Source organism: Pongo pygmaeus, chromosome 4 (genome assembly GCF_028885625.2).
Source record: "Pongo pygmaeus isolate AG05252 chromosome 4, NHGRI_mPonPyg2-v2.0_pri, whole genome shotgun sequence".
Taxonomy (NCBI): Eukaryota; Metazoa; Chordata; class Mammalia; order Primates; family Hominidae; genus Pongo; species Pongo pygmaeus.
This window is the reverse complement of record NC_072377.2, coordinates 73,532,935-73,677,113: the sequence shown is the minus strand read 5'-3', so window position 1 is coordinate 73,677,113 and position 144,179 is coordinate 73,532,935. Positions and strand designations below refer to the sequence as shown.

Below are 144,179 nucleotides of genomic sequence, written 5' to 3'. Positions count from 1 at the left end.
GAAATGGTGCAAACTCTTTGTGACAGACCCACAGGCTATCTGTTTGTTCTATATAAATTAGTAAATGTACAAATGAATAGTAATAAATAAATTCTATTATAAATTAATAGCCTCTTAGTATTTTTTTTCTACAAAATGTAAGACAGAGAACACAGAGTTTGGATTAGCCATACCTGGTATCCCATCCTGCTTCTGCCAATTCCCTGAGCAGTATACTTAACCTCTGGGCCTCAGTTTCTTAAGATTTAATTGTGGGTAATATCTGCTTGAAAGAGTGAGATGTGAAGATTAGAAATAATGCGTGCAGGGAAGGCTCTCAATAAATGGTAGCTAACATTATGATAACCACTCTAGAATTCATTTCCAAAGGTAATAGAATGTCTAAAGATGAACCATATGAAAAGTATAACTTTTGGTCTGTATGATTTCAAAAATAATGATACAGTATTTTTGATGCCTATATTCCTGCTCCGGTGAGCTAAAAATACTACAAGTAAATAGCAATTCTATATCTGCCATTCCATTTGATCCTTATAATAGTCCTATAGTATGTAATAGGGTATTATTTTCCTCATTTAAAAAATTATCATGTTAAGGATTAGCAAAGTTAAATGGTTTGCCCTTAAAATTTATAAAGAGCTGAGACACATACCAGTGTTCTGAAACTATATTCACAGCTCATTCTACCTGACCACACTAGAATCTATATATCAGTTCTCTTTGAAGTGCCCGATGAAAATTCATACTCTTGCCTTCTCTCATATCAATTTTTAGAAAAATTGCATCCCAGAGATGGAAAGAAAATTTATTCAGATCATACAAAAAATCAGCAAGAGGGATGGGAATTTGTAAAATGAGACTTTAGTACATAACCAATTAGGACGCCCAAGGGGATCCTGAAAAGGCGTGAGCTCTCCTACTTGCTAGCTGTGCAACTTGGGCAAGTTAACCACATTAGGCTGGAGCTTCTCAAGTTCCCAAGTTCTGAATTAAGAATAACAGTGTCAACTTCATAGTGTTGCTGTGGTGATTGAATTTGATAATAGATGTACACCTGGCAAATCGATGCTCAATAGATGTGGGTTTCCTTTACCTCATGCCTTAGCTTGACAAGTGAGCACTTGGCAAATCTAGTAACCAAAGTCCTGGAGTCATGAAGCCTTCTCATGCCCACAAACTATGGACAGTGGATACTTGGCAGGGTGGCCAAGCATCTCGGCAGTTCTCAGCCTCAGCTGTCCGAAAGCAGAGCTGTTCCTAGAAGGGGCACTGAGAATACTTTGGCCTCTGAAGGGAGATTGATTCCTTCTGTAAGTGGTTTGCCAGTAAGGGTGTTAATTCAATCCAAATGTTGGAGTGGTTTGTCTGCTCTGAGTGACTTGGATGCTGATAACTAATAGATGTGGGAGCACTAAAGTTCAAGCTTAATGTGAACATATGGTCACCTAAGAACAAGACTGGGACCATTAGCTCACAGTATGAGGGCTACAAGTCTCTATGAAAGGATCACAGCATTCACTTGCTATGCTTCTGAGAGCAATGGCAAGTTGTGGGTCCCATTACCAATGATTGAAGCCTCATTCTTCTGACCCTATTGGTATGCTACCTGCACATGTGTAGCATTACACCAAAGATGGGAGTGGGGAATCCATTTGATTCTAAGGAGGCAAGCCTTTCCTGCTAGTGTGCCCTTCTTCTTGGCAGACAAGGTAATTGAAGACATTAGAAAGTTTTGGCTTTCTCTGTCCGTGTGTATATGGGTATTTATGCAAGCTCATAAGTTATCCTTAAAGGAGTACTGTTCTCATAATTGTCTCCTTCTATATGACCATGATATGGAGCATACCGTGAGTCAACACCTGTGAAGATTGTTAGAAAAACCTCTGTTCTCAAGTCCAGGCTGTGTGCATGCCTCTCAACTTGGGCTCATTTACTAGGTCTGTGGGTTTGGCCCTGACTTCTCGACCTGTAAAGTTTGAGTTCTTGCAATGCCCCACACAACTTGTCCTGGTGAAAAAATATCCAGTTATTTGTCTGTGTTTTGCTTTGGTGTTAGTATGTTCTAATTCAACATCTATGTTTCAGGCGAGAATGGCAATCAAATGATACACAAACTCTGGGCTGCCTTGACTCCAGGAAGGACACAAGGGATCAAGAAGGCCTTTTTCTCTGGCACCTTCTTCATGTTTTGTCTACTCCCCTGTCACAGGAACCATGACATCTGCCTGCCTTGTGTGGCCAGTGTCCCCTTTCATCTCTGGGAGGTCTCTCCAGCCCAGTCCTCATCCTGAAGGGCTCAGTCATATCTAAACACCTCGGTGCCTGTGCTTCCTGGGGCAAGGGTGCTAGAAGCCTGAGCCACAGTGTGTTAATTTCCTATTGCTGTAGTGAAAATTAAAATAACTTTAGTGGCTTTATTAGCTTTAGTGGCTAATAAAACATAGATTTATTATCTTATATTTCTGGAGATCAGAAGCCTCACAAAAGATTCAGCTAAAATCAAGGCTTCGGCAGAGTTGCATTCCTTCTGGAGGCTCTAAGGAAGAATCTAGTTTCTTGTCTTTTCTAGCTTCTAAAGACCACCTACATTCCATAGCTCATGGCCCCCTTCCTCCGTTTCAAAGCTAGCAAGGTGAGGCTGAGGCCCTATGCTGCCATCTCTCTTATTCTCTCTCTTCCATTTGTAAAGAACCTTGTGATTACGTTGATTTCACCTGGTTAGTCCAGGATACTCTTTCCATCTCAAGATCAGCAGATTAGCAGCCCTAATTCCATCTGCAACCTTAATTCATCTTGCCATGTAACCTAACATATTCATAGGTCCTGGAGATTAGATGGTAGACACATTTGGGGGCCATTATTTTGTATACCATACACATTTATCCTTTTTCCATGAGGCAGAGGTTGTATAGGACCATTGCTGAAAGTAGTCCTGGTCACATGCTGGACTTAGGGCAGCCCCACCCTTGAACTGTCTCCCCCTGGTCATTGATAAATGATGGTGATCAGCCTCCCTTGGCAGCCTTCCCAGGCATGTAGTCTAAATCAGCTTCCAGGGATCCTAATGTCCTTTCCCTTTCAGCTGACACATGCTCTGTGTCCTCAGTAATCACTCTGTGACCAGTTCACCAAACTCTACCTTAGATGGAAATTTCACTTGGGGGAAACATGGCTGAACAACTTTTTCTGAGGCTTTAAACATCTGATTGCTTAGTTTGCTCCAAAAATATTATCAGCCTTAGGTCTAGTCCTGGGGCTATTGGTAAGTCTAAAGTGGTTAAGCTGTGCTTCCCCCACCAGTCCTAGGGATAGCAAATGACTTAGGACCTACAATCAAAGCATTCAATCCTCTGGCCACAGTCCTCACCTAAAGATGAACGTATGACCCAAGTCAGCTGTGGCAGAGACAGTAGTCCTCGTCTAACATTCTAAATCCTCCCTCCCATTCCTAGTCATCTTGCCGTATCGCCAGCTGTGGCCAATAAAATGTAAGAGGAAGTGCTATGGATCACTTCTGGACTGAAGCAGTGAAAATCCATGCCTAATTCTACAGTCTTTTTCTTCCTCTACTACAGCAATAAATAAAATATTAAGTTCCAGATGGTGGAACTATAAATGGTGGAGTGTTCATCATCCCGGGTCCCTAATGACCAAGGACACATTGGGCATGTCACATGAGTGAGAAATAGGCTGGAGTGGTAAGCCTTGGATTTGGGATTCATTGTACCCACAACATAACCAGTGACTCTGACTAACATACCAGCCCAATAAGAGGGCTTCCTGAGACTTTCCAGAGCTCTCAGGAAAGACTCCACCTCTTTTGTTCTCTGACACTGCAAGCAGTAAAGATATTTTGAGCGTGGAACTTCCAGTGGCCATCTTGCCTCCATGAGGAGAGGGCCTATCTGAAAATGAAGCCATTCAGAAGCAAGCAGAACCAAGGGATAAAGAAAACAGAATCCCATTGACCTCATTTGAATCCTTGGATATATTTGAACACAAACGCTGCATGACCCTTTGAACCTCTCACTGATGTCATAAAGCTATTCCCATTTATTTTTTTGAGCTAATTTGAAGTATGTTTTGTCCTTTGCAATATTAAGGGTCCTCATAATCATAGCCTTTTGTGCAGACTCATGTGACAATCTAGAATTATCTTTTTTCTTCTCAGGGACTCCTTCCCATGGAAAGCAAGACTCCTGCATATCAGAGTGGGGTCTTCAACACATTTGGTTGCCCCAGAGGCTGTAATTCTTCTATATTCTATGAGTGTTCCTCTATTGAAGTATAATTACATTCCCCTTTTCCATTTCCTGAGACAGAAGAGTGTGTTAACAGTCAGCAGCAGGGACTTGAAGCTGCTCCTGTTTTATTTTAATCACCAAATCACTCAAGGGAAAATTCACCAGTAATCAAAAATAAAACAAAGGGAAAATGAATATTGATCATCTTGACCTGCAAGTAAAAACAATAAAGAGGCTGGATGTGGTGGCTCACACCTGCAATCTGAACACTTTGGGAGGCCAAGGCAGGAGGATTCCTTGAGCTCAGGAGTTGGAGGCCAGCCTGGGCAACATAGTGAGACTTCATCTCTGCCAAAAAACAAAACCAAAAAAATTTTAAAAAGTAGTGGGCGTGGTGGCATGTGCCTGCGGTCCCAGCTACTCAGGAGGCTGAGGTCAGGGGATTGCTTGAGCCTGGGAGAGGGAGGCTGCAGTGAGTCATGATGACACCACTGCCCTCCAGAGTGGGTGATAGGGCAAGACCCCATCTCTAAAAAAAGAAAAGAAAAACAATACAGAGAAACTGGTGCTGCCCTTATTCCACTATAAAACTCTCTCTAGGCATTGATTTGCCTTTAGGCATTTTCCAACCATTAGTTTGGGCCTTTGGGAAAAAGATCAAAGGTTTTGAGGTTTCCCCCAGAAGGGATGATGAATGTTCATTGACTCATCCACAGTGTCTCTCTTGTTCCCTGTCTGAACCCAAAAGGAGGCATATAGGAGACCACTTCTTGGAAAGAGGTTAGAGTCTGTGGTGGGAGAATTACAAGATAAAAGGTCCATGGAGGAGTCAAACCACCAAAGTTGACCTCAGCTCCTTGTTTTAACCAACTGTGCCAAATTCTGACCAGCTCCCTGGTCAGTGGGGGGCTGACCTCCACTCCCCACACATCTTAACACATGTTTCCTCAGAGTGCCCTGAATTGACCAAACAGAACCTCCAAACTTAGAAATGGCCAGTAGCCTGTAGGCGGCAGACTCACACCCTTCTTCAACTTTGACCACAACTGTGAGTCAGTGGATAAAACTGAGTCTTTGCCAAGTATCCCTCAAATATTAACTCAGGGATTCAGCAAGATCTCTAAAATGGATGGCACAGAATATTAGGTTCAGGTTTCCAAAAAACCCATTATTACCTGATTGCTTTTGTTTAGCAAGGGAACATATATACATATTCCTGTGTGAATATGTATTGTTGACCTGGAAATTGTAATTAGAAGATTTCCAATCTCACTTTCTTAGTCATGCTAACCTCTGGTGAAGAGTCTTCAGCTTTGCCCATGCAACTGATCAAAGCTGGAATACCTTAACACTCATTTCAAAAGAATTCAGTTCTTCCTTTTAAGTACTGCTAACTTGTGCTCATGTCTAACTTGGATGAAAAGAGTAGGATGCTATTGACAGTATTTCCTTAAATTATATTTTTCATTATTCCTGATAATTATGATATTAACAATATATTTATTAGTTGACAAGCTGCGATGGTCCCTATGCACTTTTACTTAGAGAGTTATAGAATTTTACGTGAAGAAATTCTCTAGCCTACATGCTCCAATTTTCTTGGCAACATTCTCCACTACTGTCTTTCACCCTTGAATTCTGCTCTTCCAGAGGCCATCTGTAGCAGATATTGCTAGTGCCCCAGCACATAACCTCAGTGAACCTTGGATTTCAATCACAGCTGAGACCAGACTCACTTTGAGCTGATAATGTCTCACATCAGCTACTGGGTGCCTCAACTGTGTCTACATCTGCCTAAGACCTTCTCTCAAACTGCTTACTATGCAAGTGTAGCCCGGAACTAAACCGTCCATCTGTGGGCTTCGAGACAGTGTGGCAGTCTACCTCCCCTCAGGGGATTGATTCTGGGAGGCTTCCTGCAAGATTCTCAGAGGTCTCTGGATAATGCATGCTTACAGTGGCTTCTCTTTTTTTCCTGTCTTATTCCCCCTGTCCCCTCTTTTTCATTACTTGGGGTCACCTACCAAATAAGTGGCTTGCATTCAAGTCCTTACCTCTAACTTTGAGGGAACCCAAACTAAAATACAGTCTATTCCATTGTGGTCAGTAAGCATGTGGACTGTGGACATACACTTCCTGACACTAGCTCTGTGGCCCTGGGCAAGTTTCTTAAACCTCTCTGTGCCTTGGTTTTTTTCATATCTAAAATGGGGATAATAATAGTATCTACATTAATATAGCAGCCATTGTTTCAGAACTTTTCCTTATGGTGAGGTGAAATCTGTCATCCTGTAAATTTCATCCTTTGGACAGAAATGGCCAACAGCTTCAGGTCACAGCAGCTCAGCTGGTTGAGATGAGGAAATGAGTTACCATTTACTGGGGTTTCCTGAATCACTTGATAAGTCATTTCCTCTGGGCCTGGCTTTGGCTTAGTACTAAGACCATCGGAAACAAGAAATTCTTCTCTTAGAGCTTTAGTGCAAAGAACAGTGATGGGGCAAATAGATTATTTTAATAACACCTCTACATGAATGGCAGTTAACTGTTATAAAAATACTAATAAATATGCTATTTAATGCAGTAATTTTCACCTTTTCAATTCTTTTCTTTTTAGATGCAGCATTATAAATATCATCAGAATATAATATCTAACCTCCTGACAACCTGAGTTTATTACGGTAAATGTTCTATTGATAACACCTGCTTCCCTTTGATACAGAGCCTAACACTATGTTTAGATTTAATTTGCAAGTATAGAAAGTAAGTTTCAAGGAAGTGATGAAAATCAGAGACTGAGAGGCCACAGTGGGTATTTGTTCGGGTCACTGAGTGGCAGATGATGTGCGTGAGAAGGAATACAGGGAAAATATAGGAAATTGAAATTTTAGGCTCCTATGAGCCCTTCCCATACTTACCCAACCCTCACTTTGTCAAGCCTCTTTACTGCAAGTATGGTCCATGGGCCAGCAGTGTCAACAACACCATGGAGCTCAATTACCATTCTATAATTTATACTTTTAATATTTATCCATAGCAAGAAATACGGCTCTAGCACATTTTTTTCTCATTTTTATTATGGTGTAAGATACATAACGTTTATCATTTTAATCATTTTAAGTGTACATTTCAGTGGCATTATAGGCATTCACATTATGTAACCATCACCACTATCTACTTTGAGAACTTTCACTTCCCCTAAACAGAAATTCTGTATCCACTGAAAAGTAACTCCCTATTATTCCATTTCTCTAGCCCCTGGTAACCTCTATTTTACTTTCCGTCTTAGCTTATTCGTTCTTAATTGCTATACTGCATGTCTTCAATAAATACTACACATATTATCTATTCCTCTATTGGGCTCAGATACTATATTTGTTTTCTATTACTGCCAGAACAAATTATCACAACCTTAGTGGCTTAAACAGCACAAATTTATTATGTTGTGGCTCTGTAGTTCCAAAGTCCAATACAGGTCTCACTAGGCTAAAATCAAGGTATTGGCAGGGCTACATTTCTTTCTCGAGGTGCTAGGAAAAAATCCTTTTTATTTTGTCTTTTCCAACTTCTAGAGATTGTTCTCATTCCTCGGCCTATGCTCCCCTTCCTCCATCTTCAAAGGCAACATCATGACAGCTCCCTGACCCTACTTCCATCATCAGATCTTTTTCTCTGACCCTTCCCTTTTGCTTTCCTTGTTCACTTTTAAGTTGGACAACTGTGGTTACATTGGGCTGACTCAGATAATCTTCCTCTTTTAAGGTCAGCTGATTTGGTAAGCTTCATTCCCCCAGCAGCTGTATCTCCTCTTTGTCATGTAACATAACACATTCACAGGTTCTGGGGATAAGAATATGAACTTCTTTGGGGAAGCCATTATTTTGCCTATCACAGTTACTAAAACAATATTGCAGTTGTTATCCATATATATACATCTTTCTATTGGTGCTCTCATGTGAGAGCTCTCTGGGCAATACATCTACAGTAGAATTTTATTTTCCTCCTTTACTCTTTGAGGTCTTTTTTGGAGTCAGATTTGTCTTTATTTTGGATACAACCCTTGCTGAGACTGACCCTAAGGGAGCCCAGCTTTGTTCAGGTTGCATATGAATGGAGGAGTTGGCTTCTGCCTGCAACGCCTGGCCCTTGTATGTACTCCCTCACAAGTTCATAGTTTGAAAGCTTTAAGACCTATAGTGATAACTTAGAGAAAGGCGAGAAAGCACTGCAAAAGTCCAGGGAGGAGTTAGAAGCAGCGATGTCTAGGCTATGTGCTAAAAGAAGAGCTGTCTCTGGGATAAGGGAAATTAGAACCATCACTACAGGGAGGAGAGTTGGCTGGAGGGCAAGGAGGTGGCCCTGACAGCTGGCTCAAAATAAGCCTGGAGGTGTTCAAGCCCAGGATGTGTGTCATATGTGTATGTGTGTGTGTGTGTGTGTGTGTGTGTGTGTGTAAGTCATGTACAATAGACCAGGTGCAGCCAGAATGCTTTCCCTTTGGAGTTGATGTATAACAAAGATGCTGCTTTTGATGAAAATATTTCTGGAATTATATTAAAACCAAAAGCACATTCTTTTGACTATCATCAGAGCAGGGAAATCACCTTTTGAGAAAAGGTTTATTTTGAAGATAACCAAAGGTAATTACAAGTCAAGTCTCATAAAAGAAGCTACCAACTGAATCACAACAGTTCTGGTCAAAAAAGGAAGAAAACTGATTTTCTTACATGACTGTAGAGCAAAGTGTCCACCCATCCTTGCCACCCAGTCTGGGTTTTTTATGATTATCCCAATGTAATGTATTAGTAACACCCACTGTTTTTCTCAAAATTCCCCAATGTGCGTGATACATTATTATACACTATCCTGATGGCAATTTTGAAAAAGAGGTAACAAATATATAAGCAATGACAGGATTTTGGGATAGTGCTAAAGTTGCTAATGTGACTGCTTTTAAGAACACATTGATATAAATGTACAAGTTCAGATATGTTTGCTTTCAAAAATACTCAAATAAACCACCCTCTATACTTTCCTTGGCTTTATTATAAATTCATGAACACACAGCAGGCAATAGAGATGTGATATGACCATGACTGGCAGCAAACCACTCTCCTTCCCTTTTACACACTGTCAGAATGAGTTTTTATGACTTTCCTCCTGCAGATTGTCCTTGATATTATTTACTGTAACTAGGATTTATCTTAATAATAATGCGAGGAGAAAATGAAGGAGCTTGTGTAGTATAACATATTCTGGGTCCTATAGTCCCACAGGAATGGCCTTGACTAGGGGCATGGTTTTCTTTTGGGGGCCAGTATAAAATCAGAAGTTGTGGGTTGAACCATGACACTGTAATGAGAAAGTTGTGAGGAGAAAGCGTGAGAACTATTGCTCTAATGTGGGCAGATTATTCTTGCACAATGCCAAGCACTTAATTTCATACACACTCTATCTTCCTTCTCATATTGAGGAACGATATACAGGCATCATTTATAAATATGATCTTAGTCATTATCATAATACACTTTCCCAAAAGCCAGAGAGGGCAAAAATACTTCGTGGGGACTTGTGAATATTGATATAACATCATAAAATTGTATTAGAAACAGGAAGACATAATAATGACACTTCAGACTATTTTAAGCTAAAGAATGTAAATAGACAATGTTTCAAATAGAAACCCTTCTGATATAAAAAATAATAACTTTGCAATAGGCTGTATATCTGAGGGTTCTGTCAACAAAGAATATCAGAATAGAATCACAAACCATAGTGATAAAACACAGAATCAAAATTAAACAGTTTCAACTGTTTTTATTGAACTCTTTCCTCCCAAGGAGGTCAACATAATAAAGATGTTTGATTATCTTCCCAAGCTGGGCTCTCTTTGAGAAGGTAGTATAGGCAAGACTGGGTCAAAAGAGGGGTGGGGAAGTCAACAATTGATAAACAAATATTTCCTTTTTTAATTTAGCTTTTATTTTTAGTTCAGGGGTACATGTGCAGGTTTGTTATATAGGTAAACTCATGCCATGGGGGTTTGTTGTACAGATTATTTCATCACCCAGGTGTTAAGCCTAGTACCCATTAGTTATTTTTCCCAATCCCCTCCCTCCTCCTACCCTCCACCCTCTGAAAGGTCCCAATGTGTGTTGTTCCCCTCTATGTACCCATGTGTTCTCATCATTTAGCTCCCACTCATAAGTGAGAACATGTGGTATTTGGTTTTCTGTTCTCGCATTAGTTTGCTAAGAATAATGGCCTCCAGCTCCACCCATATTCCTACAAAAGACATGATCTCATTCATTTTTGATGGCTGCAGAGTATTCCATGGTGCATATGTACCACATTTTCTTTATCAAATCTGTCATTGATGGACATTTAGGTTGATTCCATGTGTTTGCCATTGTGGATAGTGCTGCAATGAACATACATGTGCATGTGTCTTTATGATAAAATTATTTATATTCCTTTGGGTATATACCTAATAATGGGATTACTGGGTCAAATGGTAATTCTGTTTTTAGGTCTTTGAGGAATCATCATGTTGTTTTCCGCAAAGGTTGAACGAATTTACATTCCCACCAACAGTGTGGAAGCGGTTGAACAAATATTTCTTGCAGGGCTACCATGTGCAGGGCACAGCAAAGTGGTTGAACATATGGGCATTATATCTACCAGCTCCACCACTTACTACACTCAAACGACCAACTTACCTAGCTCCCCAACTTAATGTGGGATGGGACTAATGTCCCCAACTGTCCTAGCTCCCCAACTTAATGTGGGACTAATGACAAGACCTTCTTCATCGGTTTGTTGTGAGAATTAATCCATATAAAGCATTTACAAAGCGAGTGGCAAAGCACCCAAATACTATAGTTAGGAGGAAACAATAGATCTGCAGATAAAAACACAACTGCCCAAGTCAGGTAGCATATCATAAATATGAATGGTAACTGGCAAATTACAGAAGGAAAGATCACTGTGAATTAAAGGCAGTGGGGTTTGTCCAGAGTCTTAACATAGAGGGAGAAGGAGAGGTGCTTGTTAAGAGCATTTCAGGAAGGCCAGGATGCAAGTGTCTCATGTTCATATGAGAAAGAGATGCAATAAACAAGCCCTTCTGGCGGAAGCATTGGGTTCATGCAGGAGAGAAGTGGGAGAGAGGTGGGAGAGGTGGTTTGGGGTTAGTTTGTGATAAGCTTAGATTTTAGCCACTTCTGGTTTTTAGGATAAGCTCGTGGATTGGTGTAAGTTGTGCCATTGGAAGCAGATGGGGCAGGGACCCGCCAGCCTAGAGGAAAGATGACCTAGACCATGAGGATCAACTGTACTGAGCCTTTTGCACTGCAACAGAGGTCAAGTGTGGGGGTCTGGACTAGCGGGAGGCAGCCAGAAGAGAAAGTCTCCTGTGGATTCAGCCTGATATGAGAGGACGCTGCTCAACTTGTGCTAGCTGATCCCAAGGGACCTTCTGGTGCGCAGGGAAGGACAGAGACTGAGGTCCAGCTTGGGTTACTAGAAAGGAGAGGTCTTAATAAAATGACTGGTGCTTGCACTTACTTTTTTCTATTGTACAAGAATATTCTCAGAGTGACACTACTTATTCATCACAAAACAATATTTGATACCTACTTGTGCTGGAGACATTCAGAAGAAATTAAAAAAAAATTATCGAAGGTCCCTAAGGATCTCAAAATCAAGATGAGGGGAAGGGAGAGGCAGTGTTTGGGAAGAGGCATTTGTTCAGAAGGCCAAGTATGTGGCCTCCCGTTGTTAAGTAAGTTTCCAGTGAATAATGTGGATAAAGTATGCTACTGGAAGGCCAAAAGAGATTCCTACAGGCTGCAATGGTTATAGGAACCTGATTTGGTTATTTGTTTTATTATAAATTAAGATGTTTTTATTTTTAGAGAGAAAAAAAATCCTGTAGTTGGTTAAAGTGGAGACCAAATTACAAAAATAAAATTCAAAAATGTTATTTATATTTTTGGCTGTTATGCACATTAGACTTGAACGTGCAAAGAGATTTAAGAATAATTAACATTCCTTGAACACTTATTTAGTGTCCGGTACTATGGAACACTATTTACATATCAGCTTATTTAATCCTTACAAGCTGTTAATTAGGTACACTATATTATCTTCATTTTACAAATGGGGAAAGAGAGGCTTGGAAAGAGGCTGTTTTATTTCTCAAAAGATTGGCTTTGCTGGAAGCATTATTACTGTCCCATGACTAGACTCTGACCTGTCATTTCTTTTGTTTTTGTTGCCATTTCCACCGCCCTTTTGAGACTGATAGTCTTATGTTTAGGTAGCTTCAACTGCTAGGATCCTTACACTCCCACTGAAAGGGAGCTCAGAGGCACTCAGTGCAGATTCAGTAATGGGTGTCTCACACCATTATAATTGTCCCAGATTTGATCTACGTGTATTGTTTCAGCATTTCTATCAGCCACTGTTGCTAGCACTTCCTGCATTGCCCCCAGTCCTGGCCACCTGTTTTGCCAGGGAACACCTGTGTGGTGGTCAGGAAGCTGACTGCCTGCAGAAGTTGATGAGGCATTTCTGCTTGGATCTGGTGCCTTCCTCCACTCCTTGATCATTGTCAAAAGGTCCTGCAGCTCTTTATAACTCAGTCACTTCCAGCTCTTCATCTTACTAGCTGTGTGATCTGGCTAAGTTGTTTAACCCTCTAACCATCAATTTCCTTACCTATAAAATCAGAATAATAATAGTACCTACCTTGCAGGGCTGTGAAATTAAGTGAGTCATGTTAAAGCACTTAGAATAATGCCTGGCATATAGTAAGTGCTCAATCAATGTTTATTTATTACTGTTCCCAGAACTTCTCAAGTGTTCATTGGAAATATTGGGCAATAGAGTCAAGCCACAGATTAAAAATAATAATTGTATATAAGAACAAATTGTAACATGGTTATAGAACAAGACTGACAAGTGATTTTTTTTTTTTTTTTTTTTGAGACAGAGTCTTGCTCTCTCTCCCAGGCTGGAGTGCAGTGGTACGGTCTCAGCTCCCTGCAGCCTCTGCCTCCGAAGTTCAAGTGATTCTCGTACCTCAGCCTCCCAATTAGCTGGGATTACAGGCGTGTACACCACACCAAGCTAATTTTTGTATTTTTAGTAGAGATGGGGTTTCACCATGTTAGCCAGGCTGGTCTCAAACTCCTGACCTCAAGTCATCCTCCTGCCTCAGCCTCCCAAAGTGCTGGGATTACAGGCATAAGCTACCACACCTGGCAAGTGACTATTTTACAAGTAAACCACCATGTTATCATTAAGCAATAACTTTAGTTTTTTTTTTTTTTTTAATCACATAGGAAGTAAAGCAAAAGGGAGGACTGACAGGGTTGCAGAGAGAAAGCACAGCACCCCATTATTTGCATGTGAGTAAAATTGTCAGAAGTGTTGATCAAAGTGAAGTCTGAGGACCACTTGCTTGGGCACTTTAAAAAATGTAAATACCTGAATCCTACTGATTCAGAAGCCCTGGGAATTGATTTCTTCTTTTTCTTCTTCTTTCTTCTTTCTCCTCCTTCTTCTTCTTCTTCTTTCTTCTTTCTCCTTCTTCTTCTTCTTCCTCCTCTTCCTCCTCTTGCTCCTCCTCTTCCTCTTCCTCCTCTTCCTCTTCCTCCTCTTCCTCTTCCTCCTCTTCCTCTTTCTCCTCTTCTTCCTCCTCCTCTTCCTCCTCCTCCTCTTCTTCTTCCTCTTCTGTCATCCATTTCTGCTTCTTCTGCTGCTGCTGCTTCCACTTCCTCTTCCTCTTTCTCTCCTTCTCCTTCTTCTTCCTCTTCCTCTTCCATCCTTCCTTCCTTCCTTGGTTTCTTCTTGAATAGAAATGCTAAGTGATTGTTAGGCACTTGAAAGTTTGATTTGCATCCATCCAAAGATTGAAAAAGAGCATCCCACTAGGGTCAAAGTGGACTTGCAGCTAGACAAAAGGAGGCCTGCATGTTGAGATTTGATAAGACAATCCCAATTCCTAGGCCCTCAGGACGTCAACTGACCGGAGAGATAATAATGGGCTGGCTTTGTATGACATTTAAATTGAGTAAAGAACATTTGTCATTTTAGGATCAACCTTGCCTGATATCAACTCTGTAGAATACCCGGTGATCAAAGGGCATAGGGTTTACCAGCAGCAGAGTAACAAAGGCAAAGCCCCCTTTCATCTCAAAACTCACTCCCTTAATAACAAGAATTACAAAAATCAGCATCACTTTCTTTCTCATGACACTAGAAGCCAAATAAAACCCTGAAACACGAGATATAGAGACAAAAAGCAAACGGAAGATTGCTGAATGACTTAGCTAAACAGTACAAGAAAAAAACTAGGAATCTATAGAGGAAGAACTGAATTAAATAAACTCATCTGTGGGATGCTAGAAAGGCATCAAAATTGGTAACATCACGTATTGTAAAATATAGGAGGAGACTCGGGGCAGGGAATACTGGAAAAAAAATGGGATAGGATGTGGTTAAAAGCTACATAAAAACTACTTAAACACCTGAGTTCCACCCCCATCCTGCAGTTAGAAAAATATACTTCTGGAGGAAACAAATTACCTTCCCATTTCTTTTGTTAGGAAACTCTTGGATGATGTACTGACCAAAACAGGGAATAACCTAACAGAGAAGAAGACAGGGATTTTAGGAAACCGGAGATCACACAGGAAGGAGGTAAAGGGAAAGCCCAGGATGATGGCAAAGGGAAGTCCCCAAACAACAGCTGTGCAATAAGAATAAAGAACAATCAGAGGACCTCTTGAGCCCAGAGGTCAAGGCTGCAGTGAGCCAAGGTCGTGCCACTACACTGAAGCCTGGGCAACAGAGTGAGACCCTGTCTCAAAACAGAAAAGGACCTATCAGCCCCAAGTGGAGCAGAACAGAGGGTTCTGGGAGGAATGTCCTCAGAAAAAGATATTAAAACACAGTTATCTGATGAGTTTGAAGATGTAAAAAGTTCTACTGAAAGCCATTGTACATAGCGATAGGAAGACATGCTATAGATTAAAAAAATAATAACCTAAGCAAATCAAAATTAGGTAACAAAAGTCCAGGAAAAACAAAATCTTATAGATGGGAAATGTAGACAGTATACATCAATTAACTTAGAAATGAGCCATCATCGAAAATAATAAAAATACTGATTATGAATTTAACAAAAAGTTGTGGTGATAATCATAGTGAAGGATATGAGAGCTAAGATGCTCATTTACCATAGTAAGAATTAAATAGATTATGCCAAAATTATAAACCAAGATATATTAGTATATGAATATTGTTTAGAACTAGAGTGGTACATACCAAAGATACACCTCAGAAAATTGAAAGTAGCTGCCTCTGAAGAGTGGGACAGTGAAGGGTGTGTGTGTGTGTGTGTGTATGTATGTGTGCACTTCAAATCCATAGTTTTATTATAAACTTTCTTGAAGGAGGATATCATAATACCATGTTTTTGTTTTTTTTTTTGGTAGAGACTTGTTTACACTTTTTTGTCCAGGCTAGAGTGCAGTGGCTATTCGCAGATGTGATCTTAGTGTACTACAACCTAGAACTCCTGGGCTCAGATGATCCTTCCACCTCAGCCTCTCGAGTAGCTAGAACCACTGGTGTGTGCTGCCACACCCAAGAAAAACTGCTAGAGTTGAAATTCTAATGCCACTACTTACTAACTTAGTAACTTCGTGACCTTAAGAAAGTTACTGATGCTCTCTGTGTGCCTCAGTCAGTTTTAACATCAATATAGTGGGGATGACGCAGATAGCACTCAACTCATGGGGTGTGCTGAGAATTAACTGAGACTATCCTTGTAAAACATTTAGTTTGGTGTCTGGCACATAGGAAGCATTTGACGCATCTTATCCATTATCATTTCACTTTTTAAATTATGTTCATGTATTACTTTGATAAGAAAAAAATGTAATTTAAAAGAAAGCAGGGCTGGGAGCAGTGGCTCATGCCTGTAATCCCAGCACTTTAGGAGGCCAAGGCAGGAGGATCACTTGAACCTAGGAGTTTGAGACCAGCCTAGGCAACATAGGAAGACCCCATCTCTACAAAAAAGTAAAAAATTAGTGAAGCACGGTGGTACATGCCTGCAATCCCAGCTACTTAGGAGGCTGAGGCAGGAGGATCACTTGAGCCAGGAGGTCAATCAAGACTTCAGTAAGCCATGATCACACCACTGCACTCCAGCCTGGGCAACAGAGCAAAACCCTGTCTCAAAAAAAGAAAGAAAGGGAAGGAAGGGAAGGTAGGGGAGGAAAGAAAAGAGGGAAAGAGACAGGGAGGAAGGAAGGAAGGAAAGAAGGAAGGAAGGAAGGGAGGGAGGAAGGGAGAGCAAGCAAGCAGGTAGGGCAAAGAGAGATCTCTGACAAGGGAGCTTTCGGGAGACACTAAATGAGTTGTGGTTCCTGTGAAGTAAGAGGGAGGGAACAAGGGTGTGTGTGTGTGTGTGTGTGTGTGTGTGTGTGTGTGAGAGAGAGAGAGAGAGAGAGAGAGAGAGAATGAAGCTTCCAGATTAATGTTGCTATTAAAAAAAGGTTTGTTTCAATAATATTTTCATTAGCTTTCCTGTGTTCAAATATGCAGAAATAGTCCCCCTTCTAGCCCTGTTTCTTTGAAGGTGGGCAAGAGGACAGCCTGTGGATTTCTTCTGATGAATTGTTCAGGTCTTGGCATGGTCCTCTTAGCGTCTTTGTGGTGAGAGTGTGTGGATTTACAGGCCTGAGGTTAATGAGGCTTCCTGTAGCCCTATCATCTCTCTACTTACCTAGATGAGGAAAACGACAAGTTGGGATTGGAGATACACGGAGTTCACTCAGGTTGTTTTCCTGAGTGTTGTCAAATCAAAATAGCTAATTGGTACCTTTTCCAGCTCACTCTAGATGCAATTGGTTGAAAAACAGCCATAATAGCTGATACAGCTGGAACTTGATTGTGTTTCTCCTGGAGAGGGCTGTCTGTAGGGCTCCTATTAGCAGCACATAGCATCTGCTGACTTGTTCTGCTCTGAAGCTTTTCAGGCCAGCACCTCTCTACTCTAGGCTGTCCTCCTGGGGACCCACTGAATTCGAGGTGTCTGGAGTAGAGCTTCTCTTACTTACTGCCCCCTCAGAAGGTGTTCATTGATGTCCCTGAAATGCCACTCCCTCCACAAAACTGTACCCAGCACTGACCACTGGAGATTAGTTCCTTACTTCTTCTTATCTGGACTTGGGACTTTGAGGTCCTCCTCCCTCCTTCTCCACCCCAGCTATTCACTTAGCCTGGCTACTTGCCCTTTGTGCACTTATCCATGACCTAAATGGGTAAATTCTTTCCTGTCTATTCACCATTGAATGTTTATTTTAGACTCAGTGACCTATCTTGTCCATGTTTTAAATTGTGAACGCCCAAGGGTTAAGGGTTGCATTTCTTTGCAATTCTCTTGTTGCAGTGTTTGATACAGCAATACTATGTTTTGAATGTTTATGTATTTCCAAAATTCACGTTGAAACTTAATCCCCACTGTGGTAGTATTAAGAGGTGCAGCTTTTAGGAGGTGATTAGGTCATAGGGTCCACACTTGTGAATGGGATTAGTGACCTTATAAAAGAGGCTTGAGGAAGCCTGTTTTCCCCTTCTGTCAAGTGAGGACGTGTAGAAAGAGGAATAGATCACCGGACACTGACTCTGCTGGTGCCTCTTTCTTGGACTTGCCGGTTCCCAGAATTGTGAGTAATAAATGTATCCTGTTTATAAGTTACCTGATCTAGGTGTTTTGTTAAACATGTAGGCGTTTCTGCAGCTGCTTTCATAAGTGAGGAAGAAGTGAAGGATTCTAAAGCCCCAGTAGTGTTTGGAAAAGTAAGAGAAATATCTGGATTTGGACATGAGAATGAGAAGGTCAAGTTCAGGGACCAAGCAGCATTTTGCAGCGCATTCCTTCAAAGATTGAAGTCTGTGTGGAGAGTCACTCATTAAATAAGGAGTCCAAGGCTGCTGAACTCCTTGGGAGGATGAGCGAGGTTCACTTGCTGACCTTTGGTGAGTCACTTCTACTGTGGTCTTTTGATTTCCTTATTTAAAATGACAAGAATAATAGTTTTACAGAGGTGGGAGAAGACTGAGGAATGCTTCAGAGAGCCTCCAAGAATTGAGAGTTTAAACCTCAGTACTATAGTGTCACTTTGGTAAGCGTGACTGAGAGGGGAAAGAAGAGGTGATTAACTTTAAGGTCATCAGAGGTGGGCTGGCATTTATTGGTTCAGTCTGGAACCTGGAACACCAAGCCAGAGGGAAAGTCAGAGAGCAGATAAATCAAAGCTTCTGTCAGCCATTGAAAGCCTGAGGCAGGAGCACAGCTTGAGGCATCGTTCCATGTAAAAGACAATAGCAAACATGCCCATGCAAACTCACCACCTTCAGGGGGCATGGAAAGCAGCTTTCTGATTACTCTTATAGTTTTCTATTTCTGCTGCAACCAATTAGAACCATACAAGTTTATCACCTTAACGTCTGAAGGGCAGAAGTCCAAGATGGTTCTTATGAGCTAAACACAAGGTGTTAGTAGAGCAGCATTCCTCTGGGAGGCTCTCAGGGAGAATGTGTCCTTGTTTTTTCAAGCTCCTCAAGGCCTCCTGTACCCCTTGGCTTGTGGCCTCACTGCTCATCACTCTACCCTCTGCTTTTGTCCTCATATCTCCTGACTATTGTCCTCCTATTTCTTACATGGTCTCTTGTGATTACATTCCCCCTACCACCAAATATCCAGGATATTCTTTCTATTTAAAGATCCTTAATTTAATCACATCCAAAAAGCTCTTACCAAAAAAAGTACCATATTCAGAGGTTCTAGGGATTATGACTGTGGACATCTTTTTGGGGGGGTCATTATGCAGCCTGCTACAACTACCCAATGAACTTCATGCTCTTTGTTAAGGGCTTTGTTTTAGTACTAAAGCCACGATCTCCATATAAATATAAAATAAACATATCACAGATTTAGTTTAACTCATTAAGGAACAGTTAAAATGATACAGCTGTTTCAAAGGAAAATTGAAAATTCCCACACATCTAAAGACTTTCAGGAATGCTGGCAGAATTTGCAGACGGATGTACATTAGTCAATATGGGACACTAACTGAGTACATCACACATTTCACATTTTTATGAACAAAATAGTTTGCATTAGTATCATCAGTACTCTACATTTACAGAGCTGTGGTTTCCTTGAAAAACAGATAACCCAGCCTGCGATCCCAGACTCCAGTCATTGTTTTTGCCCCTTTCAGTCTTTTGAAATGTTTCCTGATATCTTCTACAACAAAAAAAATCCCTTTGATCCTCAGAGCCCCTCCTTTGTAGCCTTCCACCTCAGAATAGTTTCCACCCTTCTTAACCACCTGCGTTCTCTCCACCCCTACATCACTAGGTAGCTACTTCATTGATATTCATTTACAATGATCAGGTAACAACTTAAAATGCATATACTCCTGGGTGGCTGTAAAAGCAGGAATCAAAGCTTTGTAAACTGAATGCGATAAAGCTGAACTTGTAGGCGGCAGTTTTTACTCCCCTTAGAATCACCTGGGAACTTTTTGGAACCTGCCAATGCCGGAATGTAATTCTAGATCGCTTCTGAAGGTCTCCCCAGATAAGTCTCATGTGAATTCTTATGGGAATCACTGCTGTGGACCTTGCTCCTGAGAGCGAGGTCAAGAGACTGGAGCATGCACAACACCTGGAGCTTGATAGAGCTATCAGGTCCCAGGACCCACCTAGACTTTCTGAATTGAATCTTGAAGATTAACAAGATCTGAGGGGCTTTGTGTACATGTGAAAGTTTGAGGAGCACTGGGCCTTTCAGGTGGTCTTTCAGGAAGGCACTAGGCTTTCAGGTGGAACAGTGCTTCTCAAACTTTGGCTAAGCATCAGAATCACCTGGAAGGCTTGTTAGAATTTCAGATTCGGTAGGTCTCAGTACACTCCAAGAATTTGACTTTCTTACAAGTTCCCAGGAAACCACACTTTGAGAACCACTGGTGTAGAACATTAGAGAGTGAGAGAATTTTGAGAAAGAGTCAGTTCTTTCGGGGCCAACTACACCATACTGCTGGCTTATCTATTCCACTGAGCTGGTTGGTCCTCTAAGAAAACAAATGGACTGACACACCCAAAACTCTTCAGCACCATCCTAAAAATAGTTGCTTTTAGCCAGACAGGGAGATTGTCTTGAGAGCAAGAATGTGCAGATGCATCTTGGGCAGAATCAAGTTGGCTGTCCCTCTAAAATCCCTCAGGATCCCTCACTCTTTGGAAGGCTTTCCTGGGAGCAAAAAGGTTTGGGCCAGACCCCTATTAACTTCATTAGGGATGGCACCAGGTGCAAGAGGCTGAAGAAGAGAGTTGGACCCAGTGAGTAAGACATAGGGTTTATGGAGGGGAACTTATAGAGCAATCCAGTGGTGGTGGGCTGGATAGGAGAACCACCGCCACCTGCAGAAAGCATGCAGTTGAGGCTGGGCACAGTGGCTTATGCCTGTAACCCCAGCATTTTAGGAGGTCAAGGCAGGAAGATTGATCGAGGCCAGGAGTATGAGACCACCCTGGGGAACATAGAAAAACCTCATATCTAAGAAATAAAAATCAAAAATTAGCCAGGTGTGATGGCACACACCTGTAGTTTCAGCTACTCAAAGGCTGAGGCAAGAGGATTGCTTGAGCCCAGGAGTTTGAGGCTACAGTTCACTATGATCATGGCACTACACTCCAGCCTGGGTGACATAGCAAGACTATCTCTAAGATAAATAATTTTTAAAAAGAAAGCATTCAGTTTATATGCCATTTTCACTTAGCACCCTCCCCTAACAACTTTCACCTGACAATCTTCATTTAACCCAAAACACAGGGCCTCGATCCTCTGTGAGGCCCACGTTCCATGGGACAAGACAGCTCAGATGTTCTTCAAAGATAAGGAATGACTTTTTGAGTTGGCCACTCCTGTATTCCTTAGCTTGGAACTCCAAACACACATTCAGATGCATCTGCTGTGCAGGTTCATTCTCAGGGTATGCTTAAGTGACTCCTGTCAGGTGTGTCTGCCATACAGCAAGCCAAAGCCTTATTTTTGAGGCTGGAGAGAGTGGGAATGATGTCCACTTATAGGTGGAGTTACTTAGCTTTTTAAAAAATTATTTTATTTCTTTCTCCTCCTTCTCTCTTTTTTTCCCTTCCCCTCTCCCTCTCTCTCACTTCTCTTGGAGAGTGCAAGATGAAATCACTCATGGCTGGCATTTAACTCACACCGGTTATCCTGAGCCAATTTCTTTGAAGAGTTCACTGATCCATACTCCCTCCCTGGGATAACAGCAGGGGAGGGTTTTATTCACATCACTTTATGGATGTGGCATCTGAGGCTAGCCTACCTGCCAAAGTTACTTAGCCAGTTGGTGCTAAGACGTGGTCACTACCCACAAACACCCCCAGGGCTTTTCAACAAAAAGCCATGGGTTCAGGCTAGCTTGCTTCAGCTGTCCTCCTGGGAGAAAATGCTACTGAGGTAAGTCGAGGTGGGCAAGCCTGGGGTGGGGCTTGCAGTTGGGGATGGGGGAATAATGGAGGTTCCCGCATCCTTTCTTCCAGGCAGGTGCCACACCCGGAGGCAGTACAGCAGGCCTGTGGAAGAGGGTGTGGCTAAGGCTGAAAACAGTGATGGGGAAATCCCAAGGCCTAAGGGCCTGCCCCAGCCCTGTGCCTGCTTCGAAGGGAGTGCTGGTGATAGGCAGGTAGCCCGAAGAGCTCACTGACCCTGTGATCTCTGTTTCCTTCATGTTTGCCTTGTTGTCAAGGAGCTGACCTAGGTAGGACTACTTTCTCTGGGGGCTTGGGAAGGTAAAGGCTTTCTTCCAGCTGTGCAGGAGAATTCAATGTAACACGTTGGTCTAGTTCTCCTTTTCCTTTTTTCATCTTGCTCATTCTGTCCACCCACCTTCTCCCACTTGTTGGCTGCTTCCTCCTATCCTCCCCTAAAAATGACTTGACTCTTCTCCCCTTGGCCTGATCCAGCCATCTGGTAATATCACACGGCCAGCTCAACTTTTGATGAGGGCTTCATTTTTGAGTGACAGAAGCCCTTGTAAGGCAGTATGGTATGGTTTGCTCTGAAAGAACTGATACGTCTTCAAAACTCTCTCATGGGCTGGGCGTAGTGGCTCACACCTGTAACCCCAGCACTTTGGGAGGCCAAGGCAGGCAGATCACTTGAAGTCAGGGGTTCAAGACCAGCCTGGCCAACACAGTGAAACCCTGTCTCTACTAAAAATACAAAAATTAGCTGGGTGTGGTGGTAGGTGCCTGTAATCCCAGCTACTCGGGAGGCTGAGGCAGGAGAATCGCTTGAACCCAGGAGGTGGAGGTTACAGTGAACTGAGATCGCGCCATTGTATTTGAGCCTGGGCAAAAGGAGTGAAATTTTGTCTCAAAACAAAACAAAACAAAAACACCTCTCCCCTGTGTCCTAATGTTCTACACCAGAGGTTCTCAGCATGTAGTTTCCTGGGAACTTATTAGAAAGTCAGATTCTTGGACTCTGAGATCTACCAAACCTTAAACTCTGAGGGTGAGACTCATTGCTTGGCCAAAGTTTGAGAACTGCTGTTCCCCCTGAAAGACTAATGCCCTCCTAAAAGACCACCTGCCCTCATGGTAAATATTTGCTACTCTCTAGGAAGTTTTCTTTGTGACTGTTCTTATGGATGGCTAACATTTACTGGGAGTTTTCTGGCATCAGGCTCTTCACATATTTTTTTCTCATTTAATCCTTCTAACACCTCAACACAGTATTGTACCCATTTTATAGATGAAGAAACTGAGTCACAGAGGGGTTATGTAAAAATGTGTAGTATGTGTTACTCCAGAATACTGTAGCTATTCTTCGTGCCAGATCCCTATTGACTTCAATAGGGATGGCATCATGTTCAAGAGACTGAAGAAGAGACCTGGAGCCAGTGAACAAGATATAAGGTTGAGGGGACTTATGTACAGGGTGGTGCAGTGGCAGTGGGCTGGACAGGAGAACCACTACCTTTTGTAAAAAGCATGTAGTTTATATAGCATTTTCACTTAGCACCCTCACCCTAGCAAACTCCACCTGATAACCTTCACTGGACCTAAAACAAAGAGCCTCAATTCCCTGTATGGCCTGCATTCCATGGGATGGGCCAGAGGTTCAGATGTTCTTCCTAGACAAGGAATGAATCTCTGGGTTGGCCACTCCTAGATTCCTTAGGCTTAGAACTCCAAACACAAATTCTTCTTGACTATAGGGTCATTCTTGAGGTAGGCTTACATTAAGTTATTGGTCAGATGCATCTGCCATACACTGATTTCCATTAAGGAGAGACCAAGGGCAGGTTACTCCAAACCCCTGATGCAGTCAGTCTTCAAACTGAGCTTTAGGTAGAGGGATAGCAGAAGGGGAAGTGTTCTGAGTTGTGTGTTAGCAAGGTGAGTAGGTTACAGGTGAGGCCATGTAATGTGTGGAAGCTATAGTCCTGCTTTGTCATCAACCGTAGGTGCTTCTTTTTACCTTTTAGTCCTGGGTTTCTTAACCTGTAAAATGCAGTGGTTGAGCTATACCACTAAGAACTTTTCCAACTGTGACAGCTTGTAATTATCCAAAGGCAATGTGCATTAGATAAGTTGAAGCCCCATTTGACCCTAGGTATTTGCTCCACTCCTGTGTGTGAATATGAAATGAAACCTGCCGATTGGAAAAGTGGACCAGTGGGGGATTTGACTTGGTATTGGCCAACAGGCTTTGGCCGGACATTCCCTACCACAATAGCAGATCTCAACTGCAGAAAGGTGGCCAGAATAGCTTGCTATCACCGATATGCCCAGCTTAATTCCTGTTTTATTTTCCTGAAGAAAGGGGTTGCTTAAAGCTCTTATGTCTATGGTCCTTTCTTTGATGTGGTCTGTGCTGAGTAAGCATGGTCAACATTTAAAGCCTGGAGAGCTGCCCTGTAAGCAGAGAATTTGAAGTGTGAACATAATTTAGTGGCTACATAATATTTCTTATCTCCTGAAACCAGAGATCTTCTGGAAGTGGAGGGTAGTATTCAGAAAAAGCTATGATGGGGAAAGGATAGGAGAAGAAGTTATGGAAAGTGTGGGAGTTTCTTTCCTATCCAAAACTTTACTCCAAATACCTGGGAAGGTCTTGAACCACGTGAGAGTGACACACCACAAATGAAACTATGGGCTGAGACCAAGCATCTAGAGTAGTCATCTTCCCCTAGTTACTTCAAAACCTTCTTTGGACAGAAACAAAGATGATCAGAAGAAGACTATCTCTTTGATCCCAGTGAGGGGCTAGAGATCCAAGCTGGTGTCAACTTGAATAAAACTCAGTCTATTAAGCTAGTGATCCATTACTCTGGGGCAGGGAATTAAATGAAGACTCTGTCATTTTCCTTATGCCCCACTAGTATAGCAGAGGGCCACAGTAGAAAGCATTCCAAACTAGAAATCAGGTAACCAGGGCACTTGGCCAGACCCCAACATGTATTAGCAATACGATCTTGACCATGTTGTTTCGTCTCTCTGAGCCAGTGTGCTCTCATCAGTGGAGTGTAGATAGTTACACTGATTCTTTCTACTTCATATTAGGCAGTGATGAGGATCAAATGACATAATGAATACTGAGCATATTAGTGGCTTAAAATAACAAATATGTGTCATCTCACACAGGTTCATTGGTTCAGAAATTTGAGGGCAGTTTAGCTGAGTGCTTTAGTTTGAGAACTCTCATGAGGTTGCAGTCAAGATGATTTCCAGGGCTGTCATCTGAAGGGGCTGGAAGATCCACTTATAAGATGGTGCACTCATGTGGCAGGTAGATGCTAGCTTTTGGCAAAAGGTCTCAGTCCTTTACCATGTGGACCTCTCCATAGAGCTGCTTTGGTGTTCTCATGACTTATAGTAGGCTTCCCTCAGCAGGCCTTCCCTTGGCCATGTAAGTCAGTCCCTTACAGTACATAGGAACATGAATACCAGAAATCAGAATATTAGGAGCCATCTTAGAGGCCATTTGATAAGCTGCTACTGCAGGTGTCGTTAGATTTATTGTTCTGAGAATGTTGCTGTAAGTTGGAACTACTGTCTTAGCAAAAGACTTTGGCTAACATTCAGGCTGTTTCTCAGCCCAGTATCTCTGTTCTCTGAATATAGGACTCCAAAATGCATTTTTCCAAAGGCCATTTGGAAGAGCAGGATGAGCGCAGGTAATAGGTGTGAGGAGGCAAAGAAATGCTGTGAATACTTAGTGAGTTAAGATTTAGCAAAGAAGCTCAGAAAAGCTTCAGGTGCACTAAGGCAGCAGCTTCATGGCCAGCCCTCACTGTGCTTGTTATAAGACAAAAGTAGTTACGGTCAATAGTTTAAAATTTCCATCTCAGCAGACCTGTAATCAGTCTTGCCAATGAAAAGCAAATGTAAGCCTGATTTCTTGTGCCTTTTCCTGCTCAGCCTCTATAAGGGGGTCAGCCATCACAGAAATTAATATAAAAGGTGGCCAAAGCAAAACGTGTTGGGCCCAGCAACCTCCTTTCTACACCATTCATTGTATTTTTTTCTGCAGTGGGGAAATACAATGAAGTCACGATGCAATCTCTCACAGGTTTTCTCAATATATTTTCACAACTCAAAGGTTATGTCTCAGTCAAAACTTTATCAAATAAAGTGTCAAAAGAATGTTCCTTATATTTCTAGGATATGTATTTTGTACTTAATTAAATTTTGCAGATATTTATACAATACCAACAATGTGCCCCAGAACTCTGAGGTAATGGTGAGAATCAGAGCGGCACAATGAAGAGCCTATTAGGGGTGATAAAGCATTAAAGAAAAAGAGCTGAAAAGTACAACAATGGCAGATACTATTGAGAGTCTGGCCCAGAGGCATTCAGTACCTTCCTCGGGCCCACTTCCTAGTATAGATGCAGAAGAAGTGAGCTATTTGCTTTCCTGGCCTCACCGGAAGCTAGAAGTGACTACATAACCCAGTCCTGGTCAGTGAGATGTAGAGTCAGCTGGAGGCAGTTCAGAAAGTTTCCTTTCCCTTATAAAAGAGAAAGGCGTGAAAGGAGAGCTCACTGGCACTGCTCCTTTTCCCTCCTGCCTGAATACAAATGTGATGGCTGGAGTGGGGCAGTCACCTTGTGTTCATGAAACAATAAACATTTGGCTGAAAATCCCATGCACAGAGCAAAACCTAAAAGGAACCACAGTCTTGGATGGCATTGTTGTACTACCAAACCAATTCCAGCGACTGTCTACCTCTAGACTTTTAGTAGTAGTCATTTAAGCCACTTTTAGGTGGCTTTTCTTATATTTGCTGATTATTCCTGTTGAAGACTAAGGCCAAATGAGAGCATTAGAGAGTAAATGCACTGAAAGATCAGTGAGGTCAATTCAGCAAGAGCTGGAAAGTTGTGGAAGGGCTTGGTTGGTGGAATTGAGGTCAATGGGGAGTGCTTGAATAGACGGAAATGTAGCAGATGGGATGAAGAATAGCCTTCCAGAGTGGACGCAGCAAGAATTTATCACTGAATCCATAACTCTAATGACAAGATTGTCGCATGTCCCTGATCCCTAAGATGTGACACTTGGCTGGGCCATTTTGTATAATTTGGGGCAGCACAACATGATGTGTCACAGCAAGGGCTCTTGCACTAGGTAGACCTATGTTTGAGGCCCAGCTCTGCCACAAACCAGTTGCATAACTTTGAGCCTGCTGCATAACCTACTTAAGCTTCAGCTTCCTCATCTTTAAGTTGAGGGCAATAAAAATTTAACAAGGTGACATATGCAAAGTGCTTAGTATATAGTAAGCATTTACTGGCCTGAGAGGTAATTATTACTATCATTATTGTGATCAGATATTATTATATCCATCTTTACATGCCACCATAGGGATGCCTGCTTAACTCTAGAATCCAATTGTTACATCTATCAGAAGGGAATGTCATCTCTCAAAGCTGTATTACCTCCTAAGGAGGAACCTTGAGAAAGTTTCTTTGAAACCAGTTTGCCTGGAGTGTGTAAATAACTTCCAGCATTTTGTTATTTTTAAGCCCTTTAAGTAGATTTTTGAGCTAAAAATCACTATGATCTCCCCCATCCCCCCACCCCCAGCAGAAGATACAAGAATTATGTAAGGCAAGAAGATAAAAACTTTAAACAATGACCTTTAGACTCAGTGAAGGGTTCAGGATTGCCATTGTCTGGAGTAAACTGGCTTGGACTTTGGCAAGTTCTAAAGAAGTTTGGACTTCAAGGACACTGTGGAAAACTCAAGGGGAGGAAACTGTCTTTTTTGGTAAGACCATTTTGTGTTGTGCTGTCTCTATCATCAGCAAATGATGGGGGCTAGAAGGGAAGTTTGAGGTAGGACAAAGATGGAGTGTCAAGAAGAAACCTGGAAGGTACCATCTGAATGTGCTCTTGAACTCTTAAATTTCCCCACAGTAACCCAGTTACTGGTTCTTCAGGTAAGTGATTGGATCTCTGAGGCTGCACATGTGCATGCGCAAACACACACACACACACACACACACACACACCCCTCCACACATTTCTTCCTGCTGCAGTCTGGTTGCCTTTCAAAATCTTTTCCCTCACTTATTTACGGTATCTCATCAAAGACTTTCTGACACTCCCAATTAAAGTTGTCCTGTGCTTTCTTAGACATTTGCTTTTAACTTTTCAAATTCTGTGAGTGTTCCATGCTCGCTGAGGAGAAACATACGTTAAAAAAAATCAACCATGTAAGTTTATTAACTAAACCCAATAGACTTCCAGAATTGTCATAAACATACTCTATAAGATATAGATGTATACACACATTGAATAAAATGGGATAATTTTTCATTGTTTAAAAATATATTTTGAATATATACATATAGATTTATTTACATGCCCATTAATAGGATATGAATGTATAACTTTTTAATTGCTGATGGTTTCCTTCTGACTTACACTATAGCATTATTTATTCAATAAGTGATTTAGATTAATTTCAGTATTAAATGTACCAATAAGCATCATTGCTTCTAAATATTTATACACTTGCCTGATTATTCATTCTGTCTCCCAGCTCTCAGGATTATTGGAACAATTTGAACTTTTACATCCATCCTAGTTTTTTAAATCTTAATTTATCTTTACATATATTCTCATTCAATAATTTGTCTTTCATTATTTTTCTTAAATATGTTAACTACTATTTGGATATTGATTCTGTTACTGCTATTATTGTTCTCTACTATTTTTAAAAGACAACTTCCTTTTACTTGTGTTCTTTTTATTTGCTTTTCATTTGGCTGGAGGACTTTTAGTTGTTTTTTTCTCTGAAAAGGTAAAAGTGGTCACTCTTTGGCATTATGTCTTAAATTTTTGTTGCCTCCAAACACAAACAATTATTTGGCTTATATAGCTGTTGTCACAGTCTTTTTTCTGTCATTAGGTGCTATGAAGGATAGTCATTATTAACCTTTTTTTTAGGTTTTAAATTTAAGAGATGGGGTCTTGCTCTGTTGCCCAGGCTAGACTTGAAATCCTGGGCTCAAGTGATCCACCCACCTCAGCCTCCCAAGTAGCTGGGACTATAGGCATGTGCCACAACTGCACTTGGCTTAAAACAATTTTTTTTGTAGTAGTAGCCTGTTTTTGTTTGGTTACTTATAAATTTTTCTTCTTGAACCCTAAGAAAAGTTACCAAGCAATTTGAGTCTTGTTGTTTTAGGCTACTCAGTGGGTCCTTGATATGTGTAGGCTCAATCCTTATTTAACTCAAGAAAATTTTCTTCTATCAGTTCTTTGATTAGTACTTCTCAACCTGCTCTGTTGTCTCCTGAATTCCTATTGTGCATGTATTAGATCTTTTCAATCTATTCTCTAAGTCGTCTCTTTACTTATCATGGTCATCTTTTTTTTCTTGCTGTCTATATTCTGAGAGGATATCTTGAATTGTAAATTCTATTTTACTAATTTGTCTCTGTAGCATCCAATTTGTTTTTTACTGATAACTCTCCATTTTTAAATTTGCTAATAGTGTTTCATGTGGTAGCAATTAGACCTGAGCTCAAAACTTTTTTCCTATTAATAAATACAAGTTTCTCAAGTTTCAGAGACATTGATTTGATTTTTCCCCTCTTTTTCCTAGAGTCAATTTGTTTTGTATGGGAGACATTTGCTCCAACCCTTCATCTTAATTACTAAAACATTTCATATGCCCTGTGATTGTCTGTAAAGCTTCTGCAGCAGGAAGGAGGTTACTGTGTGACTGAGTAATGAGAATCCATAGGAATTTTGCCTGAGATTATACAGGTCTCTGTTCAAATCCTTTAATCCCAGATATTGGAAAGGGGTGAGGAGTTACATGTATGTTTTTAATAAAAGTTTTTAATTTTAAAATATTTAAACTCCAAAAGGTTTGATTTTTCTAGACTAGATAGGAAACAATTTTCCTGTGAAGGGGATAAGGGAGAACTTGCACTAAATTTTTTTTTTGTGTTTACTGTGATATACCTAAATTCCAGGACATAGTCTGCTCCTCCTAACTGATTTTGTTAGGAACCTGGTATGGGGCTACTTCTGATTTTCTTAGCAACCATCTTTCCAAGCAGAAGCTGGATGTGAGGTCACAGCCAATTGGTGTACACTGGCATCCAATGCATCTCCCAAAGCATCCTTAAACTTAAGATTTTGCCCCTTCTAACTGCCAGGGTGTGCTGGAGCCAACTCAAACCAAACCCTGAGAGCTGATGGCTACACTTTTCGGGCATTTTGTGAGCTGGCTGTTATACACAGCTGTTATTAAACATTAAATGATACAAGCTTAATATCACATAAATTATAATTACAGGCATCATTAAAAAATCATAAACTTATAATCAAATACTAAAAACTCATCACTTCCTAATTGTTTTACTTTACTATCAGTACTCTTGAGATTACTTTTCATTGATTGCATCTGGATGATGGCAATACTATATACTGGTGTGCTACTGTGCAACTCCTCCCAACTCTGTGTTCAGTGACATGCGGAAGAGCTAATGATTGAAGGTTTTCCGGTGCACTCTTGCTGGCTCACTCTTAGTTCTAGCCTCAATTTATCTAAACTAGGGAGATGTGGGAGAATACAATGTGCAGTTCTGCTAAGGATTTACAGCCACTCGCCAGAGACACTTTCCCTTATATATTATAGGCTGGTTAAAACTTCCTTAATTCTACTGTGATTACAGAATTTTGCAGAAATTCCTCAAAAGTTCCATATATTGATGACAACCCTTCTCCTTGGGGAAAAAGCCAGAAAACTTGAACTTCCAGTTTTATGGGGTGTTATTAAAATGTATCATTGGAATGTATCTTTGAGAGAGAAAATTTTAAAAGTAATAAAATGAACTAGAACTAGGATCTTCTATAGGGAAAATGATGAATGAAACATAGTGCTGCATGAAGTTGAGCTCTAGACCAGACGAAGCTGATGTCTGGATAAAGGAGTGGAGTGTCCAGTCCCCCACAGCTTTGAGACTTGGCACTGCCTGAGATGTCACAAAGACTTCCTGAAGAGAGATTCACCACTGAGCTGCTGGCCTGGAACAGTCTAGCAAATAAGCAGCGGCCCTGATTTTGTTGGCTTTTCCTTCTGTAGAACTTGCAGGGCAGCTTTCTCAAGCATGCTGAAGTGGGTGCAGCCCAAACAGTGCTAGGAAACAGGCAAGATGCACCTCGAGCAGAGATCTGGAGACAACGTCACAGAACCTCCTTTCTAGAACAATATTCTGCTTCTGCCACAGACTGAATAAGAAAGCACCATATGGAGAATATATCTGAAGAACCATTTCTAATCGAACATTGTGTAAGAGGCACTACCACTTACAGAGATCCCTTTGACAGATTCCTCTCAAGTGTCAGGGCAAGAGGACCGTTTAGTTCACACTGAACTGACAAGTTCCTTCTCCCAGAGCACTGGAACTATGAAAGCATTGTGCACCCCCTTGTTTTTTTTTTTTGCCTGGTTAATAGGAAGATTTGTTTTCCTTCAATTATTGAAACTTTCCTTAGAGACAATTTGTTTTTATTTTCAATAACATCTCCCTTCCTTTCTTCCTTCACTACTTGTTTTGTGTCTATTTCATGGCTTTTTTGTCATACTTGTATTTAACGTTATACAACGCATATTAATGTATACAATGTATTTAATGTTATAAATACATTGAATGTATGTAATGTTATAAATACATTGAATGTATTTAATGTTATACAATATTTCAGAATAATAGAACAGCCAGCCACACATAAATCGGTGATTTTTAGTCCATTGGATGATAAGTAAATCAATGCTGTGTGCCTAAGAGCCAATAAAAGAAAAATACTTCCTGGAAGTAGGTACAGATATGAATAAATATAAATATCTTATATAAAATATCTTAAAAGTTACAGATTTTGGGTGATTTACCATGTGTCCAGCCAGCCCTATCCTAAAAACGACAGGAAATCGAAAGCGATAGTTTTGGGGAATCTAATCTTGATAGGCAAGACTGACTAACAACCATATTTATTGCCTTCCATTTATTAAGTGCCAGCCATGTTGCAGGTGCATTCTGTACATCTTATTTAATGCTCACCCCTAGAGACTCCAATAAGTCAGGTTTTCTATTAAATGGATACCCAGGTGATGCTAATGTTCAGCTAGGGTTGAGAATTTCTCATCTAAAATAAAAGGAAAAGGTACAGTTGCATGCAGATCACGTCTAATGTGCCAAGGCAAAGAGCCATGTGAGGCCCTGGCATCAGTCCCTGGACAGGGAGAAAAGTGGCTTGCCTGAAGCTGAGGTGTGTGATGTCAGCTGTCTGAACCACCTGCAGCATGGGAACTGCAGATTGGGACATTGAACTCTAGAGAACTTATAATGGAGATAATGCCTTTGACAGTATTGAAAAACCAAACATGTCACCTGAAAAGTGATTATATTAAAGAAGTACAATGGTCTAGCCTCAATAGAACCAGCTTCCGTGAAGGCTGGTGGAAGGAGCAACCACCAGGAGTACATAGGCCTATTTTACTAGAGTAGGAAACATTTGAAATGTCAACTCCTCTCTGAAGCTTGGCCTAGCTGCTCACGCAGGCCTGCTTGAGACTTAGTGTTCATTCCTGTCTGTATCTCATGATAGAGGGCAGTTGTTTGAGTTTGCTTTCACCAGCAGACTGTAATCTTTGATTTCACCTGTCTTATCACTGGACCTTCAGAGGGAAATAGTGTCCAGCAAATAGTAGGTGCTCAATAAAGCTTTGAATGAATCAGTACATTAGACATCTCGTCGGATGTCTTATCCTCGCAGGTCCAAAGAAACACATCATCACCACTGTCAACAAAACTGTTTTAAATAGTTTTAAACATGGCACTGGGCCTCTGTTAGAGGACAGTAAATATGACATAAAGTAACTAGCACATCATCTCCATTGTGATGAAGTTATCTATATTTTTTGATTTGTGAGGGCTTGGACTATAAATCACTGAGTTCTGAAATGAGAGCTCCATAAATAAATTGGTTCCAGTGAGTTAGTCTTACAACGTATGGTATATTTCACAGTCAAAACTATAATTCTAATGAGCAGTCTTGGTGATGAATAGACCTCCCTCCTAACTTTCTTCCTAATGTGATTAGTGGTGGTAGTTAGAGGTTGACTGTCCTGTTCTCATATTATAGGCCAAACCTTTACACCTGTCAAGACAGGTATAGATTTAGAATATTTTATTTAACAAGCCTGAGGTTATGCTTCAGACTGTTATGATTGAGTGCTGCAGAGAGAAGGGAATTTCTCGTTTCCTTCTGGAAAGCAAAATGCAGATTAGCATGTTGGTGATTACTCATTTATCCTCCACACCCTCCCTCCCCCAGAGCATCTCAGTGGTTTTCTGTTGAGTTGATTTATGACAGCAATACCAAACTGGAGGTTACAAAGTGCTATCTTTTGAGAAGATAATCTGAAGTTTGGATAGTGAATAATCAATTCTGTCTATTTAAGATATTGCAACTGATTTTTATTTTTAAATAGACCTTTTAAGGGATAAATTCGGGGGGAAAAAAAAAAGGTTTTTGAAGTTGACTGACATTGTATCAGGTCTTAACAGACTCTACTTCCCCGCCTCCCACCATGCCCCAGAGGGTTTGGTAGGCCGCATTCTCTCAGCACTTCATGCTTTAGCTAGATGGGCAGAGTGTCATTTCCAAATACACTCTCTCCACACTGTCCAGAACTTGGCTGCCAATTTAGATTCACCTCAAGTGTCACGTTTAAGATGCCAGCAAGAAAAGTATACCCCAATTCTAGGCATGCTTTCACTTGGCCGTAGTCACTGGCAACATAAAGGACCACTCGTTGTGGGTTAAAATTGGGGGTCAAGTTGTAAATGGAGAATTGGGGGACTGGGGATCTTCATTCAGCTCACTTAATCACAGCATATGCTCTAGAAGGAGTCCCAGAGGCCCATACCTTTATCTCACAGATAAGGAGTTGGAGGCCTGGAAGGTGCCTTGAATTGGCCCACTTCCCACAGCTGGTTAAAGACAGATAAAAAGACCAGGCTGGGTCTCCTAAACTGCAAATCAATCTATTTTCTTTTTTCTATGGCCTATACTATGAACATAAATTATAAAGTAACATATCACTCATTAATGGTAATGGTTTTTAGTTAAAATGCTAGAAGTACTATTTCAGTAAGCAGGTGATCTAAAGTCGTGATCTTCAAACTTTAGTGTACATTAAAATCACTCAGAGAGCTTGTTGAAACAGATTGCTGGGCTCCAGTGTCAGAGTTAGTAGGTCAGGGGTAGGGCCTGTGAATTTGTACTTCTAACAGGTTTCCAAGTGATGCTGATGTGAATGCTGTTAGTCTGGGAACCACACTTTGGGAACCACTGGTTTAAAGCAAGCCCAGGCTATTTCCTGTGATTCATCATTGACCACCTGTGCACTGTCTACTAATTGAAAGCCACATGGTTACCTCCCCAGCAAAAAGTTACCAGTGAGCTTTTTTTTTTTTTTTTTTTTTTTTTTTGCATTTTCTTGTGCATTTTCCATTGAAAGGCTATTACATTACAGCATAGGGGCAAAGAGCTCTGGCTTGAGAAGCCTATGCATTCAACTCTGTTCTCAGATGCTGCATGATCTTGAGCAAGTCATTTCACATCTATGCTTGTTTTCTCATCTAAGGAATGGGAATATAATCATCTTACCCAGATAATTGTGGAAAGAGTAAAACAAAGAGTTTAACAGATAATAATCACTTGATATGTCAGAGACCAGTGTGTGTATGTGGGGGGGAATTACCCTAGCTCTTACTGGAATAATTGAATGATAATTACTTGGATGAGGGAAGTGTTTGGAAACCAAATGGAGGTGGTGAGGGAAACCAGACGTTTAGCAACAGCATAAAGCTGCAACCACTTCTTGGGCTAGAGTAAAAATGGGAGTAGGTAATGTTTCCAGAGCCTTCTCCTGAGAGCTAGAGCAGAGGGAGTTTGCTCAGACCTGAAAATGAGGGTCTATCTGGCAGGAGCTAGAGCCGGGGAAGAGACACCTAGAAGCTCCAGGACAAGAGATCCAGTGAATATAGTTCTCTGTGATACCAAACAGAGCAGGGGGAAAGCAGAGCATCTGTCTTGGAGCTACTGCCATACTCAAAAAATATTAGTCATTGTTGCCCTGAGAGTAATTATTTGTACGTCCCTCTCCCCTCTACTACTAGAATATGTCTTCAGGTCTAGACCCTCACTGTGCCTACATGTAAACACCATACACATGCAAAGTGGTATTGCCTTAAGTCCACTTAGCAATAAAAACAAATGGGAAAGTTATCTACAGTAAGACTTGTGTATCTTGACTAGGTGATACAATGTAAAATCTGCATTTGAGGTGTAACTTAGCTCCCTGTCTACAGTCCCATGTCATCCCTGCACTGTGAGTGTTCAAAATATGCAGACTGCACAACAGAGACAAAACTGGACACTTGGTTCTTAGAGGATGATTCTCAGGGTTTGGGGATGAATGCGGAGGAGGGGAGAATTGAAGGATGATGGGCATTCTAGTTTTCCTATAGCGAGAACAGGCCTTGAAAGGACATCACCAAGAGGTATTTCCTCATTTAAGATGGTTGGCCGGGCACGGTGGCTCACGCCTGTAATCCCAGCACTTTGAGACGCCGAGGTGAGTGGATCACAGGTCAGGAGATCGAGACCATCCTGGCTAACGTGGTGAAACCCCGTCTCTACTAAAAATACAAACAATTAGCCGGACATGGTGGCGGGCAGCTGTAGACCCAGCTACTCGGGAGGCTGAGGCAGGAAAATGGCGTGAACCCAGGAGGCGGAGCTTGCAGTGAGGCGAGATAGCGCCACTGCACTCCAGCCTGGGCGACAGAGAGAGACTCCGACTCCGTCTCAAAAAAACAGTGAAATTATGAACGACAGCTCATATGTATTACTTACATGTGACCACTCAGTGTCCTTCTCAACTTTACAAAAATGAGATACTGTGATAACAATCAAAAGGGGGTGGGTGGGAGACAATAGAAACAGCAGCAACATTTATAAGCCAAAAGGCAGCTGTTTTAGAAAGATTTCTTAGGTGATAAGTGAGATTTCAACCCAAAACTGAAGTTTCAAAACAACCTTTATTCTGTTTGAAGATCTAATACAATGCATTAAAGCAACTTAAAACAAGACATAGCTCCATTGAATCTATAACTTGAACGAAATGTCAAGGAGGCACACTACCCCCACCCCCCACCCCAGTTGCCTTGTGAAGGCAAAATTACAACTGACAGTGACATCCTCCCTCTCGTCAAAAGACCAACTTTATTTTAACAATGTCATATAAACAGATTTGTAAAAACATTGAACAGATTGTAGCTTTAAAAAATACACAGGTATAAATGAGTTTGTTTTGATTTTTTCAAATATATATATATATATATACACATATATATATATATATATATATAGCAGCATCCTGGGCAGCTAATGCTATCTCCTGGTGACAAGTTTCATGTTAAGTTGGATAGTCTTTCCAATGGACTCAATTCTGTTTCCTCCTCACCCATAATACAAGTATTTTATAGAACTAGCTTTTTAAAAAATAAGAATTTGGCATTTTGGAACTTTGTCCCATGTGAGACATTGTGCTTTAAACTGCCCCTTCTAAAAATGACCCTAAACTCAAACAGATCTCAGGGTCTGCGTTTCAACTAACTTGGATACCATGCACAGCAAAAGCACAGTTGTTAAAACCAGCAGAATTTTTCTTCCAAAGGAACATCAGTAGGACTTCCCAAACATGTTACTAGTTCATAACCAGCTATATGACAAAGCAATTGATTCCCCACAGTGACAGCTCACATAAACACATTTTGACTCGACACACTGAAAACAAGGATTTCCAAGCTAAGCAAGTCATCAGACCAGCTCCCTAAAAGGAGTAACTTTTAAAAACACAAAAAAGCCAAAGAAATATGAACTTCTCACTTCACTTGCAAACAATTTTCACCTTTGTAAGACAAAACAAAGCAACCTCAAAGGGAAAAATCCCATACACATAAATAAGAATTGTACCAGACGTTCGCTTGTTATGTACTTGAACTCAACTACTGTGGATCTGTTTTGGCTGAAAGGTGTACTGGAAACACAGTCCATGCACATATACATATATACATATATTAAAGGCCGTGAAGTTATCAGATGTTGCAAACACATGCTTTTTGCCTTTTCACGTGGTTATGATCTCTCGTGTGTGTAATGTAAGGTCCCAGTGCTCCCGCTTCTATGCCCAATCACAGCCTCACTGCAGCTTAGCTTCTGGCTTTGTCTTTAGGATGCTACACTGGGTGAGAAAAACTGATGCATGGATAAAAATCACGTATCAGGGGTGCCTCTGCTGTATCTATTCATATTCAGCCATTCAGACAATATTGTTAGAACTGTCTGATGAAATCCAAAGTGGCCGGCTAGCAAAGTATCTAAAAAGACAAATGCGGTGGGCAAGCTACACTGCAATCAAAAAGGCATTGGGCAGAATAGGTCTGGTGTAACTCAGTCATATGGTATGATGAATCCTACTTTGCTGTTCAATGAAAAGATCTATTGCACTTATGTTTGTGAGATGCAAAAATAAGGCAAATGCCTAACTACCGTATCATCTTGCAAAGAATGTTGAAGCACAAAAATTCACAAAACTGTAGCTTTTAATGAAAATATTCAATCTCAGATCTTATATTTTAGAAATAAAAATTTATATGTAATAGCATACATGTGCTACCAAAAAAATACCCACAAACCTAATTTAAAAACTATTAACTGTTTGTTAGACTTGTGTGTGATCTAGAAGGATATCACAATAACTTTAAAGCAGAGACAGACTAAAACCAGGGAAATCGTCAGTTGTCTGGCGATGAGAGGGAGATGGTCAGATCAGTAAAGTCAAGTTTGAGGACTACCAGTCTTGCTATAAGACTGACTTTTGCTTAAGTATGAGTAGCTTCATGTAAAGAGGACAAATAATACATTCTACAGATGATTCACTCAGCTGTAAGACTGATTCTTTCAAAAGGAACATTAAAAAACAAAGTAACGGAAAACCCTCACCCTAGTACTTAAACAGAAATATAGCTGTGGGTAAATCTAATATGGAGAAAGAGCAATTTGAAATTGCAAGAAGATTTCATTTAGTCTATTAGGGTAGTGACCATATTATGGTTGCTAATTAGTCTTTATTCCTCCCAACACATGTACAGTTCCTACTGAACATACCAGCTTTTGCATATCTAAATCAGGAAGAGAGACCTCTCACTCCTGCCCTAAATGGGAAACATGATGCTAACGCTTCCTTTTCCCCCGCCCTGTAGTGAAGCACATGCAATGATTACAATGAATGAGGACTGCCACTGGGATTCCTGCAATGGCCGTGACTTTAGCGAGCTCCACACAGTCCAGAGCAGTGACAGTATGACTGTGTCTATTTGCTTTATGTTCTAAACCGAATGGAAAGCTAGGAGAGTAACCAACATCCCACCAAAAGGATTTTTCAGATCATGCTTTTTTTTCCTAAAATGAGTATTTGCTGGTCGTGATGGATAGTCTAATGTGACAGAGATTATCCCTTTAAACCAGTGTTCTAAACAAAGGTGAGCACTGTTCCAGGAACCCAAAAACAAACTTGGCACTTCCTTCCTAAGAACTGAAATACCTGACCAGTCACACTGTATTAGAGTTACAGTAGGTTTGTAATTGTCATTAATTGATAACAACTAGCAAATCAAAGTGAGAGAAGACTGAAGTAGAAGCAACTTCACTTTGCAGTTATTCACTTCTCTGTAAATCATGAGAAAGTGCATATAACCTTGCCTTCCCTTCCCACCACCCCACCTGATACATCCCTTCACTACATTCCCCCCCCCAGATTCAAGAAGTTCACAATTCTTTATGAAATAAACATTGCCAGGTACCGTATTTTAAGAGTCTTAAAACAACATTGTTGGACTCAGCAATACTTTGTCATATTCATATATCTTTTTCATTTCTTTTTTTTATTGAATAAAGCAGCTTTGAAGCTTATCAGGCACTGCCCAACAAAACAGTCCAAAAAAAATCTGTTATGAACTTTTTAACCTTGGGCTAACAGCCAAGTACTCTGTACAAGAAGAACTGTAAAATATTTCATAGTTTTAATTCTGAAGCCATTTTTTTTTTTTTACTGGCATCCTGTACACTTACTTTTAAAAAAGGATAACAAAAATGAATATTAACAAAAATCCGGGACAACAATATTTTCAAGCAACAAAAACGGGTGGGGAAGCTTATTCTGAAGGTACATTTAAAACTGAAATAACAACTTAATGAAAATTAAGAATTGCATAGCGCTGTGAATTTAGCCTTCAGCAAAACAAAACAGAAGCTATTTGGTATTGATACAAATCCATCTATTTGATAGTTAGTCATTCAATATTATGTACATATTTTATATACTGAATGTCATTTTAAGTCCTGTTTTCCAAACTCCATTTCTGTTGCTGGGTTTTTGTTTTTTGACAAGTTAAACACTTTCTGGCACTTTCTATGACAGAATTTCTTCTGAACATACATGAACTGACATTCTCCCAAAGCGTCCCTTGTGAGTGGACGTGCCTTTCTGCTACATATCGTTCATTTGTTACAAAATGAAATAATCCACAGTGCGATGTGTCTGGGTCCACCGTGCACAGCAACATCCAGGCTAAACCAGGCTGGACCGAACCTTCTCAGGCCAGGGTTCTTCTGCCTCTCTCTCCTCCGCTCTACAGAGTCCCAACTTTCAGCTGGTAAAGCTTCAGAAAGCATTAACAAGCACCATGGTTAAAGGCCTCTTTGTCCCTGCACGCAGAGATTTTTGCATTTCTTTTTCTCTTTGTGTTGTATGTGGTTGTGGCTTTAAATTAAACCAAAGAAAAAAAGAAAAAGAAAGAAGGGATAAGCACTCCAGCTTAGAAACGTGTGGTCATCATACAGCCCTAGGCTGCATGTCTTCCCCTACTTCTTTTTTGTGAAAGAAAGCTCTAGTCCCATCCAAAGACAGATGGCTTCGTTTCTGCAGCTCAATTCACAGATCAGACTGGAGAGGAGCCCTTTGCTTTCCAGAGGCCTCAGGGTGGCTGAACTTCAGGAGAAGGATCAGAGAGTAAGAGCTTCATCGCCTCTGCTGTGCATATACTGGGTAGGCTAGTGTGACATTGAGGGAGTCGTTGTGCTGCACGAGGGAGGTGTGTTGGTAATGTAGCACCAGTTCTTTCAGAGAGCTGTACAAGTTATAGGGCTCGGCAAAGCCATAGCCAGTTGCTGTTTTGTTTATGACACAATGCTTTACTTCGCCGTCCACCCTAGAGAAGAGAGAAGAAAAACTGTTTTTTGAGCTTGTCCAAGACAATTCACAATTCTACAGGGCATCTTTAATAAAAAGCATTATTGTACAGTCTCAGCTTGGGGAAAGGGTCCTAGGTTACAACAGACACTTGGCCGAGTGCCCTGGGTAGGTAACCCAGCTTCACTGACTGACTTTATTTTCATCTTTAAAATGGTTTAAAGGGAAGACAATAGTAAAATGTATGTAATACAGTTACTTTGAGAAATGAAATGAGATCATGCATGCAATATGCTAGATAGAATGCCTGACATGCAGTAAGCATGCAACAAATGGTAGCTTCCAATCATGATGAGGACAACTATCTGCAGTGCTCCATGACTAGCAGTGTTACTATTACTCCCATTATGATTATTCATAGGATTCCCTCTTTCTGGCTGTCCTTGAGGTGTCTGCACAACTCTCCATCTCTGCATGTGCCCTTATGCAGAGTAAGGACAAAAGTACCCTTCTTTGCTGTAGGAATATTTATCTCATCAAATGAAAGGTGATCATGGAGTGTAACATACTTTTAGAACCATTCCCTACTAGAGGACATTAATTTCTTGGAAATGGTGATGTCAGTGATCCAGTGTGGGTGTACCTATCTCAAGGATAATGATCAGAATCCTTTCTCTTTTTTCACCTGTTCCTGATGAGTATTTTTCCTATGGGTGATGTTCTCACACAAATTACCTCAGATTCTAACTATAGTAGCCTTGAGAGGCAAAAAAAAAAAAAAGGCAGGCATTGCCACTTTAAAGATGAGAAAAAAAGACTTAGCGACTTCTCATGATTAATTAGTACTGAATGGGAATCCAAACCTAGTCTTCCAACTAAACAGTAGGTATCTATTAGACTATTAACATACACTTCTGGCTAGACTTTAAAATGGTATTACATCTGCTTTGGTTTCTCTTCTGCATTGTACTGTAAGCTTATTCAAGACTAAAACTATTTCAAATCTTTGCCCCCAAAACTCAATGAATGAATGAATGAAACATCTCTTCATGAGATGTTGTAAAGAAAAATTTTCTGGAGATACATACACTACAGAGCAGGCGTAGCAGCCCTGTTTACTGCTCTCCCGGACAAGAAAAGTGCCATCTCGCTTCCCTCGCAACAGGTTTTCAGCTTTGTTTCGGTTGCTGCTTCCAACGTTCCACGTCTTCTCATCATGATGGGGCAAATCTTCATCATCTTCCACCAGTGAATATTGGCTAGGCAGGCAGGACAGAAAGTTTCTAAATGAAGAGTGCAGGAGCCATCAGCCTGCCTTGCTGTCTTCCCTAGGCATACCCCCCTCACTTCTCTCCTGGCCCCTACCAAGCCAGTCAGACTGGCTATCACATGCCTGCCTCTGTCTGACCTGAGTTTTCCTCTCCTGGTATTCAGCCTCCAGTGCAACCTCCCAGGACAAAGAATTACCAATCAACTGTACTATTTCTGTTTTCAAGCAACCACACTCAGGTACCTGGGCAGAGTGGAAGGTATTAAAACAATCTTGTTTACCCAGTTTAGATCAGGAAATTGACTAGGCAGATTGCCAGTTTTTGAATAATTCAAACAAAGTATATACTTAAGCTTTAAAATATATTAAGCATAATTATTTTTTCTCTGACTGTTCCAAAAATATTTTGGGATTTTTCAGATGTTCAGGGACATCATTATGGACACAGAGAGTTGTTTCACAGCATTATGAGTGAAAATAAATCCTAGTCCTCCTTGGCTAAGCTTTCTTTTTTTAAAATTCTGGATAATGGCACTGAGTTTATACATTTTCTCCTACAAGATGTTCCAAACTCAGTAAAATTCCTCACTTGTTCTAAAAACAAAGCAAGTTATGCATTTTCCTAAAATGAGAAAAATCTTCTGCTATCACCATCTTTAGTAACTACTTACTCTTCAGTGTTTTCATTGCCCAACCACTCGTTCAACTTCTTTTGCCGAACACCTTTTTGAGTCAACCACCTGAAAAACAGTTTTGAAAAGAGAACGCATTTACTCATCCTGAATTGTAGCAATCACCAATTATTCATGTATAGGATTCCATTTCAAATACTTACATCAAGTATTGGTCTCTTGTCTTTCTCAGCTGGATAAGGTCTGGTTTAATGCTGTTCATACGTTTGTCAATTTCTCGATACTCAGCTGCCTGCTTCTTCAAGTCTTCTTCCAATCTTCTTCTACTGTCAATAATTTCACTGATTCGAGACTTCAACTTATCATAATTATGCATAATCCTGCAGGCAAAAGAAATGCATTTGTTATTATCTGGGTACATCTGGAACGGTCCCCAAAGTTTATGAAAAGTTTCACTATGGTATCCCAGCAGTTTTCCTTAGGTAAAGTGTGGCTTCTCTTCCTGTCATTTTTAAATCATTCAAAGCACAGAAAGCGAGATCATCTTTAAACGGTTTTAGAGGATTTTGGTTATCTCTAGCACAAGAACAAGGGAAACACCAACCTTTGTATTTCTTTCTCATTGCCTTCACGTTTAAACTTTTCTATGTATTCTTTGCTGTACCGCTCTTGGGTCTGGCACTGTTCTTCAAATATTTTTATGGTTTCATTAAATGCTTCAATAGCTGTCCTTTTCATCTGGATTTCCTGCAACATAATTTTAAAAAGATAATGTCATACCTTTCATAGAACAATTTCTTACTGCAAGACACTACCAGGACATTTGATCTGTATTATTAGCAGAGTGGGACTCAAATTCATAAAACCCATTAAAACAGTATCCCAGAAACAAGTATTTCCTCTGGAGAATTTTCTCAGTCTATGGAAAATGATTGCTTGGCAATTTCCTATAGTTTTTATCTTCCTAAAAGCTATTGTAGTTTATAGCATCCCTGTTGTTTTCTATTCCCTCTGGCATTCCCAGATACATGAGTGACCAGTGAAGAATAAGGGTCTAGAAAAACACAGCAGTATATAGCCCTTCCTTTTCATGGCAGGATATATATTAATGCCTAAATCTGCATTTCAGGGATTAGACAAGTCTGTGAAACTTCCAGTTATTACTAACTTACAATCTAAACAGGATCCTTCTATCACGAATTAAATCAACTTGGAACTCAGTGACTGCTTCAGTTATCACGTGAACTTAATTTATTATTCTGATACTTAAAATTTTTGGTTTAAGGTTAAGAGATATTATGCTAGAATAATCAACAATGATTCACAAATAAATGATCTCACCCCCACTTCATTTGTAAAACCTCAACCTTTCAAATTCCTTTTTCCATGTTAGTCTTTAAAAGTTTAGAACTCTTAGTTTTTAATCTGATTTTCATAGAAAACTCACCTGGGATGTACGGGTATATTCTTCATATAATCTATCATATTCTCGACTTTTTTCTTGAAACTGAGTGTTATATTCATGCAATTTTTTCCCTACAGCTTCAATATTATCTTCTTTGACAACTTGATCCTAGAAAGATTAAAATAAATTCAATGGATAAGGTATTTAATCAAATAACAATTGTTTAACAAAATAGCTGACATGGAAACATCTTTAAAATTGCAATTATGTAATTACAAGTGTCAAGTTTTTTAGACTTGATTACATGTAATTCATCTGCTTCAAATGTTTTCTAAGTATTAAAAGGATCTTGTCTAAACATCGTAACTGGATAATTCATTCAGTTTTTATTACCTGTTGGTATTTGGATACTGGGTAAAGTAATTTCACATCCAATTTGGGATTATACTGAGCTAGAGATTCATTCCGGTAGTGGTTTATTAATTCAACCACAGAATTGAAGGTTAATGGGTCAGAGAAGCCATATTTCCCATCTCGATGAAATATTTTGATTAATTTGTTATTACCCCCTTTCCTGTAAAAACAATATAAAAATAAAGGTATTAACATTTTGGAATAAGGAAATATGTTTTAATATCAGCCCAAAACCCTAATTTCAGCTATATTCCCCGGCTTACCTTAGTGTAAGAGTATAATCACCATGCATTTTAGTAGACGCATCTCGTACCAAAAAGGTCCCGTCTGCTGTATCTCGAAGTTTTTCATTCACTTCTTCCCTGAAATGAAAACACAAAACAACGCTCACCTTAAGGTTTAGTGACCACAGATTTATATTTTTTAAAATAGGCTATTTTTTAGAGCAGTTTTAGGTTCATAGCAAAATCAAGTGGAAAGTACAGTGAGTGCCATATTCCTCCTGCCCACATAGATTTAAATTAATGAATTGCATTTTCAGAGCTTACTAATAAGAGCTAATAATTTGTTTAAATAGAAATGTTAGCAATTGTAGTCTCATCACAAACAGGTGCATATCACTTTCACTACTGGTGTATCTGTGGTACTAAGTTTTTATTTTTTCAACCAAACATTACAATCTCTCTGACAAATGAGCACAGAAACTCATGATCTCAAAAAGGTTTCTCCAACCTTACTCCCCCTTCCCAAAGCTAATATAAAATGGCATTGTTTTCTTATTGTGTTTAAGGCAAGAATTCTTAGAGTTGTGCTTAACAGATAGAGTGCCTTCACATTCTGTTCTTAGGCACTGCCACTTCACTCTGGCGCTTCACTGACATCTCTGTCAATAATGAAACTTCCCGGGTATTTAATTTCCTGTGGCATCCAGCACCCACAGTTCTCCAGCGCTCAGTGACTTTTTCTGGTCGTCTTTGGAAGAGAACCAACTATGCTTCATGCTTATGTTGGATGATATCCTAAAAATGGAACTTAGCAAGCTGGTGCTTTTCTTTCTTTTAATCTAAAACTCTCTGTATCTAGTGAAAATGAAGTTTCTGTAGCCTTACCTCGAGATATCTCCCCAGTACCATTCAGCATCTTGTAAGGACATATTGTTATTCATACCGTTGTTGGCTACAGTAGTGGGTTTTGGTGGTTTAGGAGGCAGTGCTGCAGATGAAAAAGAAAAAGTTGTTCACAATCCCAACTACATTAGAACTAAATTTCTTTGGATGAATACTTTTACTTTAAAAAAATAAAAAATTAGAATAACTGAAATATATAGCATTAGTTCACAATTCCATGCAATATGGAAGATAATTTTCTTAAAAGAAAAATCTTTCAGAGCATGGCTCAAAAAGAAATGAAACTGAAAAGGAGAAAAGAGAGAGAGCCTTAGAAACTAACAAATAAATTGGGCTGGCCATGTGAATAAATTTCAAAGTAAATCCAGAGTCATGACATTCTGTACTTCTAGATTCTAGTTATATTAAAGTTTCATGCCTGGTCAAATCCATCTAAAGTAAGAAACTATGAACATATGAGTAGCAGGAATAACATGAGTTGGCTTTAATTTCCTCTTATTTAATTATGAAAGACAAATTTGGTCTCTGTCCTCCACAAACACTGTTGCAGTAATAAAAAGGCTCATCTACAGCAGTATGTTTTAAGAGCAGCAATTGGGTTTCTCTAATCTTAGTATTTCAGGCACTGTTCTGCCAAAAGCCACTTTTTAAGAAACTCTCATCTGTGCCCTAAATCTCTTTAATATTTATGTTAATAGTCTGTTGGATAAATTGTGCTCTATATACCAGGTCTGGTTAAAAACGATATCCCCCTTCCTCAATGTCAAATCAGTATTCATATATGCCAACCGGTGACAAATAAAAGACTGCAATATTCCTGAATACCTTAAATGGGGGCAGGGGGAGAGCTAACATTGGAATAGAACAACTTAGGAAACCAAATAAATCTAGGATTTTAGGTAAATTCTGTCATAAGTTTTAAAGCACTGTTACTACTTTAACTTATACAAAAAATGATTTCAGGTATCTACCAAGAATATTTTACAAAGACTAACAATAACGGAAAGTCAACTTCTTTTTTCATTATAATATCTTAATATAAGAGAACGCAAGCAAAGTCTCAACATCTAGAGAACTGAGTTGTAATCACTGCTACATTTTACATGCTTTCTAAAGTACCAAGTGTTATCACTGCAAAGTGCCACACTGTTCTCATCCACTGGCAACAGAAAAGCAGCACAAAGGATGCATCATTTTAATTACAGGGACAATATCCCACAACATAACTCACCCAGGGAAGGATCTCGATTAACAAAAGACACCAGTGAAAAACTGGAGTTCAATTCATATCCATTCAAGTAAGAATAAGCATTTACCACACACAGCCTGAGCTGCTTGCTTCCACAGACAGTCAAACAATCTGTTTAATTTTTAAGCCATGAGCAAACTAATTTTTATCAATGAAACAAATTAATAAAAACAGAAATCTAAAAAGGATCTTTTACAGTAGCTTTCAAAAAATTAAAAAGCCACGAAATTAACTAACTCTCTACAATAATACCGCAGTATTACCTGGTGGGTCCATTTCTATATAAAACATCAAGTCTGTGCCACAATTTATATCTGTCTTGGCATATTCTAAATCCAGGTCTTCCATATTCCAAACAGTATTGTACATTTGTGCAAGAGTTTCCTTGGCTGAGCTCAGTTATAAGAAAAGAGTCCGGCTTTCTTTGTAATGGTGTCTTGGAATTCATTTTAAAACCTATAAGGGGCTGCACTGAAACCTATTACATCACACACCCCAGCCAATCAAGTCAGAAAAATGTCACCAGACCACTCCTGCTTCATCAGTTCTCTTCCATACCAGCCTTAACATAATGCCAACCTCACTGAGAAGCTACATTTAATAGAACTGCAATATATACACGCTCATCCTTTCAAAAAGGTGTTTAATTTGACTGTTCTCCAGCAGCGAGTTTTCTAATTCCTTGTTTATTACTCCTTGCAGCATGGTACGCTCTGCTGTTGGCAGGTTGACAAAAGCTGATATGCTGCAGCTCCGAGCTTTTCTCCCCACTTAGTGCATCTGGGTTTATAGATAGCCCAGTCATTCCCTGGTTTAAAAATCTTACAAAGGCATTAAAAGGGTATACTTAAGCTATATTTTATAGTCCTTAGATATCTCTCATGTATAAGAGAAGCAGTACGGACTACTCCTGGTATTTTAGTTCTCCATAATTCACTGAAAACCCAGAATTCAAACACTGTCACAAATGTACCACATTAGAAAGGACAGTTAATGTATAGATAAAATGTCCTCCTCTACCAAACATTCCAAAGTTAAAACTAGACTTTATAGACTAACAATGAAAATTCTGAATAGGAATGCAGATGCCTATTAACAGAAATAATAAACGTAATTGTCTGTCAACATTATTAATGAGAATTTTAATGTGACTGCCTAAAAAAACTGGGCAAAGAAAATGCTTCTTCCAAAAAGAAAGAGGCTATAGATCAGAATGCAGAGTAGAGGTATATTTATCTTTGCAAAATATTTCACTGATGAACCCATCTTCACTACTAATACTGCTTGAACGGGAAGATGATGTAATCACTTTTTTTTTTTTGCTTTTTCACCTCTATCTCAAATGCCTCACTCCGGGACAAATATTCCTTCTTAGCACTACTTAGCATAAATAAATCAATTTTGGTTCTTCAAAGTCATTCTGCATATAATCCTGTCACCCTTATAGGAGCCTACTGTACATTCTCATTGTGAACCAATCTCTCTTTACATTCACAATATTATGATGGCGGGGGGGGGAGGGGCTCTTCCCCCATGTAAATGTGGCTCATTTAAAAAACTACAGTGGGGCTCTGTGATCTTATGTACACATGTATGTCACATATTTGTGTGACCATTTAAAAAACACAGAAACCCTTGAGACTTTCTGTAAAATTTGGGATCATAAAATATATTAAAAAGCATACCAAAGGCAAGGCATTCTGTTCTCTGACGTCCCCTGTCTAGTTTAATTCATTTTCCCATTATTGGGAAAAGCAGGCTCACCTTGTCTCTTCCCACCCTCTCCCACTTTTCTATTTGCCTAAGTTTACCTGAACTCAAATTCAAATAAAAATGGTAAAAGTGGCTGTATGCCCTCAGATAAGATTCAGAAAAACATTCTTTTTTAGTTAATTAAAATGTCGACCCTCCCCCAAAGCAAGGAGACAAGTTCTCCGAGCAGCTGTGGCCGGTGTAACAGCCCAGAGTGCCAGTCCGTGCATTTGGGAACCGTCGGTGCAAACCAGTCTGGCTGTTGGATCTTCTGTGGCAAACTAACCCAGGGAGAAGGCAGGGAGACAGGTGATTCTCCCATGGTCTGTCCAAGCCCTGGCCTGGCACCAACTTCCAACCAAGCACGTTGTAATTAGTACCTTCTTACTGAACTTCCAACCTAAACCCTATCTTTCCCAGCCACTGTCCCCCTCGAGGACAGAGGGAGTGTCTCCCCTAATCTCCCATCTGTCCTCCCCAGGCAGCGCTTACAGGGGCGCACGCACACACACGTACTCCAAGACAAACTACAGAAAGGCACCGCTTAGATAAACCACAGGGAAGGAACAGAGAAGTGCACAAATTCAAGGCAACTTACTTTGCAGGTTATGCATTTCAACGGTTTCCCTTTGAAATGCCTGTATCCGACAATGAAAAAAAAAAAAATCCCCAAAGCTGTTCTTCCACCAAGTGGGCCAAGCCCCCGCACCTCCCCCCAGCCTGTTCCCGGCAGGCAGTGCTCGTGTCCGGCGCCGAGAGTGCGCGCAGGAGCGAGGGCGCCGCCACGACCCTCCAGGCGTGCACAGTGGCCCAGCTCCACTCGGCTCGGCTAGTCCCTCCGCCCCACGCCCCGCCCGGCAGTGCGTCCGGGCCACCGCCGCTCACTGCCGGCACTTCATTGAGAAGCCAACTGGATTTCGCTACTGTATCGGGGAGGAAAGGAGCCCAGGCGCTCGCACGTCTCCCTCAGATAAAGATCGCAGCTTCATGATTAACTTGGGCAGGTTCAAATATTTGCTGAGCTAGGGATTTCGGGAGGGGGAGGGGAGCCCAAGTCAAAGTTGTCATCGGCTGACAAGTGGCCAATGCAAGACCAACTTGCTCATTTTCGCCTGGGAAATGAGAAGGCCATTGTGAGGGGACCTAAAATAGTCACACTGGCTGCTGAGCGCACTGGCTGGCTCGCGGGGCTCAAGTAGCCGACAGTGAAGCGAGGCACTATGCACAGCCAAACACAGGAAGTGGCTGAGCTAGTTCAGCAAAAAATAGAATCAAAGCCTCACTTGTAAAGGCCTGAGCCTCTTGGAACAACCCAGAACACAGTGCCTCGTTCGTGTCCACCTCTTGCACCTCCTCCCACACACCAGCACAGACAGCCCCGCAGGTGTAACAGGAAAGCCCTTGTGAGCAACTCGGGCAGGGAGCAGATTACAAAAATGTTCAATAGTAAGTAGTAGGAGGGCATCCTCGGACGAATATTAAATCCCACACCACATGCATACTATACTCCACGATCATGTGACGATTCAGAAAAAAACAACACTGCGGCTATTTTTATGAGGTCGATTGCAACTCGCATTTAAATGGCCATATGACCTGCTAATTAAAAGGTGTCTCTGCATTAGGTTTATGTGCCAGCTAATGGGGTAAAGGATAGAAGGGCAGAGAAGGGCATACCTTTCTAGCAGATGTTTGCCCTTTATTTGAGAAAGTGGCAATGGACCAGACTTGGGATTATTGACTACTATTTAATTAAAATTTGATCTAAGAAAATTTTCAGTTGCATGAGCATAGATAGCTTTAAGGTTATCCAGGGAAATCACCAAACTTTACGCCAGAAAGTAATTTAGAGATCACTTCGATCAATTCCTTCATGCCATAGAGGGGAAAACAAAATCTGACCCAGGGAGGTGAAGTGGTTTGCAGAAGATTATAGCCCTAAGACTAGAACTCAATCTTCTGATGGTTTCAAATGCCCTTCTCTACCCATTGTCCCTGCTCCTCACTTCCCTTTGCTAGAGAAAGTAAAAAAATGGACAAAACTGAAGTTAATCTTTTAAGCCACATGCAAAAAATTTCACACCCCCAACAAAACTCTGGTTTTTTCTGTTTTCTATTTTTAGCTTGCTTAAATTAAAACAAAACATTTCATTCCCTTTGAAGACATAGGTTCTTTCAATAATACCCTCGTACTCTGCATGGGAAAGTGATCCAGTGGTCACATAAAGTCCACACAGGCCAACAGCAGGAACTAGCTTCAGTGTTACTTGAAATATCTGGCAAGTGCTGTTAAACCCACGATGAAAGTGATTTTACAAACTTTCCTTTCGTGCAACTGATATAATATTGAAAAACTTTCCCAATGGAAATAACAGTCTATAAGTGAATCTGCCATCTGATCATAGGGACATATGGTTAGTTCAGAGAATACCCTTGCATCCTGAGCTGCATAATCTTGCCCTACTTTTTAAAATAGCCTTTCTAAAGCTAGAAACATTGGAAACATCAGTCTCCTAAGCATACCTGTCTGGATTCACATAATGTTTCATGTCAAAACCTTCTAAGATTAAAATGCTCTGTTAAGTCCACCAGTATATTTTCTGTTTCAGAAGAAAATAAGCCACTGGAAAGCAGTATTCTCTCAACGTATAAAGTCTTGAACTAGATTGGAAAAACTTTGCCTTAAACAAATTTCTCACAATATGTACAATCATCTACCAGAGAGGTCCTATTATATTAGGAAACTGTGAGCTGAATCTTTTTCCCGTTGAATTTTAGTGTTTAAAAAGTGATCTGCAAGACACATGTTCTTTATTAGCTTAAAAAAGGGAGCCCTCTGCTGGTAGAACTGAATCAGTAATTCCTGCTTTGGGAGAAAACCATCAACTTTCTGTATATTTCGTATGTCCAAATTTGACACAAACTAATGCATATAATTGTATTACTGTCACTTGATCTATATGACTCACTAACTAATTAGTAAATCAAAAGTACAGTTTTCACGAAGCTGCTAGTGTTTTAGGAAAGCTTTTATTTTAATGTCAGCATTTCTCTGGGACCTCAAAGGCCTAGACACACTGGAAAACTAACTTTACCTTCTGGATTCTTTAAAACAATATGTATCATTTTCCCTTTCCTCAAAGTTTTGTAAAACTCATTTCAGAGGCAAATACAGCCCATTGTTTCACTTCCCAGCAGATATAGTCAGGAAAATGTCTCTTGATCCTTAAACTGTTCAAAAGTTACAAACTGAATATTACATTTCATATGTACAAGTCACCATCAAGTGGCAAATGTTGCACAAGCAGCTTTCAACCTAGAAAACTGCTTCTTTTTCTGGACATCATTTATGAACAAAGACCATGAAAAAAAGAATAGACAACAAAAATTAACAAAAATCTTCATCTAAGGGTAAAATGAATACCTCTCTTCATAATTTTAACTTAAGACAACTTAGAACAGAGGGCCTTTTAGGGTAATTCAAATTATTTGCTCCATATCCACTGGTTTTAATTGATGTTGTGCTAAGGAAAACATCCATTTAAGTATATAAATAGGCCCAGGTTTACATATGTATAAAATCTGACACATTCTACCAGGTTTCTGAAAAGGCATCCCCACTGCTTAGCAGAATAAAGAAGTCCCCCCCTGCAATTCTCCTTCAGATCTTTGTCCCTTGAGACAAAGAGACATCTGCACTGTGAAAACAAAACTAAAACTGACTATATACCCCTCCTAAACACATACATACCAAAATACTTGTGTCACTCAGGGCACAAATAAAACTATTGTTTGACAAAACCTAGTGTGGCTTGCCTGTTTAGTTCTACGCATCTAAAAACATGTAATTTTTCAAAGTTTCATTTTTCACCTTTGAAGCAACCCTCTAATGTCAGACCACATTTTAAACCAATAAAAATTAAATCAGAGACAAGTAAAACTCTTTGTCATTTCCCTCTATCTTAGTGCTTGCCTTTAGTCTGGGTTGAGAACCAAGCCCAGAGCATTTAAAACAAGATTTATGAATCAGGCTCTTCAGGATGAATGTTTTGCAATGTGCCAGTGGTTAAAAATTAACTTTGACAGGTGTAGAAGGGCAAGGGGGAGAAAGAGTCATTTATTTTCCACTCTGGGCTTGAGGGTGCAATATTAGACTTCAATTATACTACATTAATATTTCTGAATAAATCCATGAAATCTGAAATATGTAAATACACTTATAATGGGTTTCATTCAAAGGCACCCTGTGTTAAATAGACTTATTTTTACCTTGGTTTGCCTACAGAAATCTACTTTACCTGCCTAAGCATTAATTGGGTAAAGATAACACAATGATTCGAGAAAACTTGTCATTTGGCTTTCAATATTTTTAAGACTTTTTAGTGACAAAATAGAACAGCAAACTATCGACAAAGTCTAGAGAGCTTACTCTGTGCCCTACCTTTTCCAAATCTTAGCTTCCCTCTGTAAATGAGGAGAATCCTTATTTCCCAGGATTGCTGGATGCATTAGATGTGTTGATATATGACTATTCTTTGAAAGTTGGAAGTTTATCAAAGAATAAATTTAGATAATTATTATGCTGTACCTAGTTCTATGCTAGGAAGAGCTCAAAAGGAGAAAAAGCCTTTACCCCTGCCCTTTGGAAATATAATTAAGTAGATTAATAGGAAAAACTATAGACAGTTAAACATAAGATGACAGGAAGCTTAAAGGCATAAACATATTGAATGGGTCGACTTAACTTGCATATAAAACGGGAAGGACCTACTTGAGTGCAGATAAAGTGGATGGCACTGCTTGGGGCAGCGACGTATGGCTGCATATTTTGTACACTGTGCAAAGGCACCTAGGCAAGATGGAGGAGTGGTGATGAAATCTAGGCTGCTCCATTCACCAAGCCACATATAGAGGAAGGGCTACATACAAAGGCACCTTCCTCTCTCCAAGCAATGTACCCACATCAGGGTGGCAACTTCCCAAGTGTCTCTTTTAGCCCCTACAGGCTCCTAGAGGCCGTAGCTCTGCTGGCTGGGAACATGGCGTCAGTAAGGAAAAAGGCCTGATAGGATTCACACAACTAATGGGTGGACGAAGGAATCAGACCTGCTGAATGAGGACAGCTCCCATAAGGCCTCAAAAGCTAGAGTTGATGCGATAGATAGCAGAGAAATTATCAGTTCATTAAATCTCATACCAACCCCAGGAGAGAGGCATTAACCCAATTCCACAGTCTGGAAAACAATTTGGAAAAGCTGAGTTACTCGAAAGAGTGGAGATTCCAATCCAGATCTATTTGAGTCAGAAGCCCACTGTTTTTTCCACTGCCCGGCTCATGGAGTGATTTGGAGCCTTATCCTGAAAAGTATAAACATTGCCCTCACTTTGTTTACTATATGTGACCCATGGGGGCTAATTTCACATATTTTTAGTTTATTACATGCTGGAAACTTCAGAGGAGTTTTTGATTGGACACTAAAAGCAGCCTCATTGCTCATGAAGGTTCCAAAAACCCAGGCAGCAGGGCATGGTAGATAGAATGGGCTGGAGTGTAGGAGGCAGCTCCTGGGCAGACCCGGTTTGGGCCCATACTGGCCGGGTAGCACAGAGTGAACCTCTATCTGTGGGCCTCGGTTTCTTCATGTCCAAATTGGTAAAGCTGGACAATGCTTTCAACTCTAAAATGATGTTTTTGTGATACTATCACTTAAAAGATGTACTGCTTTTGTAAAATACCAAGCCATTATTTTGTACTGTGTAATTTATTTTGAATAAGTCTTTAAACTCCATGCATCAAAATGCGATTTCTCCTTTGCCTATTCAAATTGTACCTATTCCTCAAGACACATTTCAAGCCCTATTTCTTCTATGAGCCTTTTCTGTCTACTCCATTACCCTAGAAAGTCACCAGCTGCATTTCTAAAGTTCTTTTTGTACTTAGAGTATGTGCACTCCCACCTAGCATTTAATTAGATACTATGTGCTAATGGGTCTTATTTGAACTGATACTTTGCCTCAAACATCATAAGCTTTGTCATTTCAAGTTCTATCTGGTAATAATTAGAAATGCTGTCTATCTGCCCTATAACAGAGTCTTGCTTTTGTCTGCCTTAAATATCATTCAGGTACTAATTTGTGTTCACAACAATGTTACTGTAAATGGCCATTCGCTGGAGATGTAAGGTGCTGTGCTTTCAAAGTTCTGTCTGGTACTAGCACATGCTGTGGCAATGCTGAAGGACTCTAAGAAATTATTGCATTTTTTAAACCAGGCCTAAGAATCATTTCTTCAACCCAGGCTGCCATAGCAGTCATTTGCACTGGAGCCATTCCTGAATACAAAGATGTTCTGGATGGTGACGTTTTTATTCCTGGAGTGGGCAGTACAATGTATGCACACATGAGAGATACTAAAACAGCCATTTAATCCCAAAGGTCCTATACAAATTACACAAACTTCCTGGGAAAACGGCTCAAACTAGAGTTTAAAACCGATTTGGATTTAATTTTTTTTTAAGAGGCCACATAAATACTGGGATGATCTAGCAAATGTTCAAGGCTTTGTCATTCTTTAGCAGAGCTGATGGAACTAATCCTCCTTTGAAACAGGCGCACCAATTGCTCAGCAGAGAAATGTAGGGTCCTTTGACATATCAAACAGCTTTCCGGGTGGCATTATGAAAATAGTGCAGATACCCACTTTTACTTTGGTGGAATTAGGATGAAACTAACAAAGACGTTTAACTAGTTTACACCAGTCAGGCTAATCAAACTCTACCACTGATTCTACTATACCTTGTGTAGTAGAAATTCTCCAAAATTCCATGTGATAAATTCATTTGTGGGTATCTGTCTGACTTTGGCTTCCATGTGTCTCCTCTCTCTAGAGGAATGGCCGCTGAAAAGATCAGGACTACCCACTAGCCCTTCACTGAGAGCAGGGTCCAGCTCCCCCTAGTCTCTAACATAAACCTCAACTTAAGTGCCATGTGCCACACCCCTACCCCCACTCTTTTCCACTAAGTCCAAAGGCAGCCTCTGAACACCAGCACAGAGCTCTCAAATCCATTCACAGTGACCTGTGTACTCACACGAGATGAAGCCTTTTGGCCAACCCCTGGACTGAAGTCCTAGTCCCTACCTGTTGACAGTCTTCTTTGACGTAGTTTACCTAGAATTCTGGGCACCCCTGTTAAAACATTCTGCTTGCTGTGATTTGGAACATCCCATGCTTGCCTTATCTACTATACCTGATACCTCTCTGTCACCTTTGGTACATTTTGGGCCTGTCCACATAAACCTTTCCCAATACCCGCATCTTCAGTGTTTACCTACCCCATCCTCTATCCTACCCCCTGCAGGTGGGTTTTCGGTCTAGGCCCTGGCCTCTCTTAGGCTGCCCCATCCAGATGCAAGTAACTAAGCGTGGCTGTGCAATACCCGATTAAGAAAAAGCACAGCTTAACTCTCCATTGCATGAAGATGAAACTGAGTCCCCATGCCTGCTCATACAGAGATAAATATGGTAATCTGCATATATTACCTATAATAAATATATTCATGGAGTTTCATTTTGAGTTCCAGGCATAAATTAAGACTACAAGCAACACCTTTCACTGGTCCTGAAACTTCAAACGTATAGGACCCTAATCACTATTCTGAATGACCAGCGTTGATTAGCTAACTTTTAACTGGTATATAGCAAAATGAGGTTGTTCAGACTTTCCACGGTAGAAGAAAAATACATCAGTTTAAATTAAATGCATTGCTAACATGGTCTACATTTCCTGCTTTGTTAAATGGCTAACTGAACAGCAGCCTGCTTTCAAAGAAGTGTCTGGCTTGCTCGAACTTGCAGCAGTGAACACTCTGGTTTCATACTGCTTGCATTATTGAAAATGTTTATTTTGACAGGCATTTCTCAGCATACCCACTTCCAAAAAACACATTCTGAAATACTTTAAATTATATAGTAATTATAAATCCCCTACTTTGTAAGTATTAGAAAGAAAAACAAATATGTCAACAACTAAAATGAACTCCATAAATTTCTTCAACAACCTGAAGCATAAATGTTGAAGGGTACAGGGAACTCTCCAAACTCTCACGTAAAACCAAGATAATTTAAAATCTGCAAATGTTGAAACTCGGATAATAATTAACATAACACTACCACTCAGCTATTTTTTCTTTAAATCACAAGGTAACATATTACTACCAATTGTAATTCCATAAGAAGCTGTGTTACTTCAAAGGAGGTTTATAGCCACCATTTTTTAAGGCTCTAAAAAATGAACAATGAGAGAATGTTAAATGTTCAAAAAGCATTACCTGGTGCAGGCTGTCGTTCATTCCATTCAGTTGAGATTAAAATTTCTATAACTTTTATGAGGTTTTCAGTATTATCAGAGCTGTAAGAAAGAGAGTTTATTAGAAACCTTTTCCCTAAAAGCAAACTCATTTTCATTTATATACACTCAAGTGAATGTGTGTGATAGCATCTGCACATGCATCTCTGGAGCAGTATATTCAGAATACATTTTCATGACCAATCCATTTAGGACCACCCTCATCACCCCAAAATACATGTTTGTCTCCTTTCACTTACCTGGCTGCTGAGAATCTGAAAAGCATAGGGCTGAAAATTTCAGAGAGTACTCTTGCATTCAACAGATTTTTGCTGGAGGTTTGAGAGAGCTTGAAGAAATGTTTTAACAAATACTGAAGTGTAAGCCAATACTGATGAGGTATGCTAGGCGACCTAATAAGCTTCTTCAATAGCTGAATATATTCTTCGGAGCTTTGTACTTCTACAAGTTTAAAAAAAAAAAGAAAAGGAAAGAGAAATGAGTAAGCGACTACTTCCAGGTATCAGTGAATAAACACCTAGAAAAGTTCTGCTCTTTCTTCAAGCTAAAGGAGTCATTTAAAAAGTTGTTGGGAGAAGCACACAGTACATTTGTCCTTCTCATTAGAAAATGCATTATGAGAAAGTAGAAATCGCAGGTCAAATGGAAATGCAAGAAGCTCTGTGTGTAAAAAAACCACAAGCTGTTCAGGGTGTGCTGGCAGCAACTTACCCAGTATTGAGCAGCTTCAAGTGCGATTGGCTAACTCAGAGGAGCATCAGATAAGTATCACAGGTTTTAACTTTGAAGGTTACGAACCACAGTTTCCTGTCCCCAAAGCACTTAACTGAACCTTAGCTCCTAAAACTGAGAGCCCTCTTCCCTCAACACATTCTGTTATGGCCACTCAGGGAAGATGACAAGAACATCCCCCATCACTGGATTCTAGTCCCAGTTCCTTGAATCTGACACTAGAACTTGGAAGACCGCGTCCTTCATTGACATACAAACTTTGTTAAGACCAATAGGTTAACAATGAGCCATTTCTGATTCTGACATGCAGATGGGCTTCCCAAGCAAATGAGAATCTGGGTCTTCTCTTGGATGCTTGGGTGGAGGAGGAAATTTGAGGTGGTATTGTTGGGGGAGGGACAGGTTACTACTACTATTTTCTAACCACTATCTCTGTATATGCAAGACATATACAAGCACCTCTACATCTCCATGTATGTTCAATGAGGTTCCCAGAAGAGAAAAAACAAACCTTGAGCTAAAGAAATCATTTCACTGTAAACGGCTGCTGGAATGACAGGATTTGGTAAGTCCAGGAGATAGCGTTTGAAAGCGTCGGCCAAAACGTGCACATCAATCATTTCCAAGTCCACAGAGGCTGTATCTAGGAAACAATTTAAGAAATATTTCAGACATTTATTTTATCGAATACATCAGTTGGGCTAATTTTCTGAACAATTTGACTCACATGTGACAAAAAAAAAAAATAAGGAAGCAATATGAGGATAAATATAAGACACAAAGTATTCATTAGCCGTACTTCTTGTAGGGGTTACTCCAGGCATTTGGGGTAGAACAATTTTTCCTGTGGAGGTCTGTCTGACATATTGCAAGCACTTAGGATGCCTGACCCCCTGCCCATGATGCCAGTAGCAGACCTCCACACTTTGGGGCAACAAAAAATAATGCCTTTGTTATGGGCTGAATTGGGCTGCATCTTCAGTGGTTACCTACTCCATCCTCTGTCCCACCCCTCTAAGCCCAAACTCCTAGTGCCTCAGAAAGTGACTGCATGTAAGTTAAAATGAGGCCATTAGAGTGGACTCTAATCCAATGTAACTGATATCCTTCTAGGAGGGGAAATGAGGACACAGAGAGAGACACACTAGGGATGCACAGGCACAGAGGAAAAACGCTGTGAGGATGCAGTGAGCAGGCGACCACCTACAAGCCAAGGACAGAAGCCTCAGGGGAAACCAAACATGCTTTTGTCTCGGACTTCTAGCCTCCAGAACCACCAGAAGTAAGTTTCTGCTTTTTGAGATGGAGTCTCACTCTGTTGCCGAGGCTGGAGTGCATCTCTGGTGTGATCTCGGCTCACTGCAACCTTCACCTCCCGGGTTCAAGCGATTCTCCTGCCTCAGCCTCCTGAGTAGGTGGGATTACAGGCGTGTACCACCACGCCTGGCTAATTTTTGTATTTTTAGTAGAGACGGGGTTTCATCATGTTGGTCAGGCTGGTTTCAAACTCCTGACCTCGTGATCCACCCGCCTCAGCCTCCCAAAGTGCTGGGATTACAGGTGTGAGCCACTGTGCCTGGCCAAGTTTCTGCGTTTTAAGCCACGCAGTCTGTGGTAACTTGTTATAACTGCCTGAGCAAATGAATACAGAACCCAAACATTTCCTAACATCCTCTGAGGGTGGTTCTGCCCTGACTGAAAAGGGTTCTAACTAGGAATGGTTAGTCATAAGTAAATGTTTCCTAAAACCTCAACAGGAAAAATTTAAAAATGCATATTCCCAGATTTCCTAAGACTTGAGTTGATATGTCTCAGAATTCATGTAAATGTCACCAACAGAGTGATGGATTCAACAGTAAGATACTACAGACTTTTAGCAACCAATCTCAAGAATATCCATGAAAATAATTTGAACATTTTTAGAATGTTCCTCCCTAATTCTGGATGAGTATTACTAATCTAACCTGTGGACATCAGACAATCTCAGAAAATAAGATGAGCATACCTGTCCAGTAAATCCCTCAGCTGGGAAACAGGTCAAGCGATCCAATAACGGGGGTAAAACTAATCAAAACCACCCTCCAGGCACTCACTACGCATGGCACTCTAAGTACTTGGGTTGGGAAAAGACACAATGCCCAGCAGAACAAAGCGATGCTAGAAACAAAGATCTGGGGGCAGGGGTGACCATTGGCCTCTAGAAAAGGAGAGGACTTTGGCTGCTGCTGAAGGATGTACACTAGCAATGCGAAGGATAACTTGAGGAAAGTGATCTGGGGACTTGTGTACTCAGTGGAGCAAAGGTGGGCTGATGGGCAAGATACTACATTTGTAACAGCTTTACTAATGACAGTGTTAAGAATAAATTGGAAAGGAGTGCTGCTAGAAGTAAAACTACCAGTTTTAGTTCTCTGAATCAAGGTGATGGGGATCTGAATTCTAATGCAGTTAGAAATGTACAAAATATTATTGAGACCTCATATAACTCAGTGATTGCATTGGGCTGTGGCCTAGGAGAGAATGAGGAAGTATGAAAGTTTACTGCAAAGTGTTTGAGTGTAAATGAGTGGGAGAAGGTGGTATCCTAGATAACCTTGAATGAAATATGACAGTACAAATCATTCTAGGTTGAGCCTAAGACTACAAAAATTCCTTGGACATATCATCATAAACCAAACTTGCCCCACTAAGTAGGCCGACGTTCCGAAAGTGAGTCATACAACCACACAGCTCTAAGAAAAGTCAGTCTGGAATAGGATATGGATAGGTCAACTTGAGGAAAAGAATTATTAAATTTAAAAGGTGAAGAAGCAAAGTGTTAAATCACTTAAATGTCCTACAAACAACTAACCAGAGACATATCACATGTTTAACAAGTGTGGGAGGGGCAATACCATTGTAGTAGATGCTCTGCATAAAGGATCTACGTTGAAGGTAATGCAATTGTGAGCATAATTAAATACTGTCAAATAAAATTGTGTGTGTGTCGCTATAGGAATTCTCTATGGTCACCACTCTTGGCCGTGCTTCTGCTTTCCCATACACTTTGCCCCACGTGTTTCATCTAATATCTCTTTGCCCGGAAAATTAATATTACCGAATTTGCTTATCCTATAATATGTGATAAAACATTTGGTGATGCAGTATAAATGTTAAGATAATAAATATGCATACATCCCTCCCTCAGGCAGGTTTCCCTCTGTGCTTCTGCAGTGCTAATGAGCCATCCTTCTATCAAGACACTTCCCAAGGAGCATAATCATTGTGTGGGATTATGTGTCTCCCTACTAGACCGAGGTACGTCAAGGGCAGGGACTGTGGCTGTCACCTGCTCTTCTGGCATCCCTCAGTGTCCAGCACATACAGCGTGTTAAATGTTTGTGGATTGAACTAGAAGGCTCTTAGAGTGAAGTTAATTCGTCAAAGCCCTTCTCTAACACATGAGGTATATCAAAAGAACTTTTATAGTATATGAATAAAATTATCCTATGCAGGTCTTTGGGTAACCTTATCTTATGTCAAATTCTACTAGAGCTAGTGACAAAGTCTGTTCTATTTATCTGATTTCTGCTATCTAAGAATCCTTTTCTGCATTGAAACTGGCCTAACGTGCTCTTCCATTAGCTATTCCCACCTGTCATGCGATGACTTTTGAAGAGCTACATAATCTTTAGGTCTGGGTTGGAGGAGTTTGCATTCTCTCCTACCTCACTTTTCACTGAGTCTACTCATGACAGGTACCCAGTAAACTCTCCAACCCTTCACTCCCCTCTCCTTCCCCCTGGAATGGAGTCCCCTCTTCCTTAGGTCTCTCCCTAGGTTAGTGGTTCCCAGTGGGAGTGGGATCCTGCCCTCTGCCATGAGCCATCTGGCAATGTCTGGAGACATTTCCGATTGTCACAACTGGGGGAGAATGCTGCTGGCACCTCATGGGTAGAGGTTAGGGATGTGGCTAAGCACCCCACAACGCACGGGACAGGCTCCCACTCTTCCAGCAAAGAATTATCCAGCCTAACATGTCAATAGTACCAAGGCTAAGAAAGCCTGAATTAGGTTAAATGAAACCAAAAACTGTCAGGTGAAAATCTGAATCATTAAAACTCGCATGAGACAAAGAAACAATTCATTTTAGGGCAAAATTTAAAAAGAGAAAAAAATCAAGGACTTTTGGAGTCAGAAAAATTAGCCACTCAGCCACTGAAAAATGTGAAAGAAATTATTTACCTGAGGGTCAGCTTGCTTTTCTGGTGAGTTAAAGTTACTAGGACTAGTTAAAGTTACTAGTTAAAGTTACTAGGTGAGTTAAAGTTACCTTGTGAAGGTGTTAACCTTGTAACACATCACAAGGTTAATGTGTGGATGAACTAGCATAACAGGTGCTAATAAAAGTGGGCTATTGTCTGCCATGTCTGTCTTTTTCAAACACTGGTAATTCACAAGGTTAGTTAAAAGTCATAATTTTTTTTTTAGGTGTAAGTGACTATTTTGGAGCTTCCTCCAGGATATTATATAATATTTTTATGTACTGAAAAATCTTTGAGTTGGAAACAGATCTGGCAGATCCACTCCCAAGTTTGGACATCATTTATTTATTTATATTTTTGGGGGTGGGGCACAAATTTCACTTTTTTAGCACAGACTCCAGATGAAACCAGTTTTCTATGTGTTTTGATCTCACTGGGGAAGGAAACCTGTTGGTCAAAATGTACCGTTGACGTGAATCTTGGTTGTTGACTATCTCACGAGTGGTGTGAAGAGGTTTTTTTTTTAATAACTAAACTGCATCATTTTGTGTTGATCACATTATAAACCTAATCACTATTTCTCAAATAACTTCCACTTCATCAGGCTCTGATGTCTAAACTCTTCCTGTGACTAAACATGTTCATAATTTAACCAATTTTCTGACCCAAACATGTGTCTTCATTTCAATTGGCTAAGGACAAAATTCAGCGTTTCCTTAACGCCCTGATAAAGCTGTCAGAAATACCAAAAAACAAGCCTTTTCACCTTGAGTGTTCTGCATGTTAACTTCTAATGACCTGCTCTGTGGGAAGTGCAGGAGGCAGAGCAGCAAAGAGGATATGCTCTGTTCGCATGCAACTGATTTCCATGTACAAAGGAAAAATGAAGTTAAACATTTTTTTTTTACTTTTAAAACATCTGGTCAGAACATTTCAAGTGTAAGAATTTACTGATACTGATAAAGGTCTAGTCTCCTCCTTTTCTCCAAAAAAACCTCTTTTCTAAAAGTCTCAGAAGTTGCCTCATTTTGAAACTGCCTCACGCTTCAAATTCTCATTTACTATCATGTGGGCATTCTTTGTACCATTATACCTCTGAAGGAGTCCCAAAACTGGGTTTCACTCTTTTTGGCTTAAACACCTAATTTCAGTTAAAATGATGTGAGGCAGTATATATATTTTTTTGAGTGTTATGAGGGAATGAAGGATCTTGAGAGATTTATAAGAAGATGACTTGCTGGAATGCTGGCAAGTAAATTGATTTGTAGTTTTTCCTCTATGCCAAAGGAGGGAGTGGGTGTTTGGGGTACTAAAGCCCTCTTGGCTAAATTAATTAGTGTTATTTAACAAACTGTCCTCAATTCTTCCCAGTTCCACATCCAGTGACATCATGTTGGTTAGCTTGAAATAAGCCCCGGTGGGAATATTCATGCCACAAAAATGGGCAGATGCTACAAACCAGGGCCTTTTTCTTCCTAGAGAGTTGGTTTACCAGCACACCACTGAACATAACAATATCATGATGTTACTTAATGTACTCAACACAAAAAAAGAAAGAAGGCAAGCCAGAAAGAAAGGGAAAGGGAAAAGGAAAATGGAAGGGAAAGGTAATAAAAGAAAAAGGATGTCAGAAGAGACATTTCTTAAGTGACATCGGCTTAAAAATATTTTTGAATTGATTCAGATGAATTAGATGTAGCCAAATTCAGGGTCAAGGAAAGATGGTAGATACACAGAGCGAGAAAAACACCAAGAGGTGGTTTCTCTCCTCTGCAGGACCCAGGGCCTGATGGCTATGATGATGACCAACATGCCTGCAGGGAGGCGTGCACACACTTGCAGCCCAACTCAGGAGAAAAATTTCAAAGGTTTGCACTGTTACCATAACAGGGTAGGAAGAACTGTGCATGATTTGAGTTCCCTTTAAATTTAGAACACTGCATAGATTAAATTCAATTTTGTGCGTGTGCATTACCTGAAACAGAAAGCTAAGACCTGTCTTTCCCATTTGCATTTCCAGCTCTGTGACACTCACCACAATCAAGAAGCTGTCGTAATTCTGCCAGGTTGCTGGAGCTCTGTGTTCTGTATAGAGTTGAACATTCCAGACCTAGGACACAAAACAGACCACAGACCATGTATGCAAAACACAGCTCTCTGGAGAACCTGTGAGGCTGCTGCCAGAGACATTCCAGTTTCCATCCAGTATCTGTTCTAGATGTGTACCAAATATTCTTGGAAGTCAACTCCTACTATTAATCTTATCTGGCATGTCGATAATTTTGGCAAAACCATCTGGCCTCTAAGAAGAAAGTTAATCATATTTATTAAATTATGAAGAATTTAATAGTTTCCATATGGAAACTGCATGATAATCTGGAGTTAGAAATTATAGACTGAGACATTTTTCCCAGTACTTAGCCCCAAACAGTTTGAGTATCTGGACATAGCTGGTAGTAGGAAATTTACTTAATGAATGCACAAGAGACAAATAATAACAGCCATGAAACAAGGTTAGAACAAAGGAACTGATGCCCTCTAGCAGTCTGGTTACCTTTCTTTTCAATGGCTTCCACGAGCTTGATAAGAAGAGGCGGGGCAATGTCAGGAGGGGCAAACTGCTCTGCAAGATCCGGGAGAGTCAAAGCTGCAAACAACAAAATCCCACCATTGTATTTAATTTGGATAGTTGAATGCATTAGACCACAATGAAGGACGCACAAAATAATTTAATTACATCAGGCCCGAGCAAGAAGAACCCCTGCTCTGGGCTTTTGCACTTTCCAGGCCAAAGTGATATGCCCACTGCTTCTCACCTAGGGTCTACTCAGAGTAATGCTCCAGGATTTCCTGCTAAATGGCCTCTTATGGCCTTTCCCCCAGGTCCACCCTCCCCAGGGCAAAGCCCCCTGTCTAGGTACACCCCTGGGCACCAAAGTTGAGGGGAGTGGCAGGATGGATGGGAGTTTGGATAGGCAGGGAGAAGCCAGGGATGAACCAGGATCCAGCTCTCCCCATAATACCACACTCCAGGGCAGAACTCTCAGGAGCCCAAAAATCTGAATTCAGATCTCTCCTCCTGGTCATTAGGAAGAAATAACTGCCCAGAAAGGATGGGACGATTTTATTGAACAGTTTGTTGACATGATTTATAACAAAAATACTTAGGTACGGGGTACTTGGGCCTCTTTTTGCATTCTTGCCCCAAGCCTCACAAATGCCAGGTATGGGCTGAGTCTCAGATCCGGAAGCTAATATGAATGATCACTGCCCACTTGATATCAAATTAAATTTATGTGTAACTTTGTCAAAGCCTTTGTTTATTTTTTGGTCAGTTAGTAGTTTTTAAAATGTCGTGTTTTCATAAACTTTTTGCATGCGTTTTACCCATTTACAATGATACCAAAAAATCTAGCTGGATGACGCTCATAAATAACATTCTTCAACATTATATTGATAACCTTATTCTCAGTCCAAAAAAAATAAATAAAACCACTGTAAGCAAAAAAATTCTCAAATTATGCCAGAAGAGGGAGCTAAATATATCATCTTAAATTTGTGAAACTGCAAAATAAAGGTAAATTAAAGTCATTATGAAAATATAAGTACAACCTGTTTATTAGCCTCATCGCGTGCAGTCTTTTCTAGGAATAATTTATATAATCTGAGAAAGACTAAATATTTGCAGTTTTGTTTCTGTGAGATTTTACCAGTATAGCTCTTTATTGGAAGCCATATACTATGGTAAACAAATTTCCTTTCTCTTTTTCTTTTTTTTTTTGAGACAGGGTCTCTCTCTGTCACCCAGGCTGGAGTGTAGTGGCGTGATCATGGCTCGCTGCAGCCTCAACTTCCTGAGTTCATGTGATCCTCCCACCCCAGCCTCCTGAGTAGCTGCGACTACAGTGCACAGCATCACTCCCAGCTAATGTTTTGTATATTTTTAGTAGAGACGGGGTTTTGCCATATTGCCCAGGCTGGTCTTGAACTCCTGGACTCAAGCAATCCACCCACCTCAATCTCTCAAAATGCTGGGATTATAGGTGTGAGCCACTGCACCTGGCCAACAAATTTTTAATTAAGCCTGTATTTCAAGTACTAAAAGTCAACATAGAACAAATTCACGTTATGAAAGTAATGTTATTAAATTTTGATCTCAGAGAAGTATGATTAAGTCGTTTTGCAACAACATTCTTTCAGATTGCAGTATGCAATGTGCAGGACATAGATGGATGCATGATCTTTCCACCTAATTCTATTAGCCATTGCAACTACCCAGGATAAAAAGAGAAGAGCTATATTATGAGAGAAAATCCTACAGTAGCACTATTAGAGCTTTCTGTGATGATAGAAATGTTCTACAGCTGTGCTCTCCAATAAAGCAATGACTAGCCACAGCAGCTATTGAGTAAAATGCAGCCATTCCCAGTGAAGAACTGAATTTTTTATTTTAACTGATTTAAATGGAAACAACCATAGGTGGCTAGTGCCCACACAATTAGAGAGTATAGTCTTACTTGCCTGCACAAGGGCAAATTTTGTCAATGGCAGATGAAAGATTCCTGAGTCAGCTTTGTGTTAGAGATCCCACTCTAAAGCTATCCCTGAAGACAAGGCATCTTAACATAGAGCTAATCAATATTTGAACTCAAAGCCCTGCAATGTTTACCACTCGATTTCCTGAGTGACTTTGTCCTACTGCAACATCACTATAACACATCTTAGGTTTCATAAAAGCACAAACGACTGGCCATTAACTTTCCAATCACTGTGCAGAGGGCTGGGTGGGAACTTCACCTCTCTCCAGTGTCTCCCACACCTGCCAGAGCTAAGCACCACCTGGAGGACATGCTGCTAGAAATACTGATTCCCAGGTACCATCCTAAATCTTCAGAATCAGAACATCCAGGAATGGGCTAGTAATCTGTTTGAGGTTAGAAATAAGCTTTAGGACATACTCTTTTGATAGGAAAATTCGTGTGGGTGATCCTATGAAAAAATCCAGCAATGACATCTCTCAAATCCCTGTATGTTAAAATGTAAATATATCTGAAAAGCACTTCAAATACAAATGTCTTAAAGGTTTCATAGTCCTATTAAAAGCATTATAAAATTTTAAAAGAAATATTATAAAATGAAAGAGCACACCATTTCATTTCCTCTGATAAATTATAAACCACTTCCCTTTGCCTTAATATCAACTCACAAAAGTATCCTCTCTCACAAACACCTTCTACACTGAATACAATGAAATATCATCCTATCAGCATATATAATAGAAGGGAAATATAAAGGTAGAGAAATGATGTAGAAAAGTGTTATTTATTAAGATCCATTATTGTGTCATTCCTTAGGCCTCTCAAACTAACAAGACTTAGCACACCCCAAATCTCAAAAAGCTAAAGATTAAATAGTAAATACATATCCATGCAACTCTCATGCAACCAACATGCCAATTCCTCTTCCCCTTTTCTCATAAATTACACAGGCATTTTTTTTAATTAAAAAAAACTTTAATGTTGGCTCTGAAAATGGAATTACTTAATAAAGGTTTGTCTCATTCCAGAGTCTTATCAACACAATCATTTCTGCAGGCAAATATGAAAGTCAAATTAAATGATAATTAAAGATTTCATCTAATTGTGATTGAAATATGCACCCAAAAGTTGTTATATTGCTGGGCTGGCAAATGCTCCATACAAAAGTGTTTCCAGCTCTCTCTTTCTTCATTAAGCTTGAAAAAAATTTTTAAAAAAGCAAAACTTCCTTGCTTTCCTTTGTCTTTTCAATGTGTTTTCGGCAAAAAGTGTTAGTTTATCTGCAGTATCCTGAGCTACAAAACATTAGATGTTTTACACATTACTCATTCAGGTGTTGGACGAAGTTTCTGAAAAGCACTGTGCTACACCAAGTCAGGATCTGTGAGAACACTGGAACTTTTCTCAAAATGCACACCAGATTGCTTTAAAAAGAAAAAAAAATACACATAGGTACTAGGAAGTGTAAGTACTCTTTTTCTAATGTATTGAGTGACTCCCCACTGAATTTTTAATATTGAAAAAAGCTTTATCCCTCAAATGTATGAATCATCATAGCTGATCAGGATTTTGCAACTGGAATTTAAAATGGTAAATTTTACAGGGATTTTTTTTTTAAATAGCAATTCAAAGATTTTCTATTCCTTAGTACAAAATGTCTGTGAGTCAATCCATTTCCTCTTTAAAATATTTAGACATAGGAAATGTGAAAGTTCTACCCAAAAAGCTTTAAAGTTTATATCATCTATTTCCAACAATAGGATCAATTACCATTGAAAGTCTAAAAAGTCTTTTAAAACAAAATATTAATTTTTATGACAATCCTAAAATCAACTATGCCTTTAATTTTACTAAATACACAAGGTCAAGAATTACTTTTCCATTAGATTCCACTTTAAGAAATTCCAACAGGAAATAACAATTGCTAGGAATTACCAAATTTGGCAAGTTGTTCTTTGAAAAGTCCACGATAAAGCACCATGTTACAAAGTTTGATAAACCAAAAAATAATAGGACTAAAAACAAAAAGATGCAAATATTATCAATTATATAAGGTGGGGTATGGAGCAAACACAAATTAACAGAGCACCATCCTCCAACAGTTTACATATAGATTCTCATTACAGTTCAGCTTTTGATTTTTATACCTGAATAAGTAATGGGTTTTGGTTGTGAAGCTTGCTGTAGCACAGTGTATAAGTCTGGAGAACCAACTCCACTCTTAAGAATCTGGGCAAATTTGTTGATTCCTTTACTACAATCCAATCCCAGTTTTTCACTAGCTAAATCATTTTTCATTGAAAGAAATTAGTATTGCTTAGAAAGAAAAGGATAAAGATCAGCAGAAAGGTTTAAAAGTAGTGAATCCAAGACATGCATTATTTCAAAAGAAAGGAGGATTCAGCCTTCAATGTTGACCAGAACACCAATGAACTAGGTGTCCCAGGTTGTAGGAAGAATTTTGATGACACATCCGATGCTGCATTTTCCACTAGTTCTAGTTTTCCGCCTTTGCCCTGGTGACAGCCAATCACATGGAATAGAAAAAAAGCCTTCTCTCCAAACTTAGCCCTTCCCAAACCACGAACATGGACAGGCCTCGACAGTCCTTGGGCACCAGCGGTGTGTGGGAGACAGTGGCATTCTTTGCATTAAGTGGTGCCAACACCGTTATGAAGTGCAAAATGAAACCACCACACAGCTGCACCTTCGGGAGGCATTCACCATAAAAAAAGATATTTTGAAGTTAGTGCCTGGCAGGGCCCAGTGGAAAGTTTAAGCTGAAACACTGGGACTCCAGAGGCTGCCCAAGTCAAATATTTCATTACTGATGGAAGCAGTTTGGAAGTGTGTGAAAAACTGCCACTTACCTCTAAAAATGTAATACAAAGAAAAGAAAGTATATATGCAAAGTGTGGATCAATATTATATCAAGATGTTTGTCTGCTACCTGCTGCTGAGTCAAAGCTATTTCTGTCTGAATCTATCTCAGGACGTCAAGTGAAAAATGTATATTCTGGTGGACAAATCTAATCCCAATTCTTTTCTTAAATAAACCTTTAAAGCATATTCATACTTGATGCTTGTAATGATTAACACCCTGAACTTTAAACTTATTAATCTTTATGGGCGACACTACAACAAATGATGGCCTGTGCTCTTTGACTAAGCAAAAACAAAGCAAAAAATCCAACGATGACTTCCTTAATTTTGGGACGCATCTGTTTAATCAGTAGTAAAAAAGTGATTAGAAGCAGAGCTTTAAAGCCAAAGAGGCTTAGGTTTTAATCCTTGCTTTGGCACTTACTGAATTCAGTAATCTTGGGCAAGTTAATTAACTTGAATCCCATTTATTCACCTGTAAAATGGGAGTAATGATGTGCAGTAATAAGGATTAAATGAATAATGTATATATATAAACATGACAGGCATCGTGCCCAGTATGTAGAAAGCACAAACTAATAGGTAGTTATTATTGTTAGAATTAGTCATGTAATCTTTATTATTGTTTAGATTATGGAAATACCCGATTGCAATTGCAGGTTTTAAGACCAGAAATTATCATACTTAGACAGACTCTTCTCAATACTTTTCTAAGGAAGCAAGCTGGAAGCATATTTGCATTTTGCCTTGTATATATTTGCATTTTGCCTTTGTATATATAAACAATACTCAAAATCTTCAGAAGTCAAAACCAAAATATTTTCAATTTATCACACTTTTCCCCAAAAGGACCACAATACTAATATATTTGAGATATTAGACTTTAGTTTTCTGAATGTGAAGACAAAATGAAGTTGGAATGACTGTGTGCTAAATTATATTGAGTGTGGCTGAAACAAGAACTTTTTTTTTGGAGGAAGGAGAAAAAAAGCATGCGCAACTGAAAATGAGAGTACAAAGAGTAGATGTGGAAATAAATCTTCAGCGATAACTACATTATTTTCAGAGATAACTAGCAGAAGGGAATTAAAAGAGTTGCCAACAGATTTAAACTAGAAGTTTGCAAATCTCCTCAGATACCCTAATTAGTCTTTAATATCGTTAAGTTTATCTTCTCCCATTTATCTCCCCTGCTGCACAGCTAAAAACAAACGAAAGGGATTTGAGATCCTCTGTCCATTCGTTTTATTTCTAGACAACAGACTGGTATAGAAAATAAACAGCAGGCAAAGATCTTATTAAACCTAAGCAGACCTAACAGCTTTGTTTCTGATGGCCTTAGCTAAAGCCTCAGAATTAAGAGGTAACTGAAATGCAAGATTACATTTAATCTTTGACAGGCTAGCCTAATTAATTGTGATCCTTATCACCTAAATTGGAGTTTGATTCTAAGATTACAATTTACAGTGTATAGCAAATTAAAATGCTAGGCAGGGTGTAAATGGGGAAGAAAGGGACTTCCTCCTCTCCTCACCAGAAAAATAATTTATACTTGAGTCCACAGGATTTTTGAAGCCAACGATTTACAAGGAAAGTTGGTCTTTCAGTGTGCTAAGAAAGATTTCATATGAAGTATGACCCAGAAGCCCCAAAAAAGAAAAAAGACAAATCACAGGCCATACCATGCAGTGGGCGGTAGGCTGTTTGCTGAATGAATGATTAGTACTGAACATCAACTAGGAGCCACATTCCCACAGTAAGTATTTTACAGAAATATTTTCATTTATTTTTCATAGCAGTTCAAAGGTGTATAGTCTGTATTATCCCCAATTTAAAGGCAAGGAAACTATTTGGCCAATGTCACAAAGCTCTTAAGTTGTGCCTATGTATTTAGTTTGGGCTTGTCTTCCCTGCGCCAGAGTATACAAGTGCCAGTCAAGGAAAGAAGCTTATAGTAAGTTTCCCAACACTTCCCGCAAGCCTCCCTTCTTTAAAAGGTATCTGCAATAAGGGTGTTGTGAAACACACAGATATCTGATGTTCAATCCCACAAGGGAATAACCTTAATACTTTCTGATTATGCTCAAGTTAAATGATCTTGATAATAGCAGTTTTTGTACTTCCTCCCCAAATAACAAGTTAATATATTCTCTCTCATTATGAACTACTTTGAAATGCAGATAATTAACACTGTAAATGTAAAAGCAACAGGAGTCCCTATTAATAACCAGAGAAAGGCAGGGGCATTCCAGATAAACCACACTATCTCTGGCTGAGGGTAAACTTGTGGAGACACTTCTTTCCTACTTACATGTGATGATAAATTTCAGAGTCAAACTTATAAAATGTCACGCTAGAAATGCTTAAAAATAATAAAGCAGAGTTGTAAAATGTAACTTGAGAAGCTGCGATGTCACAAGCAATTGAAGGATCCCCTGATTAGTATTAGGAGAGGGCAGGGGGATAGAGAGGAACTGGACAGAAAGATGCTACTGGCAGACTAGAGACCAGAAAGAAGCTTTGGATCCAGGCTGGGACCTCACTGACAGTGCAGAAGCAAGCCACTGGCTGACCAAGGAGAAGTGAGTGGGAAGAGAGAGAGAAACTGCCAAAAAGGCAAGTTTGTCCAGCCAGACCGAACAAGCACTCTTAAGAAAGCCTGGATGGAAATAAGGAGAAAAAAGCAGCACCAGATTCCTTTTAAATAACTACAGAGAGTAGGGGTTTTTTTCTGTGACATTTTTAAATATCCTGAAAAGTTGAAAGAATTGTTTACTGAACGCCCGCATTATCTTTCACCTAGATTCTAAGATTAACATTTTATCATATTTGCTTTATTTACATATTTATCTGCCAGCACATTTTTTTTTAAAGATGCATTTTAAAGTCAGATGTGGAAGTCAGTTGCTACGGACTGAATTGTGTCCCTTCCCCCCAGATTCATGTTGACGCCCTGACCCTCAATGTGATAATATTTGGAGATGGGCCTTTGGGAGGCAGCTGAGTTTACAGGAAGTCATGAGGGCAAGTGCTCTCACGATGGGATTAGTGCCTTTATAAGAAGCAGCACCAGAGACCTTTCTCCCCACCCTTCCCATGTGAGATCACAGTGACAAGGCCGCAGCCTGGAGGCTAGGGAGAAGGCCCTCACCAGAACCCAACCACACTGGCACCCTGTGAGAAATAGATTTCTAAATGTCTATGGTGGCACAGACATAAACACCAGTCTGTGGTGTTTTGTTATGGTAATCCTGACCTAACACATCAGTACACTCCACCCAAAGAGAGGAATGGAACCTTGTCTAGAAAATGTCGATGTCAAACACAAATTCTGTAAGTATTTAGTAAATAAATATCCTCTGCGTGTCAGAATATGCCCAAGGGCAGTAGTTTGAGGCAGTGCTTCCCCAACTTTAATGTACATATTAACAGCCTGATTCAGGAGGTCGGGATGCAGTCTGGGATTCTGCATCTCCAGCAGGCTCCCAAGTGATGCCCATGCTGTCGGTCCTCAGACCACAATCACACTTTGAGCAGCAAGGATTGGGGCTGAGCCCACCAGCCACAGAGAGAAAATCCGGACCACTGTGAAAGACAGAATCCCAATGATTGACCTTCTTACTGATAACTTGTTGCCTACATGCCTGAGTTTCGCAGGCTGATCTTACACCAGACCCCAAATGATACTGACGGACCAGAGGGTCTAGCTATCATATCAAATTTGGTCTGATACCACAAAGAATTAGGTATCAAAAGAGAGACTAGCAGCTGGGAGCTCTGCTGCCCTGTGCATTGTGTACTGATGAGTGGGGAGAGATGAATGTGAGCCACCACTTGCCCAAGGTCCCACAGGAAGTTCAAGCCGAGGACCCAGGCCTCCTGATGCCCATGCCAGAGCCTTTCCCACCTCACCACATTCAAGAGGACTTTGCTCTTTGTATTTCCTGTGGGGGGGGAGGAGTTAGGGAGGGACAGAAAATGTTAGGCTGATTACAAATCACTACTACTGCTGATGATTCCCATGTAGTGAACACTTAGTGTAAGAAACTCTGCTCAGCGTTTCATCTCATTTAATCTGTACAATGCTCTAAGGAGTTATCATTGTCCCCATTTTACAGATGAGAAAACTGAGATTAAGAAAAGTTAAACAAGTTACCTAAAGTCATACCAGCAGTAAGAAATAAAGCTAGGATTTTACAGAACAGATGGGACTTCAAAGCCAATTGTAATCACTCTGTGAATCTAGGTTGCCTTTTTAGGCAGACACACTGCATGACGCCATATGTGAGGTTAAAAAATCTTTACGTGACACTGATGGACAAGCACTTGGCAACAGTTGCAACCCTTAGTGACAAGAGGTGCGTTTTTTCAACTTGAGCTTGGACTGGCAGGCCAGCTTCTCACCATCACCTCTGCTTTATCAGTATTGAAGCCTTGCCAGCCCACTCAGCCAGGCTAAATATTTTCAAGACAGCATTTATTAAATATTTTCTCATAAAGCTAAACAAAGCACATTCTTCCCCAAGGATGTAATGGGTTTTATCCAGCTAAATATAGCTGGCTAACTTATCACTTTTAGCAAGGTACAAAAGACTCTTCTAGTTAATCATCAGATGGACAGAGGGCCCTGCAAATCACTTTTTAAAAATATTTTTATTGTATATTGTAATGCATATTTGCAAGCATCCCAAAATGAAATCTTAGTAAAATATGCTTAACAAATATATGAACGGAGTTGAAGCACCCATGATCAAAAAGGGAGAGAAAGGGAAAGCAACGACCTGTGTGTGGAATTGCAAAAAAAAATAAAGGCAAGAAAGGCAAGAGGCCTGAAAATATTGTACAGAAAATTCCCTATCAGCTGGCGCAGAAGAAATGCATAAGAAAATAAGATAATATTTATTCAGACTTCATTTTAAAAGTTTGAAAAGATCCCTAAGACTATATATATTAAAAGGTAACAATTTTGAGATAAAAGTAAACACAATCCTTAACAATTGTGTAAGGAATCAGAGTTTAACAAAATGAAGCAATATACTTTCACTACTTCAGACAAAGGTGATTAATTCTGGTGGGCTAATACATCTTCATATCTCACAAAAGACTATGATCAGTAGTGAAATAAACAAGAGGCTACTCACCTCTCTGCTAAAGAAATTAACGGGCTTCTTCTCGTTATGGTTTTAGAATTATAATTTTAGATGGGTCAATTTGGGCAGATGTTGAACCCTATCACTACATTCTCAAAAAAGCTCAGGGTAATAAATAGTACTATAGTTATTTGTGCCAAACCAATGCACTTAAAAAAAACAACAACACACAAAACTGTGATATACAGAAGGCCCTATAGATGTAGCAGAACTAAAATGTAGAATATATATATATAAATTATAGAAAGAAGCCTGGTCATGTTCTCAAAAAGATTCTCAGAAATAAGCCAACAGATACAGACAGGTGATATTTGAGTAATGAGTGAATTCTAATAATTGCTTAAGAGTCAGCAGGGAGAAAGTTATGTCAATATAGACTAGAGCTAACTGGTGAAAGGAAGGGGCAAACTAAAAGCTTCCCTCAGAGAGGGAACTATTCAATCAGTCATTTTAATTAACACTTTAGATTCCTGATGGAAATACGTTGTTAACAATCTGTAGATTGAACACAGCAAAATGTTGGCTTCCTATAATGAAAGTCCATACAATGTTAATGAAAAAGTAGCAGTGACTCAGGCTGGTGGACGGCCCAGAGGTGAAAGCAATCATTTATCACTGCGGGGTACTCTTTTCTGCATTATCATCTCAGAGTTGCCTCTTCCTTAACAACCTATGCTCCACTTCTCTGTTGCACCATTTCTGCCTTCAGCCGAAAGGGAAGTGATAGGGTCTGAAACACGGGAGGGAGTTTGTACATTTTGTTCTATCAGATTAGGCCTCAGTAACTTTATGAATTATAAGCTGTCCACTACTTTTTCATCTGCTATAGAATATGCTTCTTAGAAATTGTGGCTATAAATAAAACAACAGATGTTTTTTGTTGGCTCTAACAGGAGCTTGAGTAATTTTTTAAAAAGGGCTAGAAGTTAAGCAAATTACCTAAAAGGCTGTTTCAGGTTTCCCCCTGTTGGTCATCTTTTATGTTAGCCTTCTGAAGACATTCATTTTAGCCCATAAATTACTTTTTGGGGCCATTTAATGTAACCTACTGGAAAAACTAGAAAGGGGTTTTCAATACAATTGCTTTCTGTGACTTTTTTTTTAAAAAAAGAGTATTGATTAAATCCCCTATTTATGATTGTCACTATATCATATAAAAAGCAATTGAAAAGGCACTGTGCACTAGTAGAAAAAATTTAAACAATAGATGAGGCCATATGTTCCAGATTTTTCTGCCAACAACATGTTGGTAACTTTGGGCAAAACATTTAATGTCTTCGGGCCTCACTGTCATAACAGTGAAGTGGTAATGGTTTAACTAGATGTTCTAAAATCATTTCTAGTTCTTAAATTCTGTGTTTTGGAGAAAATGTCAAGGAGATCACATGTCCCAACATAAAATTACTAAATTTACATTTAATCACAAATTACTTAAAAAATAATTCTATATTATCTTTAGCCACTGTGTGTTGAAAATCTGGAAGAAATCACAGGCATCTGGAGAATGACTGGAGTTGGCACCAAGCGAAAATTACTTCAAATATGGAGGGAAGGAAGTTAAATAAATGGGAGAATGGCAACATTTAATTCTACTTCACTGGGCTACACTAGCTTATAATTTCTAACCCAGGGGATAGGTGGTTTAAAATAGTGTTTTGGTATACATTTTCACTTTGCCAGAATGAACAGTAAAATTCAAAATGATGAAAACATTTCTGTGACTTCTGTATGTGGATCTAACAAAAGACAACTAATTCCATGTTCTTCAATGTATTCCAAAGTTACAGCAGCTATAAATCAGAGAATGTAACTTGGCTTCTATAAATCATGGGGTTGCGGGAGGAGGAGATCATGAAATTCAGAGCAACATGAAGAGAGAGAGGTGAACTGTCACTGCCCTAGTCATTTAGGTTATTTCCTTGAGTCATGATAACAGCCTTGTGAAATACATCCTCATTTTGCATGTGGGAAAGAGACTCAAGAGGTTTGGTGACTACACCAAGATCACTTAACTAGTGTTTGGCAGAGCAGATATTACAACCTCTGTCTGGCTGCATCCAAGGGCCCTTGTCTTTCCACTTCATCTTTGATTTTTTTTCTCCTCTTCTCCCTCTTTGAGTTTCAGCATTAAATTGCCAATAAATGCAATTCACTTGGACAGTTTGAAATTTTTACCCAATGCATGCATAGCACTGCTGGGCTCTAAGAGATGGCGGGAGGGGAGAGTCCATGCAAAATTAGCTCATGATCTACACAGTGAGTACAAATGTCAGGGATAAAACAGATAAAGGGGCTTAATTAGAAGTCATGATACTTAGAGGAAACTGCTCCATTTCCAGAACCTCTGTGGGTTTATCCATTCCCCTCTGAGAGTCATTTAATTCTTTGGAAAATAATACATTCTCAAAAATGTGGTGTTTCTGATCACACAAGATCAGAAATAATATACTAAAAGCTGCCCTTAGTATTTGATGCTTTCATTACCAAGAAGCCAATAATAATCATGGCCGATATACACAACGTACTTAACATGTATCAGGCTCTATGCTAAGTTGCTTTACTAAAATTATCTCAGAAAATATAATCTTTCACAGCATTACAAGAAAGGCTCTATCATCATTGTCATTGTACAGAGAGGAAAAACAGGCTCAGAAGTGATTTGTCCAGGCTCACACAGCTGTACTAGTCAGCACCAGGATTTAACTGATAAGAGATGACCTAGTTTAGAGGACATAAAGGCAGCTCCCTTCCAAGAGATCCTTATGTACTAACTGAGTGTCATCCCATGAGGTCCCACAGGGCATATGGTTTCCTTACAAACTGTGCCCCTTTTGGGGGGCAGCTCAGTGCACTACTTTGGACATCGACTGCCAAGAGCCAGGCAACAAAGTTAGAAAAAGAGTTCTCTAGCCAAAAAGACCTGGAAAGTAGAGAGTTCAAGAATAGCCACTCTTTGATCCATTTCTCTACTCACTGTAATTTTCTTTGTCTAAGATATTCTATGGGATGTTTAGCATATCTGGTCTATGTTTACCAAATGAGAACAGAACCCCTCCCCCCAAGCCCATGGTGACAACCAAACTTCCTCACTCTTGAAAAATCACAGTAGAAGATAAACTGTTTCCATAGTCATGCCTTCTAGCAGCTGATCATTCATTTTGGAAGAAAAGATGCAGATACACAAAATAGTCAATGAGTAGAGTTTAGATGAGGAATTAAGAGAAGAATGACTTTCAGTGCTCTGTAAATAGTGGGGTCTCGCTGTAAGCCACACATGTAATTTTACATTTTCTAGTAGCCACATCACAAGCAAAAACAAAAGGTGAAATTTAATCTTTTATTTAACCCCATATATCCAAAATATAATCAACATATAATCAATATAAAAATTATTAAGCAGATATGTTAGTCTTCATTTCTCTCTTGTTTTATGCTCATAGCACATCTCAATTTATAGCAGCCACCTTTCAGTGGCTCTGTGTGGCTTTGACCATGTGGCTGGTGGCTCCTACACTGAGCAGCATGGCTCTAGAGGATGGCCTTCAATTTTTCTTTAGTGTGAACTTGGTTACTTAGAGAATGTGTTAGCTTTGAATTCACAGCTAAGTATAAAGAAAAAAAGTATCATATTCCTTAGATGCTAAGCGGGTCAAATAAGAGGGTCTGTGTCCTTTTACTGTTAGCATGTATTAGATAAAAACAGCTTAACTCTATTGGAAGGCATTTAGTCGAAGTTGACAGGGGAGCTGGGGGCACTGATAGTGTTTGTTATATACTAAGAACCTGCTGGAATACTAGGAACTTGGCATCCTGGCATTTGTCACAATGCAGGGTGGGGAGTCAGAACATCTTCAGAAATGGCGTGATTAATAACAGTTTCATCTGATGGCTCTCCATCTGCCACTGACTTCCCTTAAAATAAGCATCAAAAGTGTCTGTGCACCTCTCATTAGAGACGGTCTGCTGACTGCAGAAGACAGAAGGTTCAATGATCAGGGAAAGACTGGTATAGTTCGGCTATTAAGTCAGAAAACCTAAGGCCTGCTTAGGTTCACATCTTGACATTATGAGGTGCAATAATTTCATTTATAAAGTTAGTGGTCATTAACATGTCCGATACTGGCTACAAGACAAATGAAAATAACTTAAAGAGGGCAGAGGTCGAAATATGTACATAGTATTAGAGAAGAGGCAGGCACCTTAAGGCACTGCTTTTCTTCCTGATAAGATGGCTCAGAGATGTATATAACACAGGATCCTCAAATTCAAAGTCTCTAATACATCCTTTTTCCAGAACATGCAGTTTAATGAATCCATTCTTATAGAACATGGAACCTATTTTTCAACTGTGCTGGTTACAATATTAACTGCATTCTGGGCTTCAAACTCCTACTAAAAAGGTAGCATCCCCATGAGCTCTGGAGGATTTTGAAGCAATTTAGCACCTCGTGCTGTCAGATGTTTTCTTACAACAGGTGCCCACAGTGCTTGCTCTTAGTCCTAAAACCTGACTCTAAGTGCACAGACTGTGAAGCTTCAACCCAGCTCCTAATTGACTCTTCTAAGAAAAAATGTGTTCACAGCTCAAATATCTGCTTCCAGTTTGGATCCCCAAGGGAAAACTATGTCTTCTAAAAAGTCAGGATGCTATTGTTTTCTCTAAGCATAAAATGTGTTTTGGGTGTCAGAAACTGGAAGTGGCAAGCAGTTCCCAAACTCAGATTATACGATAACATTATAAATAGCTAAAAGGTACTGAATCAAAAATTATTATTCAGGAGAGGCAACAAGAAGAGAACAGGGAATTATAGGCAAGGGAGTTTCCTTTGGAAATGTTAGTTCCTGGGGAACAGAGGCTATCTACAGTGGATGTCTGAAAAAGGCAATGAGGACAGGACAGGGAATTAATATTATAGACATGGAATCTTCTTTGGAAATGACAGTTCCTGGATTTTAAAAGTGCTATATATAGTAAATGTTTGAAAATGTTAAACTACTCTGCAAAAATTGTTTAACAAAGGAAGGAAAACATAACTTTCCAGCATAGGAGTAAAAGTATTAGCAGAACATAATAAATTCAAAGTGTAGTACAGCCCATCTCTCCCCACCCCAACTGGCTGTCACAAATACGGTACTCCCCTGTGGGGCCTGCTTTTGCACAGCCAGCCAGCCAAAGGGATAAAAAGAACAACACTGAACTGTAATTACCAGGGGCCTGCCTTTGCACAGCCAGCCAGCCAAAGGGGTAAAAAGAACAACATTAAATTGTAATTACCAGCCCTTTGTTCATGGGTTATGTCTGCATTCCATGGTTATGTCTGCATTTCCACACGATTTCTGGTAGACAAGCCAGGGTGAGACGTGTGGGTAGGGGCAACTTCATGGCTCTTCCTCTGGATGGAGCAGCTATCAGCCACCTATTCAGATTGTCTTGCGTTATGTACACTTTTACTTGCTCCTATAATTTAAAATGCTGAAGGGAAAAAAGCAGTAAGATTTTAGGGTAATCTGGGCTTGGCTGGGCCAGGCAGCTCTTGCTTCTGTGGTGCTCCCACCTCAGACTGGACCATGAAAGGTCCTGGGTTCCTGGTGGCACATATCACAGTGATGGCTGAAGAGGCCCCATAAAGCACGTCTTCCCTCTCCCTGGAGTGGCCACACCCTGAGGCGCATGCTCTGTACCACAGGACAAGTACTATGTACTGCGTCCCCGCCACTTGCCAGATAACCAAGTTAGCTAAAACTGGCCAGGTGAATGTACTAACCTTCTTCAATAGGGCTAGGGCTAGGCCAAACTGAAAAATATGAGGCTTGTCTTCAGCACCTATTTTTTCTTTCCCAAAAAAATTTTTTTTAACCCAGCTTGGCATTATTTTTTGTTCTCCATCATCTCACACTCTTGGTAATTACCCCTCTCAATCCATGAGACTACATAGTGCATTATGGTCTTCTCTAGTCTTGCCCCACTCAAAAGCTAGCCTCTTAGAGAAGAGTCTATTAAACTCAATCACACTGAAATGAAAAAACAAAAATGAAATGGAAAAATGACCAATGAAGCTTTATGTGTTATATCACAAAGATATTGCTGATTTTAACAGGGCCTCAAGCCAAATTCTAATTGTAGAACTTCAGGCACAATCTTTTCTTGAAAACATAGCTCTTTAGTACTTTGCTATGAATAAATCACTGGAATGGGTCTAATTAAGATCATTAAAATGCTCCAGTCAATAGTGGATTTTGTTGTTTTTGTTGCTGGTTTTTTTTTTTTTTTTTGAGACAGAGTCTTGCTCTGTCACGCAGGCTGGAGTGCAGTGATGAGATCATGGCTCGCTGTAGCCTCGACTTCCTGTGCTCAAGTGATCCTCCCACCTCAACCTCCCAAGTAGCTGAGACTACAGGCATGTGTCACCATACCCAGCTAATTTTTGTAGAGAAGGAATTTCACCATGTTGTCCAGGCTGGTCTCAAACTCCTGAGCTCAAGCGATCTGCCCGCCTCAGCCTCCCAAAGTGCTGGGATTACAGGCATGAGCCACTGTGCCCAGCATGAATAGTGAATTTTGCACTACTGAGACTAGATGGTAATTCTGGATACCCATGCATGCATACTGTTGGTGCTTCAACAACAATCAACTTCATAAGGTAACAGAAAAGAAGTATAGCAATAATACCTTGAATTTATGTAGCACTTTAAAAAATTACAAAATGTTGCCGGGTGTGGTGGCTCACGCCTGTAATCCCAGCACTTTGGGAGGCTGAGGCGGGCGGATCATGAGGTCAGGAGATCGAGACCATCCTGGCAAACACGGTGAAACCCCGTCTCTACTAAAAATACAAAAAGATTAGCTGGGCGTGGTGGCGGGCACCTGTAGTCCCAGCTACTCGGAAGGCTGAGGCAGGAGAATGGTGTGAACCCGAGAGGTGGAGCTTGCAGTAAGCCGAGATGGCGCCACTGCACTCCAGCCTGTGCGACAGAGTGAGACTCCGTCTCAACAAAAATAAATAAATAAAAAATTACAAAATGTTTTTATACTTTTTTTTTTGATACTGAAAGAGAAAAGCAGAGTGGGGTGGTCAGAATGGAGAAAGACCCAGATTAACAACCACGTTCAGGCTGTTTTCATTAAAGAACAGAAAAACATCTAGTTTAAGGAATCAAGGTTGCTTTGAACTATGCACTATTTTGAATAAACAGATACTTGATGTTAAAGATTTTTGTGAACACGCCCCTATGAATTCAGCATCCCACTCCTTTCAACCAGGTGCTTCAGTAGAAAGAATAAAACCACACCACAAAGGCAGTCAGTTACCAAGACTGCAAGGCCCATGGCTCTGTGGTTTTTGAAGATATTATCAGCATTTTAATGTGAAACGTCTTGCAGACCCAAAGCCCCAAATAATCACCACTTTTTGGGAATTTGTAATTTTCCAAATGACAACAAGAACATTTATGTCTCTGTACATTATAATCTGTCGATTACAAGAGCTATTAATGACAAGAGAATTCCAGCGCTATAGGGAGCAGCTTTTTCACATTGATAGCCAATATGTTTCACTTTCGCCATCTGATTTCCTTCCAAGTTAGAAAAAACAGTAGAGACAATGAAATAGTGAGACTGAGAAGTAAAATGAAGCTAGAGCTCAGAAAAGCAAACTTAGTGTTTTCCTCAACTCCCATTATCTTCATAAAATCACTAACTCATTTCCCCCCCAAGCACTATTTTTGGGGGCAGGGCTTCAAATTAATGCATAGTTTATAAAGGTCATGAAGAAGCAGCTAACAAGTGACATTTGTTTTACCCCACTGCTGAAGCACAGGATGAGGCTGAATCGGAGGCTGACCCAGATAATGATGGTATTGGGATATAGCTTAGTGGAGAATGAATACCTCCAAAGTCTCCCAAGAGCCCTGAATCACCATTTGTTCCTTTACAACACTAACTTCCCTTTATCAGTAAGAGTGGGCTATTTCTTACATCCATGGCACGGAAAAATCTTTATCTGACAAAAATTTTGAGAGGACCAAAAAGTGAGTACTTTGCAAATCAGGGACTGAAACAATTCTCCTTTGGTAATTTTAGAAAATCAGATGCTGCTAAATTTCATCACCTACTTAGAAATCTCAGAAGCTCTAATAAAGCTCTGGAGCAACCCAAAGACAAATGTTCCAGGCCATTCCAGATTCATTTCCCTTGAAGGATCTCTCACCAGTAAGTGCAGCCTCTGAGCAGCAGCTTGTCCATTTGCAGAAAAAAAAAAAATGTGGCCTGACTTGTGTCAACTAGGGACAAAGGCAGGAGAAGAATTTGGAGGTTACTCAGTGGAAAATTTAGGAATAAGAATCTGGAACCTTAAGAAACCTTGATTTAATTTAAGATACTGCTTTGTTTGCATCATAAAAAAAAGAAAAAAAGAAAAAGACTGTACTGATGCAATCTACTCCCCTGTACTATATAAAATTTTAAGACCGAAAAGAAACACAATTATGGGTATGAACCGTAACTAAGCATTTCCGAGTGTCTTCCCTTAAATCACATTAAAATTGTAAAAGTAAGTTACAACTGGTGATGGACCACTTATCAGTCCATTCAGGCCAGCTCCAAGATAACAATGACTTTAATATCAAACCAATATTCCATAACCCTCTCTTTAGAATTCTTGACATGAGGTCACTTTTTATTGAAGGCTTCACTAAAATAAAGTCTTTGTAAAGATACCCTTGGGGTTAGAGGCCTAAGATGAAAATACCTTAATATGATTTCTCCTTTATAGAGAGATTCCAATGTCCCAGCAATGGATCATTCATTCCTTAGGGGGTTTTATTTTTTATTTGTTGGCAAGTTGGAGTAGATGATCCCTCTGGTCCTTTTCAAATCTAAAATCCCATGATTCGAAACTCTTTTCAGTAAACTTCCAGTTTTCCATACTAATTGATGAAGAGAGAGAACAAGAGAAGGGGCTTGACCATACAAAACAATGAAACATCTCAACAGTTTATATGTAAGTTAAGGATGCAGAATCACTCTTTTCTTGGGAATAAGTCTCTCCTGGTTTATCTTTGTATTTGGCGACTGTGCCGGAGAACATGGAGTTCATAGAGCAATCCTAAGAAGTTTGCTCCAACACTGACTGGTCAACTGACTTATATAACGTTCCAGTATGCAGACTCACATTTACTTGCTGCATTTATGACCAAAGAGAAAACATTTAAAAATCACTCAAGATTCTGGAAAGGTTATAAAATACTAAAAAAAAAAAAATGGGGTCCACGGGAAAATAAAAAACATGACATTTATTAGCTCTTTCTTGGAGTGGATACAGATGAGTTTATAGTTCATTGTTTTCAGTCATCCTCTGACTAAATAAGCTTTCCTCCTGCTTAGTCAAGTTCTGAGAGAATATGACTACACCAAAGGATGTATGAAGCATGCAGTTAATTTATCATAAAGAACTGTAATAAGGCGAATGTGCGCAGCTGGAACTAACTTGTACCAGATTTTGCCAATCCCCAAGCTCATGGTAGATACTTGCAAACACCTCCAGAAGTTCCGGCTGTTTTTAATTAATAGCTCATGTTGGGGGCATCTTGCCTGACTTACTAGAATGTCATTTTATTTAAAATAGGATTTTGAACCTTAAAAAAAAATAGATCCCTTTATTTTTAAGTCAAATAAATGATCCAAATAGAAATTTAAGTTTGGCTCTTTTAAAGGCAGCAATATTTCACATCGAATGTGCTCCTGAGGCCAGAGGAAATGTTCTTTCCTTTCCTAAAATTTCTAGCCAAGTACTCACAAACCCAGTTTCTTCCCAAGAATATTTGTTTTTTTATTTCTCAGAGCCTTGTTTTAAAAGGCTGGAACCTTTCACAAGTCAGAATAATTCCATTTGCTAGCTGGCTCTTTCTCCAAGTCCAGCTTGAATCCTATGGGACACATAAATCCTTGTCTGAAATGTAGGATAAGTGTCATGAAACATGCTAGGAAATTGGTAAACCACAGCTCAAAGCATAAATACAAAGATATAAGCGAAATCTACTCTAAAGTAAAACTATGACAAGCAGAAATACCACCATGCATTAATTCTTTAGCTAAGGTAACAAAAATATTCAAGGAAAAAGTATGTGTTATGACAAATCTGGGGAGAAAATAAAAATGCAACGCAGATAAAAATTAGTATTGCTAGGAAAAGAGACAAGGTAAATAAATGCACACTTGCCCTGAATTACTTAAGCCAGACATAAAGTCAATTTTTCCTGTCAAGTACTGTGTCAGGTGCAATCTGGGGAAAAAAACTGGGAGCATCTGAGAAAGGTGGAATCTGAGGGAGAAAAGGCAGAAAAGGGCATATTTTACAGCTACCATGCCGTATAGCCAATTGCCACTGGATGGCAGCGGGGTTTTACTTAGCAAAGTTGCTAAGAGCATTAGGATTGGTCATTCAATATCTCCCCTACACGTTTGGCCCCAGTAACTCAAGGTTTCAGGGAAATACAAAGTAGCTCCTTCCCACCCCCAAAATTGGGGATCTGTCCTAGAAATTGCAAACCTTTGTTCTGATTATCAGTAAATCCCTTGAAAATTACTAATTTACTATCAGAGTAAATTAAATTGGGAACTAAAATTAGAACTTCTAATAACTTCTACGATTTTGAAATTCAGAAAGCAAGCACACATGTGCTCACATTTGCACGCACACATCCCTACAGTTTGCTATTGCAATATTATCATCTTGAGCCCAGTACAACAAATTGGAACCACATTTTATTCTACTTTTTCTTGTTAAGTTGATGGCTTCACCACACTTTTAAATGCTACACACTCCCCTCCCTCTCCCTTGGCATCCGATCCCCCTTTTCTTTTTTTTTTTTTTTTTTTGTAAATTCAGTAATCTCACCAGCAACAAGCTTTGCTTTCAATAAGTATATCTGCCAACTTAAACAGCATCTCCTAAGGCAACGGAATAATGAAAGACACATGTAGGTACTTGCCTGTCATCAGATGCAAGCTCACGTCTGCCTGAAATTGGGCCTGTAATTCTGCTGATCCTCGGGTTCAGGACAGCATGGCCGAGAGTGGTCTAGAATGCGGCTCTTAGTCTAAACAGCAGATGAAGGATGCAAGGAGCCAACCTTTTTCATCCCTGCTGGGCTCTTGACCAGTCGTTGCTCTTTAGTTCAAGGGGGAGATGTGAGGGATTGCTCAAACACTTGGCAGACAGAAAGGTCTTAAGACAGCAAGTAGTGAATTCTACCTCATTCCTGCTGATGAACTTGAGGCAGTGCTTTCCAAGCCCAAACTCATGATCCAACCAGAACATCTCCAAGAACAGTCACTCCTGCACACAGCCAAGGCTCCACCACCCTCAACCGGGCGAGGGCCCTACACAACTCCTGATCTGAGCCCCTCCTCAGATAAGACAGAGTTTGCTCCTTTCCCTCTCATAATGCAGTCAACTGTGTGCTTTCTTTTGTGGAAATACAAACATTTTGTTTAAAAACTTGCAAAGTCTGAAGAATGGAAAAGTGTGAAAAGGCTGAAAAACTTGAAAGAAAAGAGTTGTAGTTCTGTCCATAAAAAAAGCTTCCTACTTTTTTGCAGCTGGGGCTACCATCAGAAATCAGTGGCTGATTCATCCAGGCCTACAGGAATCCCCTCTTTCTACCCTGCCCCCACCACCTACAGACTGACTTGAGCACCCTTTTATGCCCTTCCTGTAAGTGTTAGTGAACGGCTTACGAACGTCCAGTGCCCTTAGTTCTGTCAAACAAGTAAAAACTTCAAGGGCTGTGAGGGCTCACAAAGACATACTCATTATGAAAATTATTATTTTTTTAAAAAAGGAACCTAACAGGGTACACTGAAAAACCAACTCATCAACACAGTTTACATCTTCCACCTTCTGAACTGGCAGCCTAAAAGTCATCTCAAGCACAGGGCTACCAGAGATGTGCTGCAAAGTGTTTTTTAAGAGGTTTCCACCAGACATTATTAAATTACTATTTTAAAATTAAATCTAGGATCCAGGAATTTTACCTTCTATAATAACAAGGGTGAGAGTAACTAATATAACCACTGTATCCGCCACCTTGAAGAATCTCTTCAGATAGTTGAAGTAGGATCCTTATCAGAAAGCAGTGGCAGTAACCCATTGTGTGCTGACTGGTTTTTATCCTATCTGGAAATCAATCATGTCCCTCCCTTTCCTTCTCCCTTGGGGAGTCACAAAACAGGCACGGAGCACAGATTAGATTAACTTTCCTATGTTCACAAAAGGAAAACATACACACTCTCTTGATTCAAAATAATCTTCTTAAGGATATGAATTAGGCTTCCTTGAGCTCAGTACTGCTGGTAAGCAGGTTCTGAAGTCTCATAACTAATCTAAAGAACTCCAAGAGCACCAGTTCAAGCTCCTCAAGTAGTGTTGGTTTTTGGAACTTAGGGCTGAGGACACATAGGCCTGCTAACAAAGCAAGGGCTCTCCTCGCAGGGCTGAATGCTAATAATAGGAAGTCTCCAACTTACATGTGGCTTGTGTTTCCAAAGCTCATTTGTAAGCTTGCTGTGCGAAATCCAGAACACATTTTCCCCAAAAAAACATTATAAATGGTGGTTAGGTCCTGAGATTAGATCCCCAAAGTCTATTTCACTCAAGTGATTTTGCATGACTACATTGGCGATGACTGCAAACGGGCATGTTTCGGTGACATAAAGGGTAATATAAACTTCAGTAAACAAACATGGAAAACTAACTCACTTATTATAGCTTCTATTGTATGTCTAAGTCTATCAAGGCCAATGGAAATAATCTAATCCCCCCACCCCTGACTTTCATCATTGATGTCAGAGGCAAGGAGCTGACGGAGCTGGGGAAAAGCAAAGGGCTGGAAGGCAGGCAGCAGAAGATGTGTGGCAATGCCAGAGAGCAATGCATGGGTTTCCACTGCCTTCCCATGCTGGGGCCTGTCTCTAGGACCCCATGTCCTATGGCAGGCACCCACTCCCTGCTCCTGCTCCAACAATCTGAGGAGCAGGCAGTGAAGCCTAAGCTCCTTAGACCCCAGAGAGAAAAGAAACATAGTGAGCTGGAGAGGAGCAAGTGCTAAGAGCGAAGGAAGACACACACCACTGGGTGTCTCCCAGCTGTTCCCAAGGTGTGCTGCTCACCCAGCTGGGGTGGCACGCTCACTCATGCTCTCAGCTTCCCTCCATTAAGTTTTTAGCTACCCTCAAGGCAGTGAAAATTTTCTCTTCCCTTTGGTGACCCCAGAATCCAGCCCAACACTTGGCATAGAGTAAGCACATAATAGATGACTGTGAACAGGGGTGGCCAGGGAATTATCTTCAGTTCTTTAGGGGTTCCCAGATGGGGATTCATCCAGTTATTCATTTGCTCGCCAAATAGTCTATCAACTGTCTTCTACCTGAAAAACTTCAAATGGCTACTTGACTGAGAAAGTATCTATGTTAACGCCCCCCACCCCACCACAAGCAGTCTCCTTTCAAAGAGTACTTGAAATACCTGGTAATCGGTGACTATAAACACCTATTAAAATGCAGCTTTATGGGAAGCTAAGTCATTACCATAGTAGCTTAGTACTAGAAGCTACTGGGTTAACAGAATTCCTACAATGGCTTGTTGAATTAACCAATGCCATTTAGTGAAAGAAATAGTTTAGTTAAGAAGTCCAATGCCCAATATGATGTTATTTTAAAAAGAAACAATTTAAATACTTCAATGTGTGTTTAACTGGATTTTGTGACAGGACCACTTAGTGCAGGGTAGATAATATGTCCAAGCAGTATTTTAACAACCCCATACATCTGGTTTTATGGAAATATAACACAAAAAGACCAACAAGAGATACCGTGATATAGAAGTGATGGTTGAGAGAGTAAAAATTAAAAAGGGATGAAAGTTGATTGAGTAGAAAAAGCAGAAATAAAAGTTTGACATGCACCTAATTCTACTCTTCTTCGGTAGTTCTAGGAACAAAACCAACTGGAACAGGAAAATGACTCTGAATTTTAAATAATGAGTAAGCATAGATTCCTTTTCCTAAAGGAAGAGACAAAAATAGAAGAGAAACAAGGTATCATTACTGGTAAATGGGTAGGTCTTGACAGAAGGAAATTACTACACAGCCTGATTATAACAATGCATTTCAACCTCCCTACATAAAATGCTCATGTCTTAAATTCCTTGGTAATATTTATGAAGTTATCTTATTTCCCCTCTATCTCACCTTTTCGAATCATGCTGCAATACTATGTATGAGCCTAATGCTGACATCCATAGCAGTATGCTGGAAAATGCGAACATGTTCATTTCCTTCAGAAAATGTCTCTTGGTTTATTATGGCCTCACTCCAACCACTCTTCTGCTTGGTTTTTGCTTTTATTATGCTCTACTCATTTAAATTCATCAATATGTTGCTTTGTAACAGTTTATATTTTTTTGCACACATATATAGGTGTACTACATAAAAATTGAAACAAATAACATATAGTTCTTCCAATTTCCCTTGTATGACCTCTTTCTTTAGTTGTTACAGTGCTTAGTTCCCAGTGGTGGATAAATAATTTTTGCCAAAACAACTGACCAAACATGTCATGCCAACAAAGGGTATCAAATGATTATTTGGGTAGTGCCTCATATAAAAAAACTTAGAATTCCAAATATGAACAGATGTAAAGAAAAAATAAAGACACCATACAAAACAGTATTGGCTTTATTCATAAATTTGTTAGGATGTCCACCAACACACACAATCACAAATAGAATACTAATCTATGGAAATCTTAATTTTCTCAAGAATTGAAGGGTGTTTAGATACAGAGGACAATGAGGGGAGGTGGATTTAAGGTAATATTAAGAATCAAAAACTGCTATGCTGGTGTTTTATATTTAAATCTAAGTCATCTTAGTAATTGAATTTATATATCCATCCAAATAGTGGGGAAAACACCATTAAAAAGAACATTTTTGGCCAGGCATGGTGGCTCATGCCTGTAACCCCAGCACTCTGGGAGGCCAAGACAGATGGGTCACTCTTGAGGTCAAGAGTTCAAGACCAGTCTGGCCAACATGGCAAAACCCCATCTCTACTAAAAATACAAAAATTAGCCGGGCTTGGTGGCATGGGCCGGTGGTCCCAGCTGAGGCAGGAGAATTGCTTGAACCCAGGAGGCAGAGGTTGCAGTGAATTGAGATCCTGCCACTGCACTGCAGCCTGGGCAACAGAGCAAGACCCTGTCAAAAAAAAAAAAAAAAAAAGAAGAAGAAGAACATTTTCCCAGTATGGAAATACTTGAGAATTTTCAAAACAAAAAACTTTTTTTGTTTTATCAAATGCACCTTAAGGACATTCAATGACTCTGGGGCAATGATGCCGTTTAGGGCAGTCGTCTTTGTATGGTGCCCATGATCTGGAAAAACAGGCCCTGGCACCAAAGGCCAATGTCACCACTGGCCTGTCCCATTTCAGTTGGGCAGGAAATAATGGATTTCAGAGGCTGGAATGAAGGAAAGCCCAAACTAACAACAGAGTTAGAAAAATGTTTTCAGCCTGTAGTCCCAGCTACACCAGAGGCTGAGGTAGAAGGATCACTTGACCCCAAGATGTCAAGGCTACAATGAGCCATGTTGATGCCACTATACTCCAGCCTGGGTGACAGAGCAAGACCCTGTCTCAAGCAAAAAAAAAAAAAAAAAAAAAAAAAAAAAAAAGCCATGTGCAGTGGCTCACACCTATAATTTTAGCCCTTTAGGAGGCTGAGGCAGACAGATCACTTGAGACCAGCCTAGGCAACATGGTGAAACCCCATCTGTACAGCAAAATTAGCCAGGCATGGTGGCGCACGCCTATAGTCCCAGCTACTCAGGAGGCTGAGGCGGGAGGATCAACTGAGCACAGGAGGTTCAGACTGCAGTGAGCCGTGGTGGAAAGAAAGGCAGAAAGACAGAAAGAAAGAAAAAGGAAAAATGATTTCAAAATCAATCAAGCCTCTAAAATGTGTCCAATTAAAATCCACTTATCCATTAAAATGGAATTCTAGCTCAAAAAATATAATTTTAAAAGAGACCATGAGAGCAGCATACCTCCTCTACTCAAAAAACTATTATGACTTAGAGATGAGCCATGATAAATTCAAAGCACAGGGAAAAGTTCCTTATCAAATCACATATTTCCAAGTCCCTTATCCAAGAGCACCACTGAAAGAATTCTATTTCGATCACACTACTAACTACCTGTAAGAACGGCAAACACCTTTTAGTTTTAGTTCTTCCTTTTTACCAATAGGTGGCAAGCTTTATCGCTAAGACAATTTCGGCAAAGGATTCAGCTTCAGAAAGACTGCCTTTCCTCTCCCCCTTAAGGCTCAGCATTTTTTTTTTCTTACTAATGAGCTATTTGACAGTAATCATAAAACCAAAATATTCGTTATTTATTAAGCTACTGCAATTTTGGATTTGTAAAGGAAAAAGAAGTCCCGGAAATCTTTTAAAAAGACACACATCGTGGTGGCAGGCGCCTGTAGTCCCAGCTACTCGGGAGGCTGAGGCAAGAGAATGGCGTGAAACCGGGAGGAGGAGCTTGCAGTGAGCCGAGATCGCACCACTGCATTCCAGCCTGGGCGACACAGCGAGACTCCGTCTAAAAAAAAAAAAAAAAAAAGACACACATGGCCGGGCGCAGTGACTCACGCCTGTAATGCCAGCACTTTGAGGGGCGGAAGCGGATGGATCGTTTGAGGTCAGGCGTTCCAGACCAGCCTGGCCAACATGGTGAAACCCTGTCTCTACTAAAAATACAAAAATTAGCTGGGTGTGGTAGCGGTCACCGGTAATCTCAGCTACCTGGGGGGCTGAGGCAGGAGAATCGCTTGAGCCCGGGAGGCAGAAGTTGCGGTGAGCCGAGATGGCGCCACTGCACTGAAGCCTGGGCGACGAGTGAAACTGTCTCAAAAAGATACCAAGTGGACAAAGCAAAAGAGACTCCGCAGGGGAGGGGATGGCTAGGCATGGTTTTGACATAAAGTATAGAATACACCCATACAGCACACTAAAGACTTTGGAATGGCTCACAACCAACTTGTACAAGTAATGAAGATATATAATGTAAAAAGAATACAGGTGTTTACCAGCATACATCCTTCAAAGGACAAGACTTATAAATGCAATGGAAACTCTGTCCCAAGAAACAAAACTTTATTCTAGTGGTCTGTTTGGGGAAACATGTACAGCTGTTCAGCAAATTCACTGTCACCTTCACTGCAACTGAAGAGAATACTCAAATATGTGTCTTAAAAAGAATTGGTCAGTCCATGCTTACTAACTTATGTAATTCTGCAATAATCTAACTTCATTCTTCTTCGGGCAGCCTCAAAAAAGGTAAAGAAGAGTTCATTACTACTCTCCATAAAACACTGCTTCATATAATTTTCAACTGTTTAAATTGGTCCTTGGTCTTCATTTTCTGTGGCTAAACAATTTCAATTCCTTTCATTTTCGTCAGGTTTAAATGCATCGCTTAAGTCTAAAAAGTAATTTTTTTCATGTTTGTCCCAAATGTATTTTTTAATTTTTATTTTTGAGTGCCTCACTGAAATCCTTGGCTTGGTAGAGGTCATCAATTCTATTTTACAGATGAGAAAACCAAGGTTAAGTATGTTACCGTCTTTAGGTCACACAGCACATTAGTCACAGCAATTAGGACGAACCGTTAGCCAAGGGCATTGTTCAGAACTCTGAGACGTCCAGCCTGTTTGCAAGTGCTCCATGTAAGCAAGAACAATGAATGGAAAAGAACAAAAGTGCAATGCTGCGTTGGTGATTCTATAACATCAGTAACAAACTCTTTCTCCTGTATATCTCCCACATGCTCATAAGGACCCAAACAGCATATTCAAAACTCAACTAGCTTTTTTTTTTAAAAAAACGCATATTTGTCTAAATTCTTAAACTTTCCAAGATGTACAACCACTGCTAAATATATTCATGTATAATGCAATAAAGAATTATAAAATATAATGAAGATTTGCTGATATACTTATGTAGTTCAAATTTTTCCTCCAACTAGGAGGCTCTTTGGATTAGAAAATAAGAGATAGCTAACAAGACCCATCATATATTCTACACTGTATTCTTTTCCAATGTTGAAATCTATTTCATCCTTTTGAAGTCAGCAGCTGACTCTCAGAGAATCAACCCAAAGCAGAGTGACTTGGATGCCTGACTTAATCTGGCAATTAACTGTATGAGTGCCTTTACCCCTCTGTTTTGCCCCTCAATAACAGAAAAATTATTCCTTGTGCCAAGGGATGCAGAGAGGTTGATAAAACTGCATGCTACTTTGGATTTCTTAGAAATTGTCCATAAAACTCATGGAACATGTTATGAGATGGAATATCATAGATGATGTTCAGTTAAAGATATGGTTTCTTAACATCTAGTCCCACAGAGTCACATTAGATCTGAGAAGTTCAAACAAGTGCATTTTTCTAAAATACATGTTGCCTTATAACTATCATTCCAAAACGAAGGAAGAAAACTTCAAATTAACAAGGGATATAACCAGTTAACTATTCAGTGAACAGCAGCATTCATATATTCAGCACGAATTACAATGTGGTTACAGCTAAAACTCATTTTATTTTTGAGGTCCAGAGCAGAAGTTTAATAGGCGAAAGAAAGAGAAAAGCTCTCTGAAGCAGAGGGGGATCCCAGAGAAATGGGCGGCCCTAAAACTCATCTTCATACCCACAGAAATTTTATTTATTACTTGATATAAAATAAGCAGTTAGAAAAAAGTTTTCACAAGGACCATTGAGTGAACTCAATGTTTCTAATTAAAATACCCATAAATAAATCCCAAAGTCTTTAATTATGACCCATTTAGTCAAGAGACTTTCAACACATGCTTTTTGCTAAATCCCACTGGGGGAAAAAAAAAGGAATTTTCTGTCACTCAAGTCCTGTACCTATGCAAATATGCTCCATACAACTGTTTTCTGCATCCAATTATTTTTTCTTCTACCTAACTGGGGGGAAAAAATCAAGTTAAATTATTTCAATTTAAAAAGGTTTTTATATATAAAAAGTCACCAAGGATGGCTGGTTAACAGAATTTTGGTTTGCCCTGGATAAAAATATATTGCTGCTTATATCCATCTGCAATTTAATCTTAGTAGAAAATATAATTAATGTAGCCACAGAACACTCCAAATTAATGCTTTAATTTAAACTACAGCTGTTTAATCTTCTCATTGTAAGAGAACAGAATACCTAACACTTGATTCTAGAAGAGCAGGAAGTAAACAAGAGTGAAGAGAGGAAACTGAAATTACTCAATTGTCCACGAAGCTTAAGGAGCCATTTTACATAGTCCAATTAAGTAGCCCCTCATCACTCTCATTCATTTAATCGTTTCATGGCAGACTATTCAGAATCTGCATCCCAAAGGTAACTTGTTTCTACCCGTGATCCACCAAAATTAACTGAGCAGCTGCTTTATGCTGAAGCCCTGGGCTGAGAGCTAGCCTTGATAGTACAGTAGCTTCTTCAGGTTAACAAATTGAACTGTCACTAAAGGAAAAGAAAGGCTGCAACGGATATACTTGTTTGCAGCTGGTTTACACATTCTCCAGTGACCATTCTGGGAAAGAAAGAAAGGTGCAACTATTAGCACAAATTTGGTAGAACAGGACTTTCTAACTCCGCCCTCTTTTAATTCACTGCAACTTCCCTTGAAGAATTTTCTAGGTTATGACCTCCATAGATGGTTCTTCCCAGGGCTGAATTTTCTCTGAGGAAAATCCTCTCATCTAGTTAGAGTTCATAGGAGAGGACATATTTTTTTTAAAACAGGAAACAAAACATCAAAACTTTTCAAAGTTTTATGTGTCTAATCAAAGCAGTGGAACAAATCTTTTCTTAATCAAAATTATACTTTAACAGTCAGAGACCCTAGTAGATTTTACATGTTCAAAAACTAACAATTCTTCTGATACCAAGAACAGAAATACAAGTTATGTTTCACATAATACAGAAGCAAAGGGCTCAAAACGGGCCTTACTCTTTCATCGTGGCCTTTTGTAAAAATTGCGACAGTGGACCAGTGGGATTTCTGGCAGGAAAGAAGTCCCATCAGAGGCTGGCTTTTTTTTTTTTTTAAGGCCTTGCTTATGCAGAAAATTCTTGCTTTTTCCATTATGTGGTGTCTGGGGGAGGGTGGGAAGAGGAAGGCTTCTTTCTATACTTGTAGAGCACTGTAATTTAAAATGAGTCATGCAAAACACAAATGAAAATGTTAACCTCTGAGATGGGGGTCAGCAAATTTTATTCCCGCTTAGATCCAGTTTTCTCTGGCCAACTTGACTAAACACAAACCAGGGGCTTTCCCTGGATAGTCACGCTCCAACTTACCCAGACACTGAGGGCCAAGTTCAAAAGAAGGCAAGCTCAAGAAGGAGGCCTCTAGAATTAAGAAATCCTTGGCCATGGCTCAGTTCATGGACAGGCCTTGGGCTATCCCGTTCAACCCAGCATACCTCCCATTTCACAGGTGTAAATTTCCACCTCCCATCACAGCTCTTGGGGATACCCTAACTCCTTAGACGGGTAGAATGATCTGTCCTGGTGGCAAGCCATATCACAGTAGCTGACACAGTCTCCTGTCTCCAGCCTGGGAAAGCATTTGAGTTCCTATCTACCCATGGAAGACCTCTCTTCCGGGGCCTGCTGCCTTGCCTCACTGGAAGTCGTGCTTCCAATAAAATCATTAAACCCATGTTGATGATATAATGGAACCACCCAGCAACTAGGACTTTTCTTTTGGCTTCATACATTATGACTATGGTGTAAAGTTTGACCAACGTGTATTCTCTGACCAAGATTCAACTTGAGGCCACATGAAAAACTTCAGACACTTGATCCATGTTCTAGCCCCAAGACCTCTAAGTCAGAGCTGTTTCTTTCCTCTATGCAAAGATTAACTTTTTGCCTAACCCATCAATTAAAACACAAACATTTTTCTAGGCTGGAATTGCTATAAGGAGTACAACTCCATATTCTCAAACTAACAACATTCAAATAGCACAATACTTTTGCCTAAATGGAATGAGGGCATTGCTTTAACCTGTGATACTTCATATTCTTCCCTTTTTATTTCAAGTAAACTTTGAAAGAAGTTGATGCATTTGTCCAAATGTGTGTGCAAATTGTCACAAATAAGTCTCTGATTTGATACATGCTTCTAGTACATGATTTTGACAGAAATGAGATATTGGCCAATCAAGCATTTTTAATATCTATAAGATTCTTAAATTAGTTTGAAGGTAACTGGTGTATAGGTAAAGATCACAGAAATGTGAGATTGTATTTAAAAGTCTACAATTTACAGGCAACTACTTGCTAAGATTTAGTTAATACCACTAGAGGTTCCTTTCCTCCTGCAACTCGTCTTGAGGGTGGTACAGTGTGGTGCTGGGAAGCACCCATCCTGAAGTGAGAGAGGCTGCATGCAAAGACCAGCTCTTTACCAGCTACTAGTGTTGGACTCTGGGCAAGTTTCTTTTTCTTTCTAAGCCTCAACCTGCAAACAGGACTAAGTGGACTAAGTGAGATTAGGTAGGTAGATAGAGCACACAGCACATGGTGCCTGGAACAAAGCAAATGCTCAATGCTTGCCTGCAATTGTGTTAGTAAGGAGTCACATTAAAGAAATTTCAAATTTTTCATCTTAGTGGTAAAACATTTCATCTTGCATGTATTTAAGAAAAGGAAAATGTAGCATCTCGATGTAATGAACTAAAAACAGTAATGTAAAACAAACAAACAAACAACATCACCAAAAAACATTGTAACCACCACCTTTTCAGCAAATCAAAAATGCAGGTAATTATTCAACTACATGCCCAAAATAAAGTAACAAAATTAATCGAACATGCACTGGGGTTTTACTAAAAATATTAAGTATCAACTCTTCTTTTTAACCCTTATAAACAAAAGATTTTTTTTCCTCTCATTTTAGGAGGCTTTAATTACTATTAACTAGTAGTCATCAGTATTATTAATAGTTACTATAATTATTAATCCCCACCAGGACCATTTCCTTCTCTTAGGAAATTATACATTAAATGTGAGACAATATAATGTGAAGATTACTAACTACAATTGCTAAGTTATAATTTAAAACATTTCAATATGTGAACTAAACAGCATTTGGTGCTGGTGAAAAATGGTCCCTTAGGAGTCCACTGAATCAAGAGACTCGTCATCATCTAAGCAAAACCCTCACTAGAAAACAGAATGAGTGGGGTTGCCTGGGAAGTGGAGAGTGACAGTGGTTTTGTATTTTGGAAAAAGATCACTGTGAAACTCACCTCATCCTTCTCTTCTAGAATATATGAAAGGCAACTGGTCTCACAGCTAGACTATAACAAAACCAGGAAGGAAAGAAGAAAGGAAGGAAGGAAGGAAAAAATATTTTCATTCTTAAAGAACATAATTACCCAAAATATTAAAGGGATGTAACAACTAGGTTGGCATTCACCGAAAGCAGTTATGGGGATAAAAAACAGTTACAGTGACAATTCACTTATTTGGGGTAGGCAAAGAGGTCTCAGAGTCTGCTGCACAGACACAGGTTCCTGGCAAAGGAAACAAGAGTAAACATTTTTTGCATCTTGTCAAAGTTTTCCTTAGTGAGGGCCAAAGTTAGATGATTCCAATCACAGAAGGGCTGGAGAGATGTGGTCTGACAAGAATTGGAGTTTCAGTTAAACAACTGTGAATTTTATGCTCCAATATGTTTAAACTTCCTCTAAATGTTAAGCTGACCAGGTTTCTCAAGTTTCCCCTAAGGGGAAGATTAGACCACAAGTGACAGTTACAATATAACTGTACATGTAACGCCAATCCAAACAATGAAGGCTAGTGAAGTAGCAAGTTAGAGCTGGCTTTCAATCCTTTCTCTAAAGCTGCTTTTAGTAAAACAGTACACTCAATTATAAAGGCAGATTTGTACAGTGTACCCAATAATGGCTTTTCTATATGATGGTTTAAATATAACATTTACTATATATCATATATGAATACATATTATATACAAATATATATTTATACATAAACATTTATATATAAGTAATATATATATAAAAGTTGAATATTACATAAATCTGTAATGTTATCTACAACATTAAGAAGCACAAGCCAAGTGAGGGCTACACTGAAGGTTAAAATTTTAGCCAGTTAAGAGCCACAGGTTCCAACATGCAGAAGGAATGAACTGCCCTTTAAAAGTAATCACCTCTTTCCAGCCTGTGGTTCTGATGAGGTTCTTTTGCTATAAGGGATAGTAACTCACACATCTGCTTTATTCTTTTCAGTTGTTCTTGGGTCTGTTTCCTGAGAGGAAAAATCTGCTTGTTTAACTCACTTTGTCATATCAGACCGCATCATACGTCACTGGCAAGCCAGGGAGTCATCTGCCTTTGGCTCCAGGGTGCCTTGTGGCTGGTCGGAAGTCAGCAGCATCAAGCGGTGTGAACATTAACCCCCACCGCCCCTTTTGCTGTATTGCACAGTTGCTTAAGAGCATTGGGTCAACAGTCGGACTGTTTGGAGTCAAATCCCAGCTCCTCCACTAGCTGTGTGACCTTGGGCCATCATCTAACTAAACTTGTTTATCTTTAAAACAGGTATAATAAGGCTGGTGTCATAGAGTTCTTAGGAAAAGTAACAAGTCAATGGAATAAAAGGTTAGTAAGTACCTGAAAAACAATGTGTGTGTTGAACACACAAATATATATATATGGTCAATTTTATATATATATATGTATGTGTTTATACATGCATACATATGTTTATGTCTGTATTTCTTTAAAGTATTCATATATAGTAAACATTTTCCCTGTAATATTTTTATTCTTTGTTGCCTATCTTTTGGAATATATATTTCTAGGTGTTTAGAAGATACATACTTCATAGTTTTATTATTTTGATAATTACTTAAGTTAACTAAAATGAATTACATTTAAATTTACACCTTTTTAAATTATAAAGCTTAACAATAAAAAGGCAACCTTTAGGTCCTCCCACGTGAACAAGAGGTTTAGTGTATCTTTCCTGAGCTCCTGCTTATCAGTGAATACCTCTCAATTGCCTTTCCACATAAAATATAAGGAGGAAGCTTAAGTCACCATCTTTTCTCCTCAAAACTCTACTAAAATCAATGCACTATTTTTTTTGGCATTTATTGCTAGAAAGGAGAAGAAAAACAATTTTGTTCCCTGGTAGCTAATATCTTGCCAGATATTTTGGCAAGGTACTTTAACATTATTCTTAAAAAGAAATGCCCAAACATATTTTTCATTGATTTCACCTGAAAAATATGGCAACACTTTCAAATCTGCACACGTGCATGAAACTTATTATAATGATGTTGTTCTATTTCACTTGAAGTGGTTTCCTGTTTATCAACACTTGTAATTCTCCTGTTAGATATTCTCTCTATATATCTTCTCCCTCATTTTATGTTTTTATCCTTTGGATTCCAAAGAGATTTATCTTGTTTCTCCTTCACAACACAGACTTTATTTTCAGCTCATTACTCCCTTACACATGAATTTTAATATGCTATTACATTTTTAACTTAGTCTTTTTTTATTGTTTCACTCCGATTTCATCCTATCTTACTGTCTTTTCATCTCATAACCGCCTGACTACTTTCTGTCCCTTTCATGAGGGACAGAAATAAATCATAATACTAAGCAGAAATATTATAACAGAAATAAATTATAATCAATCAGTTCTGGAGGTCTACTCTTCTTTCAAATCTCCAATATGACCTCCCTTTTTCTTTTATAGATGGACATGGTTCAGTAGGCTCGGTTAGGTTTTTCCTGTTTATCACTAAACAAGGAAAGATCTACCCATGGCTGGTAACTGCTCTGAGCCAAGGGATCCACTTGGGTGCTAGTTAGTTGGCAGGCTGAGATAAACAGGCCAATTTCAAAGTGGTTTTCATTTCAACATGGTTTTGGTTAGCCTGAGAGAAAAATCTCCTGCGTTCACCGCCTGGCTTTCTGATGCTCTGAGTGATGGAGAGCCTGTAATACTCAAAACCCTCAGTGAACACAGGTCTTTCTAACTCTACCCCACCTTCAGCACTTTATTTTCATGGATTAGGATTCTCAGGATATAACAGTAATAGCCCCTAACTTACCATTCCAGCTCTCTCTGGTTATTTTCTAAGTTGTGACCTCCTACTGATTAGAAAGGCTAATAGAAAGGCTAACAAGGAAGAGGGGGGAAGAGCATTCCTGAGGACAGTTCCCTGGGCCCTTTCTGAATTATGGACAGAGTTAGGGAAGAGATGGGTCTGCCCTGCTACTTTTAGGTAGTCAAAATTTATCCTATATTTTTTAACCCTGGTTCTGTTGAGTTTACAGTAGGCATTTCTTCCCACTAATTCTAGTTTTATGTGTTAAGAATATTTTTTTTTTCTTCCTATCTTCTTAGGAATTGTACTGAGAAGAGGTTCTCTTGGAGACTCTTAAGAAGCTGTGTCAGGACTACCAGTCAGAGGCCTTTTTAACTCAGAAAACATTTAAAGTTTTTTTTTTTTTATGGGAAAATAAGTAAATAAGCAAAAATAAATGCATTCGAGAAGTTCTGCTGGCACTCACTACCTTTGAGAGACCATCTCTGGGCAATGTCACACTGTCCTATTAGACATCTGAAAATAAAATTCACCTGCGCCTTTCCCTTACCCCTCAATCACCCCTCTGCCCTTGGAATTCAGGTAACAGAAACACAAATGTTATAAATTTGGCAGTGGCCAACTTTCCTGAGAAATACGGTTTGGCATTCAAAGGAATTTGGCAATTTGTACTCAGTCTTTTTAAATGGCATTTACTGCTAACCTTGACACAATTCAGGTACAAGACTTCAGATTCATCTGAGTCAACTTCAGGTTTCTTGTGTTTATGGACTTCAAGCAGCTGCTATCCACAGACCAAAACACATAATTCTTATGCTGGATACCCTCAAGTTTTTGGCTTTTAAGCAAGTAATAACTCCAGTCTGTGCTCCATTTTAATCAAAATGATATAATTATGAGTCTGAAATAAGAAAACTTGAAACTCAGGGAAACATTTAAAGCAGACATTTAACTTCTTCAAAAACAACAGAAATGAAGGTAAATCTATTTATCAAGGTTATAAAACTTTTGAGTTATCTGATCATGGTGTATTTCTTCCTGAGAAAAATTGCATTTACATGCACATACCCAAAACTTTGTCTTAGCTTCAAGGCCTTATCCGTCTCTTTGTAATTCAATCATTTCAAATACTTACCAGACATAAGAAAATGTTGTAAGTCACATATAAATTGGAGGTAAATTTCTGAAGTTGCATGAATGTAACAGCTAGTGAAACTTAACAGATAAAGCAGACATAATTGAAGACCACCCAAAAAGCAGAATTCAGTTACCAATCACTTCACAAGGGACTACTTAAGGAGATCCCCACGATTGCCTGCCTTGCCCAAAATGTTCTTGAATCTTGTCAATGCGCCATCACTATGAAGTCCCCTTTCTTTTTAAATATTTACACAATCACATGACCTTCAGTTTTTAAATCTCAAAAACAGTTATAGGGCCAGGCATGGTGGCTCATGCCTGTAATCCCAGCACTTTGGGAGGCTGAGGCGGGCGGATCACAAGGCCAAGAGATCAAGACCATCCTGGCTAACACAGTGAAACCCCGTCTCTACTAAAAACACAAAAAAATTAGCCGGGCGTGGTGGCAGGCGCTTGTAGTCCCAGCTACTCGGGAGGCTGAGACAGGAGAATGGTGTGAACCTGGGAGGCGGAACTTGCAGTGAGCCGAGATTGCACCACTGCTCTCCAGCCTGGGCGACAGAGCGAGACTCCATCTCAAAAAAAAAAAAAAACAACAACAAAAAAAACGGTTATAATATGCCATCTTTGCAGGGTTGTTGTGAGCATCAAATGAAAAATGTCTATAAAATGCCTGGCAGGGCCGGTGTGGCACCTCACACTGGTAATCCCACCAATTTAGGAGGCCGAGGTGGGTGGATCACCTGAGGTTAGGAGTTCGAGACCAGCCTGACCAGCCTGAAACCCTGTCTCTACTAAAAATACAAAAATTAGCCAGGCATGGCAGCATGTGCCTGTAGTCCCAGCTACTTGGGAGGCTGTGGCTGGAGAACTGCTTGAACCCAGGAGGCAGAGGTTGCAGTCAGCCAAGATTGAGCCACTGTACTCCAGCCTAGGCGACAGAGCAAGACTCAAAAAAAAAAAAAAAAATGCTTGGCAGAATAATTAACAAAGAGTAAGTTTGCAAATGTTTAAGGTTCATTTTGAAGAAGACATTTTCAATAGTTAAACAGACCCACAGGGAAGTGTAAGACAAAAACTATAATATGTACTTTGATATACTCTAACCAAATTCATTATATCTCATTCCTTGGTACTCCACAGATATTCCTTATTATTTAGCAATAAAATCATCTTGTTCTAACTTCTTCAAATACTTCTGAATCAAAAATAAACTTACTTTTTGCTACCTGAAAGAACATGGTAAGATTTAATTAATTGTGTAAAATGCTTTGAAATTATGCATTAATGATGCCACAAATATTCAGCTATGTTTCTATAGTTGGGACACAAGAATGCAAAAAAAAATTCAAATGAACTGTTTACTGATAAAAAATTCTTAAGCATTGAAAATTATTTATTTATTTATTTATTTTGAGACAGTCTCACTCTGTCACCCAGACTGAAGTGCAGTGGCACAATCTCAGCTCACTGCAACATCTGCCTCCCAGTTTCAAGCGATTCTCCTGCCTCAGCCTCCCTAGTAGCTGGGATTACAGGCATGCACCATCACACCCAGCTAACTTTTGTATTTTTAGTAGAGATGGGGTTTCACTATATTGGCCATGCTGGTTTTGATCTCCTGACCTCAAGTGATCTGCCCACCTTGGCCTCCCAAAATGCTGAGATTACAGGTGTGAGCTACTGCACCTGGCCTCAAAAATTATTTTCTTAAATAGAATAAAAATAAAGCCATCAGTGTTTAAGATTAACAATAGCTAAAAAGTTAACATATTATATCTAATATCATAAAAATTAATCTTATTACACCCTTGAGTAGTTCTGAAAACTGCATTTTACCAAAAACCAGTAGCAGGCTAGAACCAGTGCTTGCTGTGGCACTGGTCCCATGTGCCAAGTCTGAGAGCATTATGTCAATTTTCTTCTTTAGGAGAAAGCTTGGAAGATGACAGTGACAACCCGAGACAGTCACTCTGACTTCACAATGCAGCCTTGTCTAATGCCTATGCTAACGTGTTACCTCTTAGGTAGATTTAGAGGGGTCTGAATAAACAAATGTAATAACCATCACTCTCTACTTACCTTGGAAAATTTAACAAATATGTATGAAACAAATCTGTAGGAACTCTCAGCACAGATCACGTCAATGAGTTTAGCGCTACTGCACAGATACCGTTCAAAGGAGGCAGTAAGTCTCAAACCAGTTTAGATACCAGCAATTGCTAACTGCCCACCAACAGAGGTAGAGCCTAAATATTCACACTGGTGAAACATGTCTTAAAACCATACACCACGTGCATTTGCAAAAACTGGATACCAGGTGGGCACTTTCATAAGCAATAATCCCATACAATCCATGAACCAGTCTCCAATCAGATCGTGCAATGAGGTCATGTAAGTACATCTTTCCAACCATCCTAGGTTGTTTCTCTGAATAAATCCTCTCACTACATTCCCTTATTCTCATATACAGGGCTTCTGGGTTGCATTATTGGGGAAACACTACTAGTGAGAACCAATTTTTCTGGGTCTTATTTCTCCGACAATTCTTCTGATTAGGAAGAGAAGGATTAAAACAAAAACTGCCAAAACTCAAAAGAGACAGCATTTAGCTTTTCATCTTACAATTAGAGAACACTGGAACTAGAAGGTTAAGGAATTTATAGAAAGCAAAGCAATGTGCAATTTCTGATTCAAATAATATATCACAGATTTATATTTCATTTATATCTATATTCTTTACGATCTTGGATATCAGATTTGATCATCAAATTACGTCTCCTGCAATACGGTATAATAAATTCACAGTTATAACTTCAATATGAATCAAACTGTGACAGAACAGAATAATCTACAGGCATTACATAATCTACCAAATGAGAATAGATAGATAGATGAATACAAATACATCGCAAACACCTCCAAGCAAGAAACAGCCCAGAGAGGGTATTCCTGAAAATCACAGCCATGCCTTAGGTGGTATAAAGCCATTGGGAGAAAGTTCTGCATACATAATTAAACAAAGGTTTGCAGCTGATTTGTTTTGTTTTTAATTGCAAGGATATATTTTAACAAAGTATACACTATGTTATCCATTATATAACAATGTATACCAAGTTTTGTTTTTAATTCAAAGTTATATTTTAACAATGTTTCTACTACAATAATTCCACACACTGTATACTGCACGGAATTTTCATAGTAAAAATAAAATATTACATAAATTGGTAAGAAGGAATAACACATTTATAAAGTAGTCTGATATTCTGTTAAACAACTTGACATTTTAGGTACACTATACCCAAGTAATTGAAATAAAGCCCATTTCTAGTTCACTTTGTCCCTCTCCATGTGTCCTCCTATATTGAAAGCCTAAGGACCGCTTTGATATCGAATGCTGTAAACTCAAGACCTCAAAACATTCAGATATAATCCATCATGCAATTATGCTTCTCATTTCAAGCTATCACACCATGTTATTTTCTCCTATCTGAGTCTTCAGACCAGTGCTACATCCTTCCCCATGGAAATGTTAGCAACAAAGATACACATATATGCAAGAGCCAGCTGTACTGCTAACATCTGTTTGGTTTTTACTAATCAAAACATGGATATGTAAATGATGTCATATTTGGCACTCTTATTTGCCATAGGTAAAAAATTCTCCCCTTTTTGGGTGCTACTTAGCAGATGTAAGTCAGCATTTGTCATTGAATTTCAGAATTTCTCATTTTTTTTCTAACTCAGATAAGAAATTCTTACTAATCAGAATGTCTCCTGTTGTAGACAAAGATGCATTCACCTAGAAACCAGAGAAGACTGACATCAAATTTATCAAAGAGTCTATTGACAAGTTAAATAGAGAGTTCCATATTTATAACAAAGAAAACTGTATTCGAATATCAACATTAACTTAGTTGCCAGAAAACAAAATATGCTCCCTCTAGTTAAATAACTCCTAGTTGAATCAGAGGTGTGTGAGGGCTTTACTTAGGATGTACATATAAGGACACTGGACCCTTTTCCCATTTTTGAAAAACGAACACAGAAAGAAATGTATAGAACAGAAGCCTTAACAAAAGCATCGAACAAACATTTCACTTAAATAAGAAAATATAACTTGCCTACCATAATCCTGTGATTCTAAAGGACAGAGGCAGAAACGGACACCTGGCAGAAAGCTTCTTCTCCTCAAATACTGTCTTATTCTGCAACCCTGGACTTAACTGTCACCGCAGCTCTAGGAGAGAAGTTCAAGTGATTCCCTTCAAATAACAGACTGGGGGAAGGAGGGAGAAATGCCTTCGTCTCCTCTCTGGGTAAGAGAGCCTCCCTACTCACAGGCCCCTCAGAGCGTGCCTGTGAATTCCTAAAGTGGCCAGGCCAGCTCAGGGTCAGAACCCTCCTGCTAAAAAGCAGTGAAAATGAGAATCCTGTCTCTTTTTGTCGATTTCATTTTCAAAAAACCACGGATACACAAATTGTTAATTAGGGCTACTTTCCTTTCTCTTATACATTTTTAGGGAAAGAAAATTAACAGAAAAAATGTTTTTAAAAAATCAAGAATGTATTGAGAATATAAATGCTCATGAGAGGGTGAACTGTGTTGCAATAAGTAATTTAATATGCAAAAGACATATTCTGTGACCCTAAGTGGTTAGGCTAATCTGATTTTATTCAAAATAATTAGCACATTTGTTTTTTCCAGACACACTCTTTAATCAATTATATTTCAGTAGAAATATATTTCATTTCCTACTGAAACACAGAGGGCAAACACTTAAATTTTCATGCCTGGGTAAAAATCTCCATAATGTCCTGATGAACTTTTCTCATGGTCAGAAGTTAGAGACCGAGCTCAAAGGCCCTTATCTTCTAAGATCCTGTAACTGACCCAACTTTCTCGCAAAAACAGAGTGGTTGATAGATGCAGAATGAGCAGTCAGCACCATAAATTGGGTGGTTTTCCTCATCAGTTGGGCTTAACAAGACAAACCTCCAAGTTCACAGCAAAGGCTTCAGTAGGAAGGAAGGTGAAGAATGTTATGAGAAAGTATATTCTGAAAGAAAACAGAATTCACAAAGGCAGGAATTTGTGAAGCAAAGCAAATGACTTGCACAAGCACTATTTGCCTCAAGGAGACAGCGTAGATTATGACCAACGGGCTCAGCAGAGGTGTGTAATTTGGGATCAGGTCACTATTTTCTGTGCTCTCTGTACCGTGTAGTCAATGTTTGTGATTTATTGCAGCCCTGCTTTCTGGACAGGGAACAACAACCATGAAGGGACACTCAAATGCTGAACGTGAAAAATTTAACAATAACATGCCTTGGGAAACCATGAAAACCAACACCAATGGCGGCCTTTTTCTTTCTGTTTAAAAGGGATTTTGATCAAAATTTAACATAAGCCATGCCAAATGCATGCTTTATGTCTTAGGTTTGAAACCAGCTGAAATCCACTGTCAGAGTCTGCAGGAGGAGCCAGGGAGGGTTGTGTAGGTCAGGATGGAGGTAGGTATGCAGTAAGTAATCTCTTGTGTTAGCAGGTTTCAATGCACTACACAAACTAACATGGGCACAGACTCTCACCCGTCCAAATATTCTGCATTAGCATGACTTTAATTAAAGGATCTCAAAGTATGAGTTAAAACCACTGTCTTGAGAAATAGCCCCACTGGATGGCTTACATATCACAGAGGAATATATTTTTATTCCCATATCCCTATATCCCCACTTTCAATCAACTCATTTCGTTGTGTACAAGAGAAAATACAGGACCCTAGCTGAATGGGGTTGTGTGTAGGGGGATGGGATGCCAGGATCTGAGCAAGCTAAAGCAGAAAGAGCCATAAGATTGCCTTTCAATAGCTGCCTCACCCAAGGGCATGTAACACCCACCTTGCACACCCAGCACATTCTTTATCCAAACAAAACATGGAAGAGGTTCTCTCCAAAGAACACAACATAGGGCTCTACTGGCTTGTAGAAAAATAAAATAAAATGTTATCCTCATATTGGCAATTTTAGCCCCCATGCAAAGGGAAGGAGATAAAAGGATGGGAGAAAGGGCACGGAATTTGCCCTGAGGATATTCGCCGACCATGACAGACCCTCTACCCACTTGGCTTAAGTGACTGAAGGCACTATCAGCTTAATGCACTTTCCCACCAGCAGAACTACCTGTCCCAGGCCCTGGGAAGAAAATAAAGAGTTCTGGAGACATACCAGGCAATGGTTAAGGCCAAGGCAGGATGCCTCAGATGGAGGATGTGGATAACAAATAAGCTGTTATTTTCTAAAACAAGATGGGCCATTAAGCTTTGTATGACTGCACATGACATTCAGAGCACGTGGTCAATTTCAAAAGCAATGCAGAAAGTGAAATAGCTGGATGATGAGCTGCAGCAGCACATGTTTACCAGCATGTTGGGAAACTACCACACATGTCCTAGGTACTTAGGATAATGGGGGACCACAAAGATCTCTCCCCTTATGGAGCTTAAAATCTAACAGAGGGAACAGTCAATGAACAATAAACGTAATAAGTAAACGATATCGTGGGTTAAGTAATCAATGATTTGCAAAAGCAGAGAGGTAGATCCCAGCATAGAATAGTGTGAGTAGAGCCTGACTCCATGAGAAGAAAGATTTGAGCAGAGAAGTGAGAGTGGGTCAGTCAGGCAGATGTCTAGGGGAAGAGCTGTACTAGCAGAGGAGAAAAAGCACAGCTCCAAAGGTGGAAGAGAGGCATGAGAGAGCATCTCAGGGCATGCTGGCTCTTAAGCCTTGATTTCATCTTTTATCTTTGCTTTCTAGCACAAAATAAGGACTCAGACCATGCTTACTGAATGTATGTAAGTCCAAAAACATCTAAGATTATCCAATTAAAACAATTCATTCAATCTATATGCCAGGGCTTCCTAAAAAACTGCATGCAAAGTGTATTGGAAGAAAGTACAGTGCTGTATATAAGATTTCCTAAAGGGTTTTTGACTCTTTCTCTCAAAAAGTTAAATGTCACAGCTTTATTTCCAAGAACATACAAGCAAAATGGAAAAGTAAGACTCTATCATACAGGGAGGAATCTCTCACAGAATGTACTTTTGGCCAAAGTCTAATGACAATTTCCTTTTAAAAACAGAGAGGGTAGCAAGGCTCAGCAGGACACAGACACACAATTGGCATGCAGGCTGTCCTCGCACCCTCTGTCTGCCCTGCTGCCCATTAACGAGGTGTGCCAAGTCCACAAAACAAAACTGCATGTGGTTCCTAGACCTGGGGCGGGGGCTTGGTGAGGAATAACCTTCTAAATGCAATAAACACAGCATAACATGAAAAACTGGCTAAGTCAGGTGGAGGTGGAGGGTGTTAAAAGGAAAAAAAAAGAAAAGAACTAAAGAATTCAATTACAGTAAGAATAGAACAGAACTATCATTTCTTGCCTTCACACAATTTGTCACTGCAAAAGCTTTTCAAAGAAATACAAACGGAGGCAAAGGAAACCAGTCTCACAGGTTCCAACATATAAAATTTGTCCTTATAACTACTTTCCATATCAATTCAACATGCAACTCATAGGAACTATTGAATTCTCACTTCATAGGAATATTTGAAGGAGAATACAAGACCAACATTTCTAGAAAATTGAATGTTTAGTATTATACTCCCCACATGACCCCCCCCCACACTCTCTTTTCAACCTTTCAGTTATTCCTAATTTCTCATTTATATTCAGGCTCTAATACTTTTATGCACATTATCACGGGTCTCTCTCTTGAATTCTGCTAAAAATTTTCATTTCACTCCATCTTTCCATGTATTAAAGAAAACTGAAAAAGCTGCTAAAAATCTCAATTGTCATCACATTACATGAGAAAGCAAGCATTATAAAATAGTTTAGGATATAAAAAGAGAAAATGACTTTTCCTATAAGGAAAGACTTGCTTTTCTGTACACCAGAGCCAAAGAAACTTACACCTGATAGCAATTATCAAATGCGAATTTTGTTTAGAAACTGCTTTTATACAATTGTTTTGTAACTAATCTTGACAAGGTGCCCTTATTCCACCCTTTAAATAATCTTCTCTAATTCAACTGAGATATTTTTATGATTCTGTAAAGCTCTGTATTCTCGGAAAAATTAAATCACTTTTCCTTTGGAATTAGGCTGCTGAAGAAAGTGTTTTTAACTTAAAAAAATAAAAGGTGAAAATACATAACTTGGTGGAGAAAAACGATTACGTATGTATCTTCAATCTGCTAAGTGCTGCAATGGTTGACAAAATCACTTATGTATGTGAGGAGAGTCATGGTTTTTTGATTGATCTGCAAAGAAAAATTAACTTTGGCTTTTGAACAATATAATAGAAGATATTATTTGAACATTATAAAGTATAACATTTATGAAATAAGTATCCCTTTTGGGCTGGGTATGGGAAAGAAAAGGGCTTCCCTTCAGGTATCATTAATAAATTCCTTGACTTTAACACAATATTCCCAATCTAGTATTACTCAATACTGAAAGGCAGCTCTTATGCTTGCATTCTGTTTCTCTGTTCTCATTGTCTTATTCGCTTGTGTTAGAAAAAGGCAACATTAAAGAAGGTATAATAGCTTACTAGTGGTATCAGAATCTCTTCCAGAAATATCCTGTGATGCCAGTCAGGTCTCCTCAATATATAACTACTGCAGTTAGGCCCACCCATCTCAAACCATTCCTTCCCATTCCCTTCTTAGACCCTAAGAAAGAAGACTACACAGGAGAAAAAAAGAAAAATGCGTGTGATTTACTAGTGAGGAAACCGGTATTTGACAAAGCTGATAACAGCAAAGCTGAGCATAAGGCTTGTCTCTGTGTGAAACCGAACAGAAGATAAACCTTAAAGACACAGCTGTGCCTGAAGCGCAAGTATGGACCATCTCCAATAAGCAATAAGTGGTTTTTGAATGAAGGTGGTTTCCATTTAAAAAAAGTATTCAGTGAATTTTTCTTCCCCCTCATGAAGGCAAACCAGACTATAGGCATTAATGCTACAAATGACACTACCCACAAAGGAAGTGAAATCCCTTTACTTTTATACTAACTATAGGATTGGGTTTCAGCTTTGGCCACAGCGATCCTGGAGAGGAAACCAAGAGGTAGATACCGGGTTATAAAAACAATGGTTTCTTCTCAGCCGAGTTCCGTGGTCATTTTATTACTCTCTACATTTTTCCATACAAATCATGTTAAATATACTTAATATTAGACTTACCCTCCACTTTCCCAAAATTATTATTAGATATACACAGGTTGAGTATTCCTTATCTGAAATGCTTGGAACCAGAAGTGCTGTAGATTTCATGTTGTTCTGGATTTTGGAATATTTGCGTTATACCCCTTGACCACTCTTAATCTGAAAATCTGAATTCTGAAATGCTCTAATGAGAATTTCCTTTGGCTGTCAAAAAATTTTGGATTTTTCAGCATTTTAGATTTAATATTTTCAGACTAGGAATACTCCACCTATAATGCCAATTACAAAAATAAGAAATATAGTAGATGTTTAATTCAATGACAACTATAATAATAGTGTTCAAAGACACTCACTAAACAGGTTCTCAGATACTGTGTCCCTATTTTTATAACAACTTCCAACCCCACAAACACAAATTTCTAGTTGTGTAATGATTGACCAAGCTTTTATGCACCACACATCAATTCAGGTGCAGTTGCCAAGATAACTTCTGCCCAGAACATAACAACTCAACCCAAACTTAAGACTTTTCCTTAAAAAGAAAAAGAAAGGGAGTCATTAAGCAACCACTTATCAATACTGACCTTGTTGTTCAACATCTGCTTCAGTTTTCGAAGAACCTGGTGCAACAGGAAGAGGCCGAGGTGGCCGGGGCTTTGGTGTGGGAGGCGAGATTTTTTTCCTTCCAATATATTCTACATAAGTTCCCGGAAAGTCCCCCCTTTCCCCTGTGGTTTCATTATAGCCATTTAACCAGCCAATTTCTTCAGGCCTGGCTTCCTGTCCATCACTGAATCCAAGAGCTACTAAGGACCCTTTATTCACAGTCAATATGTCACCCAAGTGCAAGTCAATATCTTCTTCTCTTTCCTTTTTATAATCATACAGCGCTCTGTACTGGTACCCCTCAGCACTCATGTTTGCAAATCTGCTACCATGCAACAGTTGAGCCTGGTTGTACAGAGCAGTCCGATTTTACGTTTTTATGAAAAGTGAATTCAGAGAGTGTGTTAGAATCCCTATTATGTGTCCAGCAGAGGACAAAGGACCACTCTCCAAAGGTTTAAGAGGAGAGGTGACTGGCCATACGGCTGTCCATCTGTCCTCCATCAATGGTGTGACCGAAGACAGGGCTCCACTTCCTCTGCGTGCCACAGTCCTCTCACTGGCTTCCTTTTCAGCAACTTGTCAACACTTTGAATCCAGGCTGACTCTCACAGCGAGGCCCAATCCTTTCTGACACTTTTGTCACACTGTCCATCTGTCGACTGATTGTACCGTGGCACTCCACACACGAGCTTCACCTAGGAATGAAGAAAACGAGACTTAAGAATGAACAACACACTTTGCCATCTGTGTTAATTGGAATTTCTACTTCCATTCAACAAGTACTTAATCGATTTGGCAGACAGACACAGGCCAGTGTACTACTGCTTGACACAACAAAGATTAGTAAAGGCAGTCCCTGCCTTCTAAGAACACTGGGCGGGGGCAGAGGGGAGCAGTGTCGGCATGAGGCAATGTCTCAGTGATAAGACTAGTACACAGAGCCACAACACTAGTACATGTCATAAGAGAGGCAGAAACTAAACACTACAGGGTTCAAACGAGGGAGAAAGCACACTAACTGTGCAGGAATCTGAGGACAGAATGGAATGTGTGGTGGGACACTAGTTACAGAAGTGACTAAGAAAATATCATATTCTGAGAAGAGCTAGAACAGGCAGTCCAATCTGTCTGAAGCCAAAGAGGGAGCAGGGGGATTGGGGTTAGAGATTTAGGTAGGGGCTGTAGGACATCACACATGCCCATGCTGAGTTTGTGAGTAATTCAGCCCATAATGTGGAACACTGAAAGGGCTTGGTGAAAAGTGACCAATAGGATCAGAGCTGCACTTGAGGAATATCAATCTAACCACAATGTGTGAGAAAGGTGCGTTGCAGAGGTCTGGCCAAGAGGTAGTGAGGACACAAACCAGGGTGGCAGCAGCAGGTGTGGAAAGGGGAGGAGTGAAATAAACACTGCAGAGAAAGAACATGTGGGATGTGGCAAATGCTTAAATGTGCAGCGAGAACGAGAGGAGCAAAGGGTGCCTGATCCTGCATTAATGAGAGTTTGTAGCACTATCAGGCAAAGAGAAGCCAGGTGACCTGATGGGCTGACGGTGATTCTGGGCAGACGGTGATTCTGGGCACCCCTGTGCAAGTATGCTAGTGGCTGATGAAACCCTGGTCTGTGATTCAGAAGAGGAAACATGCTAGGGATTTGGCAATCAGCCACAATTAGGCAAGGCTGAATTCAATGGAATGGAAGAGCTCACAAGGACAAATTAAAAGTTAAAAAAAAAAAAAAAATGATCCAAGGGCCAAATAGTGAAGTTCAATGTATGTAACTGAGGAAGGAAAGTCAAGGTTTAGAGACGTCCCAAAAACAAGGAAGAAGAGTTCAAGTAGGAAAATGTGATCCCTAAGACTAAATCCTACAAAGGCATCCAGACAGGAGAGACTGAGTCAAGGCTAAATAATTTGGGGCTTCGCTCATGATGGAATCATCACGCAGATTCCAGTCCAGCAGTGAGGACAGCAACAACGTCTTAAGGAGTTAAAAAATACCAGAGAGGAAGTAGCAATGGTTGCTGCAGACCACTCTATAAAGAGAGCTTGATGGAGGAAATGGGAAATGGAAGTGTTTTTCTTTTTTGTTCTTAAACATAGTGGAGGCAAGGGAATTAGAGAGTTGCTAAGTCAGAGTAGATGGCTGAGAACGGCATGTACACATATACACTTTGTACTCCAGGCATTTCTCAATGTTATCTTTATTATAAAGAGTAAAAGCCACCCAGAGGTTTCAGTTAAGCTGGCTGCACAATAAAGCAATAAAAACAATAGCCACACAATTTCAGTGGGCTATATCAAAGAGAGCTTTTATAAGTTTTAAAGAGTGGAACACTTTAGAAGTTTAATATTACAGGCACTCGTCAGTGGAGGCATCTTAAGAAGCAAAATCTAATCATAGATTAATTGTTATGTTGGCATTCAGAAGTGTAAAGTATTCAACTTTACATGGTTAAAGCCTCTTAGCTGTAATACAATAACACACTTAGGAGAGTTACATATTAAAAGAAGCGAAAACAAACACTGGAAGTCTTTGTGGAGCAAGAATATTAATTGGGGATAGTACTCTACTTTGCATTTCAGTTGTCGGAGAAAAAAATCAAAGCAACCAATAGAGCATATCAGAAAAATAAGCTATATTATTTGTTTAAAGAAAGCCTTTCCTTTTGAAAGATCCAGAATCAAATTGAATATTCACTGCATAAATTCACATGAAAATGTAGAACTAGCAAATCTCATTTTTAGTAGTAATGTACTCTGTACAAAAGAGACAGAGACCTCTAAAGAACACGAACATTTACATATCCCTAAATGCTTAGAAACCAGGCAATATGCCTAAGAATAATTTAATTCCTCCAAATCTGCCTTGAAATTTTTGTTAGCTTTTCCTGGCAATGTATGTCTTTTAGGGGGAAAAAAAATCCTTAACCAGTAGGCTGGGTAGATCTTTATGCCAGCTGCTTCCTAACACTTCCTCTATTCCAGCCACCCAGTGGGCCAGTTTGGTGGGATTCTTAATAGAATGGGAAGTATAATGAACAAACTCTTCCCCATCTTCAATCCTCCAGGAAGCATCAAGCAAGCCCTTGCTCACAGCTTACCGCTGAAGCTGTTGCTTGCCAGGGAGCTCTGTATTAAGAAAAGGCTCCAGGACTTCTCAAGGTTTTACAAACCTAAAAGCTGTGCTTGAGTCTGCCTGAGGCTAAATTTGTGCAAAGGGAAATAGAAACCTAAGGAACATGATGACTTTTAGAGGCCAGACACCAGAGAGGCAATCCCTGTCTGAAGTGACAGAGAACTAAAGGTCTCTACAAATTCTCTCTCCCTTGCCACCAGTAAGAAGAACCTTACTTTGTGGGTAAGAAGAACCCTGTGCAGAACTCTGCGTCCTCATCTGATAAAAAGAACCACAAATCTTCTATGACTCTAGGATGGTAAATAGAACACACCATTTCTGTCTTCTGAGACCCCAAAGCAAGGCCAGGAAGATGGATACAAACAGGGCATCCATCCATTGATGCAGACGTTAATTCAAGGCCAGCCATTAGTCAGCGTCAATTAAGTGGTCTGAGGGCAACGTTGTAAAAAAAAAAAAAAAAAAAGGGAGAGCAGTCAAGTTATTGGGGTGGGGACTGGACCGCATGGTGATAAGATGTAGAGAGCCCTTAGCTAGACAGAGAAGACAGCCACCCCTACTCTTTTGCACATTGTACACTTTCTCCTGACTGCCATGTCCATTTTGATGTCTGTCATTCTTGAGGACTGAATGGGTTAATACACATAAAACTCCGGTTAAGTATTGGGTGATGATGATGATGATGATGATGATTGAGTTTGTACACATATAGCTCCCAATTAGTATTAGATAATATGATGATGCTGACTATATATAGTTATATATAGTCATATATATATAGTCATATATATAGTCATATATGTATATGTGTGTGTGTGTAGATAACTATATAAAAACAGGTACTATCAGTAGTCTCACTTAACATAGGACAGAGAATATCTCTGTCATGATAATACTCAGCAATTGCGAAGAGGAACTAGAATTCAGATCCAGGCAGTCTGGCTCCATAAGTCCCATTTTTAACACCTCTAGTATCTACTGCCTGAACTCAACTTGCTTTGGTGTCGATGATGCAGGTTCCTGGCCTGCACAAGCTGATCACTTCAATTAACCTTAACTGTCTGTCTGCCTCTTTAACTCTCTCAGACAGTGGCTTTACTGATACTGTATGTGGCTCTTTCACACTACCTGCACACACAAAATAGCTATTTTAACTCCGCAGTTCCATCAACTCCAAAACCCAGCATCTCAGCCATGCAAATTTTCTTCCAAAGAGACTTCATTAAAATGTGTCCCTGCCAAAGAAGTCCATAAACTAGTGAATAAAAGAATATTGGGCACACCACTTCTGGAAGGCTGCCCACTTCTGGAATCCTGCCTATTTCTGCTCTATGAGCTTAGCTTCTGCCACCTGTATCCTTCTTAGCACCTCTGCCTCCTGCCACTATCCCAGGCCCCTCCACTGAACAATTTCCAATAACTCAGCTCCTCCTTGGGGGGATATGGCACTGCCACAAGGACTGTCATATCTAGAGGACTGAGAAGTTCTCTTTTCTCTCATCCTCAAATTCTTCACAGTACTGCAGAAGACCCAGCAGCCTGAGGTATTTGGCAATACCTGTGTAACCACCTCCCCCCTACCGAGATCGACCTGGAGCCTAAACTATCCAAATCAACAGGATTTTTCCTCAGATTCAGTCTATCATGCCTCCATTCTCTTTCGCTACATATACCTGCCCACTAAACTATTTTCACCCAGTTCTGACATGATTATTCACATAGCAAAGGCTTTTTATATGTAGATAACATTATCTACAATGTAATATTTTCAAATAACCAAGGCAGTTTTGTGATATAGGCTCCAAGCTAGTGCATGCATAAGTTATTGTAATAAAGGGTATAAAAGAATCCTACGAACAAGTAAACTAACTTACTCTTATATAACATCATATGCAACAGTTCAAAATTTTGTTTAAGGAATTTTTCTCCAGTCTTTCAATCCTTCTAATGACTGCCTGCAATCCCATTAATCAGAAGCATATTTTCTGTCCCTGCTAAGATACAGAGCAATTCTCTTTCTATTCACCAAAATAAAATTGTTTCTGATGTTTGACAAATAGCAATCCACAGCTACTTAACGTACAACTGCTGTAAAGTAGATTTTCTGTGTAACCCTCTAACCTATAGGCATTTTGGCAAAGAGCCAAACAAAAAAGCCCTCTCTGACTTTGTTGAGTTACTCCATTCCCCATTTAGAAATGACAAGAATTTAGAAAACTTGATGGAGAGGCAGGAATACAGGATATTTTTAAATCACATTAAATTAATCAAGAATATATCCAAGTCATGTGATTCTATCTCCCAGTGAAATTAGCAGTTTGGCATTGGATGGCAATGGGTCTTCAACCAAGGCAGGAGGGTATGGAAGGGTTCCTGGGCCCACAGCCCATATCTCTCTACATTCCATCTTTTTAACTTCAGTGTGCTAGTTCAGAGTCTAGGTCAAGCTCCTCACCTAAATTCATACAGTCTTTAAAAAAATCATTATTTAAAAATGGTTTACCTTCCAAATCATGGTGTCTCAGAAATCATGAAAATCAAGATGAACAAAATTAAAATATCCTAGTGTCTTAGTCCATTTTGTGTTGTTATAATGGAATTCCTGAGACTGGGTAATTTATAAACAACAGAAGTATATCTGGTTCTGGAGGCTGGAAAGTCCAAGAGCACGGCACTGGCATCTGGTGAAGGCCTTCATCCTATGTCCTCTTGCAAGGGCAAGACAGCAAGACAGGGCCAAAGTCAAGTTTATAACAAGCCCATTCCCAAGATAACTAATCTACTCTTGCCATAATGACATGAATCCATTCAAGAGAGCACAGCCTCCTATTAGGCCCCACTTCCCAACACAGTTGCATTAGGGATTACATTTCTGACATGTAAACTCTGGGGGACACATTCAACCCATGGCACCTAGTAAACACAATAAATTGCCTTCAATTTGAAATGATGAATTTAGGGTGAATTTTATGGTATGTGGATTTTATATCAATTAAAATAAAATGAAAATAATGGGCTCAGATTAACCCCAAATAATAGACATCAAATTCATTTCCATACCAACCAACTAAATAGAATGTGTTGCATGCTGCCATGCTCAGGGCTGGGTGCATGGTGTGGGTAAATAGGCTGTATAGGCTGTAATTCTCGCCTACAAGCCCTTTTGGTGTTGTGTTTGTGGGGCGAGGAAGAGGAGAACAGGTAGCACAAGCCCAGGTAACACAACAAGGAGACAGGGCTCTTCAGAAAGCAGCCAACATGAGGGGAAGGTACTGCAGGAGACACGGAGGAATGACTCAGGCCCAGGTGACGGCAACGCTTAGGCACGCAGTAGCCACTACGCGGAGGCTGGGAGAAAGGGTGACGTAGCTTCTGGGACCTGAGGGACAGATCCTATCACCCAGAAAAGGCCATGAGGTTGACCATTCCAGTTCTCTGCATCATCACAATGAAGAGGACCTGAGGGGGCAGGAATGAGAGGACTGAAGGGGATGATTTCAAGTCTCTCTTCTTCTGAAAAAAAGATGCTATTCTGTAAACTTCTTGGCAAGGTTAGTATGAATACTGAGCTTCAGATTCAAGCAGCTGCCCCAATCAGATTGTGCCTAAGTATGTAATCTCAGGAAAGTTACTTAAACCTCTCTGTGGCACGGTTTTATCATCTGTGAGACAGATATAAGCAAACCTATACCCCACAGAATCATTATGAGGATTAACAAAATGACATACATAAAGCACTTAGCTCCATACTTGATAATAGGAGCTTAGGATAATTAATGCCAACATAGTACTTACTATGTGCCAGGCACATAGTTCTCAGAGTTGTACATGTATCAACTCATTTAACCGTTACAACCACTCTAAGTACAACAATTATCCCTATTTTACAGATGAGAAAACAAGCAGATAAAAGTTAAATATTTTGCCTAAAGTTACATAGCTAATTATTTCTATTAGTATTGAATGTCACCTACTGTCATTTATACAATTCAGATTTAACAGAGGAACAAACATTTGTGAGGAATTTTCTTCTTCATTGCGCCTTAACTCTGTAAACAGTTCTAACTGAATCCCGAATCTAGCTAAAATAAAACTCCCGCTGTCTTAAACCTCTTTTGGAGTAAATAGATAAAGGCTGAGTGTGGACTTTGCCCATGTAGTTCTCTCCTTACCTGAGGTAGAGGACGGCTCTACAGAGGTCAGGACAAAGGAGGCCTGGGAGAGGCCAAGGGATGTGTACATGTGTGTGTGCATCCCTAGGATTTAGAGATGAGTAGCTGTGTCCTCATGGTACAGCCCTTGATCCTGGGGCAGAAGCCCAGGCTGGGACACTGGGACATCCAGGGAGGAAGACAACAGGCAAGGAACGGCTGGTCCAGATGCCTTGGCTTTATTAACTCACTACACTCACTGGTTGAGTCTCCTCACACTTAGGCCAGACTCCTGTGACTTCAGGACTCTCTTGGATGATCATTAACCTGACAACTATTTTGACTACAGGTGCCTGTGGATATGTATTTGATTTACTTTAAGGAAAACAATGCTAGCAGAATAAAATCTCCCAAGATGTTTCTACAGTAGACATTTTTTCCAATAACGCTATACTACAATCACTCTAGCCTTTCAAATATAAAATAAACACCTAACACCTAGGGGATAAATAAAGGCCAAACAGACAAGTTTATAAGTAACTATATAGTCCATTTTTTCAGCTCATGTGGCTTAGTGTACATAAAATGGTCATTAATTGCCACTCTTTTAAGCAAGTAACTCCATGCAAGTATTGGCAGAATCACGGCAAGTAATCACATTAGGGCATTAGGGTGTACGTAAACGAGGCATGGAAAAATGCAGTAAATGATATGAATACTTTGAAAATTAATTACAACCTAGGTTTTTGATAAAAAGCTGTGATATAATTTATATTCGGCTTTCTAAAGTAAAAACTAACTTGATAATTCCTTCCATTGATAACTAACTTTCTAGTCTTCCAGGGCTTCATTAAAATGCTTCATTCTCTTGCCTTCACATGCAAACCCTGTGCCCTGCAAGAGGGAGAGCTGTAGGAACTCATATGAAACATACGATATCTTCTGCATTGTGTATGCCTTGACGTGAGAGAATTCTAAAAACCCAACACAAACATTATCTCAACTGGCTATATTCTACTTGAGCATAAAAATCAATTTTTTTCAGCCTTCTCATTCACCATCTCTTTATTCAATAAAACATGTATTTTGCAAATCACAAAATGCAAACACAATAAAAGCTGAACTAGAATTGTTCCTATTTTAATGATCATGTGAACAATCTTTCAGAGTAGATGCCTTTTTACAACACTCTCCTGAACGACCTAAGAGAAAAAAGGAAATTTCAATCAACATATCTACCTAAAAATTACATGACATTCATGGAAAAATGTAAAGAAATGGCCAACACTTTTAACAGTACAAAATTTGGGTTAGTTTGAGCAGGTTTGCATTTACAATTCAAAGTCCTTCAAAAATCACTTTAGGTGAAACTGACATTACCAGAAGATAAACGCACACCTCCATCATCACTGTCTATAATCAAAATATGTATTCCTGTAACTTATTGTTCCACTTCTGCTTCCCAAAACCAACTTTATTCTGTGAGGATTTCCTGCGCTTAGTACATTTAAACTCAAGAAATCGCTAAAGAAAAAACATTTAATAAATGGGAAACAAAATGCTTTTTACACTGACTATACAGCATCATGGATATGAAAAGACTCACTGATATCATCATTTTTAAAAAGCAGATAAAACATCAAATAGCAGTGTGTACATTGCAGAGTTCTGTTATGCAACTAAGAACAGGTCCCAAGTCAAGATGAAAGTTAAAAGTAAATGCATATTACACTTTGCAAGCTAGTATCAGATACATTAAACTTTCTCCCAATCATAAAAATCTATACACGTCTCTGGAAAAAGTAATATGACTGTCTAGTACCTACCTGCATATAAAAGCCGAAGAGGCAAGCAGTGACAATACCCAGCAGTTCTGCAAGGCAGGGAGCCTCCTCCACTGGCCTTTCCAACTTAAACCTTAACTCTGAACCAACATTTCTTCCCAAACTTTAGCCGCAGGCGCGCGCACGCGCGCGCACACCCCCCGCCCCCCCGCCCCCCCCCCCACATTACTCTTATTTTCTTTATACTGGTCAAAAACACTTGCTTCCCAAAGTTTAATCAACTTTTGCACCTAAGAAAACTATTATCTGCTTTCTTCTAAACGGTTTTTCAAGAACAGTGTAATCTGTCAAAAAGTTATATAGCTAGTGGGTTGCTTTTTCTTCCTTTTTCAACGTTAAAAGATACTTGTGGCCTTCTGTGCAGAAGTCACCAAATTCCTGGTAATTCAAACTGTGACGATCTAATACTCTAATAGCCTGCTTAAGAAATGAACCTGTCTGCTCACTCCAACCCTTCCTGGCAAATATCTAACCATCTTTAAGGTTGCCAAAACGTAACAGAACTAATGAAGCATTAAAATATAACTCCACATCAAGCCTTGACCAATAAGCTCTGTGAATATCCCTCCCGATTACTAAAACTTGAGCCTCATCACACCAAAATGACAATCTTATGTTGCATTCAAAACCCGGAACTGCTTTATCCATTGGTACTTCGCACTGGCTGACAAAGGGGAAAAGAACAGAAAAAAAAAAAAACACCTAAAATCATGAAGCCCCCAAATAAAGAGCAGACTCACACTCGGACACCAACAGCGCTGCAGCTCAAGGGATTAACGGTGGAAGTGAGACCTTTCCGATATTAATAGCGCCCCGGGAAACAGAAGAATTCCCCCAAACCCAGTTGACACACATTCTGCATTCAACATGTAACAGCCATTCTGCATATACCCTTGCATTTCAGGCTCCAATTCTGGTTACCAGAGTGTATTTCTGTACAGGAGTGCCTGGCCAGAGGTTTTCTGTTCTCTTTGTCTTGTGATCTGAGGGGCAGTTTCTGAGCTTAGGTTAGAGCTGTGGTTAGAGCTCACTAGTGTTAGAGCTGTGGTTTCCAGAGAATTGCCCACGATATTTTAGCTCCGGGTTGCACGCTCCCTGCCTCTCCCCAGCCGGCTCCATATTGCTGGGCAGGTCCCTCCCGTCTCGCCCCACGTTCCAAAAAGCTGGATTTCCGGGCGGTTCCAAGACCCCACTAAATATGCCTCCAACAACCTGCCCAAGCTTGGCTGGCACTAGACGCTGAGTTAGGGCCCCAGCGACCAACCGCCCCGAGGCGCACTTCCCCCACCCCGGAAGAGGAGGGCGGCAAACTTCGGAAGGCGGGGGTTAGGGGACGAGCTCCGGGGACCACCGCCGCCTCGCCCGCCCCGGGAAGGGCCCGGGCAGCGACCCTGGCTGCAGCTGGAGGGCCACGGGGGAAGGGAGCGCTCCTTCCCGCAACACGAAAGCAGCGGCCAGGGCGCTCTCCTCCGGTGAGGGGCCCCGGAAAACTGCAGCAAGGCGACAGCGGGGACCCTCGGAAGTGTGCGGTGACGGAGGGTGGGAGGAAGCCCGAGCTCGTCGGCAACTCCGGGGGCAAATGCGACCGGCGGCGTGCAAGACCAGCTCGCAGGAGAACGGGGGAAACCGGAGTCAGGATGGCCGGGATCTCGCAGGACGCCGGCCGCGCGCGGGGTGAGTGCTGCCCGGCGGCCAGGAGATGCCGGAGGCGGGGAGGGCCGGTGGCCAGCCCGCTTCCCCCCGGCGGGGCTCTGCAGAAGGAGAAGCGGGTGCCAGTGACAGGAAGAGAGCCGCGGCAGCCGTGCACACATGCACCGCCTCCCCCGCCCGAGCACACACACCCGGGGCCGCTGCTGCCTACCTCCCCCGCCCGCCGGCTTCCTTCCTCTGCGGGGCCCGCGCTGCAGCGGTGGCCTCCTGCCCGCTCGGTTCCGACGCTCCTCCAGCCCGGCTGCGACCCGCCGGCTGTGCCCGATCCGTGCTTGCCGTCTCCGACAGCTAGCCTGCCGCCCTCGCCGCTGCCGCTGCTTCCTCCAACTCCGCTCCAGCTGCTGGCGACTCCTCTCCGTGCGCCCGCAGCTCCAGCGCCCGGCGCTAGCCCCGCCTCCGGCCCGGCCCCGCGCGCCCCGCCCCCGAGCCCACACCAACCAGAGCCCGCGGCTCCGCCCCTTTCCGCCCGCGGCTCCGCCCCGCTCCGCCCCTTTCCGGCCGCACCGCTCCGGCCTCCAAGCCGGCGGCGGGCGGTGGGGGAGCGAGCTCCGGCCTGGCAGACCCTTCCTGCCACCGCCCTCGCCTTCCGCCCCCAGCCGCGGGGATGCCCCGGGCGGCCGTGCCGCGCGCTGCCTCCGCTGCGGAGGGCTCTGGCTCTGCGCGTCCCGGGCCCGCCCGGCTGCTGGGCATCTCCCAGCGCAGAGGCGGAGGGGTTCGGGGAGGTCGAAGACAAGTTCAGACCTCCCTGGAGGCTGGCTGCGTCTCTAATCCGAGTGTCTTGCAGCCAACCCCAGGCTTTTTCGAGCCCCTAGCGCCCCAGCAGTGTGGCTGGAGTGGGGAAGACTCGGATTCCAGAGCTCGCCAAAGCGGAGAGGCCCTGCAATTCCTGGTCTCGCCAGCACAGCCTTCCGAGTGGGCGGAAAACCCGCGGCACCCGCCTGGCGCTCAGGGGGTGAAGGAGGGGTGAAAGGGTGAACAGGAGGGACGGGCGCCCGCAGCCTGCCGCTGGCTAACTCCGGCAGCCTGGCATCGCCGCCTCCGGGAGCCAGGCGGAACCGCGAGAAGGGAAGAGAGTTTTCTGAGGGCGTACGCTGGCTGATGCCTTCTAGTCCTGAGATGACAGAGCAAATGGAGATCACTCAGGCAGACCACGGGCCTCTCGGCGTTCGCGGGGTCGGGGGGCGGGGTTGGCGGGGGTGGGGGAAGCTCGGGTGAATTACATTGTTCCTTAAAGGTGTTAGTTTTGAAATGCAGATTCTTCAAGTAATAATTACCTAAGTTGCTCCAGAAAAATTTGATGTTGGTTCAAACCTCCACTGATGGTAAGATGGAATGCCAGCACCGCGTGTGCCACTATTTCATATTAAAACATGTGAGAATCTGCTTCCTAAAAGCTCTTTCCAGATTCTCCTTTCCGCAGCTTAAAGCCCTGCACCCGCCCACCCTGTTTGCCTAAAGCCCTTTTATAGTTCCCTCCCAGTTTCCTTGCAAGAAAACTCTTTTAAAAACAAACACACAAAACCTAAGTACTTGGCCTCTGTAAAACATTGAATTTGGTGGTTTATTCTTGTGGGCGTTGGAAGTAGAGGAAAGAACGTCATAAAATTCATCGCTTATCCTTAAAAAATATCATTTTTAAAGGTGACTCACCTAACAGAAAAGTAAGCTCCACTTTAGGCTATTCAGACACTGATGTTTCTATTATTCCAAGATGTCTCTTGAAGAGGCGACACAAAAACAGGCAGCTACCCACATCATGTTTAACAATACACTTTATCTAAAAGCAAATGTGAAATTTACCAAGATACCTTCTTCACACCTACTGTGTGAAACGAAGGAGTTCATGCATTCTCTGTCTGTAAATGGAATGATGTACCTTGCCTTGCAGTAGAATTACTTTGATCCAATCCAATAAGCTGAGATGAAACTGCTGTGATCTTCCCAGTATTTCCTTTAGGTTCCGCTCTGAACAAACTCTAACAGTGAAAACCTTGCTAGTTATCTCCTTCTTCTGGAGATAGCTGGAAAGAGTCTTATGCACTATTACAGTGGGATTCTGTTCACCCGCAAACCTAAAAACAATAAAATTCCCAAATGCACCTCCTCATTTAGACAGTCTTCAGTAATTTATTTCCAGCATACGTTATATTTCCTTTACGTTTTTTCATCATAGTCTAAAGAGTATCCCAAGGGAAGAAAATAAGGCTCTCTTTTCATATACTAAATAAATTCAGTATTTCATTTGTTTTAAACTGATATCTCCCCATATCACTAGTATTAGCATTTTTATTTATTTTCACCTTCAATTGATTTCTATGAAACAAAAGCAAAGGCAACAAAATAGCAGTATTCAAGCTTTTTAAAAAAAATCTTTTTATTTAATAAAATCTAGTCTAGAATCCCCAAATACAACTATAAGGTAAGAAGTCATGTAACAAGGCCAAGAGGCCCATTGCACCACCTCCCTTCCTTCTGTCTAGAACCTCTGGGTCCTTGGACTAGAAACATCTGCATCTCCTGAGAATTTGTTGGAAATTCAAATTGTCCTCACTGAATCAGGAATGCTGAGGGTGGAGCCTAGCATTCTGTGTTTTAATAAGCTCTCCAAGTGATCTGATGCATGCTATGGTTTCAGAACTATTACTCTAGGGCTTCTGGAAACACTGATTGAAAACATCTGCAATAAAATACTCACATAAGTACCCAAACACCACGGTTCAATCAGTAATGGCCAAACTGTTGGCCAGCAGGTAGCGACACCAGCAAGGAGCTCGAAATAGCAGAAGATGTACAATTTGCAACAAAAGGGGTGATACAGCGGTGTCACATACAAGGCATAAGAAGTCAAGGACCCCCCAATGTCAAGAAAGGCTGAGTAGCCACAGGCTGAGAAAGAATTCTCCCCAAAGTGTGGTAGGATACTCTCATTTGGCATTATCATTCCAGCTACATCAATATTGTGAGTGCTAGAATTAGCTTTTATTAGACTTGAAACCTAAGAATATATCTTAGGGTTCAAAGCCAATGTGAAATACAAAGGCTTAGACCCTTACTTCTCAAGTGAGGCCCATAGACCAGCAGTTTTGGCACTATGTAAGAGCTTGTTAGAAAGGCAGAATCCCAGGCCCTATCCCAGGCATACTTAATCACAATCTGCAGTTTAACAAGATTTTCAGGTGATTCCTACGCAAGTTAAACTTTGAGAAGCCCTATCTTAGACAGGGGTTCTCACTTTTCTCTACACATTGCAGATACCTGAGGAGCTTATAAAAATCTCAGTACCTGGTCTGCACCCCAGGTGGATTACATCAAAATCTCTGGGGTGAAATGCAGGCATTAGTAAATTTTAAATCTCCTCACATTATTCCAGTGGGAAGCCAGGTTTTAGGAACCACTGCTTTGGAGGAGCCACTTAAAGGCGCCATTAGGAAAGCCCTCTGGGTACAGTAGAGTACAAATGGCTGGTCTTAAAGGGGGCAGCTGAACTAGGATTTAGCTAATTGTTACCACACCAGAATGTGAGCCCAAATTTTCCAATTTTCCTAGAGAAGCTGGAAATCCAGATTTTTATGGACAATTTTCCAATTATTGAATGCTGGCAATGAATTCAACATTTTTTGAAATATAGGTTAGGCCACATTCGTGTGATTTTGTGAAATGTGAGTTAGGTTAGTGTGATGTTATGATGCTGCACATCATAAAGTGGGGAAAAAAAAATTCACCCAAGAAGAGTACTGGCTTCTTGGAATGTAAGCCTCATGATGTGAAGAGTCAAGTGTTTTAAATGTTCTGTTCTCTAACAGAACCAAACACTGTAGGCATTCAATGACTGGGAATTGGTAATGGGTGAGATATCAATGCTTGCAACCCTGGGGCAAAACACTATGGTCTTCTATGCAATATTTTTATTTTCTGTTTCTCCTGCCTGCTAACTGATGTGTTGGGAGTGGGAAAGTGTAATGAATCTTTGCATTACTTACATTAAAATCTGCACCTATTGTGAGCTATGCAGGTTAATTACATATTAAGAGAAACATGAAAAAATTATTGACTGGAATACTTACTACCTGATATGGTTTGGCTGTGTCCCCACCCAAATCTCATCTTGAGTTGTAGCTCCTATAATTCCTTCATGTTGTGAGAGAAGCCTGGTGGGAGATAACTGAATCATGAGGGCAATTTCCCCCATACTGTTCTCATGGTAGTAAGTCTCACAAGATCTGATGGTTTTATAAAGGGTTTCCCCTTTCACTTGGCGCTCATTCTCTCTTTGCCTGCCACCGTGTAAGACATGCCTTTCTCCCTCTGCCATGATTGTGAAGCTTACCCAACCACATGGAACTTTAAGTCCATTAAACATCGTTTCCTTTATAAATGACCCAGTCTCAGGTATGTCTTTATCAGCATGAAAACAGACTCGTACAGTAAATTATTACAGCAGCAGTGGGGTGCTGCTGTAAAGATACCTGAAAATTTGGAAGTGACTTTGAAACTGGGTAACAGGCAGAGGTTGGAACAGCTTGGAGGGCTCAGAGGAAGACAGGAAAATGTGGGAAAGTTTGGAACTTTCTAGAGACTTGTTGAATGGCTTTGACAAAAATGCTGATAGTGATATTAACAATAAGGTCCAGGTTGAGGTGGTCTCAGATGTAGACAAGGAACTTGAGAACTAGAGTAAAGATGACTCTTGCTATGTTTTAGCAAAGAGACTGGTGGCATTTTGGCCCTGCCCTAGAGATTTATGGAACTTCGAATTTGAGGGAGATGATTTAGGGTACCTGGCAGAAGAAATGTTTAAGCAACAAACCATTCAAGAGGTGACTTGGGTGCTGTTAAAAGCAGTCAGTTTTAAAAGGGAAACACAGCATAAAAGTTCAGAAAATTTGCAACCTGATGTGATAGAAAAGAAAAATCCATTTTCAGAGGAGACATTCAAGCTGGCTGCAGAAATTTGCATAAGTAACAAGGCACTAAATGTTAATCACCAAGATAATGGGGAAAATGTCTCTAGGGCCTGCCAGAGACCTTTTCCGCAGCTGCTCCAACCGTGGCTAAATGGGGCCAAGGTACAGCTTAGGCTGTGGCTTCAGAGGGTGCAAGCCCCAACCCATGGCAACTTCCACATGGTTGGGCCTGTGGGTGCACAGAAGTCAAGAATTGAGGTTTGGAAACCTCTGCCCAGATTTCAGAGGATGTATGGAAAGGCCTGAATGTCAAGGCAGAAGTTTGCTGCAGGGGTGGGGCCCTCATGAAGAACCTCTGCTAAGGCAGTACAGAAGGGAAATGTGGGGTTCGAGACCTCACACAGAGTTCCTACTGGGGCACCACCTAGTGGAGCTGTGAGAAGAGGGCCACTGTCCTCCAGACCCCAGAATGGTAGATCCACCGACAGCTTGCACCATGCACCTGGAAAAGCCACAGACACTCAATGCCAGCCCATGAAATCAGCCAGGTGGGAGGCTGTACCCTGCCAAGCCAAAAAGGGTGGAGCTACCCAATACCATGAGAGCCCATCTCTTGTATCAGCATGACCTGTATGTGAGACACGGAGTCAAAGGAGATAATTTTGGAGCTTTAAGATTTGACTGCCCTGGTGGACTTCAGACTTGTGTGAGGCCTTTAGCTCCTTTGCTTTGACCAATTTCTCCCATTTGGTATGGATGTATTTATCCAATGCCTGTACTTCCATTGTAATCTAGGAAGTAACTAACTTACTTTTGGTTTTACAGGCTTATAGGCGGAAGGGACTGGCCTTCTTTCAGATGAGTCTTTGGACTGTGGACTTTTGAGTTAATACTGAAATGAGTTAAGACTTTGGGGGACTGTTGGGAAGGCACTGTTGATTTTGAAATGTGAGGATGTAAGATTTGGGAAGGGCCAGGGGTGGAATGATATGGTTTGGCTGTGTCCCCATTCAAATCTCATCTTGAATTATAGCTCTTATAATTCCCACGTGTTGTGGGAGGGACCCAGTGGGAGATAATTACATCATGGGGGTGGTTTCCCCCATACTGTTCTCGTGGTAGTGAATAAGTCTCACAAGATTTGATGGTTTTATAAGGGGTTTCCCCTTTCGCTTGGTTCTCATTCTACCTTTACCTGCCACCATGTAAGATGTGCCTTTCACCTTCTGCCATGATTGTGAGGCCTCCCCAACCATATGGAACTCTGACACCATTAAGCCTCTTTTCCTTTATAAATTACCCAGTCTTGGGTACATCCTTATTAGCAGCATGAAAAGGGACTAATATACTACCAGAGTAAGAATTCAGAAGACCAACAGTACTATAATTCCCATTCTGTTGTTTCTGAGCTTTTACAAGCTGTTATTCATGTTGAAGCATTAGAAGGAGAGAGAACTTTAATGTATCCCAGAGAGCAAGTCAGATTATAATCACCTGTACTCAAAGGTATCTGATCATAATGTATGTTCTAGGGATTCTTGTCTCTTTTAGCTCTTCAATCCTCATACTTCAGGAATAAGACTCTGAAGATAAGTCAACCAGTATAGAATGGAAGTAAATGAGCCACCTGAGTTATAGTTTCAGATCAATTTTATTCAATATCTGATTCCAAAATCACCTGCAAAAGAAAACTCCCTTAAAAAAATTAAAATACAGTTATCCCAGTTGAGTTGATAAAATATGAAATGTAGAAGCAGATTTCTGTGCTATTTTCTTGAAAGCAAGAGCTAATTTTTATTTTTGTATAAAATACAGCAGCTAACAGACTTCCTGGTACGTCATGGGCACTCAGTAAGGAAGAAAGGTCTGAAGGGTGAAAGGAAACTTGACACCATTTTCTTACATTTGTGGCAGTTGAAACAATAGAATGCAAATGCTGTCTAGATTATCCTTCTGAGGGTCTGGTAAGTCAGAGCCAGATCTGGAAACAGATCAACAGGACCACCCATTATGCCAGTCTGCAAGTGGTGCCAAAACATCTGTGAGCATGAAACAACTGGAAAGCCATATGCAAGGCAAAATAAATCTTGACCCTTATATCCTACCATATAAAAAATTAACTTAAAATGGATCATAGACCTAAATTTAAGAGCTAACACAATACTTCAAAAAATTTAAAAAAAAAAAGGTTTGGAAAAGATTTCTTAAATATCAGGACCAAAAACGCTTGAACTTAAGAAAAAAACAAAATCAGTGAATTGGCCTTTCATTAAAATTGAGAATTTTGATCTTCAAAAGACACTGTTATGACAATGAAAAGCCCTATCTTGGGAGAAAATGTTTTCTTTTTTTGAAACAGAGTCTCACTCTGTCACCCAGGCTGGAATGCAGTGGCACGATCTTGGCTCACTGCAACCTCTGCCTCCCAGGTTCAAGCAGTCTTCCTGCCTCAGCCTCCCAAGTAGCTGGGACTACAGGCACGTGCTACCATGCCTGGCTAATTTTTGTATTTTTAGTAGAGACAAGATTTCACCATGTTGGCCAGGCTGGTCTCAAACTCTTGACCTCATGATCTGCCTACTTCAGCCTCCCAAAGTGCTGGGATTACAGGCATGAGCTACCGCGCCCGATGGGAGAAAATATTTTCAAAATACATATGCAACAAAGAACTTGTATTTAGAATACATTAGGAACTCTTACAACTTAATTTTTAAAAAAAACTACAGTTTTTTTAAATGGGCAAAAGACTTGCACAATACTTTGTGAAAGAAGGTATATAGGGCTGGGTATGGTGGCTCATGCCTGTAATCCCAGCACTTTGGGAACACAAGGTGGGCAGATTGCTTGAGCCTGGGAGTTTAGGACCAACCTGGCCAACATGGCAAAACCCTGTCTTTACACAAAATACAATACTTAGCTGAGAGTGGTGGCATGTGGCTGTGGTCCCCACTACTTAGGAGCCTGAGGTAAGAGCATTGCGTGAGGGAGGCAGAGGCTACAGTGAGCTGAGATCTTGCCACTGCCCTCCAGGTCCAGGGGAAAAAAACAAAGCAAATAATCAAACAAAAACAATGTCTCAAGCCTATAATCCTAGAGCTTTGGGAGGCAGAGTCTGGAGGATTGCTTGAGGCCAGGAGTTCAACACCAGCCTAGGCAACATAGCAAGATCCTGTATCTCCAAAAAATAAAATAAATTTAAGAATTAGCTGCCAGGCATGGTGGCTCATGCCTGTAATCCCAGCACTTTGGGAGGCCGAGGAGGGTGGATCACGAGGTCGGGAGATTGAGACCATCCTGGCTAACACGGTGAAACCCCGTCTCTAGTAAAAATACAAAAAATTAGCCAGGCGTGGTGACGGGCACCTGTAGTCCTAGCTACTCGAGAGGCTGAGGCAGGAGAATGGTGTGAACCTGGGAGGTGGAGCTTGCAGTGAGCCGAGATCGCGCCACTGCACTCCAGCCTGGGTGACAGAGCGAGACTCCATCTCAAAAAAAAAAAAAAAAAGAAAAGAAAGAAAGAATTAGCTGAGTGTGGTGGTATGCACCTGTAGTCCTAGCTACTTGGGAGGCTGAGGCAGGAGGATTGCTTCAGCCCAGGAGTTCAAGACTGCAGTGAGCTAGGATTCAGCCACTGCACTCCAACGTAGGCCATAGACTGAGACCCTGTCTCTGAAAAAAGAAAAAAAGATATATGGATGGCAACCAAGTTCATGTATAGAAGCTCAACATCTTTAGTCATTAGGGAAATGCAAATTAAAATCATAATGAGAGGGGACTCAAATAGATACTTGTAAGGCAATGTTCACAGCAGCAGTACTCAACAACGGACAAAAGCTGGAAACAATCCAAGTATTTATTAACATGAATGGATAAACAAAGTGTGGTGTATTCATACAGAGGAATATTATTCAGCCATAAAAAGGAAGAAAGTTGTTACACATGCTACGACATGGATACACTTTGAACATATTATGCTAAATGAAATAAACCAGTCTTAAAAGGACAGATATTGTATGAGTCTTCTTGTGTGAAATATCTAGAATAGATGAATTCATAGAGACAGAAAATAGAGATTATGGGATTGGGGGGGTGGGAATGGGAACTTATTGCTTAATAGGTACAGTTTCTGTTTGAGATGAACAATTTTGGGATAGATAGTGGTGATGTTTAAAAGCATTGTGAATGTAATTAATACCACTACATTGTACACTTAAAATGGTTAAAATGGCAAATTTTATCTTATATATTTTAACTCAATAAAAATTTAAAAAATAATTAAAGGCCAAATATATATAAAGGGAATGTATTAGCCTATTTTCACACTGCTATAAAGATAATACCAGAGACTGGGTAATTTACAAAGGAAAGAGGTTTAATTGACTCACAGTTCTACATGGCTAGGGAGGCCTCACCTCAGGAAACTTACAATCATGGTGGAAGGTGAAGGAGAAGCAAGGCACAACTTCAAAAGGCAGCGAGAGAGAGAGAGAGAGAGAGCATAAATGAAGGGGAAGTGCCACACTTTTAAACCGTCAGATCTAGTGAGAACTCTCTCACTATCATGAGAACAGCATGAGAGAAACTGCCTCCATGAACCCATCCCCTCCCATCAGGTCCCTTTCTCAACATTCGGGGATTACAATTTGAGATGAGATTTGGGTGGGGGATACAGAGCCAAACCATATTAGGGACATTATTTTGTATTCTGTAGGTACCCAATAAATACTTTCTGAATTAAAAAAGAAAACACAGTGAGATATGACCACATATCCATTAGAATGGCTAAAATTATAAAGGTTGATAATACCAAGTGTTGCCAAGGATATGGAACAGGTGCAACTCTATAACTCTGGTGATGGTAATGTAAAATGATATAATCAAGAAAACAGTTTGGCCATTTATTTAAAAGTTGAACATACATCCACTGTAAGATCCAGTGATTCCACTTCTGTGTATTTGCCCAAGAAAAATAAAAACATGTGTCCATACAAAATTTTGTGGGTGAATATTCATGAGAATTTTATTTTTAGTAGTCCTAAACTGTAAATAACTCAAATGTCCATTAACAGGTGAAAGAATAAACAAATTATGGTATTCCCATACAGTGGAATGCTACTTGGCAAAACAAAACAAACAAACAAACAAAACACCAAACTTTTTTTTTTTTTTTTCCCCAGAGCTAGCAGAGGTTTTATTTTGGACCAAAAAAAAAAAAAAAGCAATTGAATTGTTTTGTTGCTGGAGGCATGGGCAAGGGGGGTGGCCCCAGGGAGTAAACTCCCCTATGTGTGCTTAGGGATAGGGCTGAGCCTCAGGTGGGTCTCCTGTTCCCTGTGCTCCCCTGCACAGTGGCCTTTCTCATGGGCTCTGGGGCAGCTGCAGGAAGGATAGGCTGGGAGAGGCTGCTGTGGCTGTTCACTTGAGCAGGACGTCAGAGGACTCAGACACCAGCTTCCCATCGTGGGTCTCGATCTTCTTCACAACCACAGCCCTGAAAACCCCAAACTATTGATACACACAACATGGATGAATATCAAAATTATGATGTTAATACAAAGAAACAAGACAAGAAAAACAGTATATGTACAACTTGGTTTTATTTTTTATAAAATTCTAGAAAATCCAAACTAATCTGTAACAGAAAGCAGTCCAGTGGGTTTCTGATGCCTGGCAGGGATGAGGCAGGAGTGAAAAGATGGTTGAGTTATAAAGGGCACGCAGAGACTTTTGGGGGTGAAGGCTATAGTTTCCTGAGTATTTGCATATGTCAAAACTCATTAAATTGTACACTTCAAATATGTGTAGTTTATTATATATCAATTATATCTCAATGAAGTCATAAGAAAAATAGAAAACTATAAGGCTCTTCTTCCTCATGATGTTCTAACTTCATCAAGTCAGAAAATTATTAGGAAATACTGATTTTGTTAAGTACAATGAGAATTTTCTAATATCTGCCAGAAAGGTGTCATAAGAAATATTCAAATCTACAAGGTTTGTCTTGTGACTGATGATCCCTTTCATATGATGCTCTTGTCCAGTGCACAGCCAGTTCCTCCATGAATAGCAGCCTGAAATCATGTTCACAGAACCCCCTTCCCAATACTAGGAAAACCTGGAAGCAGAATTATTCATTGATAAGTTGTTTTTAAAGAGCATAGATTCAGAGTAAATGATGGTGGAGAGTCTTGAGGGATATTTCATCTTGGCTTTGGAAAACCCTTTTGAAGTCTCCCAGTCATCCAATCGAGTCCATCTTCCTAGTAAGTAGAATGTTTCATCCCCAATCCCAGGAACCTTCTCCCCTGGACTGCTTGATAAACATGAACTCACTCTTATTCTCTGGCTTCCTTTTGTGTAGGTTCTATACAGCCACTCCATTAGATTACAACTGTGTTACAACACTTACAGTACACTTAGCGTTCAGCTTCTTCAGTTAACATAATATTCTAGTCCCACCTCTTAAAGACTAAAACTTAATCATTATGTTCAGATTTGGGAGATACCAGATTTTCTCCACCATTTAAAGACTCTGTCAGACTGATTCATCATGTGTTCATTGTTGTATTGATTTCTTTCTCAGAAGGTCACTTTTTCCAAAGTTTTGGACCTACCTTTCTCCAACAAAAGCAACTCTCTTAGATCCATAAGGAATGTATTAGTTGAACTAAAGATGCAATTCTGAAACATTCTACTATGCTTATCTGAGAATGAGCTTGTGTTTGAAAAGTGACAAGGAGCGTAAACATGGTGAAGAGCAAGCTAATAAATTATATTTCTTGGAGATTCAACTAATAGGAAATTTAGCCCATGGTTGATTATATTCCACACCCAAGCCTTGAGCACTGGCACAAATTATCAGGGTGCTGTTACAACTGTCTGGGTAACAGGATTTGCTTGAGTATGTTCATGTTGGCACTGCTGGTGTAAAAATTAAGGGCAAAGTCACACTGATAGATAATGAGCCCTTTATCAAGGAAACTGTGTTGGACAATCTCACTGCTCAGAAAGAATTTTTCAAAAGAAACCCCAGCCTTTGTTCCCTCCACTGGAGGGGACCCAGAGATGTCAGTGCTGCCGACAGAACCTGGCCCCTAGCATTCAGACAAGCTCACAGAATAAAAGAGACACATTCCCATCAGCCTCCCCAGTCCAGCTCCTATCGTATAGACTTTTCTCTGAATCCTGCTAAGCTGTGTGTAAAGAAAACACTTTAGATCAGGCAAGGCTGTATTCTGACAATACTGATTTTTTTTAAAAGGGTTAGAATTTTTCGTTTAAACACTTAAACTCGTTGTTGGTAGATGCATCACAATGTTAATAAGGATTTCCTTTCTGTTATAAATAGAAAGCAACAACTTTCTATTTGGAAGAATGACTTTGGAAAGAGTGACTATGGATAATTTAGTATGTTTCAGAAGTTATTAGATTCTTTAAATACTAATGTGTTTGAAAAAGGTAGCTTATGTTTTCTGTTTTAAGAAGGGCACCATGCTTACGATGGTTGTTGTATTCAATTTTAATGTTTAAAGAGGGCTTTTACGGGTTGGTTGCGGTGGCTCATGCCTGCAATCCCAGCACTTTGGGAGGCTGAGGTGGGCATATTGCTTGAGCTCAGGAGTTTGAGACCAGTCTGGGAACATGGTAAAACCCCATCTCTACCAAAACTACAAAAAATTAGCTGGGTATGGTGGCATGCGCCTGTGGTTCCAGCTACTTGGGAGGCTGAGGTGGGAGGATCACTTGAGCATAGGAGGCAGAGGTTGCATTGAGCCAAGATTGCACCTCTTCACTCCAGCCTGGATGACAGAGTGAAACCCCATCTCAAAATAAAAAAAAGAAAAAAAAAGAAAGAGGGCTTTTACATGAATTGTTTTATTTGACGCACCAGCCCTGGGTGGTAAGCAGAGCATGTATCATGATTTTCATTCTATAGATGAAGAAAAAGACTTGGGAAAACTCCATGATTTGGCCTAGGTCCCATAGGTGGGAAGCAACAGAACCAAATCTCCCCTTGGGTCTTCTGACTCTTAGAGCAGCACGTGCTGCCTCACTGTCTGATGATTCTTCCATTTGGGTTAATGTGCTCCTTATTCTAAATCCATGTTGTGTCCCTTCCAGGCAACTTTCAGTCTAACTTCTGTAATTATTAACTGATCTATCATTACCACAAACCTAGAATAAATTTTGAAAGGGACCAAAAAGTCTCTGGGATAATTAACACGGAGTTTCAGACCTCTGGGATCACCTAATCTCTCTACTTCAGGAATATTGAACTATAGAATTGGCAAGTGCTACATACATCTAGTTTAACTGTTTTTCAGATAAGAAAACCAAGACCCAGGGAAGCTAGATACTTATCTCTATAATACAAAGTTAGTTAATGCTTCAAGTCACACAGCTAGTTAGTGACAGAACCATGACAAGAACCTAAGTCTAAATCCAGGTCCATGGTATACACCTGTAGTCCCAGCTACTTGGGAGGCTGAAGCAGGAGGATGGCTTGAGTCTAGGAGTTCAAGGCTGCAGTGAGCTATGATTGTACCACTGCACTCTAGCCTGACAGAGTGAGACCCTGTATCTGAAAAAAATATATATAGCAAAATAAAAAATAAATCCAGGGCCTGGCATGATGGCTCATCTCTGTAATAGCAGCATTTTGGGAGGCCGAGGTGAGCAACCACAAGGTCAGGAGTTTGAGACCAGCCTGACCAATATGGTGAAACCCCGTCTCTACTAAAAATACAAAAAAATTAGCTAGGCGTGGTGATGCATGGCTGTAATCCCAGCTACTCGGGAGGCTAAGGCAGGAGAACTGCTTGAACCTGGGAGGCAGAGGTTGCACTGAGCCGAGATTGCGTCACTGCACTCCAGCCTGGGTGACCGAGCAAGACTCCATCTCGAAAAAATAAATAAATAGACAAATCCAGGCCTCATTGTTCTAGCTCATAGCCTCACTGTTATCATTCCAGTTTAGCTAATGCCTGGGAAATACCTGCCAAATATGGCAGGCACCATTGACTTATTGAAGAAAAGATTTATGACTTGTATACATGATTACAGGACTGTCAACAATACCCTTGTAAAAGATTAATAATCTTGTACAAAATTTGGGCACCACGCCACATGAAAAACAGGAGGAACCAGGCAGGTTGATGTTGCAATCCAAGGCAAAACTCACTTAAACCTGAAATGCTATAAAATACTCTATCACATAATTTTACCATACAACTGTGGCAGAGGAGTTGGCAATTACTGCTCTTTTTTTCAGTCACTGAATTTGGAGGGAAAAGAGAATACACATCTGTTCCTAAGCCCTTTACCTGTCCAGGAATGTTTGCACACACCATCATTTCCACCACCATCACCACCTCCATTCTCCAATCCATATTGGGTCCCATTAAAATGATATCTTAATATTTCCCTAATTCCCATACCAATTTCCATGTAATACTATAAACCTAGTATTACTACATACTAAATAGCCAAAACCAGCTGGGCACAGTGGCTCACACTTGTAATCCTGGCACTTTGGGAGGCCGAGGTGGGTGGATCACCTGAGGTCAGGAGTTTGAGACCAGCCTGGCCAACATGGCGAAACCCTGTCTCTATTAAAAATAAAAAATTAGCCAGGCATGGTGGTGGGTGCCTATAATCCCAGCTACTCGGGAGGCTGAGGCAGGAGAATCGCTTGAACCTAGTGGGGGCGGAGGTTGCAGTGAGCTGAGATCACGCCACTTCACTCCAGCCTGGGTGAAAGAGTGAAACTCCATCTCAAAAAATGATAATAACAATAATAATAATAATAAATAAATAAATAAATATCCAAAACCTAGCATTCTCCCTAACATGAGGCTCAGTACTTCGGCAGAGGTGACTTCGCCAAGTTTTTCTTTTTCATGCTTCCTTCAGAAACTTCTTGGCTTATCAACAAGTTACCTTGCAGAAGGCTGCAAAATCATTTGGCTTTAGAGTCAAAGTAACACCATGCAAGTGGCCACTAGAGTCAATCGTTTGAGGCAGGCCAAGTTTGTGTGTTTTTGCTCTGGTAAAAAGATTTGACAATATCTATGATTACAGGTAGAAAGTTCACGAATAGAGGAGTGCTTTATACATAGTAATTCATTTAGTCCCCACAAACAACCTATGAGGTAGGTGTTTCACAGATAAGAAAATTGTGGCACAAAGAGATTAGTAAGCAGGTAGAACTGAGCTTAGAACTCAAGCAAATCGGCTCTAGACAGCATCCTCTAAACCTGGCGTCTGTAAACTACACTCTGCAGGCCAACTCTGGACCACCACCTGTCCTTTAAATGACTTTTGAAGTTGTCTGTGGCTGCTTTCCTGCTACCACGGCAGAACTGAGTAATTGCAACAAAAACTGTATGAACCACAAAGCCTAAAATATTTACTATCTGGTTCTTTACAGAAAAAGTTTGCTGACTCTTGCAGTAAATTATACCGGAAAATAATAGGGACTGTCCTTCTCCCACTTTAAAAAATACAAATGCAGAGCAGGTGTGGTGGCTCATGCCTGTAACCCCAGCACACTGGGAGGCTGAGGCGGGTGGATCACCTGAGTCAGGAGTTCAAGACCAGCCTGGACAACGTGGCAAAACCCCATCTCTACTAAAAATACAAAAATTCGCTAGGTACAGTGACGGATTACACTGAATGAGAGGTGCAGGCCAGGACTAGGACTCAATTCTGCAACCCACAGATCTGTTATGTTTCAGTTTCAAGTTTCAGTTAGTACCATGGCAGGGATTTGTCGAAAATGAGTTAGGAGCAAAACTGGAAAGAATGATAGATACCATCCAGCGGATGAAGGATGAAGTTAAAGTTAAGTACAGAGGGGCCAAAAGGAAGGAAACAGGGACTGTGCTGATAACTGGGGCACAACAGCCCCCAAGACAAACTATATCTGCTTCACAGCTTCGTCAGGGGCCAGCCCTGGCAGGGCCACTCAGGCCTGCTTGGACTCCTAGTCTCTGACTTCTGTTTACACTAATGTGCGTTGCCTACTGGACACTTAAGAATGGATTATTTTATAAATGTCATTAGCCATATATATGTTCAGTCCTAACTAGATTATAAATTCCTTGAGGGAAAGTCCGTAAGTCATGACCACATGGGGTATAGTCTGTCTCTCTTTCCTGCAGGAGAAGTCTGTACACTGGGAAGTCAGAAGGGAAGTGTTGGCCTGATTATTTCCTTACATTTTTCAATGTCCTTCCACAAGAAGGCTCATAAGAGATTTTTATTTGTGATCATTTTCATCACCAGTAATGTGCATAGCCCTCATTTCATCTTAGAGCTTCAAAAGAATACATATTGAGACCAGCTTCTTTATGACTTGTCATCTCACATGTTCTCCTTTATTTCTAAAGGAACAAAGTACATATTTTCTCAAATGCAATTGAAATTTCAACTCCTGCTATTTCTTTTAGAGCTTTGGAGAGTCTTAGTGTTAATCAAATGAAAATGAAAAGAACTAGCATTGTTATATAATTTTACATCTACAGAAATGCAAATGATATTTAAAATTAGGATAATTTCAGAACTAGTGCGTTGCTTTGTTGAAAGAATCAGTTCAAACATCATAGTTCATATCATAGACAAATGCAAATCTCTTGGCATACATCATTATCAAATATAAAATTTTTAAAATTTTGGAAATTTCAGGTGCCTTAATAATAATTAAAAAAAAAAAACAACCACTAATTCAGGGAGATGAAATATTTTGCATAACTATGAGCCTTTTTAGGATTGTCTTCAGTTAGGTCTTGAGGATCACTATGTTAATTTACTCAGTTGGGATGTAACGGCAAACTTGCATGTTTTGTTCAGCCCCTGCTCTTTTGGGTCTTGCAAATCAAGTCCTAAAGGAATCCCCTCAGACTATCAAAGAGGGTATCCATTTTGGCCACAGTTCAGTAACATATATGAATCAAAGTGGGATAGTCACAGCTTTTTCCCCAGCTCCGACTTCCTGGCTACAGTGGATTGGTCTGGAGAAGGACAGCTAGTCTACTTGAGTTTCTACCCCAGGATTTTAGATTTTGTACTGAAAGAGTTAAGATTGTTTCCCTCTGATGTCTGAGCTCTAGGGCTTAAACCTCAGGAGCTGTCACTTGTCATATTTTTCTTCATGTTAAGAAGAAAAGTGATGGGAGCTAGTTTCTGAGAACAGAGAAAGAAAAACAAAGCAGATGCACAAGAGAAGAAGAGCTCGGGAGAGGGAACTGTAAAGTCATGAGTTTGTGATTCTAGCTTTTCCTTAACTGTAGCCACAGATTTATTCTTATATTCCATAAGATACCTTTATATTCCTATAATAATGTTGTTTTTGTTTAAGCTCATTGGAGTGTGGTTTCTGTTACTTGGCATTAAATAACTTAAGAAATACATAATAGACCGGGTGCAGTGGCTCACGCCTGTAATCCCAGCACTTTGGGAGGCTGAGGTGGATGGATCACCTGAGGTCAGGCATTTAAGACCAGCCTGGCCAACATGGTGAAACCCTGTCTCCACTAAAAATATAAAAAATTAGCCGGGGGTTGTGGTGGGTGCCTGTAATTCCAGCTACTCGGGAGGCTGAGGCAGGAGAATTACTTGAACCCAGGAGATGGAGGTTGCATTGAGCCAAGATAACACCACTGCACGCCAGCCCAGTAAGACTCTGTCTCCAAAAAAACAAAAAAAAAAGGAAATACATAATATCAAAAATTTTAAAGAGAAGATGAAACAAATAGTTTTGCTAAGAAAGTAGTTACACTTTATGAGAAGTTTATTTTCTTATCAATAAGCTTCTTCAAGTTACAATTGAGGGCTGATTAAGTAGGCCAATGACACGGACTTAGCATGTTCAATAGTTCAAGATTGAGTGAGTTCAAAGGTATTTTTATTGTTGCTTTTGTGGTTATTGTTGCTGTTGTTTGTTTTAATGAATAATCCATAGCAAGGACTGGTAAATGAAGTATGGATGACCTACAGAAAAGAGAGGTAAAGAACATGCATGACAAAATGAAAGCAAACCTCACATACCCAAATGAAAATGCACCCTCACTCTAAACATTTCTGGTTCTAGTCCTTGTCCCTGTATCAACAAGTGGCACAATTATCCATCTTATTGTGTGAGCAGAATCCTGGTAGTCATTCGCTCTCTTTTTTCCCACTATAGAATCCATCATTTCATCATTCTGCCAGTCTTGGTGGTTTAACCAACTAAAAATCTTGTAAATATATGTACGTTTTTCATCTCCGTTGATGCTACCCTAATCCTCACCTGCACCATTTATCGATAGTAGTCGCTGGCTAGGCACAGTGGCTCATGTCTATAATCCCAGCACTTTGGGAGGCCGAGGCGGGTGGATAACCTGAGGTCAGGAGTTTGAGACCAGCCTGGCCAATATGGCGAAACCCCATCTCTACTAAAAATGCAAAAACTAGCTGGGCGTGGTGGCAGGCGCCTGTAATCCCAGCTACTTGGGAGGCTGAGGCAGGAGAATCACTTGAACCAAGGAGGCAGAGGTTGCAGTGAGCCAAGATCACGAGATTGCACTCCAGACTGGATGACAAGAGGGAAACTCCATCTCAAAAAAATAAAAATAAAAAAATAGTTGTCACTGAATTGGTCTCCTTTTTGAACTCTCAATCACTAGCATTGATAACTCCATGGTTCTAGCCAGAGGATGCTTTTTGAAATGTAAATCTGGAGATGGCTTCCAACTCGCTCTAAAGATTCATAGCATACATATTATCTTCCATTTTAGTGACTTCTCATTGCTATAGGTCAATGATTCTCACCCTTGTTTTCACGATAAAATCACCTGAAAGCTTTAAAAAAAATACTTATGCCTGGTTCTCACTTCCAGAAATTTGGATTTGATGGTTCTGGAATGGGATCCTTTAATCAGTATTTTAAAATGCTTCGTAGGTGGTTCTGACATGTAGCCGAAGTTGAAAATAACTGCTCTAGGCATACAGGCCAAAATCCTGATCACAGGCTTACACAATCTTGCCCCCGCTTACTTCTCTTCGCTCGTCACATATCACAGCCCTATCCTCTGTTCTCCAGCCATGCTGGTCTTCTTTCGGTTCCTCAAAATCACCACACTCCTTCCTGCTGCTGACTGGGCTTCTGAGCATGTTCTTCCTGTGGAGCACAACCCTGCTTCTTCCGATCTCAGCTCTGCACCACTTCCTTAGGGAAGCCTTCCTTGACCTCCCTGGCTAGGTCAATTCCAGGTCCTGGGGTCATCAAACTCTGCACCTTTCCCTTTTGTCATTTGTCACAGTATAGTTTTATATTTACATGTAACTCTTTGAATAATGTTTGTCTTCCCCACTAGACTATAAACTCCGTGAGGGAAGGGACCATGTTGCCTTTGCTCTCCACTGTTATCTCTGCTCTCTAGTCTACATTGGGAATGAAGGAGACTCTCTCTATGTGTTGAGTGATCAAGTGAGCAGTTCGTGAGGGGGAGGGTAATGATTACTGAGGGTATTACCGAGGGTAGCCCAGCTGGTTGCAGGATTAAAATTCAGCACCAGCCAGGCGTGGTAGCTCACGCCTGTAATCACAGCACTTTGGGATGCCAAGGCGGGTGGATCACCTGAGGTCAGGAGTTTGGGACCAGCCTGGTAAACATGGAGAAACCCCGTCTCTCCTAAAAATACAAAAATTACCCGGGCGTGGTGGCCTGCACCTGTAATCCCAGCTACTCGGGAGGCTGAGGTAGGAGAATCACTTGAACCTGGCAGGGGCAGAGGCTGCAGTGAGCAGAGATTGTGCCACTTTACTCCAGCCTGGGTGAAAGAGTGAAACTCGGTAAAAAAAAAAAATCAGTACCAAGATGTTTATTACAAAACCAATAAAAATGTTAAAGGGAAACCCAAGTCTTGAGTGGAATGGACAGTACGAAACTCTAAGGGACATGTGGTTGACGGGTATGGGAGAGGGTGGAAAAAGGCTCTGGAGAGCGGAAGATCTGGAGGAGAGGCCTCTGACCCAACTGGATCTGGTCTTCCATTTATCCACGTAGTATTCTACCTGAGACACAAGGGGTATGGCCTGAAAGCAGAAAAGAACCTTTGCCCAGTATTCCCATAGGACTTGGCAGTGCAAGGCAGCACCTCTATGGGATCACTGGGCCAGGCTGTGTGTTTGTTTGGGTGACAGAGAGAGGACTCACCCAACAAAGAAACACCTAGTTTGGTAGTTAGCCTTGGAACCACACTCCCTACTTTCAAATCAAAGTGACCTCAGGACAAGTTACTTATGTTCTCTATGTTTCTGTTTTCAAATTCTAGCATGGGGATAATAACAGTACCTACCTCACTGCATGTCTAAAGATTATATGGATATAGTCTCTTTGGCGTAGCAATTAAAAATTTAATGAATTCTATCTAAAACAAGCACAAAGATCCTTCTTCAACCATTGTTTTTATAGTTTTGTTTCTACTCTAAGAACTCTGCCATGTTTTCCACTTTTGCTTCTGTGTTGGTAGAGCTGCAGTTGGAGCCCAGGTAATTGCATGCTATTAATCTCAACAGCACACAGCCTCCACCGTGCAAGCCAAACTTGCTACCATCCATGAGTAAAGGCTACTGGTTTCTGAATAAGACCAAAGTGAAGCACATATATGATTCCTGAATTTCATATAAATCGTAGTTGTGCAGATGATTTGCCTTCGAGCTGCAAACACCAAAATGTGATTGATGTCTGAGAATGTCTGTGAAGCTTTGTTGTAACTCCAAGCCCTGTAATACCTCCGATGACAAGTCTGTTAACTCGTGAAGTGAAGATGGAGAGCTCGCACCAGCATTCCTTCCTAGGATGGTCACAGAATCAGTAATGTTACATAGAACATCCTCCCTTTGGTTTCATGTTATGAGTGTACATTGTATTCCATACAGGGACAGGGATAAGGGATAATGGGGCAGGGATAAGGGGGGCATCCCATTTATTTGCATGCCCCAAAATGAAATGGTCTGAGCAAATAGTAAAACCTAAGGAGAACTGGATACACCATACATATTTGGTAAAACAGGGTTAACCAGAAAATCATTTCTATTACAAACACACAAATTCTATGAAATTTCAATTTCACTAGTGCTCAATGGAAAAGGAGTGTGATAGTTAACTTTATATGCTGATTTGACTGACCATGGGGTGCCCAGGTATTTGGCCAAAGATTATTCTGGGTGTTTCTATGAGGGTTCTTTTGGATGACATTAACATTTGAACCAGTTGACTCAGTAAAGTAGATTGCCCTCCTTAACGTGGACGGGCCTCATCCAGTCAGTTGAAGGCTGAATACAGCAAAAAGGCTGGTGCTACCATGTTTAAGAGGGAATTTCCTTCTGGCTGACTACCTAGAGTTAGAACATTAGTTTTTTTCCCCACTGCATTCAGGTTCTAACAGAAACATTGGCTCTTTCTGGGTCTTCAGCCTGCCGGCATTTAGACTAGACACACCATCAGCTCTCCTGGTTCTCAGGCTTTGGACTCAAACTGGAACTATACAATCAGGTATCCTGGATCTCCAGCTTGCTCACTGCAGCTCTTGTAATGTGCCAGCTTTCATAATCACATGAGTCAATTCCTTAAAATAACTCTCTTGCCCCCTACACACACACCACACACCACACACACACACACACACACACACACACACATCCTATTGGTTCTGTTTCTCTGGAGAACACTGACTAATACAAGGAGCTTAGAAGGTTTTTCTGCCTTAGTAAATACAGAAAGTCAAATGTTATTGAACTTTTTTTTTTGGTAATGAAGACTCAGAGTATTTTGGAGAAATACTAAACATTGTGAACCTGAGTCATTCCCCATACAATGGTGTTGGGAAAAGAAGCGGAATTAGCATGTACTGAGTGCTCACTATAAGCCAGACATTCACACAAACATCAATTCAATGAATTGGCTTAAAGAAATGTTGACTGACCTAAGAAATTAGTTCCATATACTAGCTCTATTATTCACCTTTCCTAATAAATATGAAATTTTCTAAATTGAAAAAGTCTTGAATATGGTCCTGATACAAGCTAAGGAAAGAGCCTTCCTTAGTTAAGGGAAGCCTGGCAAACTTCAAAGGAGAAGGTGTGATTTCTTTCCTTTTGTTAATCAACTGGGTGATCACTTTAAAAATACTATCCTTCCTGACAAAACTGCATCATTGTGATGCAAAATAGATGACTTGGCATTTTGCATTCCTGACCCCAAAGGGCTGGAACGATGTCTTACATCACAGTATGATGGGTCGCCCACTGGAAATACAATGGATCACTGTTACAGGTTTAGGCAGGCTCAGGGACATCTCCATTTCCTTATACGCTTTTTGTAAATCACAGGAAGCCTTCTAGACTCAGCACTGCCCCAGACATAGAAACTACAAGATCTTATTGCAAGGCATGAAGAAAGGGTCAGAAGTTAGTTTTTTTGACCTATATCTGAAGAGAGCAACTTGGAGTCCCACAGCCTCCTGGTGAGATCTTTCTGGGTCTTTTCTTTATCTGCCTGATGGAATAAATAGAAAGGTCAGGGAGGAAAAGAATTCTTGCTGAGATCAACAGGTTGGCAGAAGTATCACTTCCTCACCCTCATGTATAAAAATGACCTAACCCCCACAATGTCCCTGCAATTTTTGATAAAGTCATAACCCCAAATAGTAAGCGAGAAAACAATATTTTGTTATGGACAAGAAACAATGCCTGGAATTGCTTTTGAAAGCAAAAACTGCAAATACTTTGCACCAACATAATACAACTAGAGACCATACCTTTATCACTTGGTTAGGTCACTTAACTTCTCTGGGCTTCAGCTATGAAACCGGGGTGGGGTGAGGAGGGCTGGGAGGTACAAGGTAAAGGGTGGGACTACAGGATTTCTGAGACTCCTCTACCTTGGAAAAAAACCCAAGGTTTTCTATTATCTATATATGTAGTGGTATTATCAGCATGATAAGCCATCTAACTTATCAAAGGAAAAATTTGGCAGCCACAAAATCCCTCCTTCATGTGGATGGCAGGAGTTCATGGCTTGTCAGCTTTTGGTTTGGTTTAACAAGTATTTGGCTGCATTTGCTGTAACACATACCCTGTGCTAGGTTCTGGAAGCACCAAATGAACTCAAAAACTTCTGGGGTCTTTAGCTAAAGAGAATACATGCTGAGCTGTCTGCGAAGAAAAACACAAAAGCACATGTATGGCAG

The 144,179-nt window shown here is 40.3% G+C and overlaps 1 protein-coding gene and 1 long non-coding RNA gene across 4 annotated transcripts in view; both read right to left on the bottom strand.

Annotated features, from left to right (window-relative positions):
- Positions 1-35,982: 35,982 nt before the first annotated feature.
- Positions 35,983-121,427, bottom strand: PIK3R1 (phosphoinositide-3-kinase regulatory subunit 1). 3 transcript variants are annotated; one of them, XM_054488000.2, is made up of 16 exons: positions 121,193-121,427; positions 110,171-110,890; positions 63,964-64,056; positions 63,445-63,519; positions 57,677-57,808; positions 56,673-56,874; positions 56,396-56,475; positions 45,046-45,148; positions 44,200-44,298; positions 43,916-44,096; positions 43,565-43,690; positions 42,722-42,864; positions 42,321-42,497; positions 42,157-42,225; positions 41,304-41,474; positions 35,983-40,234 (listed from the first exon to the last, which is right to left on the bottom strand). In XM_054488000.2, exons 2-16 carry the CDS (start codon positions 110,502-110,504, stop codon positions 40,045-40,047), a joined length of 2,175 nt encoding a protein of 724 aa, XP_054343975.1. In that variant the 5' UTR covers positions 110,505-110,890; positions 121,193-121,427; the 3' UTR covers positions 35,983-40,044. The 3 variants fall into 3 exon arrangements, with proteins under 3 accessions (XP_054343975.1, XP_054343977.1, XP_054343976.1); XM_054488002.2 differs by lacking the exons at positions 56,396-56,475; positions 56,673-56,874; positions 57,677-57,808; ... (2 more) ...; positions 110,171-110,890; positions 121,193-121,427 and adding an exon at positions 48,663-49,052; XM_054488001.2 differs by lacking the exons at positions 56,396-56,475; positions 56,673-56,874; positions 57,677-57,808; ... (2 more) ...; positions 110,171-110,890; positions 121,193-121,427 and adding an exon at positions 46,576-47,340.
- Positions 121,428-138,717: 17,290 nt separating this feature from the next.
- LOC129036614 (uncharacterized) overlaps positions 138,718-144,179 on the bottom strand; it is an 8,475-nt gene continuing 3,013 nt past the window's right edge. The window contains exons 2-3 of the long non-coding RNA XR_008502607.1: positions 140,637-140,756; positions 138,718-138,935 (exon numbers count right to left, since the gene is read on the bottom strand). This is a non-coding gene — a long non-coding RNA (uncharacterized LOC129036614). The remainder of the gene's footprint in view (positions 138,936-140,636; positions 140,757-144,179) is intronic.

What these genes read in the sequence shown, in the direction of transcription:
- PIK3R1 (XM_054488000.2), bottom strand. Translation starts at nt 110,504, where the DNA reads ATGAGTGCTGAGGGGTACCAGTACAGAGCGCTGTATGATTATAAAAAG. An exon ending in TACTGGGGAGATATCTCGAG is followed by an intron (nt 44,299 to 45,045) that starts GTAAGGCTACAG and finishes TTTTCATTTCAG; the next exon opens with GGAAGAAGTGAATGAAAAAC. An exon ending in TGCTACGCCTGCTCTGTAGT is followed by an intron (nt 40,235 to 41,303) that starts GTATGTATCTCC and finishes TCTCTTCTCTAG; the next exon opens with GGTGGACGGCGAAGTAAAGC.